At 36.9% G+C, this 144,179-nt stretch overlaps 1 long non-coding RNA gene and 1 pseudogene across 2 annotated transcripts; one reads left to right on the forward strand and one right to left on the reverse strand.

The window, feature by feature from the left end:
- The first annotated feature begins 55,109 nt into the window (after positions 1-55,109).
- Positions 55,110-65,890, forward strand: LOC101397206 (elongation factor 2 pseudogene; annotated as a pseudogene).
- Positions 65,891-78,368: 12,478 nt separating this feature from the next.
- On the reverse strand, positions 78,369-107,963 carry LOC147912931 (uncharacterized). 2 transcript variants are annotated; one of them, XR_015549535.1, is made up of 4 exons: positions 107,820-107,963; positions 107,192-107,276; positions 80,021-80,104; positions 78,369-78,446 (listed from the first exon to the last, which is right to left on the reverse strand). It is a non-coding gene; the product is annotated as an uncharacterized LOC147912931 (long non-coding RNA). The 2 variants fall into 2 exon arrangements; XR_015549534.1 differs by lacking the exons at positions 78,369-78,446; positions 80,021-80,104 and adding an exon at positions 101,763-101,989.
- Between the last annotated feature and the right edge of the window lie 36,216 nt (positions 107,964-144,179).

The following is a 144,179-nucleotide window of genomic DNA, read 5'->3' on the forward strand; positions in this document are numbered from 1 at the left end:
TGAATAGATAATATAAGAAGACAGATGGAAAGTCTAAGAAAGAATCAAAAGGAAATGCTATTAATTGTAACAGAAATGAAGAATGCCCTTGATAGAAGCATCAGTATTCTGGACATAAAAAAAGAAAAATTAGTGAGCTTGAAGATATGTTCAGAGAATCTTCCTAACTGATTTAGCTGCAGGAGTGTGTGTGTAGGCAGGGAAACCATCCTCATGAAGTTCATATAGCAAACCATCTACTCAGAAAAACTTTTGAACTCTGATTTTGTGAGTATTGGGGACTGCATTTAAGTATGTTCTATAAGAGTATTGGACACACAGTTCAGATTCTCTTGATAGCCTCCTTCTTTCTCTCTCTTTCTTGGGGCATCATATGCATTGAGTCCCCTAGCTATTTCTAGTCCTGAGTGAAATGTCAAACCATAAAATGTGGCATCTGGTTTCTCTGAGGGTCCAGGAACAGTACTTAGCAACAAAGAAGTTCACCTTATAGGGTGAAACTTGATGAATAAGAAATAGGAGATACAACTGTGCCAGTCAGCTAAATGCCCCTTCATTTCTCACTTCTGTGGATGACTCTCAGTCGCCAAGAAAATCTGTCTCCCAAGTGGCATGCTATGCCTTTCTGTGTTTCATTTTGAAGCCATGATGAACACAGCAACACGTCACTCCATGTGCTTCAGGCTTCATATCTTTTCTTGCTTCACATCTTTCATTTTCTTTATCCTTATCACTGCAGACTTGCATCTCTCAAATTACGTGTCAGTACTTGCCTTAGATGACCCAGACTAAGACAATTATTTAGGGTGTTTGGAGGCCAAAAATAGGAACTAATTTAGGATAATTTTTTAAAAATAAGGTAATGAATGGAAAATACATAAGGTGCCTTACAAAATCACAGCAAAGACTAAAGGACCAGACCTTTGGAAAGATGGAAGCCAATAAAGAGCCACGACTGTTACTGTATTCTCTTAGAATTCCCATTTTGTGGGAGAGAACTATCGGCCTGGTTTAAGTCATGTGCTCCTCCTCAGCTGGGGGGAGTGACTCTGTGATTGGCAGTTACAGTAAGGGCACATACCATAGGTTACACACAATAAAATGCAGGTGCTAGAATAGCAAAACAAAAAACAAAACAAAGCAGAATCAGACAACAACAACAAAAACAGCATGTCCAATGCACGAGCTGAATTACTGAACGAAGGTTTCCCATATCCGCAGAGGATTGCATCTAATGATTTCTCAAGTCTTCCCAACATCAGAATTATAGTGTACTATAAACATCAAATTATGAACTGCCCACAATTTAAATTTTCTCTTTTTCCTGTTGAATTTGCATGTTAGCTTAACTTGGAAAGTTAATCTAAGTCTGAGCCTTTCCTAACCACACAAAGCTAGAATCCATTTAGAGGACAATTTCCATGTGACATAGCGTAGAAACCCCTGGTAATCTCTGAGGTACAGCAAAATAAATCCTTTCTAGTTTTCTTCTCTATCTCTATCTGCTGGCCAAAACTTTTACTAGCAAGTATTAAATTCAGAATGTGGTGGTTAATTCTGATAGTTTTTTCCAACTTGTGTGTTATAGTGGATTCTGCCAGACTAGATGGACAAAAGTATAGCCGTCAGCCCATCTTTAGTGCCAGCCAACCCAGCTTGCTCGGCCCAAGGGAATGCATGACCTTGGGAAATCTCAAAGAAGACGTTATGCCTTTATTTGACATTTATCTGAAAATACCACTAATATTACCTCTTGCAACCCTATTAGCTCCAGAACCATAAGTATGGGAGGAGATGTACTGGGACAATTTCCAATGGAGGAATTCCGCCTTTTGCCTACGCTTCAGTAGGTAATATTTGTGAAGCCATTTTTCCAACATATTTCTTTCTTCTAAGAAATGCCATGGGTTAATTGGAACTCTCATTAGTCCTCTCCACAAGCCTGTACAGAAAGATCAGCAGAATACATCTGTTCCAGTTTTCCAGATGGGAGACTCTGAGACTGGAGAGATTAAGTCTTCTGTTCAAGGTCGTATAGTGAGTCAATGGCAAAGCTGAGAACAACACTTAGGACCCCAGTGACCTGTACATCACACACCATTGCTAACAAATACTTACAGATGGGGAAAAGAAACACAATTGGTGGCACTCAGTAGTTCCACCAGCCAATGTAGGAAAATATTCTTCTGATGTATTGTGTACCAAGCTGCCAGGTCTAATCTCACCTTGAGAATTCACTGTGTCCTTTGAGGGGAAAGTTTGGAGGGAGAAGCCCAAACTTATTTTCAAAGGAATAGGAGGACCACTTACTAAAGAAGAGAAGTCCTGTTCCCAGTGAGAGCTCACGGAATGGCCAGTGCTCTCCTTGGCTGATAAATTCCCTAGGCCATAGTCTTCAGTTCCCTGGACTCAGGACCACTCAGACTGCTATAGCTTAAGAAAGGACTGAATAGCTCAGGGACCCAGATACATCCCATAGACTGACCACAATCAAATACTTACAGTTACCTGTTCTTCCAGGTTTGTGACAACCTCTGAACAGATCAGGCTCTAAGAAGCTCAGTATCTCATCCCAAAGGCTATATCTCAACCCTCTTTGTTTTCTATCAATTTTTTCTCTAAGTTTGAATTAGATATTATTTTAAAATTGGAAATTTTCACATAAAAATCCAAACATCTTTAAATACCTAAAGGTCTGACAATATAGGGTTTATATTTTCCCTAGCAATACTGATCTGGGACCAACAGAATACTGCTCTCTCTAGGTGAGCCATGTGCTCTCCAGTTCCCCCAGAGAACCCATCACTCCTTTTCTCACTGATACTTGAGTCTGAGTGTCAATTGCCATTTATCACTATTCTTGCACCACTTTTTTCCCCTTACATCTGGTTTACAATACCTGCCAGGTCCCTATAGGCATTTGAGGTTGTGATCCGTGGTATATCAGGAGAAACGGATAATCAGTTAGTGTCAAGTCAGTGTCACTGTTGAAACACTGCAGAGGGCTAAGAAAGCTCAATGGAGAAGGCAGAAAATTTAGGTTGCTTGTGGCAGAAAGGGCCACTAGGGAAGACTTTACTGACTTACAGAGACAGGATTCCAAACTGGACCTTGGAGGATGACCAGATGCTCTTCAGGTATAGATGAGGGGGGAGAACTTTTGGAGCAGAAAGACAGGGGTAACCAAAGCCTTGGACACATGGCATGTCAGTGAAGTTTAAGTTGTTCTATATGTCAAGGACATAAAAAGTATAACAGTGAATGGTGGGAAACAGACCTGGAGAGGCTAACTTCACGGTTTTCAGGTATTCCAAAGCTTCCTGCTTACCAAGATACTGCTGATAAGGAATTATGAAAGAATGGATGCTTCACCCAAGATCCTCGCAAGCCATTTGCATTCCAGTGTTGTGTCTGAAGTCAGACATTAAAACCATTTTTGTTTTCAGGGTGGTTTGAGCAAGAAGATGGATCTCATTCATTTCATCTAGTTGAAAATGTCTGTAATCCTTGGTGTTCGTGATAGTATACCCTGAATTTCTGAAAATTTTATTGTGATTTGCATGTTTTATACATTGAGTCCTATTTTCAAATGAACCTGAGATGAAATATTTCAATGAGATCTGTTGAAAATCTTTCAGTAAAGAAAATAAACTATTGTTAAGGTGAAAAAACATCCTCAACATATTGGGTTTATTAATTTCAATAATTATTCTATACATTGTCCTTAAGTGTAGTACTCTTGTACTTTAGCTCACTTTGAGTCTTCCAATAACCAGTCTCCACCTTAAGTTCCAAATTTATGTGAGTACTTTGCTTGTAGGACAACTCTACCTGGATATCCTTTATACACCTTGAAGTTGCCTTGCAAAACTGTTATCTTCCTATATTCTCTAGTTCTATTACTGGCACCAGTATCCACCCAGTCACCCAAAATACAAATTTGAAAAGTATCCTGGGATCCTCACTCTTCTTACAAACCAGTCACCAAGTCCTACCCAGTCTACCTACTGAGGTTATACCATGAGACCGGAGCAGAATACTTTTTCTGAGGTTTTTTTTTTTAGTTAAAAAGAAATATTTATTCAAATGTCTCAAATAAATTTAAACAAAATGTATATAAAGTAAAATGTAAAACTTCCTTTATCACAATCAACCACCATTCCCACCCCCTTAAGTGAATATTGTTGACTTTTCACAGTTTGGTGTGGAACCTTGTGGATTTTTATAATGCACATAGATAATATTAAATATTTTATGTTGCAAATTATTTTTTTCACCTAATGATATATTATAGGCTTCTTCTCAATCCAATACATACATATCTTCTTTATTTAAATAGTTGTATTGTATTCCATGGTATGGATAAGCCATAGTTTATTTAATCCAATGTTATAATGAATGTTTAGATTGTTTTAAGGTGATACTTTCTGGAAGATACAGGAATATCTGAATCCTTTTCCAAACCGATCACCCCTCTCCAAAAGTGATTTGAAGGACCTGTAGGTTCAAAAGAGCGAAGGAAAGCAAAGTCACTCTATTATTACCCGATGTTTTGACCCAAGTATGAAAGGCACTGTAGAGACCTGGTTTGGGTCCTGGGTATCTCCTTTTTCCTATAAAAGATAAGAACTATTTATAGGTAGATCTAAGGAGGTAGATCAACTAAGTAGACCAAAGGGGTCATGAGTCAAAACCCCTTTCCTATCTGCTCTTACTCCTTCCCTCCAAGCCTGAGTCTTTTTTCAGTTGAAATATATCTAACATAGAACATTGCGTAAATTTAAAGTGTACAACATGTTGATTTGATACCTTTATATATTGTAATTATATTGCCATTGTAGGAATAGTTAGCACCTCTATCACTTCACATAATTATCATTTCTTTTTTGTAGTTAGAATAATTAAGATCTAGTTTCTTAGCAAGTTTGGTGATTATCATACAACATTGTTGTCTATATTCACTATACTGTGCATTAGATCTCTAGGACTTATTCACTACTCATTGCACTTTTGTGCCCTTAAACAACAGATCTCCTATTCCCCCACCCCTCAGCACCTGGTAACTACCATTTTACTCTCTGATTTTATGAGTTTTTAGATTTTTTTAGATTCCAAATATAAGTAATATTATACAGTATCTGTTGTCCTCTTTCTGACTTATCTCACTGAGCATAATATCTTCAGGGACTATCCATATTGTCACAAATGGCAGGGTTTCTTTATTCCTCATGGCTGAATAATATTCCATTGTGTGGATAATATTTCTTTATCCATTCATCCACTGATGGACACTTAGGCTGTTTCCATATCTTGGCTATTGTGAATAATTCTGCAGTAAAAATGGAAGTGCATCCGTCTGTTCGATATCTTGTTTTTATTTCCTTTGGGTATATGCCCAGAAGTGGAACCACTGGATTTTGTGGTAAATCTATTCTTAATTTTTTGAGAAATCTCCATATTGTTTTCCATAGTGGCTGAATCAGTTTGCATTCCCACTAGCGGTGTACAAGTGTTTCCTTTTCTCTACATGCTTACCAATACTTATCACTTGTATTCTTGATGATAGCCATTTTTTTTTATTGAGGTAAAATTGGTATATAACATTATATAAGTTTCAAGTGTCCAACATTGTAATACGATATTTGTTTACACAACAAAGTGATCGCTATCATAAGTCTAGTTACCATCCATCATCATACAATTGAGCCCCTTCACCCAATTCACCCACCCCCCAACTTCCCCTCTGATAAACACCACTCTGTTCTCTGTATCTATGAGTTTGTTTTTGTTTTATTTTTTTGTTCATTGATTGTGTTTTCTAGATTCCACATATAAATGAAATTATATAGTATTTATCTTTCTCTGTTTGACATTTTGTTTAGCATAATAGCCCCAATGTCCATCCATGTTGTCACAAATGGCAAGATTTCCTTCTTTTTTATGGCTAAAGTAATATTCCATTGTGTATGTGTTCCACATCTTCTTTATCCATTCATCCATTGATGGCCAATTAGGTTTTCTTCCATATCTTGTCTGTTGTAAATAATGCTGCAATGAACATAGGGATGCATATATCTTTTTGAATTAGTGTTTTCATATTCTTCAGATAGATACCCAGAAGTGGAAATGCTGGATCATATGTTAATCCTATTTTTAATTTTTTGAGGAATCTCCATACTATTTTCCACAGTGGCTGCACAGTTTATATTCCCACCAACAAGGCACAAGGGGTCACTTTTCTTCACATTCTCTCCAACACTTGTTATTTTTTGTCTTTTTGATAATAGCCATTCTAACAGGTAAGGTGATATCTCATTACGGTTTTGAGTTTCATTTCCCTGACGATTAGTGATATTGAGTATTTTTTCACAAACTTGTAAGCTCTTTAAGAGTCTTCTTGCAAAAATTTCTATTTAGATTTTCTGCCCATTTTTTAATTGATTTGTTAATTGTTATTGAGTTATATGAGTTCTTTATATATTTTAGATTTTAATACATTATCTAATATAATATAATGTTTGCAAATATTTTCTCCCATTTTGTAGTTACCTTTTCATTTTGCTGACAGTTTCTTTTGTTGTACAGAATTTTTTTGTTTTTTTTTGAGGAAGATTTGCCCTGGGATAACATCTGCTGCCAATCTTCCTCTTTTTCTTTTTTTTTCCCCAAAGCCCCAGTACATAGCTGTGTATCATAATTGTAGAGTTGTAGCTCTTCTATGTGGGGTTCTGCCTCAGCATGGCTTGATAAGTGGTGAGTAGGTCTGCACCCAGGATCTGAACTGGTGAACCTGGGCAGCCAAAGCAGAATGCACTTACTTAATTGCTATGCCACTGGGCCAGCACCTCTACAGAAATTTTCAGTTTGATGTAGTCCCAGTTGTTAATTTTTACTTTGTTATTTGTGTTTTGGTGTCATATCAAAGAAATCATTGCCAAGACCAAAGTTGAGGAGCTTCCTCCCTATGTTTTCTTCTAGGAGTTTTGTGGTATCAGGTCTTAAGTCTTTGATCCATTTCAAGTTAATTTTTGTGGGTAGTCTAAGATAGGGGTCCAATTTCATTGTTCTGTATATGATAGTTCAGTTTTCCCAACACCATTTATTGAAGAGACTATCCTTTCCCCATTGGTTGGTCTTGGCTCCCTTGCTGCATGTTAGTGGGCTGTATATGCAGGGGTTTAATTCTGGGCTCTGTACTCTGGTCTATGTGTCTATGTGTCTATTTATATGCCAGTACCATACTGTTTTAGTTATCGTAGCTTTGTAGTATAGTTAGAAATCACAGATCTCCAGCTTTGTTCATCTTTCTCAGGATTGCTTTGACTATTTGGGATATTTTGTGCGCCCATAAAAATTTTGGTATTTTTTTCTATTTCTGTGAAGAATGCCATTGGGACTTTGATAGGGATTGTATTGAATCTACAGATGGCTTTGTGTCGTATGGACATTTTAACAATATTAATACCTGCAGTCCATGAGAAAGGGATGTCTTTCCAGTTGTTTGTGTATTTTTTACTTTTTTGCACCAATGTCTTGTAGTTTTCATTGTACAGATCTTTCACTTCCTTGATTAAATTTAGTCATAGGTATTTTGTTTTTGATGCTATTGTGAATGAGACAGTTTCTTTTTTTTCACTTTACATATTTATTGAGGTAACATTGTTTTAAAACATCATAGAAATTTCAGGTATAAATCATTATATTTTGATTTCTGTGTAGACTACTTCATGTTCACCGCCCAAAGACTAATTACCATCCATCACCACACACATGTGCCCTGTTGCTCCTTTCACCCTCCCCCTTCCCACTTTCCCTCTGCTAACCACCAAACTAATCTCTATACCTATGTGTTTCTTTGTTGTTGTTGTTTTTACCTTGCACTTATGAATGAAAACATATAGTATTTGACTTTTTCTGTCTGACTTATTTGGCTTGGCATGATATCCTCAAGGTCCATCCATATCATAAGAAATGGCAAGATTCCATCTTTTTATGGCTGAGTAGTATTCCATTGTGTATACATACTACATCTTCTTTATCCAGTCATCCGTTGATGGGCACTTAGGTTGTTTCCAACCTAAGTTGGAATATTGTGAATAATGATGCAGTGAACATAGGGCTACAAATATCTTTTTGCTTTTGTGTTTTTTGGAACCATATCCAGAAGTGAAATAGCTGGATCACATGGTAGTTCTATTCTTACCTTTTTTTTCTTTTTGATGAGGAAGATTAGCCCTAAGCTAATATTTGTTGCCACTTTTCCTCTTTTTGCTGAGGAATATTGGCCCTGAGCTAACATCTGTGCTCATCTTCCTTTTTTTTTTATATGGGACACTGCCACAGCATGGCTTAGTGAGCGATGCGTAGGTCTGTGCCCAGGATCCAAACCTGTGAACCCCGGGCCACTGAAGCAGAGCAGGTGAACCTAACCACTACGCCACTGGACCAGCCCCTCTATTCTTAACTTTTTGAGGAATCTCCAAGTTATTTTCCATAAAGCCTGTACCGGTTTACATTCCCACCAGCAGTGTAAGAACACCCTTTCCTCCACATTCTCTCCAAAACTTGTTATTTCTTGTGTTGTTAATTATGTCCATTTTGACAGACATGAAGCGGCATGTCATTGTAGTTTTGATTTGCATTTCCCTAACAATTAGTGATGTTGAACATCTTTTATGGTGCCTGTTGGTCACCTATGTATCTTCTTTGAAAAATATGTGTTTAGATCCTTTGCCCATTTTTTTTTTTTTTTTTTAAAGATTTTATTTATTCATTTTTTTCCCCCCAAAGCCCCAGTAGATAGTTGTATGCCATAGGTTCACATCCTTCTAGTTGCTGTACGTGGGACTCGGCCTCACGTTGGACGGAGAAGTGGTGCCTCGGGGCGCGCCCGGGATCCGAACCCGTGCCGCCAGCATCAGAGCGCGCGCACTTAACCGCTAAGCCACAGAGCCGGCCCTGCCCATTTTTTTAAATGGATTCTTTTTCAGTTGTATGAGTTCTTTACATATTTTTGACATTAAACTCTTATCATATATATGATTTACAAATATCTTCTCCCAACACAAATAGGCTGTATTTTCATTTTGTTGATGGTCACCATTGCTGTGCAGAAGCTTTTTATTTTCATGTAGTCCCATTTGTTTATTTTTCTTTTGATTCCCTTGTCTAGTAAGATATAGTACTTTAAAAAAAAGGTTGCTAAGACCAATGTTGAAGAGTGTATTGCCTATGTTTTCTTCTGGGAGTTTTATGGTTTCAGGTCTTACATTCAAGTTTTTAATCCACTTTGAGTTAATTTTAGTGTATGGTGTAAGATAATGGTCTACTTATTCTTTTTCATGTGGTTTCCAGTTTTCCCAACACCATTTATAGAAGAGCCTTTCCTTTCTCCATTGTATGTTCTTGGCTCTCTTGTCAAAAATTAGCTATTCACTGAGCTAGCGTTGATGGCTTAGTAGTTAAAGTTTGGTTTTCTCACTTCCTGGATTGGGTTCCCAGTAGCAGAACCACACCACTCCTCTGTCAGTAGCCATGCTGTGATGGTGGCACACATAGAAGAACTAAAAGGAATTACAACTGAAATTAGAGCTATGCACTGGGGCTCTGGGGAGGGGAAAAAAAGAGGAATATTGGTAACAGATGTTAGCTGAGGATGAATCTTCACCAGCAAAAAAAAAAAAAAAGAAATTGGCTATTCACAAATATGTGGAGACTAAGCATTATGCTACTAAACAACAATTGGATCAATGAAAAAACATTAAGTAGAAATTAAAAAATACCTGGAGACAAATGAAAATGAAAATACAACATATCAACTCATATGGGATGCAGCAAAAGAGATTATAAAAGGGAAATTCATAGCAATAAGCCTCAACAAACAAGAAAAATCTCAAATAAGGATTCTTAAACTATACCTAACAGAACTAGAAAAAGAAGAAAAAACAAAGCCCAAAGTCAGCAGAAGGAGGGAAATAAAAATTAGAGTGGAAATAAATGAAAAGGAGACTAAAAATACAGTAGAAAGGATCAATGAACTACGAGCTTGTTCTTTGAGATGATAAACAAAATTGACAAACTTTTGGCCAGACTCACTAAGAAAAAAAAGAGCGAATGCTCAAATAAATAAAATTAGAAATGAAAGAGGAGAAATTAGAATGGACACTACAGAAATACAAAGGATTATAAGAGAATACTCTGAAAAACTATATGCTAACAAATTGGACAACCTAGAAGAAATGGATAAATTCTTAGACTCATACAACCTCCCAAAATTGAATCAATAAGAAATAGAGAATCTGAATAGGCCAATCACAAGTAAAGAGATTGAAACAGTAATCAAAAACCTCCCCAAAAATAAAAGTCCGGGATCAGATGGCTTCTCTGGAGAATTTTACCAAACATTCAAAGAAGATTTAGTATCTATCCTTATCAAACTATTCCAAAAAATAGAGGGAGACAGAACACTTCCTAACGAATTCTATGAGACCAACATCACCCTGATACCAAAGCCAGACATGGACAATACAAAGAAGGAAAATTGCAGGCCAATATTTCTGATGAACATAGATGCAAAAATCCTCAACAAAATATTGGCAAACCTAATACAGCAATACATTAAAAAGATCATACACCATGATCAAGTGGGATTTATACCAGGGACACAGAGATGGTTCAACATCCACAAATCAAACAATGTGATACACTACATTAACAAAATGAAGAATAAAAACCACATGATCATCTCAATAGATGCAGAGAAGGCATTTGGCAAGATACAATATCCATTTTGATAAAAACTCTCAAGAAAATGGGTTTAGGAAGAAAATACCTCAACATAATAAAGGCTATATATGACAAACCCACAGCCAACATCATACTCAACAGGGAAAAACTGAAAGCCATCCCTCTGAGAACAGGAACAAGACAAGGGTGCCCACTGTTGCCACTCTCATTCAACATACTGGAGGTTTTGGCCAGAGCAATTAGGCAAGAAAAAGGAATAAAAGGAATCCAAATAGGCAACAAAGAAGTGAAACTCTCAATGTTTGCAGATGACATAATTTTATATGTAGAAAACCCTAAAGAATCCATTGGAAAACTATTAGAAATAATCAACAACTACAGCAAAGTTGCATGGTACAGAATCAACTTAGAAAAATCGGTTGCATTTCTATACTCTAATAACAAACTAACAGAAAGAGAACTCAAGAAGAGAATCCCATTTACAAGTGCAACAAAAGAATAAAATATCTAGGAATATATATAACCAAGGAAGTGAAAGAACTATGCAATCAAAACTATAAGACATTATTGAAAGAAATTGATGATGTCATAAAGAAATGGAAAGACATCCCATGCACATGGATTGAAAGAATAAACATAGTTAAAATGTCCATACTACCCAAAGCAATCTACAAATTCAATGCAATCCCAATCAGAATCCCAATGACATTCTTCACATAAATAGAACAAAGAATAATAAAATTCATATGGGCCAAAAAAAAGACCCCAAATAGCCCAAAAGCAATCTTGAGAAAAAAGAACAAAGCTAGAGGCATCACAATCCCTGACTTCAAAATATAATACAAAGCTATAATAATTAAAACAGCATAGTACTGGTACAAAAACAGACACACAGATCAATGGAACAGAATTGAAAGCTGAGAAATAAAACCACAGATCTACAGACAGCTAATCTTTGACAAAGGAGCTAAGAACATAGAATGGAGAAAGGAAAGCCTATTCAATAAACGGTGCTGGGAAAACTGGACAGCCACACGCAAAATGATGAAAGTAGACCATCTTCTTTCCCCACACACAAAAAATAACTCAAAATGGATCAAAGACTTTAAGGTAAGACCTGAAACTATAAAACTCCTGGAAGAAAATATAGGCAGTGCACTCTTTGACATTGGTCATAGAGGAATCTTTTCGAATTCCATGTCTACACGGGCAAGGGAAACAAAAGAAAAATTAAACAAATGGGACTTCATCAGACTAAAGAGATTCTGCAAGACAAATGAAACCAGAATCAAAATGAAAAGACAACCCACCAGCTGGGAGAAAGTATTCGCAAAACATATATCTGACAAGGGGTTATTCCCCATAATATATAAAGAAGTCACACAACTGAACAACAAAAAGCAAACAACCCAATCAAAAAATGGGCAGAGGATATGAACAGACATTTTTCCAAGGAAGGTACACAGATGGTCAATAGGTACATGAAAAGATGTTCAACATCGCTAATCCTCAGGGAAATGCAAATCAAAACAACACTAAGGTATCATATTACACCCGTTAGAATGGCTATAATTTACAAGACAAAACATAATGAATGTAGGAGAGGTTGTGGAGAAAAGAGAACCCTTATTCACTGCTGGTAGGAATGCAGACTCGTGCAGGCCCTATGGAAAACAGTATGGAGATTCCTCAAAAAATTAGAAATAGAAGAACCATATGATCTAGCTATTTCTACTGGGTATCTATCCAAAGAGCCTGAAATCAACAATCCAAAAAGGCTTATGCACCCCTATATTCATTGCAGCATTATTCACTATAGCCAAGATGTGGAAGCAACCTAAGTTTGTCCCTCGATTGATGATTGGATAAAGAAAATGTGGTATATATATATATACAATGGAACACTACTTAATCATAAAAAAGACAAAATTGTCATATTTGCAAGAACATGGATGGACCTGGAGGGTATTATGTTAAGCGAAATTAGTCTTTTGGATTTTCTATATACAAAATCATATCATCCTCATATAATGACAATTTCACTTCTTTCTTTCCAGTTTGGATGCCTTTGATTTCTTTGTCTTGTCAAATTGCTCTAGGTAGGACATCAGTACTATTTTAAATAGGAGTGGAGAGAATGGGCATCTATGTCTTTTTCCTGATCTGAAAGGAAAATTTTCAGTTAAATATAACGTTAGCTGTGGGATTGTCATATATGGTCTTTATTATGTTTAGGTATGTTTTTTCTATACCAAATATGTCAATGGTTTTTATCATGAAAGGATGTAGTATTCTGTCAAATGATGTTTCTTTGTGATGATCATATAATTTTTATCTTTCATTCTATAAATGTGATGTATTACATTTATTGATTTGTATATATTGAACCATCCTTGCACCCCAGGGATAAATCTCACTTGGCCATGATGTATAATTCTTTTAATGTGTTCTTGAATTTGGTTTGCTAATATTTTGTTGAGAAATTTTGCATATATATTTATTAGGAATGTTGTCTATCATTTTCTTTTATTTTGTAGTGTCCTTATCTGGCTTTGGTATCAGGATAATGCTGATCTCAGGGAATGAATTTTGAAGTGTTCCCTATTATCTAAATATTTGGAAGAATTTGAGAAGAACTGGCAATAATTCTTCTTTAAATGTTTGGTAGAATTTACCATTGAAGCCGTCTGGTCCTAGGGTTTTCTGTGTTGAGAGGTTTTTGATTATTGATTCAATCTCTTTACTCATTGTTGATCTGCTAATATTTTCTATTTCTTCCTTATTCAGTCTTGGTAGGTTGTGTGTTTCTAGATATTTATTTATTTATTCTAGGTTACATAATTTGTTGGCATATAATTGTTCATAATAGTCTCTTATGATTCTATATATTTCTGCAGTATCAGTTATAATGTCTCTTTCACTTCTAATTTTATTTATTTGAGTCTTCTTTCTTTTTTTTCTTAGTCTAGCTTAGGGTTTATCAAATTTGTTTATCTTTTGAAACACCAGCTCTTAGTTTCGTTGATCCTTTCTATTGTATTTCTGGTCTCTTCTTCACTTATTTTCACTCTGATCTTTCCTATTTCCTTCCTTTTGCTAACTTTGGGCTTAATTTGTTCTTTTTTTTTCTAGTTCCTTGAAGTGTAAAGTTACATTATTTGAGATCTTTCTAATTTCTTAATATATGCATTTATTGCTACAAACTTTCTTCTCAAAAATGCTTTGCTGCATCCTACAATATTTGATATGTTGTATTTTCATTTTAATTTGTTTTGGGATAACGTTTATGTCCCTTTTGATTTTTTCTTTGACCCGTTGGTTGTTTAGAAGTGTATGGTTTAGTTTCCACGTATTTGTAGATCTTTTCACTTTCCTCTTGTTGATTTCTAATTTCATATCATTATGGTCAGAAAAGATAACTGGTAAGATTTCGATTCTTCTTAAATTTGCTAAGATTTTTTTTTGTGGCTTATCATATGATCTACCCTGGAGAATGTTCCATGTGCACTTGAGAAGAATGTGTATTTTGTTGCTGTTAGACAGAATGTTCTCTGTATGTCTGCTAAGTCCATTTGTTCTACTGTGTGGTTTAATTCCAAAGTTTCCTTGTTGATTTTCTGTTTGATGATTTATGAATTGCTGATAGTGGGGTATTGAAATCCCCTAGTATTATTTTATTGTTGTCTATATCTCACTTAAGATCTCTTAGTATTTGCTTAACATATGTTGGTGCTCAGGTGTTGGCAGTGTATATATTTATAATTGCTATACCTTTTTGATGCATTGACTCTTTATCATTATAAGATGACCTTCTTTGTCTTTTGTTATACTTTTTGGCTTACAGTCTATTTTGTTGGTTATAATTATGGCTGCACCCACCTTCTTTTGGTTTCCTTTTTGCTTGGAATATCATATTCTAGTCTTTCATTTTGAGCACATGTATGTCTTTAGAGCTGAAATAAGTGTCCCGTGGGGAGCACATAGTTTGCTCTTTTTTTTAATCCATGCAGCCACTCTGTGCCTTTTGATAGTGGAGTTTTACATTTAGGGACATTATTGATATGCAAAGATTTACTACTGCCATTTTATTTTTTGTCTTCTGGTTATTTCAGCTCTTTTTTGGAAGAAGTTGATTTTAACCCTCATGGAGGACTTTGAGGGATTTAGGACTTGAGTGGAGGAAGTAAATGCAGATGTGGTAGAAATAGCAAGAGAACTAGAATTATAGATGGAGACTAGAATTAGAAGTAGATCCTGAAGATCTGACTGAATTGCTGCAATCTCATGATAAAACTTTAATGGATGAGGAGCTGCTTCTTGTGGATAAGGAAAGAAAGTGGTTTCTTACAATGGAAACTACTCTGATGAAAATGCCATGAAAATTGTTGAAATGACAGGAAAGGATTTAGAATATTACACAAACTTAGTTTATAAAGCAGTGGCAGGGTTTGAGAAGATTGACTCCAAATTTGATAGATGTTCTATTGTGGGTGCTCTCAAATATCATTGCATGCTACAGAGGAATAGTCCATGAAACGGAGAGATGATCAAGTGGCAAACTTTATGACTGTCTTATTTTAAGAAATTGCCACAGCCACCCCAGCCTTCAGCAGCCACCACCCTGATCAGTCAGCAACCATCAACATCAAGGCAAGACTCTCCACCAGCAAAACGATTATGACTTGCTGAAGGCTCAGATGATGGCTAACATTTTTTAGCAATAAAGTTTTTTTAATGTTTTTAAATTCTTTTATTGAGGTCATAATGGTTTATAGCATTGTGTAATTTCAGGTGTACGTTATTACTTATCAGTTTCTGTATAGACTACATCGTGGTCACCACCAATAGTACAGTTTTTATCCGTTACCACACATATGTGCCACTTTACCCCTTTCGCCCACCCCTCACTCCTTTCCCCTCTAGTAATCACTAATCTGTTCTGCTTATCCCTGTGTTTGTTTATCTTCCACATACGAGTGAAATCATACAGTATTTGTCTTTCTCTGTGTGGATTATTTTGCTTAAAATAATATCATCAAGGTCCATCCATGTTGTTGCAAATGGGACCATTTTGTCTTCTTTATGGCTGAGTATTATTCCATTGTATATACATACAACATCTTTATCCACTCATCAGTTGATGGGCACTTGGGTTGCTTCTACATCTTGGCTATTGTGAATAATGCTAAAATGAACATAGGAGTGCATAAATCTCTTTTTATTGCTGATTTCGTGTTCTTTGGTTAAAGACCCAGTAGTGGAATTGGGAATTGCTGGATCATATGGTATTTCTATTTTAATTTCTTGAGAAATCCCCATACTCTTTCCATAGTGGTTGCACAAGTTGGCATTTCCACCAGCAGTATATGAGGGTTCGCTTTCTCCACATCCCCTCAACATTTGTTATTTTTTTCTTGTTAATTATAGCCATTCTGACAGGTGTAAGGTGATATCTCATTGTGGTTTTGATTTGCATTTCCCTAATTATTAGCAATATTGAACATCTTTTCATGTGCCTGTGGCCATCTGTATATCTTCTTTGGAGAAATGTCTGTTCATATCCTCTGCCCATTTTTGGATTGGTTTGTTTGGGTTTTTTTTTGTTGAGTTATATGTGTTCTTTATATATTTTGGAAATTGACCCCTTGTCAGACATAATTTCCAAATATTTTCTCCCATTTGGTGGGTTGTGTTTTCATTTTGTTCATGGTTTCCTTTGCCTTTTTAGTCTGATGTAGTCTCATCAGTTTATTTTTTCTTTTGTTTCCCTTGTCTGAGTAGACACGGTATTCAAAAAGATACTTCTAAGACTGACATCAAAGTGTGTACTGCCTTTTTTTTCTTATAGAAGTTTTATTGTTTTATTTCAGGTCTTTCCTCCAAGTCTTTAATCTATTTTGAGTTAATTTTTGTGTATGGTGTAAGATAATGGCCTACTTTCATTGTTTTGCATGTGGCTGTCCAGTTTTCCCAACACCCCATTTATTGAAGAGACTTTCCTTTCTCCATTGTATGCTCTTGACTGCTTTGTCAAAGATTAGCTGTCCATAGATGTGCGTTTCTATCTCTGGGCTTTCAGTTCTGCTCCATTGATCTGTGTATCTGTTTTTCTGCCAGTACCATGCTGATTTGACTATAGCTTTGTAATATGTATTGAAGTCAGGGATTATGGTGTCTCCAGCTTTGTTCTTTGTTCTCAGGATTGTTTTGGCTATTCAAGGTCTTTTCGTGTTCCATATAAATTTTAGGATTCTTTGTTCTATTTCCACGAAGAATGTCATTGGGATTCTGATTGGTATTGCCTTGAATCTATGGATTGCTTTAGATAATATGGACATTTTAACTATGTTTATTTTTCCAATCCATGAGCATGGAATATATTTCCACTTCTTTATATCTTCTTAAATTTCTTTCAATAATGTCTTATTGTTTTCAGTGTATAGGTCTTTTACCTCTTTGGTTAAATTTATTCCTAGATATTTTATTCTTTTTGTTGTGATTGTAAATGGGATTGTATTCTTGACTTCTCCTTCTGCTGGTTTGTTATTAGGGTACAGAAATGCTACTGATTTTCGCAAGTTGATTTTGTACCCTGCCACTTTGTTATAGTTGTTGATTAGTTCTAAGAGTTTTCTGGTGGATTCTTTAAGGTTTTCTATATCTGTAAACAGCAAGAATTTCCCTTTTTCCTTTCCAATTTCTTTTTCTTGCCTAATGGCTCTGGCCAACAATTCCAGTACTTTGTTGAATAGGAGTGGCAAGAGATTGCACCCTTGTCTTGTCTCTGTTCTCAGAGGGGTGGCTTTTAGTTTTTCACCATTAAGTATGATGTTGGCTGTAGGTTTGTCATATATGGCCTTTATTAGATTCAGGTACTTTCCTTCTATGTGCAATTTTATTACAGTTTTTATCATAAATGGATGTTGGGTCTTGTCAAATTCTTTCTCTGCATCTATTGACATGACCATGTGATTTTTATTCGTCATTTTATTAATGTGATATATCACACTGATTCATTTGTGGATGTTGAAACATCCCTGTATTCCTGGTATAAATATCGCTTGATCATTATGTATGATCCTTTCAGTATATTGCTGTGTTCCACTTGCCAATATTTTGTTGAGGGTTTTTGCATCTATGTTTATCAGCGATATTGGCCTAATTTTCCTTCTTGTGTTATCTCTGTCTTGGCCTCATAGAATGATTAGGAAGCACTCCATCTTCCTCAATTTTTCAAAACAGTTTGAGAAGGTTAGGTATTAACTCTTCTTTGAATGTTTGGTAGAATTCTCCAGAGAAGCCATCTGATCAAGGACTTTTGTTTTTTGGGAGGTTTTTGATTACTGTTTTGATATCTTTACTTGTGATTAGTCTATTCAGACTCTTTATTTCTTCTTGACTCAGTTTTGGGAAGTTTGTATGAGTCTCAGAATTTGTCCATTTCTTCTAGGTTATCCAGTTTGTTGGCATATAATTTTTTATAGTATTCTCTTATAATCCTTCATATTTTTGTGATATCCATTTTAATTTCTCCTTTTTCATTTCTAACTTTATTTATTTACCCTTTCTCTCTTCTTCACTTAGTGAGTCTGGGTAGCAGTTTTCAATTTTCTTTATTTTCTCAAAGAATCAGCTCTTAGTTTCATTGATACTTTCTATTATTTTTTTAGTCAGGATTTCATTTATTTCTTCTCTATTTTTTTTTATTTCTCTCCTTTTGCTGACTTTGGGCTTTATTTGTTCTTTTTGTTCTAGTTCTGTTAGGTGTAGTTTAAGATTGCTTCTTTGAGAATTTTCTTATTTGTTGGAGTAGGCCTGTATTGCTATAAATTTCCCTCCTGGCCTGCTTTTTCTGCATTCCATAAAAGATGATATTTTTTTTTTCATTTTCATTTGTCTCCAGGCAGTTTTTTATTTCTCCTTTGATTTCTTGATTGATCCAATGGTTGTTCAGTAGCATGTTGATTAATATTCACACATTTGTGCCTTTCTCAGCTTTTTTTCTTGTTGATTTCTGGTTTCATAGTATTGTGGTCAGAAAGGATGCTTGATATGATTTCAATCTTCTTAAATTTATTCAGACTTGTCTTTTTTCCCAACGTATGGTCTATCTTTGAGAATATTCCATATGTGCTTGAGAAGAATGTGTATTTTGCTATTTTTGGATAGAGTGTTCTATACATATCTATTAACTCAATGTGATCTAGTGTTTCATTTAACACCACTGTTTCCTTGTTGACATTCTGTCTGGATGACCTATCCACTGATGTAAGCGGGGTGCTGAGGTCCCCTACTATTATTGTGTTGCTGTCAATTTCTTCCTTTAGGTCTGTTAGTAGTTACTTTAGATACTTTGGTGCTCTTGTGTTAGGTGGCTATATTCATATATGTTACTTCTTCTTGGTGGAACGTCCCTTTAATCATTATAAACTGCCCCTCTTTGGCTCTCATTATTCTTTTTATCTTAAAGTCTGCTTCGTCTGATATAAGTATGGCAACATCTGCTTTGTTTTGGTTGCCATTTGCTTGGAGTATAGTCTTCCATCCATTCACTCTGAGCCTATGTTTGTCTTCAGAGATGAGATGTGTTTCCTGGAGGCAGCATATTGTTGGGTCTTGTTTTTTAATCGATCCAGACACTCTGTCTTTTGATTGGAGAATTAAATCCATTTACATTTAGAGTGATTATTGATATATGAGGTCTTAATACTACCATTTTATCTCTTGTCCTCTGGGTGTTCTATATTCCCATTGTTTTTTTTCCCCTTGTATTTATGAATGCCATTTCAGTTTGGTGGTTTTCTGTGATGGTTTTCTCAGTTTACTCTTTATTTATGAATTGTGGTTCTGCTCTGATTTTTTGTTTAGTGGTTACCATGAGGTTTGTATAAAGTATCTCATAGATGATATGGTCCATTTTCTGATAGCCTCTTATCTCCATTAGCCTAAGCAGGTTCCATCCCTTCTTCCCCTTCTGAGTTATTGTTGCCACAAATTCATTTTTTGTGTTGTAAGTCTGTGACTAAATTGAAGTGTTTATATTTAATTTTTATGCTTTCCTTCACTTTATCTTTTATGTTATAATTAAGTGTTTGCTAATTAATTGTTTTCTGGTAGAGAGCTGAAATTTTCTGATTTTGTCTGTCTATGTATCTCCTTACTCAAATCTTTGTAAACTTTTGCCTTTTTGTTTCAGGTAGGAGGGCTTCCTTCATCATTTCTTGTAAGGGATGTGTAGTGGTGATGAACTCCTCAGCTTTTGTTTATCTGGGAAAGCTTTTATTTCTCCATCATATCTGAAGGATATTTTCACTAGATAGAGTATTCTTCACTGAAAGATTTTGTCTTTCAGTGTTTTGAATATATAATATCATTCTCTCCTAGCCTGTAAAGTTTCAGCTCAGAAATCCTCTGAAAGACTGATAGGAATTCCTTTGTAGGTTATTTTCTTCTCTCTTGTTGCCCTTGATATTTTTGCTTTGTCATTGACTTTTTCCAGTTTTAAAATTGGTGAGGGTCTTTTTGCATTAATATAATTAGGAGTTCTATTGGCTTTGTATACTTGTAAGTCCAGTTCCTTTCCCAGGTTTGAGAAGTTCTCAGCTATTATTTCTTTAAACAAGCTCTCTGCAACTTTCTCACTGTCTTCTCTCTCTGGAATACCTATAATACTTATATTGCTTTTCCTAACTCAGTTGGATATTTCTCAAAGGATTTCTTCATTTTTAAAAAAAATCTTAGTTCTCTCCCTTCTTCTATCTACAGTATTTCTATATTTCTGTCCTCTAATTCACTAATTCTGTCCTCCCTAACATCAGCTCTATTCTTTACGTTTCCTAGATTATTTTTATCTCATTAATTGTGTTCTTCATATCCAAAATTTCTGTTTATTTATTTATTCATTTTTTAGAGTTGCAATCTCTTTGGTGAAGTATTCCTTCTGCTCATTAATTTTATTCCTGAGTTCATTGAACTGTCTTTCTGAGTTTCATGTAACTCATTGAGTTTCTTTATGACAACTATTTTGAGTTCTCTGTCATTTAGATTGTAAATTTCTGTGACTCCAGGATTGCTTTCTGGAGACTTGTCATTTTCCTTCTGCTCTGAAGTGTTACTGTAGTTCTTCATGGTGTTTGATGAATTGATACTTTGCTGGTGCATCTATGGTAGTATCAGGTCACAGATTCCAGCTGCCACTGCTGGGGGAGAGCAGGAGCTGTGTTTTCTGATCCTTCCGCATCTGCTGGAGGTTGTGTCACTGATGCTGCTGTGAATTTGCATAGGCTGGCTGCAGCCACTCTGCAGATTGTGTTCATGTGGGCAGAGCCTCTGCACTGGGCAGATTGGTCACGCACTGTAGGTGGGGACTCTGTGCTTGGCAGACAGGTCACTCTTGCACAGGTTTGGTCACTACACTTGGCAGTGGACCAGCTGAGCTTTTGCACTAGGGGGCATGGATGCCTACGTGGGGGCTGAGCCACCACTTGGTGGGTCTCATGGGCTGCTGTGCTCGAGAAGCAGGGTGCCTTCTGAGCAGCAGGGTGCCTTCTTGCCTGTGCTGTGCTTGGCAGGTGGGTGCCTTCACAGGGGCTGTGCTGCCACCACTCAGTGTAGAGTGTTCCCACTGGTGAGATTGCCATGGCACATTGGGTGTTCCACGAGCTGTGCTACAACTCCAAAAGCATTTGTGTGGGCTGGGTTGCCCCTGTCTCCTCTTACAGTTGTGCCAGCTGCTATGTGAGGACATGTGAACTAGATCACTGCTGCTGGGGAGGCATTCATCTATTTCCACCACCTCCCAGGGATCCAGTTCTACCCTCTTTCAGATGCATGGCTGTGTGGATCTCTCAGACATCCTGTTGTGCTGTGCAGGGAATCCTCTGCTGGTTAATAAATGTCCATTTAGTTGTAACTTGGAGAGGAGAGACAGAGGGAACAACTCACTCTGCCATGATGCTGATATCACCCCTAAAATTTAACATTTTAAAAGAAGAAAATAAAAAAACAGAATTCTACCAAAAAACACCACTGCATTTAAAATTCTATATTTTAAATCCTCTCGCATGCAGCTAAGAGTCCTTACATTCAAGATCCAGCCTGAGTTGGCACTGCTCTGTGGTTGAGTGTTTGGGCCCTGTCATCACACTGTCTCAGTTCCCATCCTGTCTTCCTCGTTTACAACTACATGGTCTTCAATGACTTACTTTACCTCCTGCAGGCCATCAGCCTTGCCAGAGAGGGGGCTCTTTTGTGGAATTTCTTCTGCTGAGAAGCATGGACACAGACTCACAATCTTCAGTATGCTTTGAGAGTTAAATAAGATACTCAACCCTAACAGCAAAAAGGACCATCTAATGTGGAGGAGTGATGAAGATCAACACCCCTTCCTTAGCTCTGGAAGTATTTTTTAATTAAAGTATGTACATTGTTTTTTTAGTCATAATGCTATTGCACACTTAATAGACTACAGTGTAGTGTAAATATAATTTTTATATGCACTGGAAAACCAAAACATTTGTATGACTCACTTTATTGCAGTGGTCTGGAACTGAAACCACAATATCTGTGTGGGATGCCTGTATTAATCACCTTAATTAGAGTTTTGTGCACTTTCTCCTTTTTGTTTCTTAGTGGTGAACTCCCTCAGGTTTGTTTGTCTGAGAAAGCCTTTATTTATCTTCATTTCTGAAGGTTAATTTTGATAAATAGAGTATTCTTGGCTGACGATTTTATCTTTCAATACTTTGAATATGTCATTCCACTTTTTCCTGACCTGTAGTGTATCTGCTGAGAAATTTGCTGATAGCCTAACGAGAGTTCCTTTGTAGGTTACCGTCATTTTTTTGCCTAGCTGCATTTAAAATTATTTGTTTATCATTGACTTTTGACAGTTTTAATATGTCTTGGAGAAGGTCTTTTTGCTTTGAGATAATAAGGTGTTCCATTAGCTTTATGGTCTTATATATCCAGGTCCTTCCTCAGGTTTAGGAAGTTCTTAGCTATTATATCTTTAAATATTCTCTCTGTTTCCTTCTCCCTCTCTTCTCCTTATGGTATACCCATTAATCTTATGTTGGCTCTTCTAATAAAGTCTGATAGTTCTTGTAGGATTTATTCACTTTCTAAATCTTAGTTCTCTCTCCTCTTCCGCCTGAAACACTTCTATATTCCTATCCTCGAGTTCACTTATTCTCTCTTCTATCTGATTTGCTCTATTTCTAACACTTTCTAGTACATTCTTTATGTCATTTGTTGTGTTCTTCAGCTCCAGAATTTCAGTTTGGTTCTTTTTTAGAATTTCAATCTCTTTGGTAAAGTACTCTCCCTCTGTTCATTAATTTTATTCCTGTGATTGTTGCATTGCCTTTCTGAGTTTGTAGCTTGTTGAATTTCTCCACAACAGCTATTTTGAATTTTTTATCTGTTAGATTGAAATATTGTGTGTCTTTGGGTTCAGTTGCTAGAAAATTGTCATTTCCTTTTGTGATACTGTATTGCCATGATTTTTCATAACGTTTGATAAAAACTGTCTCTGCCACCACATTTGAGGCAGAAAACACCTTTCTTATTTAGGTAAGGCTTTGTTTATTTTGACTCTAAAGGTTCAATGGATTGCCTGGAAGATGGCAGCATGGGAGGACTCTGAACTCCCTTCCTCCCATGGACACAACAAATCTACAACTACCTGTGGAACAATTACCTCTGAGCGAGAACTGGAAACTGGATAAAAAGAACCCCCACCACAAGGGACAGCACTGACTGATGTGGAAGATGCAGAAATATCTTTCTAGAGAAGAAAAGGCCACATTCTCACTGTGGCACTTCACCGTCAGGAGCAGTCTTAATGTGAAGTTTTTCCTGGAGGAGTGGGGGATTTGAGTGGGAGAGCTTTGCCACAATAAGCAGCTTTTGAACTTAGCACAACTGAGATGAGTGTCATAATATCCGGCTTTGCTGGCTATTAAAACCAACAGTGAATACCCCCAGAAAAGCTATCGAACTTCAGAGAAAGAAAAGCCTGCTCTTAAAGGCCCATGCACAAATTCCTCTGTTCCAGAAACCAACACAAAATCACCAGAAAGAAAGGTGCACAGTCCTATGGTAAGATACTTGCTTGATAAGCTCTGAGTGCATCTCAGAGAGGCAAGAGGCAGCTGGGACCACCTTCCCAGGGACTGAGACACTGGCGGCAGCCATTACTGTGACCTACTACAGGTGTGCTGGCACAGATACTGGCAGATGCCATTGGAGTTCTTCCCTGGCCTGTTAGTGCAGGGGTTTGTCCCACCCACTACAGCATCAATTTAATCCAGCTCAGCCAGGGCCAGCAGAGGATCTGAACAGACATTTTTCCAAAGAAGATATACAAATGGTCAGTAGGCACATGAAAAGATGGTCAACATCACTAATTATTGGGAAACACAAATCAAAACCACAATGAGATATCACCTCACACCCGTCAGAATGGCTATAATTAACAAGACAAGAAATAACAAGTATTGGAGAGGATGTGGAGAAAAGGAAACTCTCATATCCTGCTGGTAGAAATGTAAACTAGTGCAGCCACTATGGAAAAAGTATGAAGAGTCCTCAAAAAATTAAGAATAGAACTACCATATGATCCAGCTATTCCATTGCTGAGTATTTATCCAAAGAACACAAAAACATGAACACATAAAGATATGAGCACCCCTATGTTCATTGCAGCATTATTTACAATAGCCAAGACTTGGCAACAACCTAAGTGCCAGTTAATGGATGAATGGATAAGGAAGGTGTGGTATATATACACAATGGAATACTACTCAGCTATAAAAAAGATGAAATGTTGCCATTTGTGACAACATGGATGGACCTTGATGGTATTATGCTAAGTGAAATGTCAGATGGAGAAAGTCAAATACCGTATGATCTCACTCGTAAGTACAAGATAAAAACAACAACAACCACCACTAACTAACACATAGATACAGAAATTAGATCAGTGGTTAACAGAAGAGAAGGGGGAGGGAGGAGGGCAAAAGGGGTGACAGGACACATGTGTAAGGTGATGGTTGGTAATTAGTCTTCAGGTGGTGAACGTGACATAGTCTACACAGAAATCAAAATATAATTATGTACACCTGTACACCTGAAATTTATATAACGTTATAAACCAATGTTACCTCAATTAAAAAAAAAAGAAAGAAATAAAGGTTCAACCACTTGGTAATTAGGAGGCTTCCTTTGGTTTTCCAGAAGGTGGCACTGTAGCACAAGTTTTTGGTTTCTCTTACTAGAGTTTACTTGCTGCTAAGTTTGAGATTGAGTGCATAAAAACAACTGGTGGAAAGAAATATGAAAAAAGAGTGGCAGCAGTGGGAAGAGGTGTGTGCTGAGCACTTGGGGCTTTGGGTGCGCCCACAGCCTGGTAGGGGATCCTCAAGTCGGGGAGATCCCAGAGTCTGTGGGTGGTCCTCTTGCCAGAATCTTGGGGCAGACAGCTGGAAACATGTTCTTTTAGTTCTGTCTGCTTTCATTTTCTTTTCCTCCCCGCTGTCACTGTGATGTCTCCTCAGAGAGAGCAACAGGCCCCTCCAGCTGAAGGACATGCAGCCCAGATAGACCCCCACCTACCACCTTCACTCTGCATCTCCTTTGCCAGCGACGTTGTGCTGGCCCGCTATGCCCTGGCTGCCACTGCCTCTGCCACCACTGCCTCCGCCATCTCTCCCTGGCTCCACAGTGTTCTTTGAAGTCCAATCCACCCACTTTTGGGGGCACAGATGGATGAATCCCTCACGTGTCTTGCTATGCTGTACAGAGGTGCTTTTTATTTGGTTATGGATGTCCAATTAGTTGTAAATCAAAGGGGAGAGAAAAAAGGAATGACTTTGACTTCTTCTGCCATGATGCTGACGTCACTACTCAGGTTATAGCTTTAATGTTATATTTACTAGTTACAAGATATTACAAAGATGAGCAAAATGGCTATTGGAACAGAACTTTGGTGAAAATAATTTTCTGATATATAGTGAAGTGGAGCTGCCTGCCTTTGAAGACCATGGTCATGTTTGGGTTAAGGGAGACGTTCTGGAACAGAAAGGGATGTGGGAGTCGAGGGCTTCGCAAAGCAGGATGTCTAAGACCAATTTTGTGCTGTCCAATTTTGCTGAGAACTGGCAGGCAGTATTCAGTTCCTGAAATCTCTCCCCTGGTCAGGAAGATGTCATTTTGTGCTTCCGCATAATTGTCAGAGCTGGATGTCTTATCTCTCTTGATAGCTGTTCCTTCAGCTGCGCATAGAGACAAAGCCTGGGTAGCTGCTGTGGCAAATTGAAGAGTGGGTTCAGGACCCCATCTCAGACAGCAAACATCTAATTAACCATCACACGTCTAACAGATGGAGAGAAAAGTGAAGTGAGTCTGGGAAGTCTACTCTGTGATGAAGTAGGCGTGTGTCAAGAAGTGTGCTGGGCCCTAATCTGTTAATCTCTCTGTGCCTGGCACTGTGTTATCCACTGGGCTGAGTAATTTAATTTCCAAAATGTCCGTGATGCAGGTGTAATTTTGTGATGCACAGTAAGTACACTATTAACTAGTAGTCTCAATTAAGTGGGTGCTTCCTCTTATGCACACCACACACACACACACACACACACACAGAGACACACACTGCAGAAAGATGCAAATATTAAAATAAATTTTCAGCTAGAAATTTATTTCTTAAACTATATTTAGAAAACTCCCCAAACTTCTGGTATCTGAGTCTATGCAGCCCATTTTCCTGTATCTTTTTCATGTTTCAACTTAAATCTTTCTCATTGACTGGCTATGTGAGAACCCCAGGGCCTTCCGCATCCAACAACTTTCCATTAGACCTCCATAAGTGAGGTAACTAAAGTAAAAAGTGATCGTGAATAATTTTCAACAATGACTGGAAAAAGTGGCTTTTTCTGGAGGACCTTCAAACAAAACAAAGTTTTATCCAGTTCTATCTTTATCGGTTGGGATATCCAGTCCTCTCTCAGGGACAATGAGGCCAATCATGTCACAGTAGCCAGGTAATTCTCTGAAAAAACCCTGACACCTTTCAGCCCCCAGCTGGTTGTTCCTGGGGCTGAAGGTTAATTCAATGATGTACTCAGGCTCCATTCTGCCTTGCTCATGGGAGTAAATTCCTGACACCCTCTCCCTTTTACTCTTCAGATCCCCGCTCACTCCTGAACAGTTGGAATAAATAATTCTGAAAGGACTTCTGGCACTTCATTAACCACAGAATCACTGGAAGGTCAGGAGAGAGAAGCCCTTGGCTTCCCCCTACCTACCCTCCTTCCAAGCTTCTTTGGACAAAGGCAGGGAGGAATAATGCAACAGAAACATTTTTTGGTTCTCTCTCCTGCAGTGGTCAGATGATTTTGGCCACAGCTGGCTGGACATGAGTAGACCCTATAGATGGGGCTTCTATTTCTCTCCTCTCTCTGGAAGCCTGGCCTGTTGGCAGCAGCCCATCCTGGCTCTGCTCTGAAAGATGTGGCTGATCCTGCAGGGAACAGATGAAAATAGCAATTGAGCCCACTCTCTCTACTGAAGAGCAGGGACTCCTAGAGACCTGGGTTAGTCCAGAGACCCCATCGACACCTTTCTAACTGTACTCACAGCAATAACCAAAAATAATACAGCATATGACAACAGTTAAGAGGATGGGTTGTGGAGTCAAACAGACTCAGGTTCAAAATCTGATTGTGCTTCTTGCCAGTATGAGACCTTGAATGAGCTACTTTTTTTCTTCACCTCTAAGATGGGAATGTGTGATCTGGAGATAAATGCCTACCTTGAAATGATTAGAGAGCATAGACTTTATAACCATACAAATTAGATTCTCCTTACAGATCTGCCACTTACTGGCTGTTTGGCCTGGGATAGTTACTCTGAAACTTGTGGACTTGTGTGTAAAGTAAGGATAATAATTGCACTGTTTGACAGGACTGTTGTGAGAAATAAACGCGTATTAAGCCCTTAGTGTTGTGCATGAAATAGTTAACTGATTAAATACCTAATTTTGGATACTACAGTCCATATTTTATTAATATTATAATTAATAAAATAATAATATATTTGTAATCATCACTGATCTTGACTCTGAATCAAATGCTCCCTTTTCAATGAAGCTTTACATGTTCTCAAAAATGGAGCCACTTCTTTCTCTTTAACCTCCCCAAACCCTCCATCTCTATCCATTTAGGAGTGGAAGACTTTTTTTCTTACATATGAATTAAATTTGTATCTGATTTTTCTCTAGTCTATAAGCCTCAGATAGCTGGAGTGCATTCACCTCTGGATTGACTCTTGGCCAGGGCCCACTAGTTGCTTAGAAAGCCCTGGTGGACAAAGGAATACCTCATATCTTACATTTTATGGCTCTTTGCAGTTTACATGTGCTCAGATGTGGACCCATTTATGACACCTGGACAAAGCTGATGGGATTATTTTTCAAAGCAAGTCAGTTACCAGTTGTCACTTTGCTTGAGAGAGAAGGCTGACAGAGAGCACAGTGGAGGTTAACACAAAAAGGCACAGAGGTACGTGTTGTCATATTACGGCCTCAAGAGGAATTGTCCTGCCGGCTGTTCTGACTCAAGGTGTCTGGCCCACGACTTGCCGAAGTGCTGATTCCTCTGAAGCTTTCTCCCTTCTGTAGTTGGTGCTAATGCTGCTAAGATAATTATTGACTAAGAAACAATTTATGGGACATGAAAGCTTTTAATCTCAGATTTTAATTAAAGTTTAAAAAATTTAAATGCTCTTCAAACTTACAATTTAATGGAAACAGGAAGGTTTATTTTTCTTGATTTTTGATAAACCATGTTAAATAATGAGAAGAGAGGTGTCATCTTCCATAATACTTCCATAATACAATCTCTTGGATCTATCAGTGTGGAAGCAGCCAGCCACTGTTCCTCCTGGCCATGTCTCGTATTGCCCACCGTAGGAAAAGACGGTCTTTGAACCACTATAATAATCACCTGTGACAACAGAAGTATTTAGGTCAATAGTTTAAGTTTCTGGTTTTACCCAAGTGTTGAGGACTGGTTAGGCAAGGGAAAGTTGTGAAGAAAAATAGTGGAAGAGAGAAAGATAGAATGAAGAAGTGCAAGAAGTAAGGAAAAACTGAGAGAAAGATATAGGAATGAATAGGTGGAAAGGAGTTATAGTTGCATGTCTCTTAATTTTAACTCCATTCAAGAGTTGACCCTTCACTCCATGAAAACTCTGCATTACTCAATTTCCACTCAATGGCACATTCTGTGCCATTTGAATTACATTCCTTGACACTCACTCTTTAACATGTCAATCTCTAATGCTTGGATATCCTTTAAATGCCATTCATATTCTGTGATTGAATGCCCACACATTTTGCATTCACTTTGTACTGTTAAACTTCCACTCCATGCACACCCACACCATGACATTCACCTGTCACTCCTTGCACAATCATCTGGCCTGTGCTATTCAACTCCAACCTATTACATGCCCACTCAATGTGATTAAAATTCTCTTCTTTGCACACCCAACTTGTGAGATTCAACTTCTTTACCTTGTTCCACCAAAGTACACCATTGAACATACCCTTCTTGTGCACTCACTCTGTAACATTCAGTTATCACTCCTGCACAACCATTGTGTACAATTCAACTTCAAATCCCTGTTCACCCGTTCTGCAGTATTCAACATACCCTCCTTGCATACCCACCTGTCTTTCAATTATTACTCTTTCTACTCTAATATGTACAATCAACCACTCATTCATGCCCATTTTTCACCACTGAAATTCCGCAAACCACTTATATGATTCAACCAGCAGTCCTGGCACGTGCATTATGCATCATTCAAATTCTATCCCTTGAAAATCCGGCTGTGCCATTCACCTACAAATTCTTGCTTACCAACTTCTGTGAATCTGATTTCCGGTTACTACATCAACACTGCATAATTCATATCAAATTCTTTGTATACTCATTCTCTGTGCCCATTTTGTGTTCCACTCAATTCCCAGTCTTTTAGCACCTACTACTTGTCATTCTATTTTCATTCATTGCAAAATAGCTCTGTGCAATCCAACTTCCACATACTCCTACCCTCTCTGTGTGATTATAATTCCACTCTTTGTTCATCCACCTTGTGAAATTCAACCTCACCTGTTGTATAACCTGCCAGTAACATATAATTTGCCTCCTTGATCAACCACTCTGCAATCACCTACTTGCACACCCATCTTTATGATATTCAACAACTATGCCTTGCACATTTTTTCAACATCATCTAAATTCCACTCCTCCTACATCTGGCTGTGCTATTCAACTTTTGATCCTTTCTTGTTCACTGTATGTGATACATTAACCACTCCTATAACACCCACTTTGCATCAATTTTCACTCTATTGCATCCATTCCATGGCTTTCGTTTCCACTTATTGACCACATACTTTCATTCAACTGTCACTCATTGTTCAACCACTGTGTACGATTGAATTTCAGCTCCTTGCTCAATCACTCTACATTATACAATATCCTCTCTTGTTCACATGATCTGTGCCATTCAAGTATCTCTCATTGCCCATCTGTATTGTGTGATTCAATTACATTCTCACGTGGCTCCATCCTGAATCAATCTATGCACTCCTACTCTGTGCTATTTAAATTTTACTCCATGCACACATTTTTTTCTTGTTTCATTCACCTCCCCTCTTAGAAACATGCTTGATGACATTCATTTATGCTTCCCAGCACAAAAATCTGTTTAATTAAATTCTCCTCCTACAACTGCAACTCTCTGACATTCAAATTCAATTCTTTGCACATGCACTCTCAGTTATTAAAATACTAAGATTTCTTTCTCTTTTACTATGCGTGATTTAATAGCCACTTATTGCACATTCATTCTGCACCATCAAACTTCCAATCACTGCACACTCTGTGTCATTTAGCAGTTACTTAGTGCACACCCACTGTGTGCAATTAAACTTATTTTCTTTGTTCACTGATTCTGCACCAAACATCTTTCACTTTCTGCAAAAACCTCTTTGTGCTATTCGACTATGACTCCTTGAACATACACAGTATATTATTCATCTACAAATCCTTATTCACGCATTTTGCATCACTCACCGTACACTTCTTACACACCCACATTGGGCCATTATACTATAAGTCTTTACACACTAACTGTGTGCAATTCAACTTCAACTATATGCTTAATCATTCTACTTGATTCCACACAAACTCCTTTCAAAGCCACTCATGCCATTCCAGTATCACACCTTGCACAGTCATTGGTTGTGATTCAACAAGTATTTAAACACCGAGTCTGCAACCTCTTATTCTCACTTTTCATGTCCATGTTTTGCCATTTAACTATCAATCCCTTCAACTCATAGTGATATGTTCAAATCATACTCTGCACACACTCAGCCACCTCTGAATTCATCCTTGCACACTTACTCTGTACCATTGTACTGTCACTATTGGTACAGTTACTGTGTGAGATTAGACACTTTTGCATACCTTTTTCACTGTCCAATGGTTCATTCTTTGAACACCTTCTCTATGCCATTCTGCAATTACTCAGTGTACACCAGTCAACTATCACCTCTTAGACACTCACCGTATGTGAGCATATTCAAATCATTGTTCACCCATTCTGCACCATTCCACATACACTTTTTGAACATTAGTTATGTGTCATACAACTATTGCTCTGCACACCCACTATGAAAAAGTTAAACTTCTTATTCAATCATTCTGCATTATCCAATTGCCATGCATTTTGCACATGCTCTGTGTCATTTAAATATCCCTCATTGCCTACCCAGAGTGTGTGATGCAAACTCCATACTTTGCACTCTCATTTGGTTCCATCCTAATTCATTTCACATCCAATCTGGTATTCAAATTCAACTCTTTGCACATATTTCTGTGCTTTCCATACCCTCTTGCATATCTACCCTTACTTTTCAACTATCACTCCTAGTACACTAATCTGTGTGATTCAGATTCACACAGATTTGAATCTCCAATCTCCAAGTTGAATCTCCCTCCTACAACTCCCATTTTATACCATTCAAATTCCATTCTTGCACACTCACTCTGTCCTATTCAAATATAATTCCTCCTTTACTTGATGAGTGTGATTCAATGGCTTCTCTTTGTGAATGCATTCTGGCCATCCAACTTTCACTCATCACACACTGTTGTCTCTTACAGCAATCACTCAGTGAAGAACCAATGAGTGCCATTTAACTTCATCTACTTATTCACCTATTGTGTTCCAAACATCTTCCACTTCCTGCAAAACCACTGTGTGCTATTCAGCTGTCACTTCTTGGACACCCACTGTATTTGATTCAACATCAACACCTTGTTTGTTTATTCTGCACTATGCAACATACACTCATTGCACACCAACACTAGACCTTTAAGTTTTCAGTCCTTGCACACCCACTGTGTACTAATCAACTTCAAATTCAGGATTAACCATTCTGCTCAATTCCTCCTACATTCCCTACAAACCCACTTTATGCTACTCAATTATCACACTTTGAAAAGACATTGAAATTCAACACCCACTCCATGTGAACCTATTTTTCAACATCCATTTGCCACTAATTTTACACACAATCTGTGCTATTAAGCTACCACTTCTTGCACTCCCAAAGTGTGAGATTCAAATGAAACTCTTTACAAACATTTGTCTCCATTCAATATTAACCCTTCTGCAACAAATGTGTGCCGTTGAACAAACACTCCATGAATACCCCTTCTGTGCAATTCACATTTTCTTCTTTGCACAAATTGATGACATTATCCAGTCATTACTCATGGACTAACTGTATAAGCAAATTCCAAGCATTTGCACGCTCATTATGCACCATCCAAATCCCATTCCTTTCACACTACTGTATGTCGTTCAAATAGGACTCATTGAGCAGCCATGTGTGTGATCTACCAAACAGTATTTGCATACCTACTTTGCACCATCCAACTTTCACTCATTGTACACTTGCTGTATGCCATTCATTGATCACTCAGTGTACACACTCTCTGTACAACTGACTTCAACTTCTTGCTTAGCTATTCTTCACTATCCATTTTTCATTCACTATACACATGGTCTGTTCCATTAAATTATTCTTCATTGCACACCAAAAGTGTGGCATTCAAATCCCACTTCCTACACACACAGCGCTTTTTAAATCCTAAATCATTCCTGGCACAGCCACTCTCTTATATTCAGATTTCACCTTTTCCAAACCTTTCCTGTGCAGTTTGCCCACCACTTACAAACCCTTTCTGTGTCATTGAAGTATCACTCCCTCAACACCAATTGATGCAATTCAACTTCCCTTCCTACACCTATATTATGCCAGTCAAATTTCATTTGTTACACACACTCACTTTATGTAACTCAAATACAACCTCCTAGTCACTCAACTTGTGCACTCAACAACCCATCCTCATACACCCATTCAGCACCATCCATCTTTTAATCATTACTCACTTGCTCTATATTATTCTTAAATCATTCAGTATACACCCACTGTGTGTAAGTCAACCACAGACCTTGGTGCACCCATTCTGCACAGTTCAACACACACTTGCACATCCACTTTGTGTCATTCAACTAACACTCATTGCATAGTCATTATGTATTATGCAGTGACTACTCCTTGCACATCTCTTCTTCACCATATAAATTCATCCCTTATACATCTGATTGTGTGATTCTCTTAACAATCTTTGTCTTTTCATGTATGAATTTCAATTTCAACCCATGCACTCTCATTCTGCACTAACTTTCACTCCTTGAACACCCATTCTATGCCAACCGCTCCTTGAACATCCACTGTGTGGTCCCCTAATTATACTCCCTGTATATTTAATGTGCTCTGTTCAACTTTGATACATTTTGTCATCTCTATTTTATTCAACAGAAGCCCATTGAAAAACCACACTAAGCCATCAAATTCTACCTCTTGCACACCTACTTTGCATAATTGAACTTCAACTGTTGCTTGACGATTCTGCACTATCCAATTACCATGCCTTTTACCCGTACTCTGTACCATTTATATATGCCTCATAGCCCACCCATAATGTGTGATAAAACTGCACTTCTTGCACTCTCACTTGGTTTTATCCTAACTCATTCCTCACATACTCAATCTGTAATATTCAAACTCAACTCCTTGCACACATTCCCTGTACTATTTACTAGTCTTTACACTCGCCCTTGCCATTCTACTGTAATTCTTAGCACATGAATTTGTGTGATTCCAATCCCTGTTCCACAACTCTAACTTCGTCATTCAAATTTCTTTTTTTACACAAAACTCTTTCCTATTCAAATATCACTCCTTTTTCATGCACTGTGTGTTATTCAACCACCACTTCTTGCACATGCATTTTGCATCACCCAGCTACCACGACTTGCACATGCACCCTGTGAACGTGCACCTTGAACTCACTATGTGCAGTTCAACTTATTCTCTTTGTTCACCCATTCTGCAGTAAACATCCTCTACTTCCTGCAAAACTACTTTTTGTCATCTAAATATCACTCTTTGAACAAATACTTCATGTGATTAAACTGCAACGCCTTGCTCACCCAATTTGTACCATTCAACATACAGCTTTCGGCATGTCCACTTTAGGCCATGAACCTGTCAGTTTGTGTTCACCCACTTGTGCATTTTAAGTTGAACTTCATGCAAAACCATTTTCTTTTATTCCTCATACACTTTTTTACAGCTACTCTGTGCCATTCATCTATCACACTTTGTGTGAACCCTGGCTGCAATTCAACAACCACTTTTTGCTCAACTAGTTAGCAACAACTGCCACTCATTGCATACATGCTCTGTGTCATTTATCTACCACTCCTTGCACATCTTCAATGTGAGATTTAAATCCCAGTCTTTGCACATTCTCATTGCATCCAAATTAAGTCCTCGCACATCCTCTTTGTGCCATTCAACTATCACTTCTTGCAAAACAACTATGTGATATCTAACAAATACACATTGCAAATTCCTCTTGCACCATTCACTTTCTCTTGCAAGAGCCTGTGCCATCCTCGTCAATCCTTCTATGTTCAATTTATGATCCAATTTCAAAAACTTAACTCATTCTAAATTATCTAAAATTTACTCATTGTACAACCACTCTATGCCATTTAAATATGACTCCTTACACAGGCACTGTGTGTGATTCAACAAATACTGTGCATTATTATTTTGCACCATCCAACCTCTACTCTTTACACACCCACTGTATGCCAATCAACAGTCAGTGCACATTGACTGTGCAATTGAACTTCAACTCCTTGCTCAAGCATGCTGTGCTCAGTCTTTAGTTTACTGTCTTCCACTCCCTGTATACACATTATGTTCATTTAAATATACCCTAATGCATACCAGAAATGTTCTATTTAAACTCCATTTCTAACACACACAGTTGTTTCCATCCTAATTTTCTCCTTCATGGAAACTCTTTTCTATTCATATTATATCTTTTTGCACAACTTTCTTACACCATTTGTCCCACCATATGCACATTTACCATGTGCCATTGATCTATCATTTCTACAATTGCATTTACCTTCATACAACACTAACTCAACATCATTCAAATTTTATTCCTTACACACTCAGTTATTCACATCTTCATACCCATTCCTAACTCACTCAATGTGTGCACACTGAAACCTCTCCTTGAATGCTGCATTTAGTGATGAATGTGTGAGACATTAGGTTTAGTGGAAGGAAAGTGTATGTGAGAAACACTGTGTTGGATGACATGTGACTCTCATTAAGGTGTGTGATATGTGTTTATTGATGGGTACTGCACTGGGTTTAGTGCTGTGCATGTGTGTCTGAGATACTGTGTTTAGTGATGAGCGTGTACCATTGTATTTAGTGATGTGTGAGTCATGTTGTTTAGTGGTGTGAGTGTATCAGACATTGTGTTTAGTGATATGTGTAACATTGTCTTTAGTGATGATTTTGTGATACTATCTTTAATGATATATCTGTGAGACACTGTTTGTGCTGGTGTTAAGGTTTGTGTGTATGTCACTAGGTTTAGTTATATGAGTGACCCTCTATTTACTTGTGTGAGTTTGTCTTTGTGTGTGTCACAATGGATTTGGTGATGTTTGTGTGTAAGTCATTGTGTTTACTCTTGTGTAAATAACACTGTGTTTATTGATGTGTCTGTGAGACATTATGACTAATGGTATAAGTGTGTGAGGCACTGTATTTTTTGGTGTGTGTTTTAAGATGCAAGTTAGGTGCTGAGAGTGTCTGTCAGTGGACACTCATAAACTCTTAAACATTGTGTTTAGTGTTTTATGTGTTTATGTGTTAATGATTTGTGAGACACTATTTTTACTGATGTGTGCATCACTGTTTAGTGATGTGAGTGTTTGTGAGATATTACATTTAGAGATGTGCATGTATGTGACAGGGTTTATTGATGTGTGTGTAAGATATTGTGTTTAGTTGTATATATATTTAATAATGTGTTATTTATGTGTGTGAGAGACACTGGGTTTGTGCACATGTGATGTGCACATGACACTGTGTTTATTGATGTGTTTGTGACACTTTGTTTAGTGTTGTGTGTGAGACAAATTTAGAAGTATGAACGTGTTAGTGTAAGGTACTGTTTAGTGATGTATGATAGACTAATTTTGTGATAAGTTTGTGAAAAGTGGTTATAAGTTGTGTGAATTTTTGGGTAGACATTGCATATAGTGATGTGTTTGATATTGTCCACAGTGTTGTGTACGTGACACGTTGTGTTTAAAGGTGTAAACATGTGTATGAGAAACTGAATTTTGTGTGTTTACTGTGTTGCGACGCATGTGAGCCTGAATTTAGTGATGTGTGAAACACTGTTGAGTGATGTTTTTTTATTAATGTGACACTATTTTTGTTTATGTGTGTGTAAAACACAGTTTATTGGTGTGATGATGTGATTAGTAATTTTTTATGGGGTGTGTGTGCAAAACTGTGTTTAGTGATATGGCTGCAAACTTATGTTTAGTGATGTGTGTGCATCACTATTGTTAGTGATTTGTGTCTGGGACATTTTCTATAGACATGTGCTTGTGAAACAATGTGTTTAGTGGTGCAAGTATGTGTGTGTGTGATGTTGTCTTATGTTTAGTAACATCCGTATGGAGTTCTCTTTAATGTTGTGTTTTTGACATTGTCTTTATAGATATGTGTGGGAACCACAGTGTTTAGTAGTGCTAACGTTCTGTGTATGTAACTGGTTCAGGAATGTGTATGGGTCACTCTGCTTTCTGGCATGTGTGTCAGTGTGTTAAGATATGTTTATGTGTCAAATGTATTCACTCATGTGTGATGGACACTGTTTACTGATGTATGTGAGACAGTGTGTTTAGTGATGCATGTGTGACAAACTATATTTAATGGTGTGTATGTGTCAGGTACATTGTGTTTAGTGATGTGTGTGAGACTGACTATATCGAGGGTGATTTTGTATGAGATACTGTTTACTTATTTGTGTAACACTGTTTTTAGTGATGTAGTGAAATTGACTTTAGCAATATGTATGTCAATGATTTTGGTGACTTGCGTGACACTGTCTTCAGTGTGTGTATGAGGCACTGTATTTAGTGGCATGTGTGACCACACTTATCACGACATATTTTTGAGACATTGTATTTACTCATATGTAAATGACCCTGTGTTTACTGATACACATGGGATAGTGCACTTAGTGATGTGTTTGTGATACACTTTAGTTAAATGTGTGTGACATACAGTTTAGTGATATGTTTGAGTCATCATGTTTAGTAGTATGAGAGTGTGTGTGACAACAATGTGATTAGTGATGGGTGTGTGAGACACTGTGTTTAGTGCTGTGTGTGAGACAGTAGGCTAGTGATATATGTGCCACACTGTGTTAAAGGTGTGTGTGTGCGTGACATTGTGTTTAGTAATGTGTGTGTAAGACTCTCTTTTTGGCTGTGGGTATGTTTAGTGCCTTGTAAGTGTGTGTATTAGTAATGTGTGTACGACTCTGTAGTGATATGTGTTACCCCTGTTTGATGATGTGTATGAGGCACTGTGGTTAGTTATGGGAATGTTTTTCTGAGATCTTCTCTTTAGTGATGTGCATATGACACTGATTTGAATGTTGTGTCTGTGGCACATTTAGTAACATGTGAAAGGTATGGTGGATTGTAGACTGAGTGTGTTACATGACTGTGTTAATGATGTATGGGTGTAACTGTGGTTAATGATGTGTGTGAGGCACACTAGTGATGGGGGTATGAGACACTGATGCTGTGGATGAGTGTGTGCAGCAATTGTTTGACCCTGTGTGATATGTGATGCCCTCTCTTTGACGATCGGTACAATATAATGTGTTTAGTGGTGGAGACACACAAGACAGTATCTCATGACGAGCATCTCACACTGTGTTAGTGATGTTCACACAACACAGAATTTAGCGATATGTGTAAGACGTCTGGTTAGTGGAGCGAGTGTGTTTATGCACGGTAGTTATTGGTGTGTGTGTGTGTCACACTTGATAAGTGAAATGTATATGAGACACTGTGCTTACTCCTGTGTTTGTGGCAGAGTGGTGTGAGTCACACTGTTTAGTGCTGTGTGCAAGATACAGCTTATTTAGTGTTGTGAATATGTGTTTAAGACATTGTGTTCCATTACGTTCATGTGACACTTTGTAGTGATACGTGTGTGAGGCTGTGTGTAGCACATGAGTGTGTGTGTGGCTCAGTGGTTAGTGATTTGTGGATGTGTATGCTGCAGTTACTGATGTGGTGGAGACAGTGTGCTTAGTGGTGTGTGATCATGTGTCACAGCACTGTGTTTATTGATCGGTACGTAACATGGTGTTTGGGTGTGTGTGCCTAAGACACTGGGTTAGTGGTTTGTGTATAAGACACCGGGTTTAATGGTGTGATGCTGTGTGTAGGACGTCATGCTTCGTGATATATGTTACACTGTGTTTACGTTTGTGAGAGATACAGTTTTTAGTGGCATTTATTTGATTGTGAGGCAAATTAAGTTTTGTGTTCTAACATTACATTAGGCCTATCCTGAAGAAAATTCATGTGAACTGGAGAAAAATGTGTATTGTGTTGTTGTCAGGTGCATTGTCCTCTGTGCGTCTGTGAGGTCCAAGTGGTCTACAGTGTTATTAAAGTTTTCTTTCCCTATTTATCATCTGACTTGTTTTTCTATCCATTATGGAAAGAGGGGTGTTGAAGTCATCTAGTGTTACTGTAGATCTGTTGTCAGTATTCTAGTTTTTGGCAATAGTAATAGGTGTGTAGATATGAGCCTATGTGTCTATATGTGTCTTCATAATCATTTATTTTTCATTTTTAAGCTGTGTGATGTGATGTCTTAATATATGTATACATTGTAAAATGATTATCACAATAAATTTAGTTACCACAATCATTACCTCACTTAGGTACTATTTTTGTGTGTGTGTGGTTAGAACACTTAAGATCTACTCTCTTAGCAAATTTCAAGTATACAATACAGTATTATTAACTATGGGTACATTAGATCCCCAAAACTTTCCATCTTATGATTAAAATTTTGCACCTATTGCCTAATAATATCTCCCTATTTTTCCCACCCAATAGTCCCTGGAAACCACTGTTCTACTCTCTGATTCCATTGAATCTAAGAGTTCAACTATGTTAGATTCCACGTGTGTGATAATACCGTATTTGTTTTTTTATGTTAGGCTTTTTTCACGAAGCATAATGTCTCCAGGTTTATCCATATTGTTGCTAATCACAGAATTTACTTTTTTATGACTAGATAATGTCCCATTTTATTTATATATTTTTAAATATATACAAAACATTTTCTTTTTTTTTTTTAAAGACTGAAGAAAGTTGGCTACATCTTTGTTCCAGTATTTTTTTTTTTTTGGTGAGGAAGATCAGCCCTGAGCTGACATCTATTGCCAATCCTCCTCTTTTTGCTGAGGAAGACTAGCCCTGAGCTAACATCTATTGCCGATCCTCCTCCTTTTTTTCCCTTTTTTCTCCCTAAAGCCCCAGTAGATAGTTGTATGTCATATTTGCACATCCAGCTAGTGGCTATATGTGGGATGCCACCTCAGCATGGCCGGACAAGTGGTGCACGGTGCGTGCCTGACATCTGACCCCGGGCCGCCAGTAGCGGAGCACGCTCACTTAACTGCTAAGCCACGGGGCCGGCCCCCAAAACATTTTCTTTATCCATTCAGTCAATGACAGACACTTAGATTGTTTGTATATCTCAGCTATTGTGAATAATGCTGCAATAAACATGGAGATGAAGATATCACTTTGAGATACTGATTTCATTTCCTTTGGATATGTACCAAGAAGTGGGATTGCTGAATCATATGGTAGTTCTATTTTTAATTTTTTGAGGAAACTCCATACTGTTTATCATAGCGGCTCTGCCAATTTACATTCCCGTCAATAGTGTACAAGCGTTCCATTTTCTCCGTTCCTTTGCCAACACTTGTTATATCTTGTCTTTTTGATAATAACCATCCTATCAGATATAAAGTGATAATATTTTTTATATTAATATGTTTTGATTCCTTTTTCTTTATATTTTGTGTATCTACCATAATTTTTTTGTGGTTACTATGAAATTTACATAAGGCTTCTTATTGTAATAACAGTTTATTTAGCTGACAACAACTTAACTTCAATTACATACAAAAACTTTGTGCTTTTACTTCTCCCTACTTACATTTTATACTATTGATGCAATACTTTATACATTTTTATATTGTGTATGATTATAACTATACTTATTTTAATACTTTTATATTTTAATTTTTATTCTTTGTCAGCAGGATTGTGGAAAAGGTGGATCCCTGCTCATATCCCCTCACAGCAACAATAATTTGGCAGCCATCCACAAATAAAAGTGCCTTTGTGGGAGATTTTGGATTCAGGTAGGAGGTTGTGAAACCCAAGTGGAGCAAGATGGGTTCCATTTTGAGAAGGCAAGCCTGCAACCAGGTGGCAGGCTCACTAAATGTGATCCCAGCTATGGACTTGGAAACAGCCCCAACCCTCTGTGGACTATGCTACAGCTATTTTTCACCTTGGTCCTGCCACTAGCTCCATCTACCAAGGGACCCAGGAGGACTTATGCATGCCATGCTTAAGATAACAGGCTTGCTGACTTCTGTGGACCTTGAATGGATACCGTGTTCTACATGTAAGACACTGTCTCAAAACGCCTGGGTAAAAGATGTTTCTCAGAGTGCTACTTTCACAAGATGCTGGAGACACTGCCATTCCAATGAATGTCCACCATACTGTTCTCTAGGTAAAACAGTTTAAAGACACATGTCAAAAGATGTTTTTAAGAGTGCTTCTTGCATGAAAAGTTGAAAACAGCATTAAATCAGTAAATGAATGTGTTCACTACATGTTCTAAATGTAATTTACTAATTACAGTCACTGCATAATAGACAATTTTAATAATACTACCTGCACATCAATCACAGAACACTGTGCTTCAGTGAATGAATATATTCAATAGACTGTTCTCTGTGTATAACACCGTTTAAATATACATTTAAAAGATATTTCTAAGAAGGTAACTTGCACACAAACACTGTCTTTTTTGTGAATAAATGTGTCCACCACAGAGTACTACATGCAAAATAATGTTTAAACACACTTGCATAAAAGATGTTTCATAGAGAACCACTTAGCATGCTAAATTGAAACCAGTGTCATTTCAAGATATGATTATAATCTTCACAATTTGGCATGTAGGACAGTTTTAAAGGACGTATTTATAACTAAGGTTTCTAAGTGTACTTCATGGACAAAATATTGAGAACAGTGTTATGTAAAACAATGTTGAAACACACATATATACATGATGATTTTAAGAGTGCAAAGTTGAAAACATTGCTATTTCAGTGAATGAATCTGCACTACACACTATTTTGCATGTGAGAAATTGTTAAAGAAACAAGTATAAAACATGTTTCTTAGAGTGTCATTTCAGTGAACAATGTATCCACCACAGTTTTCTGCATGAAAAACGAAGAAATTGAGACACTTGTATGCAAAATGTCTCTGAGTGCTTCTTGCATGGGAAATTGAGAACAGCGTCATTTCAGTGAATGTTCATATTCACAACACAGTTTTGTATGTAGGACAGTATTTAATGACAGATGCATAGTAGATGGTTCTTAGAGTGCTACTTGCATATGAAGTTGAGCACAGTGTCCCTTCAGTGAACAGATGTGTTCACCACGCTGTTCTCTACACGTTATACTGTAAAGACTCAAGCAATAGGAGTTCTATTGGTGCAATAGTGTTGAGAGTTTAGCTAAACTAATCCATATTGCTGCCTTGGCATCCATTTTGTGTGGCCAAGCAGCCTGCTGGTGTCTTGAACTGACACTAGCTTCTCCCGTGAGCATGAGCCTGAGATAACAGTCCACAGAGTCACAAGCAAATGTAAGTTTCTTATATGACTCCCTCAACCGCCTTTGTGATAATCACTCTCCCTCGCCTCCCAGGGACCTCTCCTTGTGTGCCCTTAGATAAGACTTCTGCAAAGCTTATGAAAACCCCACTTATTGGGGCTGGAATTGACCAATCCAACTTTCACCCAGGAACTCCAAAGCACTCCACCCTTGGACCCTAATAAAGGCATGGGCCTCAGACCCTGCTGTGCTCTCTCTGCCTGCACCATGCCTTGACCTCACCATGTGGCCCCTCGAGGCTGTCTGTGTATCTCCCCCAAGACCTGTGAGTAATAAACTTTTATATTTCAGTTCCCTTGTTTTCTTTTGTTGAACCATAGCTCACCCTAGGGCATTACCTAGCAAATGTTTTTTTTGTTTTGTTTTGTTTTGGCTGGAAATGTATTTTTTTGAATCTTTATTTTATTTAATTTTATTGTTTTTATTGCAGTAACATTGGTTTATAAGATTATATAAATTTCAGGTGTACATCATTATATTTCAATTTCTGTGTAGATTACATGATGTTCACCTCTACTTACAATCTATACAATCTGTTCACTAATTGTAATCTATCGCCACACACACGTGCCTAATCATTCCTCTTGCTCTCCTCCCTCCCCGCTTCCCCTCTGGTAAACACCAATCCAATCTCAGTCTCTATGTGATTGTTTGTTGTTGTTTTTATCTTCTACTTATGAGTGAGATCATGTGGTATTTGACATTATCCATCTGACATTTCACTTAGCATAATATCCTCAAGGTCCATCCATGTTGTCACAAATGGATAGATTTCATCGTTTTTGTATGGCTGAGTAGTATTCTATTGTGTATATACCATGCCTTCTTTACCCATTTGTCCCTTGATAGGCAACTAGGTTGCTTCCAAGTCTTAGCTATTGTGAATAAGGCTGCAATGAACATAGGGGTGCACGTATCTTACTCATTCATGTTTTCATGTTCTTTGGGTAAATACCCAGAAGTGGAATGGGTAGATTGTATGGTCGTTCTATTCTTAATTTTTTGATGAATCTCCATACCGTTTTCCATAGTGGCTCCACTAGTTTGCACTCCCACCAGCAGTGTATGAGAGTTCCCTTCTCTTCACAGCCTCTCCAACACTTGTTGTTTCCTCTCTTGTTAATTATAGCCATCCTGACAGGAGTGAGGTGATATCTCACTGTAGTTCTGATTTGCATTTGCCTGAGAATTAATGATGCTGAATATCTTTTCATGTGCCTGTTGGCCATCTGTATATCTTCTTTGGAGAAATGTCTGTTCAGATCTTTCGCCCATTTTTTTAATTGGATGGTTGGTGTTTTTTGTTGTTGAGATGTATGAGTTCTTTATATATTTTGGATATTAAACCCTTATGACATATATGGTTTGCAAATATCTTCTCCCTATTGTTAGGTTGTCTTTTGGTTTTGTTGATGGTTTCCTTTCCTGTGCAGAAGTTTTTAGTTTGATGTAGACCTATTTGTTTATTTTTTCTATTGTTTCTCTTGCCCGGTCAGACATGGTACTTGAAAATATGCTGCTAAGACTGATGTCAAAGAGCGTACTGCTTATATTTTCTTAAGAAATTTCAAGGTTTCAGGTCTTACATTCAAGTCTTTAATCCATTTGGAGTTAATATTTGTTTATGGTGTAAGATAATGTTCTACGTTCATTCTTTTGCATGTGGCTGTCCAGTTTTCCCAAAACCATTTATTGGTGAGACTCTCTTAGCTCCATTGTATGCTCGTGGCTCCCTTGTCACAAATTAGCTGTCCATAGATGTGTGGGTTTATTTCTGAGCTCTCATTTCTGCTCCATTGATCTGTGTGTCTGTTTTTGTGCCAGTACCATGCTGTTTTGGTTACTATAGCTTTGTAGTATATGTTGAAATCAGGGAGTGTGAGATCTCCAGCTTTGTTCATTTTTCTCAGGATTCCTTTGGCTATTCAGGGTCTTTTGCTGTTCCATATAAATTTTAGGATTCTTTGTTTTATTTCTGTGAAAAATATTGTTGGAAATTTGATATGGATTGCATTGAATCTGTACATTACTTTAGGAAGTATGGACATTTTAACTATGATAATTCTTCCAATCCAAGAGCATAGAGTATCTTTCCATTTCTTTGTGTCTTCTTCAATTTCTTTCAATAATGTTTTATAGTTTTCAGTGTACAGGTCTTTCACTTCTTTGGTTAAGTTTATTTCTAGGTATTTTACTCTTTTTGTTGCAATTGTAAATGGGATGGTATTCTTAATTTCTCTTTCTTCTACTTCGTTGTTAGTGTATAGAAATGCAACTGATTTTTGTATGTTGATTTTGAATGCTGCAACTTTACCATATTCATTTATTATTTCTAAAAGTTTTTTGGTGATTCTTTAGGGTTTTCTATATATAAAATCATGTCATCCCCAAAAAAGTGATAGTTTCACTTCTTCCTTTCCAATTTGGATCATTTTTATTTCTTTTTCTTGCCTGCTTGCTCTGGCTAAGACTACCAATAAATAAGAGTGACAAAAGTGGGCATCCTTGTCTGGCTCCTGTTCTTAAAGGGATAGCATTCAGTTTTTCTCCATTGAGTATGATATTAGCTGTGGGTTTATCACACATTGCCTTTATTAGGTTGAGGTACTTTCCTTCTACCCATTTTATTCAGTTTTTATCATAAATGGATGCTGTATCTTGTCAAATGGTTTCTCTGCATCAAGATATCATGTAGTTTTTATCCTTCATTTTGTTAATGTGGTGTGTCACATTGATTGATATGCAGATGTTGAAGCATCCCTGCATCCCTGGGATAAATCCCACTTAATCATATTGTATGATCTTTTTAACGTATTGTTGTATTCAATTTGCTAGTATTTGTTGAGGATTTTTGCATTGGTGTTCATCTGTGATAGTGGCCTGTAATTTTCTTTTTGTGTGTTGTCCTTGTCCTGTTTTGGTATCAGGGTAATATTGGCCACGTAGAATGAGTTAGGAAGCTTCCCCTCCTCTTCAATTTTTTTGAAAGTTTTTGAGAAGGATAGGTATTAAGTCTTCTTTGAAAGTTTGGTAGATTTCACCAGGGAATCTGTCTGGTCCTGGACTGTTATTTTTCGGGAGATTTTTGATTACTGTTTCAATTTCCAAACTGATGATTGGTCTATTCAAATTCTCTATTTATTCTCGATTCAGTTTTAGAACATTGTATGAGTCTAAGAATTTATCCATTACTTCTAGATTATCCACTTTGTTGGCGTATAGCTTTTCATAGTATTCTCTTATAATCTTTTGTATTTATGAGTTGTCCATTGTAATTTCTCCTCTTTCATTTCTGACTTTATTTATTTGAGCCTTCTCTCTTTTTTTCTTGGTGAGTGTAGCTAAAAAAATTGTCAGTTTTTTTTTTAATTTTCAAAGAGTCAGCTCTTAGTTTCATTGATATTTTCTATTGTTGTTTTAGTCTCTATTTCATTTATTTTTGCTCTGATTTTTGTTATGTCCTTCCTTCTACTAATTTTGGGCTTTATTTTTTCTTTTTCCAATTCCTTTAGGTGCACTGTTATATTGTTTATTTGAGATTTTTCTTGTTTGTTGAGCTAGGCCTATATTGCTAGAAACTTCTCTCTTAGAACTACTTTTGCTGTACCCCATAAATTTTGGCATGTTTTATTTTCATTTTCAGTTGTCACCAGGTATTTTTTTATTCCTCCTTTGATTTCTTGATTGACCTAATGGTTTTTCAATAGCATTTTGTTTAATCTCTATATATTTGTGCTTTTCCAATTTTCTTCCCATAGGTGGTTTCTAGTTTCGTACCATTGAGGTCAGAAAAGGTTCTTGGTATTATTTCGATCATCTTAAATTTATTGAGACTTGTTTTGTGGCCTTCTATCTGATCTATCTGGGAGACTGTTCCATTTGCATTAGAAAAGAATGTGTATTCTGTGGTTCATGGATGGAACGTTTTGTATACATATACTAAATCCATCTGGTCTAATGTGTCATTTAAGGCCAATGTTTCCATACTGATCTTCTGTTTGGATGATTGGTGTAAGTGGAGTGTTAAAGTCCCCTACTATTATTGTGTCCCTGTCTATTTCTTCTTTTTGTCTGTTAATAATTGCTCTATATATTTAGGTCTTCCTATGTTGGGTGCATAGATATTTATAAGTATTATATCCTCTTGTTGGATTGTTCCCTTTCATTATATAGTGCCCTTCTCTGTCTCCTGTTACAGTTTTTGTTTTAAAGTCTATTTGCTCTGATATAAGTATTGCTACCACAGCTTACTTTTCATCATCATTTGCATGGAGTATATTTTCGCATCCCTTCACTTTCAGTTTGTGAGTGCTTTAGGTCTGAAGTGTGTCTCTTGTATGCAGCATATATATCAGTCTTGTTTTTGTATCCACTCAGCCACCATATGCCTTTTGATTGGAGAGTTTAGTCCATTAGCATTTAAATTAGCTATGGATAAAAATGTATTTATAGTCATTGTATTACTTTCTTTCTGTGTGTTTTAGTAGTTCTTCTCTGTTCCTTTCTCCTTCTCTTGCTCTCTTCCCTTGTGGTTTTATGGCTTTCTTTAGTATTATGTTTGGGTTCCTTCCTCATAATTTTTTCTGTATTTATGATAGGTTTCTGGTTTGTGATTACCATGAGGTTCGTATATAATAACATTCTTAAATAACAATCTATATTAAGTTGCAGGCCTCTTAAGTTTGACCTCTTGCTGAAAGCTTTACTCTTTTACTCCCATCCTCCCACACTTTATGCTTTTGATATCACATTTAACCTCTTTTTTGTGCATGGGTATCCATTACCCTCTTATCATGGAAATAGGTAATTTTAGTACTTTTGTCTTTTGACTTTCATGTTAGCTTCATAGGTGGTTAAACTGGTACCTTTACTATATTTGCCTTTACCAGTGTTTTTATTTTTATTTTTATTTTTTTTGGATAATTTTCTTATTCCTATTTGTGGTCCTTTCTTTCCGCCTTAAATAAGTCCCTATAGCATTTCTTGTAAGGTTAGTTTCTTGGTGATAAAATCCTTTCATTTTTGCTTGTCTGGAAAACTCTTTATTTCTCCTTCCATTCTGAATGATAACCTTGCTCGGTAGAATGATCTTGGCTGTAGGTTTTTCCCTTTTAGCACTTTAAATATATCATTCCACTCCCTTCTAGCCTGTAAAGTTTCTGCTGAGAAGTCAGCTGATAGCCTTATGGCTATCAGCCTTATGGGGTTTCCTTTGTATGTAACTTGTTGCCTTTCTCTTGCAGCTTTTAGGATTCTCTCTTTATCCTTATTTCCTGACATTTTAATTATAATGTCTCTTGCTGAGTGCCTCTTTGGGTTTATCTTGTTTAGTGCTCTCTGTGCTTCCTGTACCTGGATGTCTGTTTCCTTCCTTAGATTAGGAAAGTTTTCAGCTATTATTTCTTCAAATAGATTCTTTGCCTCTTTATTTCTCTCTTCTCCTTCTGGGACACCAATAACGTGGATGTTAGTGCACTTGATGTTGTCCCAGAGGTCCTTTAGATTCTGGGACATTCTTTCTTTCTAATTCTTCTTTCTTTTATCTGTTCAGCTTGGGTGATTTCCTCTAGTGTTTCATCCAGCTCGCTGATCTGTTCTTCTGTATCATCTACTCTGCTATTGAGTACCTCTAGTGAATTCTTCATTTCTATTTTTAATTTTTCAGTTCTTTATTTTATTTTTCAATTCTTTGTTGAAGTTCTCACTGAATTCATCCATTCTTTTCCCCAGATCAGTGAGCATCCTTATGACTATTAGTTTGTACTCTTTGTCAGATAGATTGTTAATCTCTGTTTCATTTAGTTCTTTTTCTGTTTTTTTTTGTCCTGCTCCTTTACTTGGAACATATTCCTTTGCCTCTTCATTTTGCCTCTCTCTCTGTGCATTTATCTATGTATTAGGTAGGTCAGCTACGTCTCCTGGTCTTGGAAAGATCTTCTACATAAGAGATGCCTTATGAGCCCCGCAGTGTGCTTCCCTCTTCTCACCAATTCCAAATGTTCCAGGAGTGTCCCCTGTGTGGGCTATGTGTGTCCTTCTGTTGTGGCAGGGTTACTATTGTTGCACATGCTCCGGGATGCTGAGCTGTCACCCTGGCCAGCTGGTTGTAATGCTCAGCTGCATGTGGTTGTTATGGACCCTTCAGTCACCTTATAGGGTGTAGGGTGCCCCAGCACAGTTGGCTTCAAGGTCTAATAGCACACTCCTGTTGCAGTTTTTCTGTTAAGTAAGTAGGCCCCCAGCATGGCTGGTTGCTAGAATCAGCAGCTTAAAATTGCTGTTGGTCTCTGACCTGCAAGTCTCTTGTCAGATTTCAATCGTTCAGCTGGATTAGGCTGAGCCCAGGCATGGGAGTACCCAATTGTTTCAGACTTTGGAAGGTGGGGCTGATCTCTTATGAGTCTGTTTGAGAAGCACCAGTCTTCTGCAGTTAATGAACTCCACTGCCTGCATGACCACAGCCACTGTCCACATATTCCTGTGCCATGCACATGCCCTGACCCACTGAAGAAGACCCAGTCCCCCACTACAGAGGCCCCACACACTCTACCAATACAAGCCCACCCCTCATGCACCCCCTGGCCACAGAGGTGGACTCACTCGCTCCTCTGCATAGGTTCCAGGCACCCTGCCTATGTGGGCCCACAATTTGCCTGAGGGATTGTTGTTAAGTGGAGCCAATCCCTAGAGCAGGCTGCCTGACCTGGCTGAGCTGGATTAAATTGGTACTCTAGTGGGTGGGGCAGACCCTGCACTAACAGACCAAGGAAGAACTCCAATGGTGCCTGCCAGCATCTGTGTCAGCACACCTGTATTAGGTCAGAATAGTGCCTGATGCTAATGTCTTACTCCCTGGGGAGGTCTCACCTCTCACTGAGATGTGCCCAGAGCCTATCAAGTGAGTCTTTTTTCAGCAAAGTTCTGTCACCTTTCTTTCTGATGATTTTAGGTTGCTTTCCAAAACAGGTGAATCGTGGGCTCTTTAGGAGCAGGCTTTTTTTCCCCTTAAGTATGATAGCTTTTCTGGGGGTATTCCCTGTCGTGGTTAATAGCCAGCAAAGCCAGATATTATGACACTTCTCTGGGTTGTGCTGAGTCTAAAAGCTACTTATTGTGGTAAATCTCTCCCACACAGATCCCCCACTCCTCCAGGAAAGGCTTCGTAGCTTAATATTGTCCCAGCCAGCCATAAAGCACCATGGCTAGAAGGTGCCTTTTTCCTCTCCAGGAATGAATTTCTGCCTCTTCCACCTCAGTCAGCACTGTCCCTTATTGCAGGGGTTCTCTTTATCCAGTTTTCAGTTCTCTCTCAGGGGTAACTGTCCCAAGAGTAGTTGTAAATTTGTTGTGTCTGTGGGAATAGGTGAGTGAGTTCAGAGTCCACCTATGCCACCATCTTGACACCAGATCAATTTGCACATATTTTCTCCTATTTGGTGGGTTGTTGTTTCATTTTGTGGATGGTTTCCTTTGCCTTGCAGAAGCTTTTTAGTCTGATATATTCCTATTTGTTTATTTTTTTCTTTTGTTTCCTTTGCCTGAGTAAACCTGTATTTGAAAAGATACTGCTGAAATCAATGTCAAAGAGTGAACTGTCAATATTTTCTTCCAAGAGCTTTATGGTTTCAGGATTACATTCAAGTATTTAATCCATGTAGCTATAATTAATAAGACAAGAAATAAAAAATGTTGGAGAGGAAGTGCAAAAAAGGGAACCATCATACACTACTGATGGGAATGCAAACTGGTGCAGCCACTGTGGAAAACAGTATGGAGACTTCTCAAAAAATTAAAAATAGAAATGCCATATGATCCAGCTATCCCACTACTGGGTACTTATCTAAAGAACATGAAATCAACAATTCCAAAAGATATATGCACCCTTATGTTCACTGCAGCATTATTCACAATAGCCAAGATTTGGAAGCAACCAAGGGCCTATTAATGGATGAAATGATAAATAAGATGTGGCATATATACACCATGGGATATTACTCATCCATAAAAAACACAAAATTGTGCCACAACATGGATGGACCTTGTGGGTATTATGCTGAGCAAAATAAGTCAGACAAAGACAAATATCATGTTATATTTCAATCCTATATGGAAGATAAACAAAGAAGCACATAGATAAGGAGAATTTATTAGTGGTTACCAGAGGAGAAAGTGATGAGGAGAAGGCAAAAGGGGTAACAGGGCACATATGTATGATTGATGGATAAAAACTGGACTGTTAGTGGTGAGCATGATGCAGTCTGTAAAGAAACTGAAATATAGTGATGTACACCTGAAATTTACACAATGTTGTAAAGCAATATGGCACCAATAAAATAATAAAAAAGTTATATCAGTGAATGAACTGATGCTCATTTTATGAAATATGTAGTGAATTGTTAAGGACACATGTGCTAAAGATGTTCCTAAGAATGTTATTTGCAAGCTGCATTGTGGAGAGGTTCATGTAAGTGAATGGACATAATATCCATTCTGTAATGCATATAGTGAAGTGTTTAAAAACACTAGTAAAAAGATGTTTCTAAGAGACTACTTGCAAGCTGCTTTCTGAGAATTGCTATATAAATGAAGAGATATTATGCACATTCTGAAATGCCTTTGGTGAAATGGTTAAGAAAACTTTGAAAAAGGTATTTGTAAAAACTACTTACAAGGTACATGAAGAAGTAGTTGATAAAATTTGTAACTGAGAAGATGCTAACAACGCTACTTGCAAACTTTTTTGGTAATAGTGTTACATAAGGGAATGGATGTGATATTCTTTCTGTAATGCATGTAGTGAAGAGCTTAAGAACATGTGGTAATGATGCTTTTAAGAACATTACTAGAAAGCTGAGTTGAGACCAAATTTGTTCAAATAATGGAATTAATATTTATTTTGCAATGTATGTAGTAAAATGTTTAAAATACTTGAATAATGATGTTCTAAGTCCACTCCTTGCAATCTGCAATGAAAAGTCTGTTATCTCAGTAAATGAATGTTATACCCATTCTCTAATGCTTGTAGAGAATACTTAAGAACACTTTAATTAAACGGTTTTTGAGAAATCTATTTGGAAGCTGCACTGAAAACAGTGTTATGTAAGTGCAGGGAAGTTATAGACCTACTGTAATGTATGTAGTGGTGTTTACAAGTGTAACAATGGTGTACTAGGATTGTTTTGTCAATCTGTAATGAGAAGAGTGTTTTATCAGTTAATGGAAGTAATGCACATTCTGTAATGCACGTGGTGAATTGTCTAAGAAAATTGTAATAAAGATGTTTCTAAGAATATTATTTTCAAACTGGATTGAGAACGGTTTTATATCACTGTGTGAAAGTTAATCTCATTCTGTAATGCATGTAGTGAAGTGTACAAGAATGCTCGTAATAAAGGCATTTCCAAGTTGCTACTTGAAAGCTGCCTGTAGAACAGGGTTATATCAGTGAATGGGTATGATACTCATTCTCTAAAGGATGTTTTGATGTGATTACAAACACTTGTAATTAATATATTTCTAAGAGGTCTACTTTGAAGCTGCATTGAGAACAGTTTTATATCAATGAATGAAAGCTAGACCCATTCTGTAATTTATGCTCTGAAGTGTTTAAGAAGAGTTGTATAAAGATGTTTTAAAGATCTCTATTTACAGAATATTTGAAGACATTGTTATACCAAGGAATGGTAGTTATATCCATTCAGTAACACATGAAATGAAGTTTCAAGTAAACTTGTAATAACTATGTTTCTAGGAAAGCTACTTACATGCTGTGTTGAGAAAAATCTTATAAAAGTGAATGGAGGTCATACTAAATTGGTAATTCATGCAATCAAATGTTTAAGAACACCTGTAATACAAAAGTTCTAAGAATGCTATTTGGAAGCTGGTTCAAGGACAGTGTTATATTAGTGAATGAAAATAATAAATCTGTAATGCATATTGTGAAGTGTTTATATACACTTACAGTAAAGATATTTCTAAGAATGATATTTTTATGCTGCATTTAGTACAGTGTTACAATAGTAAATAAAAGTTCTACCTGTTCTGTAATGTATATCATGAAGTATTTTAAAATGCTTGTAGTAAAGTGCTTTCTAAGAACATTACTTTCAAGCAGCATTGAGAATAAGGTTATCTACGTAAATTGAAGTGATGCCCAATCTGGAATGCATGTAAAGTGATTAAGGGAACTTATGATAATGATGTTTCTAATAACACTAATCTCAAGCTGCAATGAGAATATTGTCATAAAAATAAATAGAAATTACACTCATTCTGTAATGCGTGTAGTAAAATATATACATCACTTGTATAGAGATGTTTTTAAGAATGCTACCTAGAGCTTCATTGGTAACAGGTTTATATAAGTAAATGGAAGTGATCTTCATCCTGTAATGCATATAGTAAATTGTTTGAGGATATTTGTAATAAAGAGATTTCTAAGAACACTACTTGCAGGGGCTGGCCTGGTGGCACAGTGGTTAAGTTCACATGCTCCACTTTGGCGGCCCAGGGTTCACGGGTTTGGATCCTGGGTGTAGACCTACACATCGCTTATCAAGTGATGCTGGGGCAGGTGTCCCACAAATAAAATAGAGGAAAATGGGCACGGATGTTAGCCCAGGGCCAATCTTCCTCAGCAAAAAGAGGAGGATTGGCGACAGATGTTAGCTCAGGGCCAATCTTCCTCACCAACAACAACAAAAAAGAACACTACTTGAAATAAGAGTTCAGTACAAAATGAGTGTTATATCAATGAGTCAAAGTAATCATTCTATAAACATATAGTAAAGTGTTTAAGAATTTTTGTAATTAAGATGTTTCTAAGAAACACAGCTATTTTCACCTGTGCTGAAAACAGTTATATCATTAAGTGTAAGTTATACTGAATATGAAATGCATTTTAGTGAAGCATACAAAAACTTGTAATAAATATGACTCTAAGAACACTACTTTTAAGCTACATTGAAAACAGTAATATATCAGTGATTGGAAGTAATACCCATTTTATATTGAAATGTTTAAGAAAACTTGTAATAAAGATGTTTCTTAGAATGCCACTTATAAGTTGCATTCAAAACTGCTATATTGGTAACTGAAAGTTCTACCCCAAAATCTAGAGCTTAGACATAAAATATAAAAAAGGGGAGATAAAGCAAATAACCAGGGAAAACCACCGGTTTACAAAGGTAGACATAACAAAATGAAAAAGAATCAATGAAGATACAAAATAGCCAGAAAGCAAAAGATAAAATGACACTATCAAGTCCTTACATATAAATAATCAACCTAAATGTAAATGGATTGAATTCACCAATCAAAAGACACAGAATGACTGGATGGATTAAAAAACAAGATTCAACTACATGCTGCCTACAGAAGACTCAATCAGTGCTAAAGGTACACACAAGCTCAAGATGAAGAAATGAAAGACAAAAGTCCAAGCAAATGGAAACCAAGAGAAGGCAGGCATAGTCATACTTATATCAGACAAAATAGAATTCAATCCAAAAATGGTAACAAGAGAAAAAGAAAGTCATTATATAATTATCAAAGGGTCTATGCATCAAGAATATATAGTAATCATAAATATATACACTGCTAACACCCAATAATTGAAATATATTAAGCAATAACTAACAGAACCTACAGAAAATATAAACAACAATAAAATAATAGTAGAGGACTTCAATATCCCACTATCAGCAATGGATATGTCATTCAGGCAGAAAATCAACAAAGAAATGTTTAAATTGAATTGAACAATCCTTTAGAACAAGTTGACTTAACAGAAATATATAGAATATTCCATCCAACAGCTGCAGAATACACATTCTTCTGAAGTGCACACAGAACATACTCCAGGATAAATTATATGCTAGGACACAAAACAAATCTTAGCAAATTTAAGAAGATTGAAATCATACCATCTATCTTTTCTGACCACAGTGGTATGAAACTAGAAATCAATAATGAGAAGAAAGTGAGATCTACATATATGTGGAAACCAAAAAGCACACCTCTAAACACAAAATGGCTCAAAGAAGAAATCAAAAGAGAAATAAAAAAATCTCAAAATAAATGAAAATGAAAGTACATTTCAAATCTTATGGGAAACAGCAAAAGAAGTTCTGAGAAGAAAGTTTATAGCAATAAACACACATGAAGAAATTAGAGAGTGACGCCAGCATCATGGTGGAGGGAGTTGTTCCTTTGTCTCTCCCCTCTAAGTTACAATCATCTGGACATCCATTGGCCAACAGACGATTCCCCACACAGCACAACAGGATGCCTAAGAGATACATGATCTATACATCTGATGGCGGGTGGACTGGACCCACAGGAGGCAGTGGAACTGGGGGAACAGTCCCCTCCACCCTGCCCTGGCAGCAGCGATCTGGGGCACAGAGCCACACACTGGCCCACATGCCCACGAGTGGTCACAGAAGGGGCAGAAAAGATGGGCCCAGCTTGGTCCCTGCCTGCCTGCGAGTGGACCCAGCCTGCAAGTCACAGGAGGGGCAAAAAAGGCAGGTGCAGCTTGCTTTCTGCCCATCTCCCAGCAGATCCAGTGTGAGCACCCACTCTATATCCCCCGGCAGTGACCAAGTCTTTCCAACAGTGAGGACAGTATACAAAACTTGGATTTTCCTGGTTGGGGCAAAGTGCCCTGATCTGAGTTCTCAAAACACACCAGCCAGCACCAGAGACCAGAGGTACCCCTGGTGCTGGCGCTCCTAACACCAGCTCCACCAGCAGCAGGGGCTGGACACAGGTCCCCAGGTCCTGATGCCCCCAGCAGTGACAGTGACACCCATGAACCCAGCAGCAGCACAACCAGCACCCCAGACATCCCAGGGCAGCAGTGCAGGTGGTGTACAGGACAGGAGCATCCAAGCCTGTGGAGAGCCCATAGACAGCCAGTGGGAGAATATGAGACCCAGGAAACCCTGTAAGCAGCAGAAGTGCTTGAGTCTGGTAACACTTGTTGTGAGACCTGAGCCTTCAGGGATGTTGTAAGAAGCAAGGCACCAGCAACCTCAGAGGCACAAGGAGGGCACTGACCACACCTCTGGCAGAGGCAGTGGAGGGTGGAAAGTGCAGGCTCTCAAATAGAACCAGAAGCAGCTCAGAACAAATGTAACCAAAGCCATACCCAAATAAGAAAGGTGGTTACTACCATAAGTGCACCAGCATAGGATCAATTCATCAAACACCGTGAAGCACTGCAGTAACACAGAAGAATGGAAGCAGAAGGACAGCCCTCTAGAAACCAAACTTGAAATCCAAAAGATTACAATCTAGCTGACAGAGAATTCACAATAGCTGTCATAAAGAAACTCGATGAGTTACAAGAAAACTCAGAAGACAGTTCAATAAGCTTAGGAATAAAATTAATGAACAGGAATGCTTCACCAAATGTATTGAAACTCTAAAAGAAAAAAAAACAAACAGAAATTCTGGAGATGAAGAACACCACTAATGAGATGAAAAAGAATTCAGAAAGCATTGAAAATAGAGCAGGCCTTATGGAGGAGAGAGTTAGTGAGCTCAAAGATAGAAATCTAGAAATGATTCAGGTGGAGGCGGAGAGAGAACTAAGATTCTTAAAAAGTGAAGAAATTCTTTCAGAAATATTCAACTCAATTAGGAATAGTAATGTAAGGATTATAAGTGTCCCAGAAGGAGAAGAGAGGGAGAAGGGAGCAGAGAACTTTTTCAAAGAAATAATAGCTGAGAAATTGCCAAACCTGGTGAAAGAACTGGACTTACAAGTACATGAAGCTAATAGATCTAATTACCTCAATTTAAAAAGACCTTCTCCAAGGCATATAATATTAAAACTATCAAAAGTCAATGACAAAGAAAAAACATTAAGGAGAGCAGATAAGAGAAAAGAACCTACAAAGAAACCCCCATCAGGCTTACAGTGGATTTCTCAAAGAAACCCTGTAGGCTAGAAGAGAGTGGAATGATATACTCAAAATACTGAAAGACAAAAACTATCAGCTAAGAATACTCTATCCAGCAAATTCTCCTTCAGATCTGATGGAGAAATAAAAGTTTTCCCAGACAAATAAAAGCTGAGAGAGTTCATCACCACTAGACCTACTTTACAAGAAATGTTGAAACATATTAAATATTGTTGAAAGAAATTGAAGAAGACACAAAGAAATGGAAAGATAGTCTGTGCTCATGGATTGGAAAAGTTAACATAGTTAAAATGTCCATGCTTTCTAAATCAATCTACAGATTTAATGCAATCCCTATCAAAGCCCCAAAGACATTTTTCGTAAAAATAGAACAAAGAACTCTAAAATTTGTATGGAACAACAAAAGATCCCAAAGCTATTCCAGAGGAAATAAACAAACCTGGAGATATCACACACTCCCTGATTTCAAAATATAATACAAAGCCATAGTAATGAAAATGGCATGGTACTGGCACACAGATCAATGGATCATAAATGAGAGCCAAGAAATAAACCCACACATCTATGGACAGTAAATCTTTGACAAAGGAGCCAAGAACATACAATAGAGAAAGGAAATTCTCCTCAATAAATGGTGCTGGGAAAACAGGACAGCCACATGTAAAAGAATGAAAGTAGACCATTATCTTACACCATGCACAAAAATTAATTTAAAATGGATTAAAGATGAGGCTGACCCAGTGGCGTAGTGGTTAAGATCGTGCATTCTGCTTCAGTGGCCCAGGGTTTGCCGGTTCGGATCCTGGGTGTGGACTTACTCACTGCTCATCAAGCCATGCTGAGATGGCGTCCCATATAGAAGAGCTACAACTCTACAACTATGATACACAACTATGTATTGGGGCTTTGGGGAGAAAAAAGAAAAAAGAGTAAGATTGGCAACAGATGTTAGCACAGGGCCAATCTTCCTCAAAAAAAAAAAAAGTGCAAACCTTTAACATTGATTAAAGACTTGAATGTAAGACCTGAAACCATAAAACTTTTAGAAGATAATATAAGCAGCACGCTAAGTACTAGCAGTATTTTTTGAATACCATGTCCACTCAGGTAAGGGAAAAAAAAGAAATAATAAATGGGACTACATCAGACTAAAAACTTCTGCAAGGTAAAGGAAACCATGAACAAAATGAAAAGACAGCCCATCAAATGGTAGAAAATATTTGCAAATCATATATACAACAAGGGATTAATTTCCAAAATATATAAAGAACTCATAGAACTCAAGAACAACAACAAAATGAACAACTTGATCAAAAAATGGGCAGAGGATACAAATAAACATTTTTCAAAAGAAAATATACAGATGGCCAACAGACATATGAAAAGATGTTCAACATCACTAATTATTAGGGAGATGCAAATCAAAACTGCAACGAGATATCACCTCACACCTGTCAGAATGGCTATAACTAACAAGACAAGAAACAATAAGTGTTGCAGAGGATGTGGAGAGAAGGAAACTCTCATATACTGCCAGTGGGTGTGCAAAGTGGTGCAGCCACTATGGAAAACAGTATGGAGATTTCTCAAAAAATTAAGAATAAATTTCAGGTGTACATCATTATATATCAGTTTCTGTGTAGGCTGCATTGTGTTCACCACCAGTAATCTAGATCTATCCGTCGCTCTACATATGTGCCCCTTAACCACTTTTGCCCTCCCCCACCCCCTTCTCCTCTGGAAACCACTAATCTGTTCTCTTTATCCATGTGTTTGTTTATCTTCCACATATGAGTGAAATCATATGGTGTTTGTCTTTCTCAGTCGGGCTTATCTCACTTAACATAATACCCTCAAGGTCCATCCATGTTGTTGCAAATGGGATGATTTTGCCTTTTTTATGGCTGAGTAGTATTTCATTGTACATGTATACCATGTCTTCTTTATCTGTTCATCAATAGGTGAGCACTTGGGTTGCTTCCATATCTTGGCTATTGTGAATACTCCTGTAATGAATATAGGGGGGCATAAATGTCTTTGTATTGTTGATTTTATGTTCTTTGTATAAATAACCAGTAGTGGGGTAGCTGGAGCATATGGTAGTTCTATTTTTAGTTTTTTGAGAAATCACCATACTGTTTTTCATAGTGGCTGCACCAGTTGCATTCCCACCAGCAGTGTATAAGAGTTTCCTTCTCTCCACATCCTCTCCAACACTTGTTATTCTTGTCTTATTTATTATGGCCATTCTGACAGGTGTGAGGTGATATCTCATTGCAGTTTTGATTTCCATGTCTCTAATAATTAGTGATGTTGAACATCTTTTCATGTGCCTATTGGTCATCCATATATATTCTTCAGAAAAATGTTTATTTGTATCCTCTGCCCATTTTTTGATCAAGTTGTTCATTTCTTGTTGTTGAGTTGTATGAGTTCTTTATTTATTTTGGAAATTAATCCCTTGTTGTATATATGATTTGCAAATATTTTCTCCCATTTTGTTCATAGTTTCCTTTGCCTTTCAGAAGATTTTTAGTCTGATGTAGTCCCATGTGTTAATTTTTCTTTTGTTTCCCATGCCTTAGTAGACATGGTAGTCAAAAAAATATTAAGACCAATGTTAAAGAGTGTACTGCCTATATTTTCTTCTAGGATTTTTATGGTTTCAGGTCTTACTTTCAAGTCTTTAATCCATTTTGAGTTAATTTTTGTGTATGGTGTAAGATAGTGGTCTACTTTCATTCTTTTGCATGTGGCTGTCTCGTTTTCCCAACACCATTTATTGAAGAGAATTTCCTTTCTCCACTGTATGTTCTTTTGGCAGATTTCTCAGCAGAAACCTTACAGGCTAGGAGAGAATGGAATGAAATATTCAAAATACTGAAAGACAAAAACTATTAGCCAAGAATACTCTATCCAGCAAAATTATCCTTCAGATATGACAGAGAAGTAAAAGCTTTCCCAGACAAACAAAAGCTGAGGGAGTTCATCACCACTAGACCTGCCTTAAAGAAATGATGAAGGGAGCCCTCAAGCAAGGGGATAAATAGACAGACAGAATCAGAAAATTGCAGCTTTCTATCAGAATAGGCTAGCTAACAATTATAACATAAAAGATAAAGGGAAAGAAAGCATAAAAAATAACTATAAACACTTCAATTTAGTCACAAACTCACAACATACAAAAGAATAATCTTTGACAACAAAAACATAGAAGGGGATGAAGAAAGGGATGGAACCTACTTAGGCTAATGAGGATAAGAGGCTATCAAAAAGATTTTTGTCTAAAATAAAAAACAACAGAAAGGTGTCCACTCTTGTCACTTTTATTCAGTTTATTGATGGAATTCCTATCCAGAGTAATTTAGCGAGGAAAAGATATCAATGGCATTCCAACCTAAAAAGAAAAAGTAAAACTATCTCTGTTTGTTGATAAAATGGTATTATACACTGAAAACTCTAAAGGTTCTACCAAAACACTTTTGTAACTATAAACAAATTCAGTAAATTTGCATTATAAAAAAATATAGTTGCATTTCTGTACACTAAGAATGCATATCCTAAAAGATAATAAAGAAAATGATCCCATTTAGAATAGTTTTTAAAACAGTAAAATATTTAGGAATAAATTTAACCAAGGAGCTATAAAATATCTACACTGGAAACTACAAGACAGTGATGAACAATATTGAAGAAATTACAAATAAATGAAAAGGTTTTCATGTTCCTGGATTTGGAAAAATTAACATGGTTAAAATATCCATAATACCTAGAGCTGTCTATAAATTCAGTGTAAATTCAACATAATAGATTCAATATAATGATTCCAACGGTATTTTGTTAGAGACCTAGAAAAAAAAAACCCTAAAATTCTATGGAACCACAAAAGACCCTGAATAGCAAAAACAATCTTGAGAAAGAAGAACAAAGCAGGAGGCATAGCACTTTCTAATTTCAAGCTCTATTATAAAGCTATATTAATCAATACAGTAGGGTAGTGGCATAAAAACATACCTGTAGACCAATGGAACAGAATCAAGAGCCCAGAAATAAACCCATAGATATACAGTCAACTAATATTTGACAAGGGAACCAAGAATACTCGTTGGAGAAAAGACAGTCTCTTCAAGAAACAGTGCTGGAAAATTTGAATATTCACGGGTAAAAAATAAGAAACTAGATCTCTATCTTACACCGCTTACAAACATTAACCCAAAATGGATTAAAGACTTAAATGTAAGACTGGAAATCATAAAACTCTTAGAAGAAAACGTAGGAAAAAAGCTCCTTGATAAGGGTTTTGGCGATGACTTTATGGCGATGACACCTAAAGCACAAGCAAAAAAATCAAAAATAAAAAAGTGGGACTACAGAAAACTAGACAGCATATGCACAACAAAGGAAATCATTAACAAAATGAAAAAACCTACGGAATGGGAAAAAATATTTTCAAACCATATATCTGGTAAGGCATTAATCTCCAAAATATATAAAGAATTCATACATCTCAATAGTAAAAAATTAAATAATCCAATGGAAAAATGGGCAGAGGGCCTGAACAGACATTTTTCCCAAGAAAATATATAATTGGCCACTAGGCACACGAAAAGGTGCTCAACTTCACTAACCATTAGGGAAATGCAAACTAAAACCTCAATGAGATACCACATCATGTCTGTTAGAAAGGCTATCATCAAAAAGACTAGAGATAACAAATACTGGTGAAGATATGGAGATAAGAGAACCCTTATGCACTGTTAAATTGGTACAGCCACTTTGGAAAACAGTATGGAATTACCTCAAAAAGTTAAAAATAATACTACCATATGATCTCACAATTCCACTTCTGGGAATATATTTGAAGGAAACAAAAACACTATGTTGAAAAAATATTTGTACCCCTATATTCATAGCAGCATTATCTACAATAGTCAAGATGTGGAAGCAATCTAAGTGTCCATTGACAGATGAATAGATAAAGAATTGTGGTATATGGTATATATACCACATATATATATATATATATGAAATGAAATATTATTCTTCCATAAAAGAAGGAAATTCTGCCATTTGTGACAACATTGAGGTCATTACGCTAAGTGAAATAAGGCAGACAGAGAAAGACAAATACTGTATGATTTCACGTACATGTGGAATCTTAAAAAAAGCAATCTCATAGAAAAAGAGTGGTTAACAGGGGTGGAAGGTGGGCAATGGAGGGATTGGATGAAGGTAGTCAAAAGGTACAAACTCCCAGTTATAAGATAAATGAGTATTAGGGATGCAATACACAATATGATGATTATAGTTAACAGTGCTTATGGTATATTTGAAACTTGATGAAAGAGTAAATCCAGCTGACTTTACCACAAGAAAAAAACGTTTTTCTCACACACTCACACACACATATATATATATACACACACACATATATCATATATATGATGATGGATGCTAACCAAACTTATTGTGGTAATCATTTCACAATGTATGTAAGTCAAGTCATTATGCTGTACGTCTTTAACTTATACTGTGCTCTATGTCAATTATATCTCAATAAAACTGGAAAAAATAAAAATGTGCATTTCCTACTTTTATCCTTAGAAGAATTTAGATATAATGATCAATACAATAGCAATAGGCACCCTTATTCCTCCCAGTGTCTGCAAGTGGCATTTACAACCATAGGAAACTATGGTATATAGGAGAAATTGCTGATTCTAGGTCTGGGGCAATAAATGTACAAGATTTTTTCTTTCAGAAAATCAAAGAAATTATCAAAGTCTGCTGGGGTTGTATCAAAAGAACTGAAAAGCCACTTGAAGGGACTCTCAACTAATTAAAGATAGAATAATTTGAGCATCAAATTCAACTAATATTTTCATAATATCTAAAGCCATCATATACATTTTTAAATGTTTCTAAAAATAAAAAATATTAAAAACCAGCTTATTGGTCACCATTAGGGGATGCCGAAGAACCAACACATAATGCTAAAAATTATTAACTAAATGCAAAGAACCAATCATCTGTCCTGCTTCCTATGTGAAATATACCTCAGGATAACCAAATAGCTGATGATGGAAAGTTACTACTTTTAAAATATTACAGCTAATTAATAAAGAATAACATCACTTTGCAATCTCTAATGAAACAAAAGTAAATGTTTGAGAACAAATGTAATATAGATGTTTCTATCAACACTACTTGCTTGCTACATTGAGAAAAGTGTTATGTGAGTGAATGGATGTGAGGGACATTCTGTAATGCAAGTATAGCAGTGTTTAAGCACAATTGTAATATAGATGTTTCTATAAAAGCTATTTGCTTGCTACTTTGAGAACAGCACTGTATCAGTGAATGTTTTGAAGGACATTCTGTAATGCATCTTGTTTAAGAGCACTTGTAAAAAAGATGTTTGTAAGAATGCCACTTGCTTGTGATGTTGAAAACTGTTATATCAGTAGATTGAGGTAAGGCACGTTCTGTAATGTATGTAGAAATGTGACTAAGAACATTTGTGACAAAGATGTTTTTAAGAATGCTACTTGCACTCCTCTGGCTTCATTGCTGCCAGGGGGAATCCACTTCTATCTCTCACCATAAAGAACTTCAAAGTCAACCATATCGAGGCCATTATATACAAGAAGGCCAGCATCTGAAACACGTCTGTCATTGTGTTGATGAGCCTGTGGCTGGTGTGTTAAAGTAAACATATGCAGGTTATAAACTGCTGAATGAGGGGGCACATGCCATCAACACGGGGTTGGCAGGTAGTTTCCTCAGCATCCAAGCTCCACTTTGGGGAAATGAAAATCCCACGGCTGTTTTGATTGAAGGTGCAGTTTCAATACACTCACACTAAGAAAGTAAAGTCACAAGATTTATTACTTACATACCTCAGAAACAGAGCACAAGAGTCGGGGGAAGGGTAGTCTCCTGTCCCAGGTCATGAGCAAGCAAGAGATAGACAACGGGGTAGCAAGCACCTATTACTTATAAGGTGATTGGGGTGGTGGTAACTAACTTTTTGCAGACTCACCTCTATGTGTTTATTTTAAAAGATGCCCTGGAAAAAGCAGAGCAAGAACTTGGGCAGGAATCCTAAGTTTGAATTCTTATCTAAATGTCCAGACTCTGGGTGTGAGCAAGGTTATCATACTGTAAAACATATAGGCAGCAACTCAAAATAGCTGTTTTCTCATCACAGTCATTACACACATGGACCATGGCAAGTCCATGCAGATGAGCTCCCCAGTGTAGAAAGGCCCATATTACTGCCTCTTTCCTGGGAGTGGAGACATGATTTACTGATACTTGGAAGGGTGAGCAGGAGCACTGGACCACCATCAAGTCAATGGCTATCTACCTCTTCTGTGAGCTCTCAGAAAATAACTTGAACTTTATCAAGCAAAGTAAGGATGGCTCTGGCTTTCTCATCAACCTTATTGACTACCCTGGGTGCATGAACTTCTCAGTTGTAACAACCACCCTCCACGTTACCTACAGTGTGTTGGTGGTGGTGGACTGTGTGTCAGATGTGTGCGTGCAGAAGGAGATGGTGCTGTGGCAGGCCCTTGCTTAGCAGATCAAGCCTGTGCTGATGATGAACAGATGAATTGGACCCTGCTCAAGGGAGCCTGAGGAGCTCTACTAGACCTTCAGTGCATCCTGGAGAATTTCAACATCACCATACCCACCTACAAGGAGTGCAAGAGTGGCCCCATTGGCAACATCATAATTAACCCTGTTCTCAGTACTGTCGGCTTTGGGTCTGGCCTCCACAGTTGCTCCTTCATCCTGAAGCAATTTGCTGATACGTACATGGCCAAGTTTACCACCAAGGGCAAGGGCCAGCTGGGCCTGCTGAGCAGGCCAAGAAAGTTGAGGGCATGATAAAGAAGCTGTGGTGGTCTGGCACTTTGATCCAGCCAATGACAAATTAAGGAAGCCCACCACCAGCACTGAGGGGAAGAAGCTGCCCCAGATGTTCTACTAGTTCATCTTGGACCCTATCTTCAAGGCTTTTGATACTATCTGAATTTCAGAAAAGAGGAGATGGCAAAACTGATTGAAAAACTGGACATCGATTTGACAGTGAAGATAAGGATAAAGAAGGCAAACTTTTCCAAAGTCTGTGGTGTGCTGCTGGCTGTCACCTGGGATGCCCTGCTGCATGTGATCACCATCCATCTGCCCTCTCTTGCGATGGCCCAGAAGTACCACTTTGAGCTCCTGTATGAAGGGTACCTGGATTATAAGGCTGCCATGGACATTAAAAGCTGTGACTCCAAAGGCCCCCTTACAATGTACATTTTCAAAACAGGGCTGACCTCTAACAAGAGTCAGTTCTATGCCTTCAACTGGGTCTTTTCAGGGATGGGCCTACTGGTTTGAAGGTCAGGATTATGGGGCCTAAATACACAACCAGGAAGAAGTAGGACCCGTACCTGAAACCAATGCAAAGAACAACCTTGATTATAGGCTGTTACATGGAGCCCATAGAGGACATGCCTTGTGGGTACACCATAGGCCTAGTTGGTGTCAACCAGTTCCTAGTGAAGACAGGCACCATTGCCACCCATAACATGCTTGGTAGTGATGTTCAGCGTGAACTCTGTCATTAGGGTTGCCATGAAGGCCAAGAACCTGGCCAGCCTGCCCAAGTAGGTGTAGGGGCTAAAACAACTGTCCAAGTCAGACCCCATGGTGCAGTACGTCATCAAGGAGTCAGAGGAGCATGTCATCATGGGGGCTGGCAAGCTGCACCTGGAGACCTGCCTGAAGGACCCGGAGGAGAACCACACCTGCATTCCCATCAAGAAATCTGACCTGATTATCTCATACTGTGAGACCATCAGCAAAGAGTCAAACATGCTCTGCCTGTCAGAGTCCCCCAAAAAGAACAAACATCTTCTTCTATGAAGATGATTGAACAACAAAATCTTGATCATACATGAAGGCACAAACTTTCCCCAATGGCATGGCCAAGAACATAGACAAGGGCAAGGTGTTTGCCTGCTAGGAGCTCAGTAGAGAGCTTGCTACTTGGCTGAGAAGTATGAATGGGATGTGGCAGAGACCCACAAGATCTGGTGCTTTGGGCCCTGTATCTTCATAAACATCACCTTAATGAGATCAAGTATGGCGTGGTGGCTGGCTTCCAGTGGCTACCAAAGAGGGGGCACTGTGTGAGGAGAACATGCGGAATGTGTGCTTCAATGTCTATGATGTGACACTGCACATGGACATTATCCACTCTGGGGACAACCAGATCATCCTCATGGCCTAACACTGCCTCTACACCAGTGTGCTGATTGCCCAGCCTTGGCTCATGGAACCCATCTGCTTTATGAAGATCCAGTGTCCCGAACAAGTCATTGGTGGCATCTATGGTGTCCTGAACAGGAAGTGGGGCTAGTAGTCCCAGGTGGCCGGCTCTCCTAGGTTTGTCATGAAGGCCAATCTGCCAGTCAATGAGTTTTTGGTTTAACTGCAAATCTGAGGTCCATCGTGGGTGACTAGGCCTTCCTCCACTGTGTATTTGACCACAGGCAGATCGTGCCTTGACTACCCTTCAAAAGTACCAGCCACCCCAGCCAGTTCAAGGAAGAGACCCACAGTGTAAAGAACTGAAGGATGGCAACCTAGCCCTGGACAAATTGTAGGCACCCTCCACCCTGGGCATGACTCAGCTCACCACTCACAGCTGGTAGATGTTTGACAATAGTAACATATCCTCATATTCTCATCACAGACCATGACAGTGTCCACACACAGTGAGCTCTTCTTGACAGGTTTTTGGGGCCCACACCATGCCAGCACTCAACATTAACAATTGATGGCACTTTTTAAAAAATATTTATTTCAATATTTCAGATGCAGAAGAAAGCCCTCTTGGCAGGGATTTATTTGGCCAGTGGGAGTGAGGGAGTGGAGATGGGACACCTAATACTTTTATTTTTTATTTTCAGAAAGACTCATATGTTCAGAGTTTTTGAAAATACACACAATAAGAGATATAAAAATTGAGAAAAGTGTTTTATCAGTGAGTGAATGTAAGGGACGTGATGCAATGCAAGTAGGGAAGTGTATAGAACAATTATAATAAAGATGTCTGTAAAATGATACTTGCTTACTACTTTGACAACAGTGATCTATCGGTGAATGGATGTAATGGTTATTCTGTAAAACATATAGAGAAATTTAATTAGAATTTTAATATAGATGTTTCTATAAATGCTACTGCCTTGCTACTCTGAGAACAGCATTATTTCAAAGAGTGGTTGTGACGGTTATTCTGTAATGAATGTAGAAAAGTGTTTAAGAACACTTGTAAATAATGTTTGTAGGAATACTAGTTGCTTGCAATGTGAAAAAACAGTGTTATATCAGTGAAGGGATGTGTGGGACATCGGTAATGCTTGTAGAGAACTGTTTAATAAAATTTATAAAAAAGATATTTGTAAGAATGCTGCTTGCTTGCTAAGCTGAAAACAGTGTTATACCAGTGAATGTATGGGACAGATTCTGCAAAGCATGTAGAAAATTATTTAAGAACACTTGTAAAAAAGACGTTTGTAAGAATGCTTATTGTTAGCTAGTTGAGAAGAGCGCTATATCAGTGATGAATGTGGTGGACTTTCTGTAACGCAGGTAGAGAAGTATTTAAAAACAATTGTAGGAGAGGATAGTGACATAGGAGGACTCTGAACTCAACTCGTCCCATGGACACAACAAGTCTACAACTACGGGTGGAACAATTTCCCTGGAGAGAGATCTGGAAACTGGATTTAACAAAACCACAACAACGGACAACACTGACAGGGGTGGAGGAGGCAGAAATACATGCACCTTTGCTGAGGAAAAAAACACATCTTAGCCTCAGAGCTTCATGTCTCAAAGCTATAGAGATTTTTCTGGAGGAGCAGGGGATCTATGCCACACTAGGTATCCCAGCTCTTAGATTCAGCACACCTGAGACAAGATCCCATAATAGCTGGCTTTACTGGCTTTGAAAACCAACAGGGAATCCACACAGAAAAACTACTGAATTTCAGAAAGGAAAGGAAAGAAAGGAAAACCTGCTCTTACAGGGCCCACACACAGATTCATCCTGCAAAAACCAACATAAAAACACCAGAAAGAAAAATGCATATTCCTTCGGTAAAAGAGACTTTCTTACTAAGCTTGGAGTGCATCTGGAGAAGCAGGAGGTGGCTGGGCACCCCCACCCCATGGACTGAGACACTGGCAGCAGCCATTATTGTGACCAAGTTCAGTCGTGCTGACACAGACACTGGCAACTGCTATTGGATTTTTTCCTCTAGCCTATTAGTGCAGGAGTCTGCCTTGCCCACTAGAGCACTCAAGGCAATCAAGCACAGCCAGGGCAAGCAGCCCACCTCTGGACTGGCCCTGCCCACCAATGAGCCCACAGTGAACTTGTGGGCCCATGTAGCCAGGGTTTGTGGGACCTCTGAAGCAGGGCGAGTGGATCGACAACAATGGGGCCTGAAATGCAGGCCTGCACTGGCAAAGCACGTGAGACCATGAGGAGTGGGGTGTGTTGGCACAGCAGACTTGTAGTGCTGGCCATCTCAAAGAATCACACAGAGGATCTGTTCCCCCTTGCAGTGCCTGAAACAATTGTGCACTGCTCTGCCTAGGGCTGGCCCCACACATCTGTGCTCCTGAGAGAGCCAACATAAGCCCCACACTGCAGGGAGCTGCACCAAAGGCCTGCAGCAACTGTGAGCCCAGCAACCAGCACACTGGGGCCTGACTTGCTTAGCAGCAAAAAACCAATAGCTGTGTGCCATTAGACCCCTCCGCCAGTTGTGCTGGGGCTTGCCTCCCCCAAAAAAATGACCGTAACAGGTACGCATGGCTGAATCTTATAACCAACTGGTCTGGGGGCCAGCATCGCCTGGCCAGCATTGCCTGCAGCAAAGGCAACCCCACCACAACAGAAGGGCACACATAGCCCACACACGGGACACTCCTAGATCATTGGCACAGGTGACAAGAGGGGAGCACATTGCTGGGCCCCATAAGGCATCTCTGATATAACGTCACATTTCCAAGATTGATAGATATAGCTGATCTACCTAATACATAGATATAAGCACAGACAAATAGGCAAAATGAAGAAACAAACGAATATGTTCCAAATAAGGGAACAGAGCAAATCCTCAGAAAAAGAACTAAACGAAACAGAGATAAACAATCTACCCAATAAAGAGTACAAACTAATAGTCATAAGGATGCTCTCTGATCTTGGGAGAAGAATAGATGAACACAGTGAGAACTTCAACAAAGAATTTGAAAATATAAAAAAAGAACCAGTCAGAACTGAAGAATACAATATGAAATGAAAAATTCACTAGGGAGAATCAGTAGCAGAGTAGATGATGGCAATCTAGATGAGAGTAGAGGAAATCACTCAAACTGAACAGAAAAAGAATTTAAAAGAATGAGGACAGTCTAAGGGACCTCTGGGACAACATCAAGCATACTAACATCCATATTATAGGTGTCCCAGAATGAGAAGACAGACTAAAGGGCAGAGAACATATTCTAAGAAACAACAGCTGAAAACTTACTGAACCTGAGGATGGAAACAGATATACAGACACAAAAACAAGGAAGCACCAAACAAGATGAACCCCAACAGGCCCACACCAAGGCACCTCATAATTAAAATGTCAAGAATTAAAGATAAAGAGAGAATCCTAAAAGCTGCAAGAGAGAAGTAGCGTTACATACAAAGGAATCCCCATAAGGCTATCAGCTAAATTCTCAGCTAGCTAGAAGCTTACAGGCTAGAAGAGAGTGGAATGATATATTGAAAGGGCTGAAAGGAAAAAATTTACAGTCAAGAATTGTCTACCCATCAAGGTTACAATTCAGAATGGAAGGAAAGATAAAGAGTTTTCCAGAAAAGCAAACACTACAGGAGCTTATCACCAATAAACTGGCCTTAAAAGAAATGTTAAAGGATTTATTTAAATGGAAAAGAAAAGACCACAAATAGGAAAAAGAAAAATATCAAAGACAAAATGTCACTGGTAAAGGCAAATATGCAGTAAAGGTAGTGGATCAACCACTCCTAAAGCTAGTTTGAAGGTCAAAAGATTAAAGTATTAAAAATGTCCATTTCATGATAAGAGGTTAAAAACACACAAAAAAGAGGTAAAATATGATATCAAAAACATAAAATGTGGGGGAGTATAAAAGCGTAGGGCTTTTAGTAAGAGGTCAAACTTAAGAGACCATTAACTTAATATACATTGCTATTTACATAGCTTATTATATATGAACCTCATGGTAATCACAAACCAAAAATCTACAATAAATACACAAAATATGAAGAGAAAGGAACCCAAACATAATACAAAATAAATCCATCAAATCACAAGTGATGAGAACAACAGAAGAAGAAAGGGACAGAGAACAACTACCAGAAAAATAGTAAAAAAATATCCAGAAAAATAGTAAAAAAATGACAACAAGTACACACTTATTAATAGCTACTTTAAATGTCAATAGACTAAACGTTCCAATTAAAAGACATAAGATGGTTGAATGGTTAAAAAAACAAGACATATACATATGTTTCATACAAGAGACACACTTCATACCTAAAGACACTCACAAGCTCCAAGTAAAGAGATGGAAAGGAATACTCCATGCCAAGGGAAATGAAAAGAAAGCTGGGATGGTAATACTTAACATTGGACAAAATAGACTTTAAAACAAAAACTGTAACAAGAGACAAAGAAGGCACTACATAAGGATCAAGGGAACAATCCAACAAGAAGATATTACACTTGTAAATATCTATGCACCCAATACAGGAGCACCTATACACATAAAGTAATAATTAACAGACATAAAGGGAGAAGTGGACAGTAACAAAATAATAGTAGAGGACTTTAACTCTCCACTTAGATTTATGGATAGATCATCCAAATAGAAGATCAATAAGTAAACATTGGCCTTAAGTTACACATTAGATCAAAAGGACTTGGAAGATATATACAGAACATTCCAGACAAAAACTTCATAATACACACTCTTTTCAAATGCACACAAACATTCTCCAGGATAGATCACATATCACGCCAGAAAACAAGTCTCAATACATTTAAGAAGATTGAAATAGTATCGACCATCTTTTCTGACCACGACGGTCTAAGACTAGAAATCAATGACAAAAAGAAACCTGGAAAAGCCACAAATATGTGGAGATTAAACAAAATGCTACTGAAAAACTATTGAGTCAATGAAGAAATCAAAAGAGAAATCAAAAAATACCTGGAGACAAATGAAAATGAAAATATGACATACCAAAATTTATGTGATACAGCAAAACTGGTACTAAGTGCAAGTTTATAGCAATACAGTCCTATCTCAATGAACAAGAAACATCTCAAACAATCTAACAAAACATCTAACAGAACTAGAAAAAGAGGAATAAGAAAAGCCGAAAATTAGTAGAAGGAAAGGAATAATTAAAATCAGAGATGAAATAGATACTAAAAATCAATAGAAAAAAATCAAGGGAACTAAAAGCTGATTCTTTGAAAAAAATAAACCATATCAACAAACCTTTAGGTATACTCACCAAGAAAAAAGAGAGAAGCCTCAAATAAGTAAAATCAGAAATGAAAGAGGAGAAATTGCAATGGACATCACAGAAATACTAAGGATTAAAAGAGAATACTATGAAAAGCTATATGCCAACAAATTGGATAATCTAGAAGAAATGGAAAAATTCTTAAAATCATACAACGTTACAAAATTGAATCAAGAAGAAATAGAAAATCTGAATAGGCTGATGTCTAGTAAGGAGATCAAAACACTAATTAAAAACGTCCAAAAAGTAAAAGTCCGGGACCAGTGGGCTTCCTTGGTGAATTCTACCAAATGTTCAAAGAAGATTTAATACTTATGCTTCTCAAACTCTTCCAAAGAATAGAAGAGAAGGAGATGCTTCCTAACTCATTCTCCAAGGCCAACATTACCCTGATACCAAAACTGTAGAAAGACAACACACAAAAAGAAAATTATAGGCCAATATCATGATGAGCATAGATGTAAAAATCCTCAACAAAATACTAGCAAATCAAATACATCAACACATTATAAAGATCATACACCATGATCAAGTGGGATTTATTCCAGGGATGTAAGGATGGTTCAACATCTGCAAATCAATCAACATGATACACTTCAACAACAAAATGAAGAATAAAGTCACATGATCATCTCAATAGATGAAGTGAAAGAATTCAACAATATACAGCATGCATTTATGCTAAAAACTCTGAATAAAATGGGTATAAAAGAAAGTACCTCAACATAATAAAGGACATACATGACAAACCCACAGCTAATATCATACTCAATGGTGAAAGACTGAAAACTATCCCTTTAAGAACAGGAACAAGACAAGGATGCCCACTTTTGCCAATCTCATTTCACATAGTATTGGAAGTCCTAGCCAGAGCAATCAGGCAAGAAAAAAATAAAAGGTATCCAAATTGGAAAGGAAGAAGTAAAACTGCCATTCATAGTAGATGACATGATTTTATATATGCAAAACTATAAGGAATCCACCAAAAATCTACTAGAAATAGTAAACACAGTAAAGTTGTGGGGTACAAAATCAGCAAACAAAAATCAGTTGCGTTTCTATACACTAACAATGAAATAACAGAAAGAGAAATTAAGAATACAATTCCATTTTCAATCACAACAGAAAGAAAATACCTAGCATTAAATTTAACCAAACAGGTGAAAGACCTGTACACTGAAAACTATAAGATATTGCTGAGAGAAGTCACAGACGACATAAAGAAATGGAAAGATATTCCATGCTCATAGACTGGAAGAATTAACATAGTTAAAGTGTCTATACTTCGTAAAGCAATCTACAGATTCCGTGCAATCTCTATTCAAAGTCCCAAAGACATTTTTCACAGAAATAGGAGAAGAATCCTAAAATATATATAGAACAAAAAAAAGATCCTGAGTAACAAAGCAACATTGAGAAAAAGGAACAAAGCTGGAGGGATCACTCTCCCTGATTTCAAAATACACCACAAGCCTATAGTAATCAAAACAGCATGGTAGTGGCAGCAAGACAGACACGCAGATCAATGGAACAGAATTGAGAGCACAGAAATAAACCCACACATTGAAGTACAGCTGATTTTTGACAAGGGAAATAACATGCAATGGAGAAAATATCTTCAATAAATGATGTTGGGAAAAGTGGATAGTTATTTGCAAAAGAATGAAAGTAGACCATTATCTTACATCATACACAAACATTAACTCAAAATGGATTAAAGACTTGAATGTAAGACCTGAAACCATAAAGCTCCCAGAAGAAAACCCAGGCAGTGCACTCTTCAACATTAGTCTTAGCAGTATCTTTTTGAATACAATGGCTCATCAGGCAAGGGAAAAAAAAGAAAAAATAACCAAATGGGACAATGTCGAACTAAAAACCTTTTTCACAGCAAAGGAAACCATCAACAAAACAAAAAGGCAACCTAAAAATTGGGAGAAGACATTTGCAAACCATATATCTGATAAGGGGTTAATATCCAAAATATATAAAGAATTCCTACAACTCAACAAAAAAACACAAAGAACCCAATTAAAAAATGGGCAAAGGATCTGAACAGATAGTTTTTCAGAGAATATATACAGATGGCCATCAGGCACATGAAAAGATGTTCAACATCACTAATTATTAGGGAAATGCAAATCAAAACTATTGTAAGATATCACTCATGCCCATCAGAATGACTATAATTAACAAGAAAGTAATAGCAAGTGTTGGAGAGGATGTGGAGAAAAGAAAACCCTCCTATACTGCTGGTGAGAGTGTATATTAGTGCAGCCATTATGGAAAACAGTAAGGAGATTTCTCAAAAATTAAGAATAGAACTACCATATGATCCAACTATTCTACTTCTGAGTATTTATAGAAAGAATATGAAGACACCAATTCAAAAAGATATTTGCACCTCTACGTTCATTGCAGCATTATTCACAACAGCCAAGACTTGTAAACAACCTAAATGCTCATCAATGGATGAATTAATAAAGAAAATGTGGTATATATGCACAATGGAATACTACTCAAGCCATACAAATGATGAAATCTTGCCATTTCCAACAACACGGATAGACCTTGAGGTTATTAAGCTAAGTGTAATAAGTCAGATGGAGAAAGTCAAATACTGCATGATTTCACTCATATATGGAAGATGACAACACACAAAAACATAGATACAGAGATTAGATTAGTGGTTACCAGATGGGAAGGCAGGAGGAGGAAAGAGGAAAGGAGTAAAAAGACACATGTGTACGGTGATAGATCATAATTAGTCTTTGGGTGGTGAACATGATGTAGTGTACACAGAAATTGAAATATTATGATGTACATCTGGAATTTATATAATGTTATAAGCCAATGTTACCTCAATAAAAATAAATTAAAAATATAATATAGAAGTAACTATAAACACAACTTGCTTGCTTGGTTGAAAACTGTGTTGTATCAGTGAAAGGATGTGAGATTCATTGTTACGCATGTAGAGAAGTGTTTAAGAACACTTATAATAAAGATGTTTCTACAAATGCTACTGAGAAAGTTTTTGAGATTGAGCAAGTTTTATATCAGAGAATGTACGTGAGATTTAGTCTGTAATGTACATAGGGAAATGATTATAAACACTAGTAAAAACGATGCTTGTGTTGGGGCTGGTCCTGTGGCACAGCAATTAAGTGCACGCACTCTCCTTTGGCGGCCCGGGGTTCACATGTTCGGATCCCGGGGGCACACCAATGCACCGCTTGCCAAGCCATGCTGTGGCGGCATCCCATATAAAGTAGAGGAAGATGGGCACGGATGTTAGCCCAGGGCCAAACTTCCTCAGGAAAAAAAAAAAAGAGGAGGATTGGCATCGGATGTTAGCTCAGGGCTGATCTTCCTCACACACACACACACACACACAAAGATGTTTGTAGGCATTCCACTTGATTACTACATTGAGAACAGTGCTGTGTCAGTAAATGAAAGTAAAGGACATTCTGTGATGTATGTACAGAAGTGTTTAAAAACACGTGTAAAATGATGTTTGTAAAAATGTTACTTGCTTCCTATGTGAGAACAATGTTATAACAGTGAATGGATGTGAGCTATATTCTGTAATGCATGTAGACATATGTATAAGAACACTTTTAAAAAGATGTTTGTAAGTGAATGGAGGCAACAATTATTCTATAATGTATGTAGAGAAATGCCCAAGAAAAATTATAATGAAAATGTTTTTAGAAATGCTATTGGCTTGCTACATCAGGAACAATGTTATATAAAAGAACGAATGTAAGGGATATTCTGTAATGCATATAGAGAAACAGTTAAGAACACTATTAAAAAACATGGTTTTTACATAAAAACTATGTAAGAAGACTGCTTGCTTTGTTGAGTACAGTGTTACATCAGTGAGTGAAAGGGAGGGACATTCTGTAATGTTTGTAGAAAATTGCTTAAGATATTTATATGAATGCTACTTGTTTACCACGTTGAGAACAACATTTATATCAGAGAGTAGAAGTGACTACTCTTCTGCAGTGCATGTACAGACATGTTTAGGAACACTTGTAATAGAAATGTTTCTGAGATGTTAATTGCATTGTATGTTGAGAACAGTGTTGTACCAGAACAGGAGTGTTACACACTTTTTAATGCATGTAGGAAAGTATTTAACAATGCCTGTGAGAAAGAAGTGTAGGTAGAGGTGTGCTTAAATATACATGTAGTGAAGATATTTCTAAGAGTGTTATTTGCTTATCATGTTGAGAATAGTATTATTTCAGTGAATAGATGTATTGACCAGACTATATTGCATGTAGAGAATTAACAAAATCTTCATACATGTATGAAGATATTCTAAGAGGGCTATTGTTTGCCACACTGAAATATGAGTTATATTGCTTAATGGATGTGTTGAGTACATTGTAATGCATGGAGAGAAGTTTTAAAGAGACATACATAAAAGAGCTTTCCAATGGTGTTACTTGCACCCAATGTTGAGAACAGTGTTATTTTAGTAAATCAATGCATTACTCATTCAGTAATAATCTAGAAATGTGTTAAAAACACATGTATAAAAGATGTTTTAAGAGAGCCATTTGCTCACCACATTGAGAACAGTGTTATATCTGCAAATGGATGTGATAACAACACTGTAATGAATATAAAGATATGTTTAAACAAACAACTATAAAAGATATTTATAAGAGTGCTATGTGAATGCCAAGTTGAAAGAGCTGTCTTTCCCTGAGTGGATATGTTTACTGTACTTTAGTTCATCTAGGAAATTTTTAAAGATACATGTATAAAAGATATCTGTAAAAGTGCTGCTTGCTACTGTGAAAACTATAAAACATGGTTGAAAGAAATTGAAGAAGACACAAAGAAATGGAAAGATATTCCATGCTCTTGGATTGGAAGAATTAACATAGTTAAAATGTTCATACTTCTTAAAGCAATCTACAGATTCAGTGCAATCCTTATCAAAGTTCCAACAACATTTTTCACAGAAATAGAACAAAATACCCTAAAATTTATGTGGAACAACAAAAAACCCCAAATAGCCACAGGAATCCTGAGAAAAAAGAGCAAAGCTGGAGGCATCACACTCTCTGATTTCAAAATATACTACAAAGCTATAGTAACCAAAACAGCATGGTACTGGCACAAAAACAGACACACAGATCAATGGAGCAGAATCAAGATCCCAGAGATAAACCCATACAGCTATCTATGGACAGCTAATTTTCAACGGAGCCAAGAACATACCATGGAGAAAAGAAAGTCTCTTCAACACATGATGTTGGGAAAACGGGACAGCCACATGTGAAAAAATGAAAATTGACCATTATCTTACACTATACACAAAAATTCACTCAAAATCAACTGTAAAACTGGAAACCATAAAAATTCTATAAGAAAACCTAGGCAGTATGCTCTTTGGCATTGGTCTTAGCAGCATATTTTCAAGTACAATGTCTGATCGAGCAAGGGAAACAATAGAAAAAGTAAACAAAGGGGACTACATCAAACTAAAAACTTCTGCACAGCAAAGGAAACCATCAACAAAACAAAAAGGCAGCCTAACAATTGGGAGAAGATATAAACAACAACAAACAAATACATAGAGATTGATACTGGATTAGTGGTTACCAGAGGGGAAGGGGGGAGGAAGAAGGGTGAAAAGGGTGATTAGGCACATGTGTGTGGTGATGGATGGTAATTAGTCTTTGGGTGGTTAACATGATGTAATCTACACAGAAATCAAAGTATAATGATGTACACCTGAAATTTATATCATGTTATAAACCAATGTTACCACAATAAAATATTAATAAATAAAATTTATAGAGGTATAAAAATACTTAAAATAAAGATAATAATCTTAAAATAGTAAAAAAATATAAAAAATAAAAAAAAACCACCAAGTGGTAATTCTGGAGCTGGAGAATACATTGAATAAAATGAAAAATGCAATAGAGAGAACCAATATCAGACTTGAATAAGCATAAGAATCTGTGAACTCAAAGAGTAGTCACTTGTAATTGTGCAGTCAGAGGAGAGAATAATAATCATGAAAAAGACTGAAGAAATGTATGTCAGTTAAAGCCCACTATCAAGCAAGATAATATTTGTGTTATGGAAATCCCAGGAGAAGAGAGAGAAAGGAATAGAAAGTATACTTAAAGGAACAATGATGAAAACATTGGAAAGCTGGGAAGAGGTGTGGGCATCTAGGTACATAAAGCTCATAGCTGCCCCGTACAGGTTCAGCCTGAAGTGAACCTTACTAAGAACATTATGAAACTCTCAAAAATCAAAGACAAAAAGAGAATTGTGAAAGCTTTAAGAGAAAAGAAACTTTTTTCATATAAATGACTGCCCATAAGTCTATCACAGATTTCTTGGCAGAAATCTTGCTGAGCAGGAGAGAGTGGGATGATATATTCAAAGTGCTTAAAGAAAAATAGAGCCAATCAAGAATACTGTACTCAGCGAAGCAAGCCTTCAAAAACAAAAGAATTTAAAGACTTTCCCATATACACAAAAGCTGTGGAAGTTCATCACTGCTAGACCTGCATTTAAAGGAATGCTGAGGGAGTTTATCAAGCTGAAATAAAAGGGTACTAATTGGCAATATGAAAATAAATGAAAGTATAAAACATACTGGCAAAAGTTAGTATATAGTCAAATTCAGGATGCTCTAACACTATAATCATGGTGTGTAAATCACTGAAAGCTAGTATAAAATTTCAAAAATAAAGGTATAAAAATAACTATAGCTGCAATAATTTTAATGGATACAATACATAAAGATGTATATTGTGACATCAAAATAAAATATGTGTGGAGAAAGTAAAAAGGTAGTGCTTTTTATGAAATCAAATTGAAGATGTTAATAGCTTAAAATGGCAGTTATAACTAAGATATTTTATGTAAAACTCATAGTAATCACAAATCAAAAAGCTATAGTAAATACACAAGAGATAAATAGAGAGCAATCAAAAACATACCACTGCAGAAACATCAAATCACAAAGGAAGATGGAAAGATAGAAAGACAGGAACAAAGAAACTACAAAACAGCAAGAAAATAACAAAATGGCAATAAAATTTGGTTTCCATTTCCATGCAAAAGAGAGCAACCTATTTCCCAGGTTGAGAATACTGTGATTTCAGTGAATGGATTTGATTAACACACTACAATGACTATAAAAAACCTGAATAAAGAGACACACATGTAAAAGACGTTTCTTAGAGAGCTACTCCTTGCAAATGTGAAAACCCTGTTATTTCAGTGAGTGGATAGAGATCACTACACTGTAATACACGTAAAGAATGGTTAAACACAAATCTGCAAAAGGTGATTCTAAGCGCCACTTGCTTTCAAATTGGATAACAGTCTTATTTTAGTGAATGTATGTAATCATCATAGTGCAAAACATGTAAAAGAATGTTTAAACACAAATGTATACAAAGATGATTGAAAGTGAGCTACTTACATGCAAAGTGAAGAACTATGTTATTTCAGTAAATGGACGTGATCACCATGCTGTAATGCCTGTAAAACAGTCTTTAAAAACACATGAATAAAAGACGCTTCTAAGAGAATCACTTGCATCTCAAGTTGCAAACAGTCTTATTTCAGTGAATAGATGTGATCAGCACAATGAAAAAATGTAAAACCGCATTTAATAACAAATGTATAAAGATATTTCTAAAATTTATAAATAAATTATTTTTTAAATGGGTGTGATTAATACCCATTAATGCATGCAAACACTTTTAGAGACACATGGTTATAAGAGAGCTGCTTACTTCTCAAGTTCAGAGCAGTGTTATTTCAGCGCGTGGTTGTGATTACTGCACTCTAGCACATGCAGAAAGTGTTACTCATGAATAAGCATGTTCTAAGCAGCCACTTCCTTCTGAACTTGAACAGTGTTATTTTAGTGAACGGATGTAATCAAAACACTGTAATGTATGTAAAACAGTATTTAAAGACAAATGTGTAAAAATATTTCTGTGAGAGCTACTTGCTTCAAAGCATAAACAATGTTATGTCAGTGAATGGATGTGATCACCAAACTACAGTGCATGTAAAATGTTTCTAAACACAGACATATAAAACATTTAAAACACAGATTCTAAGAATGCTACTTGCAGAGTTAAAAACAACGTTATTTCAGTGAGTAGATGATATCTCAGCATAGTAATGCATGTAAAATGGGGTGTAAACACACACGGATAAAAGACGTTTCTAAGAGAGCTTCTTTAATGAATGTAAGAACAGAGTTATTTCAGTTTATGGATGTGATCAGCATACTGCAATGTATGTAAAACTCTGTAAATGCACATGTTAAAAAGCGTTGCTAAGAGAGTTATTGCTTCCCATGTTGACCACAGTGTATTTCAGGGAATGGATATGATTACCACACTATAATGAATGTGAAACAGTTTATGAACATACATATATTAAAGACATTGCTCTGAGAGCTATCAGCTTTTCAAGTGGAGTACAGTGTTATATCAGTGAATGGAAGTGATCACCACGCAGTAATCTATGCAAAACAGCATTAAAGACATTTGTAAAAAAGTTGATTCTATGAGTGATAATTGCAGGCAGAGTTTATTTCAGTAATGGATGGAATCGTCATAGGGTGAAACTGTTTAAACACGTACATATAATAGCTGTGTCTAAGAGTGCTGCTTGTGTGGGATGGTGAGAACAGAGTTATGTCACTTAAAGGATGTGATCACCAGACTGTAAGTCTTGTAAAACAGTGGTTAAAGGCAAATATATAAAGGATGTTTCTAAGAGAGCTACTAACTTCCCAAGTTGGAAAGAGTACTATTTCAGTGAATGGATATAATAAACACAGTTTAATGCATGTAAAACAGTATTTAAACAGAAATGTTAAAAAGATGTTTCTAAAAGTTCTTAAACACAGAGGTAAGAGCAGTGTTATTTCAATGAATGGATGTTATTACCAGGCCCTAATGGATGTAAAAAAAAGTGTTTAAAAACACATGTAATAGAAAATGTTTCTAAGAGAGTTAGTTGTGACTCAAGTTGAAAACAATGTTACTTCAATGAATAATGTAATCCCTACAGTGAAATTCAGGTGAAACAAAGCTTAAACCTACATGCATTAAAGGTGATTGTAGGTGATTTGCCTGCACACTGGACTCAGAACAGCAGCATTTCAGAGGATGGATGTGATCGCCATGCTGTAATAAATGGAAAACTATTTAAAGACACATATATATACACATAAATGTTTTTTAGAGTTACATTCTTCCCAAATTGAATCTAGTGTTATTTCAGGTAATAGATATAATGACCAAAATGTAATGCACATAAACAGTGTTTACACACACAGGTACAAAAGATTATTCTAAGTGAGATATTTGCATGTAGAGTTAATTACTGTTACTTCTGTGAATGGAAGTTACATTGCAATGTAATGCATGTAAAACTGTGTTTATAGACAATACAAAGTAATTTTCTAAAAGATATAGTTGTTTCTCAAGTTGAGAAAAGTTTTATTTCAGCTAATAATTGTGATGGCCAAATTCTAATGTATGTGTACAGTGTACGGTATACACATGCATAAAAAAGTGTTTCTGAGACTTACCCATTCCCAAAGCTGAGCACAGTATTATTCCAGTGAATGTATGTTATCACCACAGTGTTTCACAGGGAAAACAGTGTTTAAAGACACATGTGTACAAGATGTTACTAAGAGAGCTATGCACTTACAATGTTGAAAAGAGTGTTATTTCAGTGAATGTATGTGTTTATCATCCTATAATGCACATGAAACAGCATTTGAGGAACATGTATTAAAAATATTTCTTACAGAGCCACTTGCTTCCCAAGTTTACTAGAGTATTATTTCAAATAGATGTGATCTCCACACATTAATGCATGCAAAATAGTATTTAAAGACAAATAGAACAGACATAAATCAGAGAATTGTTTGCTTGTGAGAGAGCAGTGTTATTTCAGTGAATGGATATGATCACCACACTATATGCATATCAACCATGATTAAGGACATGTGTATAAAGATGATTCTAAGATTGCTACCTGTTTGCAAGATAGTTTTCAGCCAAGTGGTCATACTCCATATTGTGGAGCTCATCATATGGCACTTCCCAAACAGAGAAGCAAGTCAGCAGCCTCACCCAACTGCTAAGTATTAGCCACTAGTTCTGTCTGGCCAGAGACACTCAGTAACCATGTAATACATCTTATGGCCCACCCAGGCAGAGAAGCAAGTTAGCAAGCCCCACCAAAATGCTGAGCATAGACTTCAGCCCCATCCAACCAGGAAGCCTCGTCTGAGACCTCAGGTGCACTGTCCTACCCAGACAGGGAAGAAACTCAGCAGTCCCACTCAACTGCTGAGAATAACCTCCAGACCTGCACAGTCAGGAAGCCTGACCTGAGACAGCAGAAAGCAGCAGAGTAAATTCTATGGCCCAATGAGACAGGGAGGCAAGTCAGCAGCCCACTCAATTTCTCACCATAGCTTCCAGTCCACCTGGCCAGGAAGCCTGGTCAGAGATAGAAGGAAGGCAAAGAGCACACCCTATGACCTGCCAGGATAGAGAGGCAAGTTATCATCCCACTCAACTGCTGAGCATGGCCTCCAGCCCTGCCCAACCATGAAGCCTGGTCAGACACTATGGCTAGTCATGAAGCATAGCCTATGGCCTGCCTGGGGAGGAAAGCAAGTCAGCAGCCCTGCCTGAAGGCTGCTGGACATAGCTTTCGGTCCCATCTGTCAAGGAAACCTAGCCGAGACACCTGGGCAGGCACAGAGGCCTCCTACAGCCCCATTCATGCAGAGAGCCAAGCCAGAGCCCTGCCCAACTGTGGGGCATAACCTCCAGCTATGCCAGACCAGCAAGCCTGAGTTGAGATTCTGGGCAGCCTCAGAGGCCAGTCTATGGCCCTGCCTAGCAGTGAAACCCACTCTATGGCCCCTCACAATTGCATAGTCAGTGGCATCACTCTGGTAGGAAACCCAGCTAGTCAACCCCTAATCATGAAATATAGCCTGTGCCCTACCCAGCCAGGGGGCCTGGAAAGTAACCCCACCCATCAGTGGAACACAGCCTTGATCCCCTCAACTGAAGGTACTAGTGGATCTTCCTTAGAAGGACTCCAGATAGGGAACTCACCAGACTGCGGAGTACAGTCTCCAGCCCCACCTAAATACATGGTAAAATTGTAGGCCCCACTCAACCTGGGAACCTGGCCTGTGAACTCACCCAAAAACAGAGAACTGCCAGCCACCTTCCTGATTATGGAGACCAGACTGCAGCCCTGCCTAACTCTGGACGCAGCCTACAGCCCCACCTGATGGTGGAGCATAGCTTGAGGCCCCATCCAATCACAAAGCCCTTCCTGCAACCTTGCCAAAGCATAGAGACAAGCCAGTGGCACCATCGGGTCAGGGAGAACAGATTGAGACCCCGCCTAACCAGGCACAATTTCAGATGCCAGCCTGTAGACCTGCCCAATCACAGGGTTCAACAAGAGGCACTGCCCTGCCCTGAAACACAGCCTATGACTCTACCCAATAAGAGCCCAGCCAGGGTCCCACCTGATCACAGAGCGCAGTTGACAGCCCCACTCACCCAAGGAACCCAGCCAGTGGCAAAACCCAACCTCAGAAAATGGGTAGTAGCCTCACCCAACTAGAAACTCAGACAGTAAGCCTTACCTGCACATGGGCAATACCAGCTGATCCATCCAACACCCCAAACTGAGCTGACTGGTGAAAGCCTTTTCCTGCCTAAGTGAACCTATAAAATATGGAAGAGGAGACTGCTTCCTCAAATGTGCAGATGCCAATGCGAGGATAAAGGAGTCATGAAGAATTGGGTAAATGATACCAACAAAGGAAACTAATAAAGGTGCAATAACTGAGCCTAAAGAAATGGAGATCTATGAATTGCCTGACAAAGAATTCAGAATAATCCTCCTAAGAACTTCAGTAAACTACAAGGACACACAAATGGACACCTAAAATAATTTAGGAGAGCAGTGAATGAATAAAATGAGAAAATCAACAAATAAATAGAAACCATCAAGAAACTGACAGAATTCATAGAGTTGAATAATACAATGATTGAAAAATTTAATACAAAGCTTCATCAACAGACTCAATCAAGCAGAAAAAAATAAATGAACTTGAAGACAAGATAGTCAAAATTATCCAAAGAAGCAAAAATTAAAATTAATGAGAAAGAGTGAAGAAATACTATGGTACTTACAGGAAACCATCAAGTGAAATAATTATGGACTACCATAAGGAGAAGAGAGAAGAAAGGGCCAGAAACTATTTGAAGAAATAATGGCTGAAAATTACCCAAACTTGGGGAAAGAAATCAACATCAAAATATATGAGGCCAAAATGTCCCCAAATAGTTGATCGTGAAAAGGGGTACAACAAACACATTATAATTAAATTGTCAAAGTCAAAGGCAAACAGAGAATTTTTACAACAGCAAGAGAAAAGTAACTCATTACATACAAGGGAGGCCCCATAAAAATGTTTATGGATTTTTCATAAACTCTGAAGGCCAGGAGAGAGTGAGAGGATATATTCACTGCACTGAAAGAAAGAAACTGTCAACCAAGAGTACTATATGTGGCAAAGTTGTCCTTCTGAAATGGAGATATAAAGATTTTCCAAAACAAACAAGAAAAAGCTGAGGGAGTTCATCACAACCAGACCTGCTTTACAAGAAAAGCTGAAAAGAATCCTTCAAGCCAAGGTGAAAAAAGAATTGACAACATAAAAACAAATAAGAATGTGTAAAACTCATATGTGTGTGATATATATATATACACACACATATAGTCAAAATATAGTCATATATAGTGAAAGTCAGTTTCTTTAATATTCTCTAATATTGTAATAGTGGCGCATAAATAACCTTCAACTTTGGTTTAAAAGTTAAAAAACAAATGAATTAAAAATAATTATAACATTATAATAATGTTATTTTATACACAATGTAAAAAAGAAGTAAATTTTAACATCAATAACCTAAAATGTGAGAGGGGAAAAATGAAGCATAGTTTCTGAATTCTATCAAATTAAGTCATTATCAGCTTAAAATGGAATGTTATAAGACATTCTGTGTAAGTGCTACGATAAACACAAAGAAAAAGTCTGTAGTAGATACACAAAACATTAAATAAAGGAATCAAAGCACCACACTGCAATACATTATCAAATCTCAAAAGAAGACAGCAAGAGAAGACAGGAACAAAGCAATTACAAAACAATCAGAAAAAATTTAACAAATTGCAACAGTGAGTACTTACCTATCAGTAATTAGTCCAAACATAAATCGATTAAATTCTCCAATCAAAATACATAGAATATTTGAAGATAAAAAAACAAAAACAAAACAAGATCCATTGATATGCTGACTACAAGAGACTCACTTAAAGACACACATAGGCTCAAAGTGGAGGAATGGAAAAAAGATATTCCAAACGGATGGTAACCAGAAGAGGGGAGGGGTAGCTATACTTAAATCAGAAAAAAGTAGACATTAAGTTAAAAATGGTCACAAGAGATAAAGAAGGCCATTATATAATGATAAAAGGATTACATCTTCAAAGAGATATAGCAATTGCAAATATTTATGCACTCAATGTCAGAGCACATAAACACATAAAGTAAATACTAACAGAACTAAAAAGAAAAATAAAGAGCAATACAATAATAGTAGGGGACTTTAATACCCTACTCTCTATAATGAACAGATCATCCATACAGAAAATTAGTACGGAAACAGCAGATTTGAACAACACTATAGACCAAATAGACCTAAAGATGTATACAGATAAGTAAGTACGAGGAATGTAATGTACAACATGACGACTATAGCTAACACTACTCTACATTATATAGGAAAGTCATTAAGAGAGTAAAACCTAAGAGTTCCCACCACAAGAAAAAAAAATTATTTCTTTATTCTTTCTTTTCTTTTTATTGTATCTATATGAGAAGATAAATGTTAGCTAAATGTATTGTGGTAAACATTTTAAAATATATGTAAATCAAACCATCATGCTGTATGCCTTAAGTGTATACAGTGGTATATGTCAATTATTTCTCAATAAAACTTGGAAAAAAACACTGAATCAAGTTTCTTTATCTACAAAAAAGACATATACATAACACTCAATCCAACAGCAGCACAATATACGTTCTTACGTAGCACAAGTAGAATATTCTCCTGGCTATAGTATGTGTTAGGTCACAAAACAAGTCTCAACAAATTCAAGAGGATAGAAATTAAAGAATCTTTTATGACCACAATGATATGAAACTAGAAATCAATAACGGGATAAAAATTAGAAAATTCATAAATATGTGGAAATAGGAATGTTTATAGCTATAATCACGTATGTTAAGACAAAAGAAAGATATCAAATTTAAAAACTTTACTCCTAAAGGAACTAGAAAAAAAGAAATGAACTAAATCCAAAGATAGCAAAGAAAGGAAGTAATGTCGATTACAACAGAAATAAATGAAATAGAAAACAGGAAAACAATTGAAAAGTTTTATGAAATGATGAGTTGTCTTTTTTCAAAGATAAAACTGACAAAGCCTTAGCTAGCATAACCAAGAAAAAAAGAGACAGGACACAAATAAAATTATAAATGAAAGAGATCACATTACAACTGATACCATAGAAATACAAAGGATCATAAGAGATTACTATAAAAAATTATATACCAGCAAATTGGACAACCTAGAAAAAAATGGATAAATCCCTGAAAACATACAAACTATCAAGACTAACTCATGAAGAATAGAAAATCAGAAAAGATCAATAACAAGTGGGGAGATAGAATCAGAAATCAAAAACCTCCCCAAAAGCCAAGGACCAGACGGTTTCAAAGGTAAATTCTACCAAACATTAAAAAATAAAACTTGATGTCAATCATTCTCAAATTCTTCCAGAAAATCAAAGAGGAAGGAGCACTCCCTAAATCATCTTATAAGCCAGCATTACCCTGATACCAAGTCATGTAAGAACACACACACACAAAAAGAAAACCACAAGCCAATATCACTGAAGAATACAGATACAAATTTTTTCAAAAAATATTTTCAAATCCAATTCAACATCATATTAAAAAGATCATGCACCATAATCACGTGGGATTTTTCCCAGGGATGCAAGGATGGTTTAACATACAAAAATCAATAAAGGTGATATACCACATTAATAGAATGAAGAATAAAAGTCATGTAATCCTCCCAATGGATGCTGAAAAAGGATTTGAAACAATTCAACAACTTTTCTTGGAAAAAGCTCTCAACTAATTAGTTATAGAAGGAGCACATATCAACATAATAAAAGGTGTATGTAAAACTCGCAGGTAACATCATACTGATTGATGAAAAGACAGATTGAAAGATTTACATTTTTTTTAAATTTCAACTTTAAGTATAATTGACATATAAAATTAAAAAATATTTAAAACATACATTTAGATTTGCATAGATATATAGGGTGAAAGGATTCCACCATCTAGTTAATTAACGCGTCCATCACTATACATATTTATGTTTTTTTTCTTTTTGATGAGAACTTTTAAGTTCTACTCTCCCAGTAAATTTCATTTATGAAATACTGTTATTAACTATAGTCACCATGTTTTACACTAGATCATCAGAGCTTATTTATCTTATAGCAAAGTTTGTAACATTTTACCATCCTCTTTCTATTTCTGGGAACACTCAGTAACTGTCAACCACATTTCTACTCTATTTCTACGAGTTAGGCTGCTTTTTTTTTTTAGATTCAACATATAAGTGATGTCATGAAGTATATGTCTTTCTCTTTCTGGCTTATATTACTTACCATGATATCTTAAAGTCTACCCATTTTGTTGTAAATGGCAGGACTTCTTTGTTATGGCTGAATAATATTCCATTGAAAATATACCACCTTTTCTTTATCCATTCATTTATTGATGGATGCGTCCATTGACGGCTATTGTGAATAATGCTGCAATAAACATAGAGGTGCAGATCTTTTTGATATACTGTTCTTATTGCCTCTGGATATATACTCAAAAGTGGTATTGCTGGATCATATGGTTGTTCTATTTTTATTTTCTTAAGAGCTTTCATGTTGTTTTCCATAGTGCTCACGCTAATTTACATTCTCACCAACAGTTAATAGAATTCCCTTTTCTCCACATCCTCAGCAGCGTTTCTTACCTCTTGTCTTTTTGATAGCCATTCTAACAGATGTGAGGTGATATCTCACTGTGGTTTTGATTTGCATTTTCCTACTGATTAATAATGTTGTACATCTTCCCATACACTTGTTGGCTATTTGAATGTCTGCTTTGGAAAAATTTCTATTCAGGTCTTTTGCCCATTTTTAATTGGATTATCTATTTTTTTGCTATTGATTTATATGAGCTTATATATTTTGAATATTAGCCCATTGTCAGATGTGTGCTTTACAAATTTGTTCTCCCATTCTGTAGATTTCCTTTTCGTTTTGTTAATGGTTTCTTTTGCTGCACAGAAACTGTTTAGTTTGATGTAGTCCCTTTTGTTTAGTTTTGCTTTTGCTACCTTTGTTTTGGGGATCAAATCCAAAAAATTTTTGCTAAGATCAGTACATGTCAAAGAGATTAGCCTATATATTTTGTTGTAAGAGTTTTATAATTTCAGGTTTTAAAAATTAATCTCTTAATCCACTTTGAGTTTATTTTTGTGTAATGTGTAAGATAGAAGTCCAGTTTTATTCTTTGCACGTGGCTGTCCAGTTTGAAGCACCATTCAGTGAAGAGGCTATCCTGTCCCATCGTATATTCTTGGATCCTTTGTTGTAAATTAATTGATTGTATGCGTGGGTTTATTTCTAGGATCTCTATTCTTTTCCTTTGGTCTATGTGTCTGTTTTTATGCCAATTCCACAGTATTTTGATTATGGAATGTATATTATATTATATTATATAAACTATATATATTATAGTTTAAAATAAGGAAGTGTAATGCCTCCAGCTTTGTTCTTTTTTGTTCTTTTTTCTTAAGATTTCCTTGGCTATTGGAGATTTATTGCAGTTCCATACAAATTTTAGGATTTTTTTTTCTACTTTTCAGAAAAGTACCGTAGGGATTTTGATAGAGATTGCATTAAATTTGTAGATTTCTTTGCGTAGTATGGATATTTTAACAATATTAATCCTTCCATTCCGTGGGCATGGACTATCTTTCTATTCATTTATTGTTCTTCAATTTCTTTTATCAATGTCTTCTACATTTTAGGATTGAGATCGTTCACCTCCTTGGTCAAATTTATTCCTAGGTGTTTCACTCTTTTTGATAAAATTGTAAGTGGAATTGTTTTCTCAATTTCTCTTTGTAATAGTTTTTTATTAGTGTATAGGAACACAATTCATTTTTGTATGTTAATTTTGTATTCTGCATCTTTACCGAATTTATTACTTCTAACAGTTTTTCTAAGGAGTCTTTGGAGTTTTCTATATACATATACAGTTTTACTTCTTCCTTACTGGTGTAGGCTTTTTATTTCTTTTTCTTGCTAATTATTGGGGATAGGACTTCCGGTACTTGTTATATAACAGTGATGAGAAGGGATATTCTTGTATTATTCCTGATCTTAGAGGAAAATATTTCATCTCTTTCATCTTTTCACTGTTAATTATGATAAGTGGGCTTCTGTTATATGGTCTTTATTATGTTGAAGTACGTGTTCTCAACACCCAGTTTGTTGAGGGTTATTATCATGAACGAATATTAAATTTTGTCAAATGCTTTTTCTGCATCTATTTAGATCCATATAATTTTTCCTTCATTTTGTTAATGTGGTGTAACACATTGATTGATTTGTGAATGTTGAACCATCTATGCATCCCTGGAGTAAATCCTACTTGATTATGTTGTATGATCTTTTAATGTATTGTTGAATTTTGTTTGTTAATATTTAGTTGAGGATTTTTGCATCTATGTTCATGAAGTATGTTGGCTTGTAATTTTCTTTTCTTATGGTATCTACGCCTGGTTTTGGTATTAAGGTAATGTTGACTTTGTCAGGTGAGTTTGTACATGTTCCCTCCGCTTCTCTTTTTGGAAGAGTTTAAGAAGGATTAGTATTAATTCTTCTTTAAATGTTTGTTTTAATTCATCAGTGAAGCAATTTGATCCTGACTTTTCTTTGTTGGGTGGATTTGATTACTGATTCAATCTCCTTACTAGCAATTGATCGGTTCAGATTTACTATCTCTTCATGATTTAGTCTTCGTAGGTTGTATTTTTCCAGGAATGTATCCATTTCTTCTAGATTACCTAATTTCTTGGCATATAATTGTTCATAGTAGTCTCTTATGATCCTTTGTATTTGTGTGATTATCAGTTGTAATGCCTCTTCTTTCCTTACTAATTTTATTTATTTGAGTCCTCTCACTTTTTTTGTCTTGGGAAGTCTAGGTAAATGTTTGGCTATTTTGTGTATCTATTGAAAAAACAGGTTTTAGATTTATTGATAGTTTCTATTCTCTTTTTGGTGTCTATTCCATTTAATTCTTCTCTGATATTTTTTATTTCTTTTGTTCTAATAACTTTGGGTTTAGTTCATTCTTCTGTTTCTAGTTCCTTGAGGTGTAAAGTTAGGCTGTTTATTTGATTTTTTTCATATTTTCTTGTTTTTTTTTTAGGTAGGTGTTTAGTGCTATGAACTTCCCTCTTAGAAATGCTTTTGCTGCATCCCATAAATATTGGTATGGTGCATTTTCATTTGTATCCAATTATTTTTTTTAAATCCCTTTGATTTCTTCCTTGACCCATTGGCTGTTTAGTAGCATATTGTTTAATCTCCACATATTTGTGAATTTTCCCGTTTTGTTTTTGTAACTGATTTCTAGTTTACTATTTTAGTAAGAAAAAAATGGTTTATAATGATACAAATCTTCTAACAATTATTAAGACTTGTTTTCTGGCCTAATGTATAATCTATTCTTGAGAATGTTTAGGCGTCTAGAGCAGAATGTGTATTTTGCTGCTGTTCAACGCAATGTCTCTTAAATCTATCTAATCTAATACATCACTTAAATCCAATGTTTTGATATTGATTTTTCCCTGGATGATTTGTCCGTTGATGAAAGTGGGGTGCTGAAGTTCTCTACTGTTGTCACATAGTTGTCTAGTTCTTCTTTTAGTTCTGTTAATTTTCTATGCATATTTAGGTGCTCCTATGTTGGGTGTAGAAATATTTACAAATGTCATATCCTGTTGTTGGATTGACCACATTATCATTGTAGAATAACCTTCTTTATCTCTTATTATAGTCTTATCTTAAAGTCTAATTGGTCTGATACAGGTATAGCTTCCACAGCTTTCTTTTGATTTCCACATACATGGAACATCATTTTCCATCCCTTCACTTTCAGTCTGAGTGTTTCTACAGCTGAAGTGAATCTCCTGTGTAGAGTATATAGTAGGGTCTTTTTTTTTTTAAATCCATTCATCCACTCTATGTCTCTTTTGACTGGAAGATTTAGTCTATTTTCATTTAAATTAATTATTGATAGGTATAGACTTACAATTGCCATATTGTTAATCACTTTCTGGCTCTTTTGTAGTTCCTTTGTTGCTTTCTTCTTCTCTTGCTCTCTTACTTTGTGAATTGATGATTTTTTGTAGTGGTATGTTTGCATTCCTTTCTCTTTATATGTGTATACTATTGGTTTTTGCTTTGAGGTTACCATAAGACTTACACAAAACATCTTATATTTATAAAAATTTATTTTATGCCAATGACAACTTAACTCTGAATTCATATTAAAACTATACATTTTCATTCTCCCCCCAACATTTTATAATTTTGATGTCATAATTTTCATCTTTTTACCTTGTGTATCCATTAAGAAATTATTGTAGTTGTTATCGTTAATACTTTTGTCTTTTAACCTTCATCTAGATTTACAAGTGATTTACCCACTAACATTATAATATTCTGAATTTAACTATATATTTACCTTTACCAGTGAGATTTATACTTTCATGTGTTTTCCTATTAACATTTAGTCTATCTCTCCTCTCCTATGTCACCACCACAGCACGTCTCATGAGTGGTGTAGGTCTGCGCCTGGGATCAAAACCCATGAACTGGGGCTGCCAAAGCAGAGCACACTGAACTTAACCACTATGCCATGGAGAAGACCCCATTGGAGAAGGTCTTTTTGCATTGAGATAACAGGGTGTTCTACTAGCTTCCTGGACTTGAATGTTCAAGTATCTTCTAAGTTTGGGGAGGTTCTTGGCTATTATTTCTTTAAGTAAGCTCTGCCTCCTTCCTTCTGGTACTCTGTTTTTATACTTGTCTTTCTGATTGACTTTGGTAGCTCTCATAGGTTTTCTTCACCTTTTTTAAATCTTAGTTCCCTCTCCTCTTCTAACTTTCTTGATTCTATATTCTTACCCTCCACGTTGTTTGTTCTTTCTTCCCTCTGAGCTGCCCTCCTACAGATGCTCTCTAAAGTATTCTTTATCTCATTCCTTGAATTCTTCTGCTCCAAAATGCTGTTTGATTCTTTTTTATAATTTCAATCTCTTTGGTAAAGAAATTCTTCTGTTCATTAGATTTATTCCTCACTTCATTGAGTTGTCTTTCAGAGTTTTCTTGTAGCTATTTGAATATCTTCAGAACAGCTATTTTGAATTCTTTATCAGTTAGGATGCAATATTCCATATCTTTTTGTTTAGTTGCAGGAGAATTATCAACTTATTTTTGTGATACCATATTTCCTAGATTTTTCCTGTTGTTTGTGGCTGTGCACTTCTGCTTTTGCACTTGACGTATTAGACATGTCCTTAAGCTTTTATGTCTTCTCTAGTTCTTACAATTCACCTGTCTGGCTATTAGAAATCTTTCTTTTATAGTCCAGAAAGTGGCGCTATAGCTCATGTTTGTGGTTTCTTCCTTGCCAACTGAGCTTGTTCTCTTTTATGAGCACGCTCCCTCTCTACTGGAGTTTGCTTTCATGGTTGCACTAGGGAGCACCCACAAGGAGCTGGCTGCAGAGAGGGGAAAGGTGTGGGTCTATCACTTGCGGGTTTGAAAGGTTCTCATGGGCCCAGTGGTGAGATCCTCAAGTGGAGTTCTTCTGGAGGCTTATGGGCCAACTTTCTGCTGAAGTACTGAAGCAGACAGAGGAAATGTTTCTTTGATGACCTTTGATATTCTTATCTAACTGCTTTCTTCCCTTTTTCCTCTCTACCCTCATTTATGGAGGTCCTCCTCAGAAATCTGGGGGCTGCTGGAGAGAAACAGGTCTCTCCAGCTGCATCCCACACAAGTGGAATAGCTGTGCTGTCACTCACCACTTTTGCTTTTCACCTCCTTTGCTGGAGAGGTTATCCCACTTCCAACTTCTCTGTGGGAGAGGTTGCTGCTGCTGCTGCTGCCAAACAGCTTAGCCCCTGGGGAGTGGGGAGCTCTGGTGAGCTCCTCTCCCTTCTCTGAATCCAAACTGTTCTCTGTTCTGCTCCAATGTCACGCTGAAATCTCCTTTCAGCATGCCAGACTCAAATTCTCCCTCACTTGTGGGGACCTGCCCAGATTTGCACTCTCCAGGGTTTTTGCCCCCACTGCAACAAGTGGAGATGGGGCAGGCTCACCAACTGTCTTAGATCTGCAGCCTTAGTGAGGTCTTGTTTGTTTGTTTTTGCATGCACAGGTGGCAAGAATACTTCCAGGTTTCTTGGTGTAAGGTGCTGAGACACTTTTGTTAGGTTACGGCTGTCTAATTAACTATCAAATAAGGGGGGGCAGGAATGTGAAGGACCATGATGCTGACGTCACTTGAGTGCTACATTTTTGTGAAGGTGAGAAGAGTCTTAATTTGTAAAGTGATGAGATCACCACACTGTAATGCTTGTACAAAGTGTTTAAATACACATGCATTGAAGATGTTTCAAAGAGAGATATTTGCTTCTCAGGTTGAATCTATGTAATTTCAGTGAATCAATTTGATAAATACACTCCAGTAACTGTAAAAAGTTATTTAAGGTCACAAATATAAAATAAGTTTCTAATTGTGCTGCATTCTTCCTACTTTGAGAAAAGTATCACATCAGTGAATGGTTGTGATAACACACTATAATGCATGTAAAACTGTGTTTAAAGATACACATATAAAAACTATTTCTAAGAGAACTACCTGCTTCTGAAGGTGACACAGTGTTATCCTTGTCAATAGATGTGATCACCACACTTTAATGCAAGTGCAACAGGGTTTAAATTGACATGTATTAAATATACTTCAAAGAGCGTTACTTGCATAAAATTGAGCACAGTATTATTTCAGTGAATAAATTTAATCACTGCATTATAATACATAAAAACCAGAGTTATTTCTGTGAATGGATTTAATCACCACACTTACATACACATAAAATTATGCTTAAAAACACATGCATAAAAATGATTCTAGGGGAGCTACTCACATAACAAGTTGAGCACTGTGTTATTTAAGTGAGTGAATTTGGTAACAATGCTTTAATTCATGAAAAACAGTGCTATTTCAGTGAATGAGTGTGATCACCACTCTGTAATGTATATTAAACAGTGCTTAATGACACATTTATAAAGATATTTCTACCAGACACAATTGTTTGTAAAGTTAAGGACAGTGTTACTTTAGTGAAGGAATGTTACCATCAGAGCATAATAAATGTAAAACAGGGTTCAAATACACATGTACAAAGCTGTTTATAAGGGAGTTACTTGCTTCAAAATTCAAAAAAGTGTTTTTTCAGTGAATAAATTTGATCACCACATTTTCATATGTGTAAAACAGTGCATAAAGTCACATTTATAAAAGATGTTTTTAAGAGGGATACATGTTTCCCAGGTTGAGTACACTGTTCCTTTTTGAAAGATATAATTACCACACTACAGTGCATAAGAAACAATGTTAAAAAACACATTTATTAGGGTGATTCTAAAACAGCAAATGGTTTACCAAGTTTAACAATCTCTACTCAGAGAATGGATCGATCATCACATTTTAATGCATCTAAAAGTGTATTTAAACACATATGTGTAAAAGTTGATTGTATGTTAGCTACAGGAAAGAACAATATTTTTAATATTTTGAGAAATCTCCATACTGTTTTCCATAGTGGCTGCACCAGTTTGCATTCCCACCAGCAGAGTATGAGGGTTCCCTTTTCTCCACGTCCTCTCCAACACTTGTTATTTCTTGTCTTTTTTAATAACAGCCATTTCGATGGGTGTGAGGTGATATGTCATTGTAGTTTTGATTTGCATTTCCCTAGTAATCAGTGATGTTGAACATCTTTTCATGTGCCTGTTGGCCATCTGTATATCTTCTTTGGAAAAATGTCTGTTCATACCCTCTGCCCATTTTTTGATTGGGTTGTTCATTTTTTTGTTGTTGAGTTGTATGAGTTCTTTATATATTTTGGAAATTAACCTCTTTTCAGATAAATGATTTGCAAATATTTTCTCCCAGTTGGTGGGTTGTCTTTTTGTTTTGTTGATGGTTTCCTTTTCTCAAAAAACTAAAAATAGAAATACCATATGATCCAGCTATTCCACTACTGAGCATTTATTCAAAGAATATTAAATCAACAATTCAAAAAGATTTATGTACCCTAATATTCATCACAGCATTATTCACAATAGCCAGGATGTGGAAGCAACTCAAGTGACCAACAATGGATGAGTGAATAAAGAAGACATGGTATATATATATATATATACATAATGGCGTACTACTCAGCCATAAAGAAGACAAAATTGTGCCATTTGTGACAACACGGATGGACCTTGAGGGTATTATGCTAAGTGAAATAAGCCAGGCAGAGAAAGACAAATACTGTATGATTTCACTGACATGTGGAAGATAAACAAGCAAACATATAGATAAGGAGAAGAGATTAATAGTTACCAGAGGAAAAGTGTTGGGAGGAGGGCAAACTAGGCAAAGGGGTACATATGTAAGGTGATGGATAAAAACCAGACTATTGGTGGTGAACACAATGCAATCTATATAGAATCTGAAATATAATCATGTACACCTGAAATTTACACCATGTTAAAAGTCAATATGACTTCAATAAAATTAAAAAAGAACAATATCATATTAGTGGTTAGATGTGATCAGCACACTGTACTGTATATAAAACCATATTTAAAGACACATATAAAAATTGTTGTAAGAGAGCTACCTGCTTACTTAGGGGGAAAAACTTCTGTTTGTGATTTATTTTGTTCACCACATGGTAACACATGCAAAATAGTGTTTAAAGACAAATGTATAAAGATGTTTCTAAGATAGCTACTTACTTTTCCAGTAAGAACAGTGTTATTACAGTGAACGGATGGGACATCACTTGTTAATGCGTATAAAACAGTGTTTAAACATGCATGTATAGGGCGGGCCCCGTGGCTTAGCGGTTGAGTGCGCGCACTCTGCTGCTGGCGGGCCGGGTTCGGATCCTGGGCGCGCACTGACACACCACTTCTCCGGCCATGCTGAGGCCGCGTCCCACATACAGCAACTAGAAGGATGTGCAACTATGACACACAACTATCTACTGGGGCTTTGGGGGAAAAAATAAATAAATAAAAAACTTAAAAAAAAAATGCATGTATAAAATGTGATTCTAGGATGCCACTTGTCACAGGGTCATGAACAGTGTTGTTTCACTGCTGTTAACACCACTATGTAATGTGTGTAAAACAGTGTTTCCACACATTTATAAAAGATGTTTCTAGAGACTTTTTTACATCCCTAGTTGAAGACAGCATTATTTGAGTGAATGAATTTCATCAACACACTGTAGTACATGAAAGACAATGTTATTGCAATAAATGGATATCATTAACACAGTGTTAACACGTGTAAAAACATGTAAAAAAGACGTTAGCCATTCCTCTGTTGAAGGACACTTAAACATCATCGAAATAACAGCGTTCTCAAATTGGGAACTGATAGTTTCCCTAGAAACATATTTTATACATGTAGTTTTAAACACTCTTTTGTGTGTGTGTGTGAGGAAAATCAGCCCTGAGCTAACATCTGATGCCAATCCTCCTCTTTTTGCTGAGGAAGATTGGCCCTGGGCTAACGTCTGTGCCCATCTTCCTCTGCTTTATATGGGATGCCCCCACAGCATGGCTTGACAAGCAGTGCATTGGTGCGTACTGGAATCCGAACATGTGAACCCCAGGCCGCCGAAGCAGAGTGCGTGCACTTAACTGCTGCACCACCAGACAGGCCCAAAAACACTCCTTTACATGTACTATAGTGTGTTTATCACACAGATTCACTGATATATTTTTCTCAACCGGGAAGAATGTAACACTATTAGAAACATCTTTTACTTTTTTTTTTTTTTGAGGAAGATTGGCCCTGGGCTAACATCTGTGTCCATCTTCCTCTACTTTATATGGGACACCACTACAACATGGCTTTGATAAGCAGTGTGTAGGTCTGTGCCCAGGATCTGAACCCGCAAACCCGGGCCACCGACGTGGAGTATGTGAACTAACTGCTCTACCACCAGGCTGGCCCTATAAATTTTTTATTTGTTAATGTATTAAACTGTGGTGATCACATCCATTCACTGAAGTAACACTATTTTCAAGTTGGGAACAAGGGCTCTCTTAGAAACATCTTCTATAAATTTGTCTTTAAACACTCTTAGGGGTCCGGCCAGGTGGCGTAGTGGTTAAGTGCACATGCTCTGACACACCGCTTGTCAAGCCATGCTGTGGCGGCATCCCGTATAAAGTACAGGGATATGAGCATAGATGTTAGCTCAGGGCCAATCTTCCTCAGCAAAAAGAGGAGGATTGGCATGGATGTTAGCTCAGGGCTGATCTTCCTCACACACACAAAAAAATAAACATGGGAGTGCAGATATCTCTTTGAGATACTGATTTAATTTCCTTTGGAGATATACCCAGAAGTAGGATTCCTGGATCATATGGTAGGTCTAGTTTTAATTTTTTGAGAGACTTCCATATTGTTTTCCATAATGGTTGTACCAATTTACATTCTCACCAACAGTGTACGAGAGTTAACTTTTATCCACATCCTTACCAACACTTGTTATCTTGTGTGTTTTGGGTAGTAACCATCCTAACAAGTGTGAGTTGGTATTTAATTGTTGCTTTGATTTGCGCTTCCCTGATAATTATTGATGCTGAGCACTTTTTTATATACCGACTGCCCGCTTGTATCTCTTCTTTGGAAAAATGTTTATTCATGCCTCTAGCCCATTTCTTAACAGGTTATTGGCTTTTACTTTGCTATTGAATTGTATGAATTCCTTACATATTTTGGACATTAACCACTTATCAGATATATGATGCATAAATATTTTCTCTTATTCCATAGTTTGCTTTTAATTTGGTTGATTGTTTTCTTTGCTGTGCAAAAACTTTCTTTGATGTAGCCCCACTTGTTTATTTTTGCCTTTGTTGCCTGTGCTTTTGATGTCAAATCCAAAAAGAAAATTTACCAAGCCTGTGGCAAGGAGCTTTGCATTTATGTTTTCTTCTAGGGGTTTTGCAGTTTCAGGTCTTACATTTAAATCTTTAATCCATTTTTAGTTGGTCTTTGTGTACAGTGTAATACAAGGATCCAATGTCATTCTTTTAAATGTAGATATCCAATTTTCTCAATATCACTTATTGAAAAGACTATTCTTTCCCCATTGTGTATTCTTGATGCCTTGTCAAAGATCAGGTGACCATATATGCATGGGTTTATTTCTGGGCTCTCTAGTCTGTTCCATTGATCTATGTGTTTATTTTTATGCCAGAACCATGCTGTTTTGATTACTACAGGTTTGTAATAAAATTTGAAATCAGGAAATGTGATACCTCCATCTTTGTTCTTCTTGCTCAAGATTGCTTTATCTATTCAGGGACTTTTTTAGTTCTAGGTGAACTCTCATTTGTGATAACATGAATTAACCTGGAGGACACTATGCTAAGTGAAATAAGACAGACACAAGAAGAAAAATACTGCATAATCTCACTTATATTTGGAATCTAAAATACTGTAACTCATAGTTACAGAGAGTAGAATGGTAGTTACCAGGGGCTGGGGGTTAGGAGAAATGGGAGGAGATGCTGGTCAAAGGGTACAAACTCAGTTTTGAGAAGAATAAGTTCTGGACACTTAACATAAAGCATGGTGACTATAGTTAATAATAAAATATTGTAGGGCCGACCCCTACAATATTTTGTCTTAGCGGTTAAGTGCGCGTGCTCCGCTGCTGGCGGCCCGGGTTCGGATCCCGGGTGCGCACCGATGCACCACTTCTCCGGCCATGCTGAGGCCGCGTCCCACATACAGCAACTAGAAGGATGTGCAGCTATGACGTACAACTATCTACTGGGGCTTTGGGGGGTAAAAATAAATAAATAAAATCTTAAAAAAAAATAAATAAAATATTGTATGCTTGGACTTTGCTAAGTGAATAAATCTTCAGCATTCTCACCATAAAAAGGTGACTATGGGGGCCAGCCTTGTGGCACAGTGGTTGGGTGTGCACGCTCCTCTGTGGTGGCCCAGGGTTCGCAGGTTCAGATGCCAGGTGCACAGCGACCCACTGCTTGTCAAGCTATGCTGTGGCCGCGACCCATATAAAGTAGAGGAAGATGGGCACGGGTGTTAGATCGGGGCTAATCTTCCTCAGCAAAAAAGAAGAAGACTGGCATTGGATGTTAGCTCAGGGCTGATCTTCCTCACACACACACAAAAAAAGTAACTATGCGAGGTAATGGATGTGATAACTAGCTTGATTGTGTAATCATGGCAGAGATAGCTGATGAATGGGTACAGATATCTGGGTTTGTTGTCAGAGGGTTGGATAAATACTTTACACTGGGAACTTCTGCCTTTGAATTTTATTGTGGGCCTATATTGCAAAGCTCTCACCTAGCATATTATTTTCTCTCTCAGCCTTCTGATTGGCTTCTCCTGGCCCACATATTACCATATACCATTTTCTTCCTTGGCCTGCCTCTGGATGTTATCCTGTAGGCTACAAACTCTTTAAGTTTGCTACTCTGCTGGCTACCTTCAACCCAAATTAGCCATTTTCATCCCCTTAGCCCTAGGCATTTCAGTTCTCTTAGGACTGACTGGACTGGGCACTGGGGCAATGGCTCTAGCCACCCAAAATTAGGTCATTGAGGCCAACCAACAACTATTGGCCACCTTAACCCTATGTGTACAACTCCATAAAACTCTATGTCTGTGCAACAGTTCCATGAGTCTCTTGCTCAAATGGTTTTAGAAAACTGCCTGGCCCGGATTATCTACTGGCCAAGGAAGGAGGGGTTTGTGTCTCCCCTGGGGCCACTTGATGCATGTACATCTACAACTGAGGACAAGTTCAAACCTACCCTAGAAGTTAAAATACTTCAAAATATTATCCAAGTTTTTGCACAGGTCCCAGGGCCCCCAAGAACGCCCACCTATTTTCATGACTGGACCCTTCAAGTTCAGGACAATGGCTATGAGCTGGGTTTCAGACAATTGCTTGTATAATTAGTATAGGATTTGTTCCTGTAACCCTAATAAATGTGTATTCTCTTAATTAAAATGTGCCTTACCCCTGACTTTTAACATATATGCTCCCCAGAGTGTTGACATCCTCACCATTAACTCTGGTGCCTGAGCAGCACAGAGTGGACTGCAGTGTAAGAGCCTGACAACTACCTTTTCTGACTATAATGTAAGTGCCTGACCTTAAGCTTTTTATTGCTGAGGAATTTATTTCAAATACATAAATCTCAAATAAACATATTGTCAGCTACACAGCTAGATCAGGAACCAGGCCACCCCAACCATGAAGTTCTTCTGTTAGAAAGTCCTGGGTGATCTAGATAACTGACCATTTAAGTGAATTTGCTTTTTCTTTCCCTGCTTTAATTCAGTTTCGTATGTTTTAAATTCACCAACAAAGAGTAAACCTGCAAAACCCTAGGCACCCCACACTTGACCCCAATAAAGGCAGAATCCCAAGTCCACACTCTCTTTCACTCTTTACCCACAACAGACATGCTCTATACCCTTCAGTATCCATAAGTAATAAACCTTGTTTTTTCAAAGTTCCCTGATGGTTGTTGCTGAGGTATCTTATAATGATAATAAAGAACCACAAGGGCTGGTCCAGTCATAACATTGCCTACAATTGAGAAATATCAGTGGGGGCTGCCAGAAGTAGTGCAGGCCCAGGTGAGTGCTCCCAGATATTTCTAGCTAATAGCATCACTATCAATAGGCTGAGACTGACCCAAAACAACTCCATACAATCACACGTATAAAAGATGTTTCTCAGTTTTTACCACTCTCTGTTGCATGTTATATAATCTAATTAACATATATGTGTACAAGATGTTATTATTGTACTATTGAACAGTATTTCAGTGAAACACTGTTTTTACCAGTCTTAACCAAAAATTGAGTACTGTGCTGATATACACGTATATAATATTTTTGTAAGTGTGATATTGGTATGTATTAATCAATACATTAATATTTCAGCGAAATACAGTGTTAACCACTTTCTGTTACATGTTATACACTCTGTAATGGTATAAGTATAGTAGATGGTTCAAAAGTGCTAGTTGCATGTATGAATCAAGACAGCTATTTCAGTGACAAAACAATTTGTGCTGCATGTTGTATAATCTGTAAAACTGCAGGTATAATGGATATTTCTGAGTGCTACTTTCACATATGAATCAGATGAATATTATTTTAGTGACATACTGCTCACTATACTGTGCTACATGTTATACATTCTGTAAAAACGTGATAAAAGATGTTTCCAAGAATGCTAGTTATTCATATAAATTAAGACAATGTTATATGAGTAAAATACTGTGTTTAACACTCTGTGCTGCATTTATATAGTCTGTAAACACATCTGTATAAAAGATGTTTTGAAGAGATATTGATGCATGTGTTCACGTGGACGGTGGTATTTTAGTGAAATATTTACTTTAGCCTGCAAATTACACAGCATTTGAAGACATAAGTATAAAAAAAGTTTCAAAGAGTGATAGTTGCTTGTATGAATCAAGACAATGTTATTTTACTAACGCACTGTTCACCATCCTGTTGCATATTATATACTCTTCAAAAATAATATATAAAATATTTTATGAAAGAATGCTAGTTGGGAGTATGAATCAGGACAGTGTTATTTTATTATGTACTGTGTTCACTACCCTGTGCTGCATGTTATACAATTTGAAAACATATGTATGAAGGATGTTTCTAAGAATTCTAGCAGCATATATTAATCAGGACAGCATTATTTAGGTGAAATTTTGTTTTCACCAATTTCCCCTACATGTTACATTGTCCACAACCCACATGTGGAACAGATGTTGCCAATAGTGCTAATTGTGTGTATGAATTAGCTCTGTCCTATTTCAGTAAATCACTATGTTGACCAGTCTGTGCTGTGTGCTTCCATTCTCTACATATATATTGATAATGGATGACCTTTGAGTGCCAATTGCAAATTTGAATCAAGATAGTATTAATTCAGTAAAAAAAATTGATCATCAAACAGTTCTGCATGTTATACACTATTTAAGGATATAAGATTTAAAAGTATTTTGAAGAAGAATGTCAGCAAGATGGTAGATTAAGAGGGTCCAGTCACCATTCTTCCCACAGAAACATTGATTTTAGCAAGAACCCATGGGCAAGAATATCTGTATGAAAGTATGAGTACAGCTCAGAGATTCCAGAACCCAGGTACAGCAAAAACTCAAAAAATAGATACATTGAGGTGAGTAAGAAGAACAATTGCATTTACTCTTATCACCCATCTTTGAGGCAGCAGAGGTCAGGGCCAAGAGAGATCCCAGGGGCCCATAATTTCTCCCATGAAGAAAATGAGAGAAAAGTGAGTACTTGGCTTCATCGGCCTTGCAGGATGCCATCCAAGAGGCCCACATCTGTCTCACTCCATCCAGAACGCTGAGAGGACTGACACAGCTGAATATTCTGGGGACAGCTAGGAGAAAAGAGGCATGTGATCACAACAACCAGCACACACATCTCCACAACTGACCTCAGATTCTCCTAAGAAGCTTGTAGACTCCACCAAGGGCACTTATGATGAACTCCATAGGACTCCTCACCTGTGGAAGACCCCAGCTAGCTGAAGCATGCCCCTAGCACTTCTCACACCCCCCTCTATGGCTAGCACCCCATACTAAATTGCAGACTGTACACCCATGGGCATTCACAGATGGAGAATGAAAACCTCCCAGACAACAGAGACAAGCCTCTGCAGATGGTGCACTTGAGCTCCTGCAGATAACACACAGATATCAGAAACCAGCTCAAATCTGCTGGATTGGAAGAAAGAGCAAAACTTTGAACATTTTATAGCATTACCTTAGGAAAAACAAAAACAGGAATCTCATTACTTGGCTTAGCTTTGCAAGATCAAGAGAAAGCACACAATTCTAAGACTCTTTCCCCAAGTGTGAAGAAGAGGAATGGAGTGGGCCTATCCATGGAAAAGGTCTCAGAACCACAAAATTTCTAGCTGGTCTGACTGTGACAGGCCTTTCTCCCTTGAATCCAGTCAGTATAAATTGGAGGAGTTAACTGCTTTTTCAAATGTGAACACATTGAACACAGGTTTCAAGGAACATGAAGAGTCAAGGATATATGAAACCATGAAAGGAATAAATTACAGTTACAGTAGCTGACACCAATGAAACAGATATTTACAAATTTCCTGACAAAGAATTTAAAATAACAATCTTAAAGAAGCTCAATAAACTACACAGACAACTAAACAAATAAAACAACAGATAAAATTAAAACACAGACAACTAAACAAAATCCGGAAAAAGGTACATGAACAAAAAGAAGTTCTACAAAGTGAAAGAAACAATAAAAAAGAACCAAACTGAAGTCTGGAGTTGAAAAATATAATGACTAAAGTGAAAAATTCAATAGAGAGCTTAAAGAGTGGATTTGATCAAATGGAAGAAATCATCAGTGAACTCAAAGACAAGTCACTTGAAATTATCATAAGAGGACAATAAATAAAGATTGAAAAAAGCCTACAAGACTTATGGGACATAATCAAGTGAAACAATATACACCTTCTGGGAGTCCTTAGGGAGAAAAGAAAGAGAAAGTAGCAGAAAACTTATTTAAAAAATTAATGACTGGGGGCCCGCCTGGTGGCATAGTGGTTAAGTTCATGCACTCTGCTTCAGCGGCCCAGGGTTTGCAGGTTTGGATCTCATGCATGGACCTACACACTGCTCATCAAGCCATGCTCTGGCGGCATCCCATATACAAAATAGAGGAGGATGGGCACAGATATTAGCTCAGGGCCAATCTTCCTCACCATAAAAAGAAATAAAAAAAAAAAATTAATGACTAAAAATTACCCAAATCTAGGGAGGAAAATGGAGACCCAGATTCATGAAGCCCAAAGGATCCCAAAGTGTTTGAACCCAAAGTTTCTACACCAAGAGACATTATAATCAAATTGTCAAAAAGTCAAAGACAAAAAGAGAATTTTTTTTAAGTAAGAGGAAAGCAGCTCATCACATGAAAGAGAATCACCATAACAGTATAAGTGAATGTCTCAGCAGAAACCACTGCTGAGTGGTAAGCCACCAGAGTGGAATGATATAGTCAAAGTGATAAAAGAAAGAGCTTCCAACCAAGAATACCATATCCAGCAAATATATTTTTTAAAAGCCAAGGAGAGATAAAGACTTTCCCAGGCATACAAAAACAGGGAGTGCATCACCACTAGGCCCGCCTTACAAGAAGTTCTAAAGGGAATTCTTGAAGTTAAAATGAAAGGACACTAAAGAGCAACAAGAAAGCATGTAAAAGTATAAATCTCATTGGTAAAATTAAAGACATAGACAAATATAGAATAACATAATACTGCAATTGTAATGCATAAATCACTTGTAACTCCAATACAAAAATTAAAAAAAAAATTATTAAGAATAACTATAACCACAAAAATTGGGATATGGATACACAATATAAAAAGAAGTTAATTTTGACAACATAACATTAAGTGTGTGTGTGTGTAAGAAGTAAAAATATAGTTTTGGTATAAAATTGGAGTTAAAGTTCTTATAAGCTTCTTTAGCATTCTTACTATATACACACAAACACACAAAGACTTAACTAAATGAGGTGATGATTTGTAAATTATCCTGATATTGGTAATCATTCCACAACATATGTTATATCAAATAATCACGTTGTTCACTAAACATATACAAGTGTATTTGTCAATTATTCCTCAAAAGTTAAGAAAAAATAGACTGTTATAACTATTACAAGTTTTATGCAATCCACAAAGAAAAAATCTATGGTAGATACAAAAAACTGATGAAGAGAAAAGAATCAAAGTATATCATTACAAAAAAAATCATTAAATCACAAAGGAAGACAAGAAAAGAGGAAGAAAGGAACAAAGGAACCACAAAATAGTCAGGAGATAATGACCAAAGTGAGAATAGTTAAGTCTTTACCTACCAATAATTAGTTTAAAAGTGAATGAATTAAATCATTCAATCAAAGATAGAGAGTAGCTGAATGGATTTTTAAAAAACAAAATCCAACTATTTGCTGCCTACAAGAGAGTCACTTCAACTTTAAACACACATTGTCTGAAAGTGAAAGAATAGAAAAAAATATTCTGTACAAATCATAAAAAGAGACCAGGAGTGGCTACAATTACATCAGACAACAAAGACTTTCAGACAAAATTTGTCAAAAGAAACAAAGAAGGTCATTATATAATGATAAAGAGGACGATTCACCAAGAGGATATAAAAATATTAAGTATATATGAACCCAATATCAGAGCATCTAAATATATGAAGCAAATAGCAGAACTGAAGGGAAAAATGAACAGCAATACAACAATAGAAGTAGATTTCTACTTTCATCATTTGATAGATCTATCTTTCAGGCACAAAATCAATAATGAAACAGTGTACATGAACAATACTATAGACATAATGGATCTAACAGACATATACAGAACATTGAATTGATTGCAGCATAGTGCATACACATTCTTCTCAGGCACATATGGAACATGCTCCAGAATAGATAATATGTTAGACTGCAAAACAAGTCTTAACAAATTTATAAAAACTGAAATTATATCAAGTGTCTTTTCTGACCACAATGATATAAAACTAGAAATCAATAATGGAAGAATGTGTCAAACCATTTCATTCTCAGTGCAGGTGGCCCCTCCTCCCCAGGAAAACATATTGGGGATGAAGAGGGTTTTATTTACAGACAGAGTTTTTAAATCTTTTAAGCAGTGTAACATCATTAGTTTGTGTTTTAAAAATCACCATTGTGGGGCTCGGCCTGGTTGCATAGTGGTTAAGTCCGCACACTCTGCTTCAGTAGCCCAGGGTTCACAGGTTGAAATCCTGGGCACGGACCGACACACTGCTCATCAAGCCATGCGTGGTGGCGTCCCATATACAAAATGGAGGAAGATGGGGGCAGATGTTAGCTCAGAGCAAATCTTCCTCAGCAAAAAGAGGAGGATTGGCAACAGATGTTAGATCAGAGCTAATCTTCCTCACAAAAAAAAAAATCATCGTAGTGTTTCCACCTTCTAAAACTGGTTCATGGATTTTGCTTATGAAATGATATCCAAATTTGGCAGTGCCCTCGATATATATTTCTATAAACAATATCAGTCACAGTGGGAACCTGGGAGAGATATTTCAAGTGGTTTTTGAAAATGGGCCATAACAATTCAATAAGTAAAAAAAAGTCTTATCCACAAATTGCACTAAAATAACTATATATCCATATGAAAAAAATAACCCCATGATTCCTGCCTCACATCATAAAAATATGAATTTGGAATGAATCATAGACTTTAATGAAAGAGTTAATTTATAAAATTTCTGGAAAGAAATATTAGAGACTGTTTTTTGTTCTTGTGATAGGCAAAGCTTTCTCTGGTTAGAGAAAGACCTAATCATGCAAGTCAAAATAATAAATCAGAAAATACCAATTAAAAACAAAACAAAAACCATTAATCTATTGACATGGTAGCCACAGACTGGGAGATAATATTAACATATCAAACTGACAAAGAACTTGTATCTGGAAGATTAAGTCTCCTACCACTCAGCAATAAAAAGAAACATCTCAAGGCCCTGAATAGCCAAAGCAATCTTGAGAAAGAAGAGCAACAAAGCTGGAGACTTCACACTCTCTGATTTCAAACAATATTGCAAAGCTGGAGTAATGAAAACAGTATAGCATTAGCACAAAAACACACAAAGATCAATGAAACAGAATATTTCCACACATTTTTCAGAAATAATTCCACATATATGATCTTAATTTATGATAAAGGACCAAAGAATATATGATAGGGAAAAGACGGTCTCTTCAATAAATGGTGTTGAAAACCTGGGCAGTCCCTTGCAAAAAAATGAAACTGGACCACTATCTTACACCACACACAAAAATTAACTCAAAATGGAATAAAGACTTGAATGCAAGACTTGAAACCATAAAATTCCTTGAAGAAAACATAAGCAGTAAGCTCCTTGACATCACTCATGGCAATAATTTTTAAAATCTGACTCCAAAAGCAAAGGCAACAAACCAAAAATAAACAAGTAGTACTACATTAAACTAAAAAGTTCCTCATAGCAAAGGAAATCATCAAAGTGAAAAGGCAACCTACTGAATGGAAGAAATTGTTTGCAAATCATATATCTGATAAGGACTTAATATCCAAAATATGTAAAGAACATGTACAACTCAATAGCAAAAAAACAAACAATCCAATTAAAAATGACCGGAGAATCTGAATAGACATTTTTCCAAAGAAGACATACCGATGGCCAACAGGCACATGAAAAGACACTTAACATCAAGAATGATCAGGGAAATGAAAATCAAAACCACAATGAGATATCACCTCACATCTGTTAGAATGCCTATTAACTAGAAGACAAGAAATAAAAACATCCTTGCCCCTTAAGTGATGGCGAGGATGTGGAGAAAAGGGAACAATATAATATACATATACATCAACAAATTTGATAACCTAGAAGAAATGGATAAATTCCTAGAAACATACCAAGACTGAATCATGAAGACATAAAAAATCTGAACACAAATATAATGAGTAAAGATATTGAATTAGTAATTAAAAATCTCTCACCAAAGGAGAATCCAGGACCAGGCGGCTTCACTGGTAAATTGGACTGAGCACTTTCAAGAATAACTAATGTCATCATTCTGAAACTCTAAAAACAATTGGAAAAGAGAGATCACTTCCAAGCTCATTTTATGTGACCAGCATTACCTTGATACTAAAGCCTGAAAAGGACACACCAAGAAAAGAAAATTACAGGTGAATATCCCTGATGAACATTGGTACTAAAATCCTAAATAAAATTCTAGTAATCTGAATGCAGTAGCATATTAAAAGGATCATACACCATGACCAAGTTGAATTTGTCCTTGGGATGCAAGGATCACTCAACATGTGCAAATCAATGTTAAACACAGCACATTCACAGACTGAAAGATAAAAACCACATTATCATCTCAATAGATACATAACAAGAATTGAACAAAATTCAACATTTTTCATGATTAAAATACATAAAAAAGGAACATACCTGTACACAATAAAGTGTTACATGAAAAGCCCATAAATAACGACAATCAATAGGAAAAACTAAAAGCTTTTTCTCTTAGATCTGAAACAAGATAAAAATGCACACTCTGACCATAGCTATTCAACCTAGTGGAATTCCTAGTGATACCAAACCTCTTAAACTCACGTTTGTGTGCTCGATGCCCAGCAAACCAAACACTGAGACATTGGTGTTCCGAGAGGGGGAAAAATTTGTTCCAACTGGCCAAAATGAGTAGGTGGGAGCCTGGATTTGCTCAAATCTGCCTCCCCAAGAACAGAAAGCAGGGTTGTTTACAGAGCTAAGAAGCTTGACAGAAGGAGCTTCAGAGAAACAAAGGGGTCAGTATGCATAAGCCCCCGGGTAATCAGACTTCTGGGCTTCAAGGGCTGTTGAGGGCCAGCCATCTGGTGATTGAAACCTCCCTGAAGACCTTCTCTTTCTTCTGCAAAACAAGCTCACAAATCCTCTAGAAAACAAGCTCACAAATCCTCAAGACCCCTGAGTCACCCCTCAAGTTAAACAGGAAAAACAGCAAATTGGTTTAATATCTACAGTACCCCTCAGTTACCCAGATTCACTAGCCAGAGCAATTAGGGGAAAAATTGAAATGAAAGGCATCCAAATCAGAAGAGATTAAGTAAAATTATCTCTGTTTACAGATGGCATTATATATATATATCCATATGTCCATAAGAATATATATACATGTCCACCAGAACTGTTAAAACTAATAAACAAATTCAGTAAAGTTGCAGTATACAAAATCAACACACAAAAATCAGTGATGGTACTATACACAAATAGCAAAATATCCAAAAATTAAATTAAGAAAACAATCCCATTCACATTAGCAATGAAATGAATGAAGTAGTTAGGGATTAACTTAACCAAAGAGGTTAAAGACTTGTACATTGAAAATTATAAAACATTGTGGAAGAAACCTAGAAAGGACACAAATAAACGGAAAGACATCCCATGTTCAAGGATCAGATAATTAGTATTATTTAAAAGTACATATTAGCCCAAGCAATCTACAAAGTCAATGCAATTCCTATCAAAATCGCAATGATATTTTTACATAAATAGGAAAACAATTCTAACATTTATTTGGAAAAACAAAACACCTTGAATAGACAAAGCAATCTTGAGAGAGAAGAACAAAGCTGGAGGCATCACACTTCCTTACTTCAAACTGCATTATAAAGCTAAAGTAATCAAAACAGCATAGTGCTGGAATAAAAACAGATATATATATGTATATATACACCAATGGAACAGAATAGACAAGCAGAAATAAATCCACACATGAAAGGTTAAATGATCTTTGACAAGGATGGTAAAGATACATAGTGGGGAATGTACAGTCTTTTCAACAAATGATATTGACGAAACTGGATATCTACAAAAAAAAGAATGAAATTGGATCCACGTCTCACTCCATACACAAAAATAAATTCCAAATGGATTAAACGCTTAAATGTAAGAACTGATAGTGTAAAACTCTTAGAAGAAAATATTCAAAAAAAACTTCTTGATATTGGTCTTGGCAATAATTTTTTGGATATGACATGCCAAAAATGCAGGAAACAAAAACAACATAAACAAGTGGAATTATGTCAAACTAAAAAGCTTATGTGTGGTAAACAAATAAAAAAATGAAAAGGCAACTATGGAAGGGAAAAATATTTTCAAACTATATATCTGATAAGGGGTTAATATCCAAAATATATGAGGAATTCATACAACTCAATTCCAAAAATACAAATAACCAGATTATAAAACGAGCAAAGGACCTAAATAGCCATTTCTCAAAAGAAGAAATTACAAATAAATAAATAAATAAATTCTAATAGCTGACAGGTATATGAAAATGTGCTCCATATCTGTTATCACCAGGGACAGGCAAATTAAAACGATAATGAGATATCACCTTGCAACAGTTAGGATGGCCCTTATCAAAACAAACACACAGGGGGCCCGCCGGTGGCTTAGCAGTTAAGTGCACACGCTTCACTACTGGCAGCCTGGGTTCAGATCCCAGGCGGGCAGAGAAACATGGCTTGTCCATCCATGCTGAGGCCACGTCCCACATACAGCAACTAGAAGAGTGTGCAACTACGACATACAACTATCTACTGGGGCTTTGGGGAGTAAAAGGGGGGAAAAAAAAGGAGGAGGATTGACAATAGTTGATAGTTCAGGGTCGGTCTTCCTCAGCAAAAAGAGGAGGATTGGCATGGATGTTAGCTCAGGGCTGATCTTCCTCACAAAAAAAACAAAAAAACCAACCAACCAACCAACCAACCAACCAACCAACCAACCAACAATAATAAATGTTGCTGAGGATGTGGAGAAAAGGAAACCTTTGTACACTGTTGATTAGAATGTAAATTGGTGGAGCCATTGTGGAAAACAATATGGAGATTCCTCAAAAAACTGAATATACAACAACCATAGGATCCACCAATCCCTCTTCTGGGTATTTATCCAAAAGAAATACAATCAGTATCACTAAGAGATATCTACAACCCGTTGTTCATTGAAACATTATTTATAATAGCCAGCATATGGAAACAACAGATAAATGGATAAATAAAATATTATATATGTTATATATATATAAAACAATATTTTATATAAAAAATATATATGAAGGCATATCACTCAGCCTTAAAAAAGAAAGAATTCCTGCCGTTTACAGCAATATGGACAGACTTTAATGATATTATGGTAAGTAAAATACGTCAGACACAGAAGGACAATACTGTATGTTCTCAGTTATGTTGGAATGTAAAATAGTCAAATTCATAGAGTTAGAGAGTTGAATGGTGTTTCCTTGGGGCTGGGGGCAGGGGGATAATGGGCAGGGTACAAAATTTCAGTCATGCAAGATAAATAAGTTCTGGTGATCCACTGTGCAACATAGTGCCTATAGCCAATGATAGTGTATTGTTTACTTGAAGTTAGCTAAGAATGTTTACCTTACGTCAAGTATTCTTAAACCCCAAAATAATATTTAAAATAATAATAATAAAAAGGGTGGGAGAAAACTTTGGGAGGTCATGAAAATGTTATGCTCTTGATCATGGTGATAGTTTCCAGGGTGCATACTTATCTCCAAACTCATCAAGTAATATACATTAAATACATGTACAGCTTTCACATGTCAATCACACCTCAATAAAGTGGTGTAAAAAAGGTTTCAAAGAGTACTAGCTGTGTATATGAATTAAGACGGTATAGTTTCAGTAATACACTTAGGTCACTACTCTTTGCTGCATGTTATACATACAGTCTGTAAAGGTGTGTGAATAACAGATGTTGAAGGGTCCTTGCTGCACATGTGATTCAGAAATGTGTTATTGAGTGAAACACAGTGTTTACCATTCTGGATTGCAAGGTAAGTGCTCTCTACCGACACACGTTTAAGAGATGTTTCTCATAGGGTAGGTTGCATGTATGAATCAGGACAATTTTATTTCATTGAAATAGTGTGTTCACTAATATTTGCTTCATATTGTACACTCTTTAAAGACACATTCATAACAGATTATTGTAGTATTTGTTATGCATATAAATCAGTACAGTGTTACTTCAGTGAAAATCCATGTTTCCCACTCTATTATGCATGTTATACACTCTGTAAATGCGCATATATAAAAAAGGTTTCAAAGAGTCCTAGTTGTGAGTAGGATTCAGGACTGTTATTTCATTTAATGAATGTGTTCCTCACTCTATTATGCATGTCATACACTCTCTAATGGTGTATAAAAGATATTTCAAGGCTGCTAGTTTTGTGTGTGAAGCAGTACGGTGTTATTTCAGTGAAACCCTGTGTTTGTCACTCTGTGCCACATACCACAATCTTTGCAAAGTCACATGTATAACAGATTTTTCTGAGCGCTAGTTGTGTGTATGAATCAGGACAGGTTTATTTCAGTGTAAAACTGTGTTCACCATTCTGTGCTGCTAGTTATACACTCTTCAAAGATACATATGTAAGAGTTTTTCTAGGAATTCTATGTGAGAATATGAATCAAGACTGTGTTATTTTAGTGAAAAACTGTTATTTCAGAATAGTTAACCTTTCTGTGCTGCGTGTTAGAAACTCTGTAATGACACATTTATAAAGATGTTTCTAAGAGTGCTCATAGCAAGTATGAATCAGGACTGTGTTACTTTTGTGTAAAAATGTGTTCAGCACTCTGTGCTCATGTTCTGCACTGAGAAAAGAACAGGTATCAAAGACGTTTCTACAATATTCGTTTTGCATTTAAATCGCGATGCTACTCCACGTAAGTTTGAGAACAGTGTTATTTCAGTGAAGTGCTGTGTTCTCTAATCTGTGCTGTGAGTTACAGACTCTATAAAGCCATATGTGTAATAGCACTTCTAAGAGTTCTACTTGCAAGTGTGGATCACAACATTTTTGTCTCAGTAAAACATGCTGCTCGCCACTCTGTCCTGCAAGTTATACACTCTGAAAAGACGCCTATAAATGGGGTTCTGGGACTTCTACTTGTACATGCGAATCAAGACAGTGCTATTTCAGTGAAAGAACATGTTTACCACTCTGTGATCCGTGTTATACCCTGTATAAATATACATGTATAAAAGGTGTTTCCAAACTGCTACTTTAGCATATGAATTATAACAGTGTTATTTCATGAACAACCGTGTTTAGTGCACTATACTAAATGATATACACTCTGTAAAGCATATTCATGAAAGACGTTTCTAAGAGTGCTTCTTGTCTATATGAATCTGGACAAGGTTGTTACAGTAAAACACTGTTTGCCACCCTGTGCTTCATTCATACACCTGTGGGAAAACCCGCATAAAGGAGTTCCTAAGGGCAGAGTTATATATGTGAGTCAGGGCATGCTATGTCAGTGAGACACTCGGTCCCACTCTGTGCTTCATGCTACAACTTTGTAAAGATACGTGTATAAAGAGTGTTTTGAAAAATTTCACTTTCGCTTGTAACTCAAGACGGTGTTATGTCAGTGAATGAATGTATTCACCACGCTGTGTTGAATGTAGAACCCTCTGTAAAGACAGCTGTGTAAGGAATTTTTCTAAGAGTGCCCCTTGTGCTTATGGATCAGGACAGTGATTTCAATGAAACACTTTGATCACCACTCTGTGCTTCATATTGTACACTCTATTGTCACATGTGTAAAACACGTTTCTGGGCGTTCTCATTGCATGTGTGAATCAATAGTGTTATTTCAGTGGAAAACTGTGTTCACCAATCTGTGCTGCAAGTTACACGCTTTTAAAGAAATGTGTATAAAAGTAGTTTTCAGTAATTCCAGTTACACTTATAAATTAGGACTGTGTTATCTCAGTGAATCTCGGTTTTCACTAGTCTGTGATGCATTTTTATGCTCTATAACGACATACACAAAAGAACATTAAAACATAGGAGTTTAGAATATAAACTAAGACTGTTATTTCGTTTAAAGACTGTACTCATAATTCAGTGCTGAATGTTATACATCTATACATTTATATTTAAAAGATGTTTCTAGAAATGCTAACTGTGCATTTATATCTGGAAAGTGTTATTTTTAATGAAATATGTATTCACTACTTGGTGCTGCATGTTATAAATTCAGTAAAGACAATTGTACAGAAGATGTTTCTTAGAGTGGTGGTTGCGTTGTTATTTGACACATCCTGTTTCCCGCTCTGTGCTACTTATTATCAAGTCTCTAAGACACATGGATAAAGGAGGTGGGTAAGAGCACAAGTTGGACAAATGAATCAGGAGAGCATTGTTTCAGTGAGTCACTGTGTTCCCCATCTGTGTTTCAGGTTACACATGTTGTAAAGAAAAAGGTACTAAAGATGTTTGAACAATCCCAGCCATGTATATGAATCAAGGCCATTATTTCAGTGAATTTTCCTATCACCAGTTTGTGCTGCACGTTATACGCTCTGTAAAGACACGTTTTTAAAAGATCTTTCAAAGACTGAGCATTGCAAATGTGAAACAGGACAGCGTTATTTCAGTGAAACCCTGTTTTATCACTGTGTGCTGCACGTTATATGCTCTGGCAAGACACGTGCATAGAAGGTTTTTGTAAGTGTGTTAGCTGTGTGTGCAGAGAAGGCCAGTGTTCCTCAGGTTGACACTGTGTCCACCACTCTGGGCTGGCTGCACAGTATGTACTCTATACAGGCACATATTTACAAGATAATTCCAAGGATGCTAATTGAGTGTATGAACATGGAGATGATTTTTTAAAACACTATATTTAGCACCTGTGTTGCATAGACTACACTCTGCAAAGATCCACATATAAAAGCTGTTTCACTAGTTGTATGTGTGAATCAGAACAGTGTTATTTCTGTGGCACACTTTATTAACCCCCTGTGCTGTGTGATATGCACTCTGTAAAGACACGTGGATGAAAGAAGTTCCTAAGAAGCATGTGTAAATCAGCATAGTGTTATTTCAGAAAAACCTCTGTTCTTTACCTCGCACTGCATACAATACACAGTGTGAGGATTCAGGTATGAAGGGTATTTTAACGATTGTTAGTTTTGTGTGTGTGAATGAGTAAACTGTTATTTTAGTGAAAAACTTTGTTTACCACTGTTGTATTTTCACGCTTCATAAAGAAAATTGTGTAGATGATGATTCTAAGAGTAATAATTGCACTTGTGGATCAAGACTATTATTTTAGTGAAACGCTGAGTTCACTACTCTGTGCTGTTTGTTATATGCTCCGTGTAGTCACTGGTATGAGATGCTTCTAAGAGGGCTAGCTATGTGTGCAAATGACACTGTTATCTCAGCGAAACACTGTGCTCACCAATCTGGGATGTATGTTAAAAACTCTGTAAAGAAAGGGCAAAAGGGGTAAAATAGCATGTAAGTGTGGTGACAGACGGAAACTAGACTTTTAGGGGCGAGCACGATGCAGTCTATACAGAAGCCGAGACATAATGACATACACCTGTATTTTACAGTTATAAACCAAAGTGACCTCAATAAAATAAAAACAAAACATATAGGAAAGATGTTTCTGAGAGAGCTAGTTGCCCACATGAATCAGCACAGTGTTATGTCAGTAAACACTTGACCCACCACACAGTATTGTGCGTTACACAGTCGATAAAGGCTAGTTACATGTGTGAATCTGGGCAGTGTTATTTCAGTGAAAGAGTGTGTTCACCACAGTTCTCTGAAAAGTATACGTGCTGTAGTAACACACGTAAGAGAGGTGTACACTGACAAGAGTGCTAACAGCGTAGTCGCTCATGTATCAGGACTGTGTCATTTCACTTGTGCAGTGCATTCAAGGCCCTGTGTTACGTGTTATACACTCTAGAAAAACACACTCGAAAGATGTTTATATGAAAGAAGTGTCTCAGAGTGCTAATGGCGGGTGTGAACCAGGACCGTGTCATTCAATCGTAGCCCTTTGTTGCCCGTTGTCTGCTGCTTGTTACGCGGTTGGTAAGAACACATGTAAAAGAGGTTATGTGATAGCTGTGTGTGAACGAGGGCAGGGTTATTTCAGTATAACACTGCCACCATTTCAGGCTCCGCGTTACACCTGTGTAGCCACGTTATGGACAATGTTTCTAAGAGTACTAGTTGCTTGTGCTAATCAGAATAGTGTTATTTCAGTGAAACACTATGTTCACTATCCTGTTTGGCATGTTATGCACTCTGTAAAAGCATACACATAAAATGTTCCTAAGAGTGTTAGTTGCACGTGTGTGTGAATCAGGACATTTTTATTTCAGTTAAACAAACACTTAATTCACCACCTTGTGCTGCATATAATATATGTAAAGATTGATCTATAAAAAGGTGGTTCAAGGACAGCTTCTTGCATATGTGAATTAGAAGATATTTATTTCAGTGAAACACTATGCTCACAACACTGTACTTCATGCTGTACAGCTATAAAGAAATATGTAGAAATAATAGACTGCATATCATAAACTTTGAAAAGAAACATGTATAAAAATTTTCTTAGAGTGTTAGTTGCCCATAAATCAGTACAGTGTTTTTTCACTTAAACACTGTGTTCACCAGTCTGTACTGCATACTATACACCTTTTAAAAAACAAGCATAAATGATTATTCTAAGCGTGCTACTTGCATGTGTAAATCAGGCCAGTGTTATCGTAGTGAAGCACTTTGTTTGCCACTGTGTGCTTCATGTTACGCACTTCGAATAGACACATGTGTAACAGATGTTCTATTAGTGACATTTGCCTGACAAAGTTATGACAGTGAATTTTTTTTAGTACTGAATATTTCTTTCTTTTTTTTGAAATTTTTTAAAATTATTTTTATTGAGGTAACATTGGTTTATAACATTATAAAAATTTCAGGTGTACATAATTATATTTCGATTTCTGTATAGATTACATGATGTTCACTACTCAAAGACTAACTATCATCAATCACCACACACACATGCCCAGTCACCCCTTTCGCCCTCCTCCCTCCCCCTTTCCCCTCTGGTAACCACCAATCTAATGTCTGTATCTATGAGTTTGTTTGCTGTTGTTGTTTTTATCCTCTATTTATGAGTGAGATCACAAGGTATTTGACTTTATCCATCTGACTTGTTTCACTTAGCGTAATATCCTCAAGGTCCATCCATGTTGTCACAAATGGCGAGATTTCAACATTTTTATAGCCGAATAGTATTCCATTGTGTATATATACCACATCTTCTTTATCCATTCATCCCTTGATGGGAACCTAGGTTGCTTCCAAGTCTTGGCTATTGTGAATAATGCTGCAATGAACACAGGCATGCATATATCTTTACATATTTGAGTTTTCCTGTTCTTTGGATAAATGCCCAGCAGTGGAATAGCTGGATGATCTAGTAGTTCTATTTTTAATTTTTTGAGGACTCTCCATACTGTTTTCCATAGTGGCTGCACCAGATTGCATTCCCACCAACAGTATATGAGAGTTCCCTTTTCTCCACATCCTCTCCAACTTGTCTGGTTAATTATAGCCATTCTGAGAGGCAGGTGATATCTCACTGTAGTTTTGACTTGAATTTCCCTAATAATTAGTGATATTGAACATCTTTTCATGTGCCTGTTGGTCATCTGTACATCTTCTTTGGAAAAATGTCTGTTCAGATCTTTGGACCATTTTTTAATTGGGTTGCCTGTTTTTTTTGTTGTTGAGATGTATAAGTTCTTTATATATTTTAGATATTAACCCCTCATCTGATATATGGTTTGCAAACATCTTCTCCCAATTGTTATGTTGTCTTTTAATTTGGTTGATGGTTTCTTTAGCTGTACAGAAGCTTTTCAGTTTTCTGTAGTCCCATTTGTCTATTTTTTCTTTTGTTGCTCTTTCCTGACATAGTATTTGCAAAAATGCTGCTAAGACTGATGTCGAAGAGCATACTTATGTTTTCTTCTGGAAGTTTTATCATTTCAGGTCTTACATTCAAGAGTAAATTTTGAGTTAAATTTGAGTTAATTTTTGTGTCTAGTGTAAGCTAACAGTCTGCTTTCATTCTTTTCCACGTGGCTGTGCAGTTCTCCTGCCCGGCTGCACGCCCCCAGGTGTGCAGTGCAGGATAGGTTGCAGAGAGACGAAGGAAAGACCCGGAGACGGCGAATGAGACATATAGGTTTACTGAGAGTTACTTACAGGGAGGTCCAGTGGCAGCCGGCTGGACAGCAATGTGCACCCGCAACTGCAGGCAGGGAGGGGGTTGCTTATATATGCAGGGGACACAAAGGTTATACTCTTGCCAAGGGGCTGTCCCGGGTATGATCAGTGTTCCAGGAACTGTAGGTCACGTGGAGGGGCTCTGTGTCCCTTTAAGACATGATGTTCTTTAAGTGAGATAAGGTAACATCCAGGCTGGCCAGGCCCTGGGTTGTTGCAAATCCCAGCAGCTGGGTGTCCTGCCCAGAAGGGAGCCAGAAGAACACATGGTTGCAACAGGCTTGTGGGTTCTTGCTCAGCAAGCAAGGTCCAGGCTCTACATTTCCCAACAACATTTATAAAGAGACTTTCCTTTCTCCACTGTATGTTCTTGGCTCCCTTGTTGAAAATTAGCTGTCCATAGATGTGTGGGTTTATTTCTGGGGTCTCAATTCTGTTCCATTGATTTGCTGTGTCTGTTTTTGTGCCAGTGTCATGCTGTTTTGGTTACTGTAGCTTTGTAGTATATTTTGAAATCAGAGAGTGTGATACCTCCAGCTTTGTTCTTTTTTCTCAGGATTCCATTGGCTATTTGGGGTCTTTTGTTGTCATATAAATTTTAGGATTCTTTGTTCTATTTCTGTAAAAAATGACACTGCAACTGTGAAAGGGATCACAATGAGTTTGTAGATTGCTTTAGGAAGTATGGACATCTTAACTATTTAATTTTTCCAATCCAAGAACATGGACTATCTTTCCATTTCTTTGTGTCTTCTTCAATTTCTTTCAGCAATGTTTTATAGTTTTCAGTGTACAGGTCGTTCAGTTCTTAAATGTTAATTTAATCCTGGGAACTTTATTCATTTTGTTGCAATTATAAATGGGATTGTATTCTTGCTTTCTTTTTATGTGACTTTATCATTAATGTATAGCAACAGAACTGATTTTTGTATGTTGATTTTGTATCCTGCAAATTTACCGTATTCATTTATTAATTCTAAAACTTTTTTGGTGGATTCTTAACGGTTTTCTATATATAAAATCATGTCATCTGCACATAGTGACAGTTTCACCTCTTGCTTTCCAGTTTGGATCCCTTTTATTTCTTTTTCTTGCCTAATTCCTCTGGCTAGGACTTTCAATAAATAAGAGTGACAAAAGTGGGCATCCATGTCTGGCTTCTGTTCTTAAAGGGATAGCATTCAGTTTTTCTCCATTGAGGATGACATTAGTTGTGGGTTTATCGTACATTGCCTTTATTATGTTGAGGTACTTTCCTTCTACCCATTTTATTCAGAGTTGTTATCACAAAAGGATGCTGTATCTTGTCGAATGCTTTCTCTACATCTATTGAGATGATCATGTGATTTTTATTCTCATTTTGTTAATGTAGCATATGACATTGAGTCATTTGCAGATGTTGAACCATCCCTGCATCCCTGCAATAAGTCCCACTTAATCATAGTGTATGATCTTTTAAATATATTATTGCATTCAATTCGCTAGTATTTTGTTGAGGATTTTTGCATCGATGTTCATCAGTGATATTGGCCTGTAATTTTCTTTTTTTGTGTTTTCCTTGTCTGGTTTTGGTGTCAGGCAAAGGTCGCTTTTGTGGAATGAGTTAGGGAGCTTCCCCTCCTCTTTGATATTTTGGAAGAGTCTGAGAAGGATGAGTATTAAGTCTTCTTTGAATGTTTGGTAGAATTCACCAGGGAAGCCATCTGGTCCTGGACTTTTATTTTTGGGGAGGAACCCCATGGTAATCACAAACCAGAAGCCTATAATAAATACACAAAAAACTAAGAGAAAGGAACTCAAACATAATACTAAGGAAAGCCATGAAACTGCAAGGGAAGAGAGCAAGAGAAGAAGGAAATGAGAAGGACTACTAAAACACTGAGAAAAAGAAGTTAAAAAATGGCAGTAAGTACATACTTATCAATAGCTACTTTTTAAACATCAATGGACTAAATGCTCCAGTTAAAAGGCATAGAGTGGTTGAATGGATAGAAAAACAAGACCCATATATATGCTGCATACAAGAGACACACTTCAGAACTAAGGACACGCACACTCTGAAAATGAAGGGATAGAAAAAGATACTCTACACAAATGACAATGAAATGAAAGGTGGGGGTAGCAATACTTATATAAGACAAAATAGACTTTAAAACAAAAACTGTAACGAGAGACAAAGAAGGGCACTGCATAATGATCAAGGGAACAATCCAACAGGATGACATAATACTTGTAAATATCTATGCACCCAATGTAGGAGCTCCTAAATTTACAAAGCAGTTATTAACGACAGAAAAGGAGAAATAGGCAGTAATACAATAAGAGTAGGGGACTTTAACACTCCACTTACACCAATGGATAGATCACTCAAACAGAAGATCAGCAAGGAAACATTGGCCTTAATGACACACTAGAACAGATGGACCTAGTAGATATATACAGAACATTCCATCCAAAAATCAAAAAATACACATTCTTCTCAAATGCACATGGAATGTTCTCCAGGATTGATGACAAATTAGGCCACAAAGCAAGTTTTCAGAAATTTAAGAAGATTGAAATAATACCAAGCATCTTTTCTGACCATAATGGTATGAAACTAGAAATCAACTACAGGAAGAAACCTAGAAAAGCCACAAATATATGGAGATTAAGCAAAATGCTACTGAACAACTATTGGGTCAATGAAGACATCAAAGGAGACATCAAAAAATACATGGAGACAAATGAAAATAAAAATATGACATTCCAAAACTTATGGAAAACAGCAAAAATGGTACTAAGAGGGAAGTTTACAGCAACGCACGCCTATAACAAACAAGAAAAATCTCAAATAAATAATCTAACAATGCACCTAACGGAACTGGAAAAAGAAGAACAAACAAAACTCAATATCAGTAGAAGGAAGGAAATAATAAAAATCAGAGCAGAAATATATGAAATAAAGACTAAAAACCAACAGAATAAATTAATAAAACTAAGAGCTGGTTCTTTGAAAAGATAAACAAAATTGACAAACCTTTAGCTAGACTCACCAAGAAAAAAAGAGAGAAGGTTCAAATAAGTAAAATCAGAAATCAAAAAGAAGAAATTACAATGAACAGCTCAGAAATACAAAAGATTATAAGAGAATACTATGAAAAGCTATATGCCAACAAGCTGGATAACCTAGAAGAAATGGATAAATTCTTAGAATCATACTACCTTCCAAAACTGAATCAAGAAGAAATAGAGGATTTGAATAGACCAATCACCAGTAAGGAGATTGAAACAGTAATCAAAAACCTCCCCAAAAATAAAAGTCCAGGACCAGATGGCTTCCCTGGTGAATTCTACCAAACATTCAAAGAAGACTTAATACTCATCCTTCTCAGACTCTTCCAAAATATCAAAGAGGAGGGGAAGCTCCCTAACTCATTCCACAAAAGCGACATTTGCCTGACACCAAAACCAGACAAGGAAAACACAAAAAAAGAAAATTACAGGCCAATATCACTGATGAACATCGATGCAAAAATCCTCAATAAAATACTAGCGAATTGAATGCAATAATATATTTAAAAGATCATACACTATGATTAAGTGGGACTTATTGCAGGGATGCAGGGATGGTTCAACATCTGCAAATGACTCAATGTCATATGCTACATTAACAAAATGAAGAATAAAAATCACATGATCATCTCAATAGATGTAGAGAAAGCATTCGACAAGATACAGCATCCTTTTATGATAACAACTCTGAATAAAATGGGTAGAAGGAAAGTACCTCAGCATAATAAAGGCAATGTACGATAAACCCACAACTAATATCATCCTCAATGGAGAAAAACTGAATGCTATCCCTTTAAGAACGGAAGCCAGACATGGATGCCCACTTTTGTCACTCTTATTTATTGAAAGTCCTAGCCAGAGGAATTAGGCAAGAAAAAGAAATAAAAGGGATCCAAACTGGAAAGCAAGAGGTGAAACTGTCACTATGTGCAGATGACATGATTTTATATATAGAAAACCGTTAAGAATCCACCAAAAAAGCTTTAGAAGTAATAAACGAATACGGTAAATTTGCAGGATACAAAATCAACATACAAAAATCAGTTGCGTTTCTACACGTTAACGATAAAGCAACAGAAAGACAAATTAAGAATACAATCCCATTTACAATTGCAACAAAAAGAATAAAATACCTAGGAATAATCTTTACCAAAGAGGTGAAAGACCTGTACACTGAAAACTATAAAACATTTCTGAAGGAAATTGAAGAAGACACAAAGAAATGGAAAGATGTTCCGTGCTCTTGGATTGGAAGAATTAACATACTTAAGAAGTCCATACTTCCTAAAGCAATCTATAGATTCAGTGCAATCCCTATCAAAGTTCCAACAACATTTTTCATAGAAATAGTGCAAAGAATCCTAAAATTTATATGGAAAAACAAAAGACCTGGAATTGCTAAAGGAATCTTGAGTAAAAAGAACAAAGCTGGAGGTATCACACCTCCTTATTGCAAAATATACTACAAATCTATAGTAACCAAAACAGCATGTTACTCTCACAAAAACAGACACACAGATGAACGGAACAGTACTGAGAGCCCAGAGAAAAACCCACACATCTATGGACAGCTAATTTTCAACACAGGAGCCAAGAACATACAACGGAGAAAGGAAAGTCTCTTCAACAAATGGTGCTGGGAAAACTGGACAGCCACATGCAAAATAATCAAAGTAGACCATTATGTTACACCATACACAAATATTAACTCAAAACGGATTAAAGACTTGAATGTAAGACCTGAAATCATGAAACTTATAGAAGAAAACATAGGAAGTATACTCTTCGACATCAGTCTTAGCAACATATTTTCAAGCACCATGTCTGACTGGGCAAGGGAAACAATAGAAAAAAATAAACAAATGGGACTACATCAAACTAAAAAGCCTCTACACAGCAAAGGAAACCATCAACAAAACAAACAGACAACCTAGCAATTGAGAGAAGATATTTGCAAACCACATATCTGATAAGGGGTTAATATCCAAAATATATAAAGAACTCATATAGCTCTACAACAAAAAACTAACAACCCAATTAAAAAATGGGCAAGAGACCTGAACAGACATTTCTCCAAAGAAGACGTACAAATGACCAACAGGCACATGAAAAGATGTTCAGCATCATTAACTATCAGGGAAATGCAAATCAAAACTATGATGAGATATCACCCCAAGTCCGTCAGAATGGCTATAATTAACAAGACAGGAAACAACATGTGTTGGAGAGGATGTGGAGAGAAGGGACACTCATACACTGCTGGTGGGAGTGCGAACTGGTGCAGTCACTATGGAAAACAGTATGGAGATTCCTCAAAATATTAAGGATAGAACTACCATACTATCATACCATAGGGCCAGCTATTCCACTGCTGGGTATTTATCCAAAGAATATGAAAACACCCATGTGTAAAGATACATGCACCCCTGTGTTCATTGCAGCATTATTCACAATAGCCAAGAGCTGGAAGTAACCTAAGTGCCCATCAAGGGATGAATGGATGAAGAAGCTGTGGTATATATACACAATGGGATACTACTCAGCCATAAGAAACAATGAAATCCAGCCATTTGTGACAACATGGCTGAACATTGAGGGTATTATGCTAAGTGAGATAAGTCAGAGGGAGAAAGTCAAACACCACATTATCTCACTTATAAGTAGAAGATAAAAAACAACAACAAACAAACACCTAGAGACAGAGATTGGATTTGTGGTTACCAGAGGGGAAGGGGGGAGGGAGGGGTGCGAAAGGGATGATTAGGCACGTGTGTGTGGTGGTGGATTGTAATTAGTATTTGAGTGGTGAACATGATGTAATCTATGCAGACATAGAAGTATAATGATGTACACCTGAAATTTATACAATGATATAAACCAATGTTAACATAATAATAATAATAAAAAAAGAATCTCTGCCCTTTTGTCTCTTCTCCTTCTGGGGCACCTATAATCTGGATGTTAGTACACTTGATTTTGTCCCTTAAATGGTCCTCATTCTTTCTAATTCTCTTTTCTTTTATCTTTTCAGCTTGGGTGATTTCCTCTAGTTTTTGTCCAGCTTGCTGCTCTGTTCTTCTGTATAATCTACTCTGCTATTGATTCCCTCTAGTGACTTTTTCATTTCCATTATTGTATTCTTCAGTTCTCATTGGTCTTTTTTATATTTTCCAATACTTTGTTGAAGTTCTCACTGTGCTCATCAATTTTTCTCCCAAGATCAGTGAGCATCCTGATGACTATTAGTTAGTACTCATTATCAGTTAGATTGTTTATCTCTGTTTTGTTTCTTTCTTTTTCTGAGTATTTGTCCTGTTTTCTTATTTGGAACATAATCCTTTGTCTCTTCATTTTGCTTATTTCCCTGTGATTATAGCTATGTATCATGTAGATAGGCTATGTCTCCCAATTTTGGAGAAGTGGCCTTAAGTAAAAAAATGCCTTACGAGGCTCAGCAATGTGCTTCCCTCTCATCACTAGCTCCAAATATTCCAGGAGTGTCTTCTGTGTGGGCTACATGTGTCCTTCTATTTTGGCAGGGTTTCTCTTGCAGCAGGTGCCTGGGGAGGCTAGGCTGTCCCCCTTGCTGGCTGGTTGTAAGGCTCATCTGCATGTGGTGGCTATGGTCTCTTCAGCCACTTTATCGAGTGGGGGGTGCCCCAGCACAGTTGTTGCAAGGTCTAACAGCACAATCTTGTTGCAGTTTTGCTGTTACGTGAGTAGATCCCCAGCATGGCTGGTTGCTAGGCTCAGGGACTCACAGGTGCTGTAGGCTTCTGACATACAATGCTGTTGTCAGCTCTCTCAGTAGTGCAGCTGGGTGGGGCAGGCCCCAGCCATGGCAACGTTCAATTGTTTTTGATTTTGGAAGTTGGGAAAGATTCCCTATGTGGCTGTTTGAGAAGCACAAGTCTTCTGCAGCTGACAAGCCCCACCACCTGAGGCCCACACACTCCATCAACACATTCCTGCCCCATGTGCATGCCATGTTCACTGACGTGAACCCACCTTCCCTGCCACAGAGGCCCACATACACTGCCAATGCAGGCCTGCCCCTCATTCTCACCTTTCCCTACAGAGATGGACCTATTCACCCCACTGCAGAGGTCCCACACACCCCACCTATGTGGGTCCACAAGTTTCCCAAGGGCTTGCTGCTGGGTGGGGCCAGTCCCTAGGGCAGGCTGCCTGCCCTGGCTAAGCTGGATTAAATAGGTGCTCTAGTGGGCAGGGCAAACCCCTGTACTAACAGGCCAGGGGAAGAGCTCCAATGGTATCTGCCACCATCTGTGTCAGCATGCCTGCACTAGGTCACGGTAATGGCTACTGCCAATATTTCAGCCCCTGAGGAGGTGACCCTAGCTGCCTCCTGCCTCCTTGAGATGCATCCAGAGACCACCAAGTGAGTATCTTTCACCAAAGGACTGTGCACCTTTCTTTCTGGTGATTTTGTGTTGCTCTCCTGAATTAGTGAATTTGTGGATGGACCCTTTAAGATCAGGCTTTTCTTTTTATTATGTTCAACAGCTTTTCTGGGGGTATTCCCTATTGTTTTTAATAGCCAGCAAAGCCAGATATTTTGACACTCTTCTCAGTTGTGTTGAGTTCAAAACTGCTTATTGTGGCAAAGCTCTCCTGCTTAGATTCCCTGCTCCTCCAGGAAAAGTTTCATTCTCTAAGATTGCTCTCAGCTGTGATGTGCTGCAGCTAGAATGCAGCTTGTTCCTCTCCAGAAATATGTTTCTGCCTCTTCCTTCTCAGCACTGCCTCTTGTTGTGGGGGTTCTTTTTATACAGTTACTGGTTCTCTCTCAGGGGTAATTGTTCCAAGGGTAGTTGTAAATTTATGTCCATGGGAGGAGGTGAGTTCAGAGTCCTCCTACTCTGCTATCTTATCAGCAATCACTCTGATAGTGAATTTTTATTGAAAAACTGTGATAACACTTAGTACCGCAAGAATACACTCTGTAAAAGTGCAAGTATAAGAGAGATAACTAGGAGCACTAGTTATACACATGAGTCAGGTCAGTGTTATTTCACTCTGTGCTGCATATTTTTTAATTGATGTCATAAGAGTTTATAACATTGTGGAATTTTAGTTATACATTATTGTCAGTCACCATATAAGTGTGTCCCTTCACCCCTTGTGACCATCCGCCAACTCCCTTGCTCCTGGTAACCACCAAATGTCCTCTCTGTCCTTGTGTTAGTTTATCTTCTACATATGAGTGAAATAATATGGTGTTTCTCTTTCTATGTCTGGAATATTTCGCCTAACATAATACACTCCAGGTCCATCTATGTTGTTGCAAATGAGACAAATTTGTCTTTTTTTTATGGCTGAGTAGTATTCCATTGTGTATATATACCACATTTTCTTTATCCAATCATCAGTTGATTGAGACTTGGGTTGCTTCCACTTCTTGGCTACAGTGAATAATGCTGCAGTGAACATAGGGGTGCATAAGCATCTTTCAATTGTTGATTTCAAGTTCTTTGGATAAATACCCAGAAGTGGGATAGCTGGATCATAGGGTACTTCCATTTTTAATTTTTTGAGAAATCTCCATACTGTTTTCCATAGAGGCTGCATTAGTTTGCAATCCTACCAGCAGTGAATGAGGGTTCCGTTTTACCCACAATCTCTCCAACATCTGTTATTTTTTGTCTTGATGATTATAGCCATTCCAACAGGTGTAAAGTGATATCTTAGGGTAGTTTTGATTTGCATTTCCCTGATGATTAGTGATGTTGAACATTTTTTCATGTGCCATTTCATTGGTCATCTGTATATCTTCCTGGAAAAATGACTTCATATCTTTGGCCCATTTTTTGATTGGGTTGTTTGTTTTTTTGTTGTTCAGTTGTGTGAGTTCTTTATATATTCTGGACATTAACCCCTTGTTGGATATATGATTTGCAAATATTTTCTCCCATTTGGTGGTTGTCTTTTCATTTTGATCCTGGTTTCCTTTGCCTTGAAGAAGCTCTTATTCTGATGAAGACCCACTTGTTTATTTTTTCTTTAGTTTCCCTAATCTGAGTAGATATGGAATTCAAAAATATCCCTCTAAGACTGATGACAAAGAGTGTACTATATTTTCTTCTAGGATTTTTACACTTTCATGTTGTACCTTCAAGTCTTTGATCCATTTTCAGTTAATTTTTTGTGTATGATGAAATATAATGGTCCACATTCATTCTTTTGTATGTGACTGTCCAGTTTGCCCAGCACCATTTATTGAAGAGACTTTCCTTTCTCCATTCTGTGTTCTTAGCTCCTTCGTAGAAGATTAGCTGTCCGTAGATGTGTGGCTTTATTTCTGAGCTTTCAATTCTGTTCCATTGATCTGTGTTTCTGTTTTTGTACCAGTACCACGATGTTTTGATTATTATAGCTTTGTAGTATATTTTGAAATCAGGGATTGTGATGCCTCTAACTTTCTTCTTTTTCCTCAGGATTGCTTCAGGGTCTTTTGTTGCCCCATATAAATTTTAGGATTCTTTATTCTATTTCCATGAAGAATGTCATTGAGATTCTGATTGGGATTGCATTGACTCTGTAGATTGCTTTAGGTAGTAGGAACATTTTAACTATGCTTATTCTTCCAATCCATGTGCATGGGATATCTTTCCATTTCTTTATGTCGTCATTGATTTCTTTCAATAATGTCTTATAGTTTTCATTGTATAGGTCTTTCACCTCTTTGGTTACATTTATTGCTAAATATTTTATTCTTTCTGTTGCACTTGTAAATGGGATTGTGTTCTTGAATTCTCTTTCTGTTAGTTCATTATTAGAGTATAGAAATACAACTGATTTTTGTGAGTTGATATTGTATCCTGCAACTTTGCTGTAGTTATTGATTTCTAGCAGTTTTCTGATGGATTCTTTAGGGTCTTCTATATATAAAATCATGTCATCTGCAAACAGCAAGAGTTTCAGTTCTTCATCACCTATTTGGATTCTTTCTATTTCTTTTTCTTGCCTAATCGCTCTGCCCAAAACCTCCAATACTATGTTGAATAAGAGTGGTGAGAGTGTGCACTCTTGTCTTGTTCTTCCTGTTCTCAGAAGTATGGCTTTCAGTTTTTCCTGTTTAGTATGATGTTGGCTTTGGGTTTGTCATATATGGCCTTTATTATGTTTAGGTACTTTCCTTCTATACCCATTTTATTGAGAGTTTTTATCATAAATTGATGTTGGATCTCATCAAATGCTTTCTCTGCATCGTTGAGCTGATCATGTGTTTTTGATTCATCATTTCGTAAATTGTGGTGTATCATGTTGACTGATTTGTGGATGATGAACCATCCCTGTGTCCCTGGTATAAATCCCTCTTGATCATGGTATATGATCCTTTTACTGTATTGCTGTATTAGGTTTGCCAATATTTTGTTGAGGATATTTGCATCTTTGTTCTTTAGCAATATTGGCCTGTAATTTTCCTTCCTTGTATTGTCTTTCTCTGGCTTTAGTTTCAGGGTGATTTTGGCCTCATATAATGTGTTAGGAAGTGTTCTATCCTCCTCTGCTTTTTGTAATAGTTTGAGAAGCATAGGTATAAAATCTTCCTTTAATGTTTGGTAAAATTCTCCAGAGAAGCCATTTGGCCCTGGACTTTTATTTTTTGATTATTGTTTCAATCTCTTTACTTGTGATTTGTCTATGCATGTTCTCCATATCTTCTTGATTCAGTTTTTGAGGTTGTATAAGTCTGAGAATTTATCCATTTCTTCTACATTGTCAAATTTGTTGGCATATAGTTTTTCATAGTATTCTCTCATAATCCTTTGTATTTCTGTGATATCCATTTGAATGTCTCCTCTTTCATTTCTAATTTTATTTATTTGAGACTTCTCTCTTTTTTTCTTAGTAAGTATGGCTAAGAGTGTCAATTTTGTTTATCTTCTCAAAGAACCAGCTCTTTGATTCACTGATTCTTTCTGCTGTTTTTTTGTTTGTTTGTTTCAATTTCATTCATTTAGGACTAAATTTTTATTATTTTCCTCCTTGTGCTGACTTTGGGCTTTGTTTCTTCTTCTTTTTCAAATTCTTCTGGGTTTAGTTTGAGATTGCTTATTTGAGATTTTTATTGTTTGTTAAGGTGGGCCTGTATGGCTATGACTTTCCCTCTCAGGACTGCTTTTGCTGTATCCCATATGAGTTGGTATGGTGTATTTTCATTTTCATTTGTCTCCAGATATTTTTTGATTTCTCCTTTAATTTCTTAAATGATCAATTTGTTGTTCAGTAGCATGTTGATTAGTCCCAACATCTTTGTCCTTTTCCCAGTTTTTTCTTATAGTTGATTTCTAGTTGCATAGCATTATTGTCAAAAAAGATACTTATTATGATTTCACTCTTAAATTTATAGAGGCTTGCCTTGTTTGCCAGCATATGTTCTATCCTTTAGAATGTTCTGTCTGCACTTGAGAAGAATGTGTATTCTGCTGTGTTTGGATGGAGTGTTCTCTAAATATCTATATAATCCATCTGCTCCAGTTTGTTGTTTAAGTCCACTATTTCCTTATTGACTTTTTGTCTGGATGATCTATCCATTGATGTATTGGGGTGTTAAGATCTCCTACTATTATTGTGTTGTTGTTAATATCTCCTTTTAGGTTTGTTAATAGTTGCTTTACGTACTTTGGTGCTCTTGTGTTGGGTGCATATATATTTATAAGTGATATGTCTTCTGTGGAATGTCCCTTTAATCATTATATATTCCCCCTCTTTGTCTCTCATTACCTGTTTTATCTTGAAGTCTACTTTATCTGATGTAAGTATCACAACACCTGCTTTCTTTTGTTTGCCATTAGCTTGGAGTACCATCTTCCATCCCTTCACTCTGGGCCCGTGTTTTTCTTTAGAGCTGAGATATGTTTCCTGGAGGCAGTATATTGTTGTGTCCTGTTTTTTAATCCATGCCACCATTCTGTGTCTTTTGATTGGAGAATTCAATCCATTTACATTTAGAGTGATTATTGATATATGAGGGCTTAGTGCTGTTAATTTTTTCTAATTTTATAGTTCTTTTGCATTTCCTTTGTTTCTTGTTCCATGTGTTTCAGACTATCAATTCAGTTTGGTAGTTCTCTATGATGGTTTTCTTAGTTTTATCTTTATTTATCATATGTGTCTCTGTTCTGATTATTTGTTTAGTGTTTACTATGAAGTTTGTATAAAAACAATCTCTTAGATGAGATAGCCCACTTTCTGATAGCCCATTATTCCTTAGACTAAGTCAATTCCATGCCTTTACTATTCCCCTTCTAAATTATTATTGTCACAACTTATTCCATCTTGTGTTGTGAGTTTGTGGTTGAAATGACAAGATTATATTTATTTTTGTGTTTTCCTTCCTTTTATCTTTGATGTTATAATTAAGTGTTTACTAACCTGCTATGATAGATAGCTGCAATTTGTCTGATTTTTTTCTACCTATTTTACTCCTTGTTCAATGCTTTGTATCCCCTTTCTCTTTTATTTTTTTCTTCAGGTATGAGGGCTTTCTTGAGAATTTCTTTTAGTGGGGTTCTTGTGGCAATGAACTCCTTTAGCTTTTGTTTATCTGGGAAAGTTTGTATTTCTCCAACATACCTGAAGGGTATTTTCACTGGATTGAGTATGCTTGGCTGAAACTTTTTGTCTTTTGGACTTTTAAATATACCTTTCCACTGCTTCCTAGCCTGTTAGGTCTCTGCTGATAAACCTGCTGAGAGCCTGAAAAGAGTTCCTTTGTATGTTATTTTATTCTGTCTTGTTGCCCTTAGTATTTTTTCTTTGTTATTGACTTCTGCTAGCTTTACCACTATGTGTCTTAGAGAGGGTCTTTTTATGTTGATATAGTTAGGAGATCTATTGGCTTCATTCATTTGTATTTCCAGCTCCCTCCTCAGGTTTGGGAAGTTCTCAGCTATTATTTTTTGAATGAACTCTCTCCTCCTTTTCACCTCTCTTCTCCCTCTTAAATATCTATAATCCTTATGGTGCATTTCACAACTGAGTCATTATTTCTTGGAGAATTTCTTCATTTCTTTTTAGTCTTAGTACTCTCTCCTCCTTCATTGGGAACATTCTCCATTCCTATCTTCTAAATTGCTAATTGTATCCTCCATATTTTCATCTTTGTTATTTAAAGACTACATTTTTTTTTATCTCCTCCATTGTGTTTTTCATGTCCAACATTTCTGATTGGTCTTTCTTTATAGTTTCAAGCTCTTTTGTGAAGAAATTCCTGATTTCATTGAACTGTCTATCTGTATTTTCTTGTAACTCATTGAGCTTTTATGATAGCTTTTTTGAATTCTCTGTCATTTAGATTTTAAATTTCTGTGCCTTCAGAATTGACTTCTGGATCCTTGTCATTTTCCTTCTGGTCTGGAGATTTAATTTATTTTTTCATACGGTTTGATGGCATGCATTTGTGTCTCTGCTCAGTGATAGGATCTGGTAACATCTTCCACCTGTCGCCCCTGGGTGGGTGTCAAGAGCTGTGTATTCTGAGCCCACTGCAGACCCTAGCTTCTAGCTGCTGCTTTCTAAGGAATACATGGGTGCTCTGGCTGACCAGCTGAGCCAGAGAACCAAGCAGGGGGAGGGTTGCTTTCTTTTGCCTGCCCAATCCTTAGAGCTTCTCACTCTTCCCTCACTATCTGCTCTCCTGGGGTGTTAGCTTGATGAAGATAACCCAATAAGAGTTCAGTCACCTCTGTGCAGGGGTTTTCCATGGACTGTGAAGGAACTTGGACAGTGACAGTTTTCCTGCAAAGGGCTGCCCCTCCCTCCTCTCTTCTGAGAGCTGCACAGTCCCAGGGTCACTGCCATTTGGTGAGGGAAAGGAGCTCTCCTTACCCCCTTCCACTTCCTCTGGGGTGTCCAGCACCTCCACCTTCAGTCAAATGACTGCATGGGTCTCTCAGATGTCTTTTGTGTTGTGTGAGTGCCCTCTGTTGGTATATGAATGTCCTTTCTGTTGTATCTTGGTGGGGAAAGTCTAAGGGGAGAGCTCACTCTGCCATGATGCTGATGTCACTCCTTCCTCAACTTTTGTTTATCTGGGAAAGCTTTTATTTATCCATCATAGCTGAAGGACAGTTCCACTGGATAGAGTATTCTTGGATGAAAGATTTTGTCTTTCAGTATTTTGAATACATCATAACATTGTTTCCTAGCTTGTGAGGTTTCTGCCAAGAAATCCATTGAAAGCCTGATAGGGGTTACTTTGTAGGTTATTTTCTTCTCTCTTGCTGCCCTTAATATATTTTCTTTGTCATTTACTTTTGCCAGTTTTACTATTATATGCCTTGGAGAAGGTCTTTTTGCATTGATGTAATTAAGAGTTCTATTGGCTTCATGTGTTTATAAGTCTGATTACTTCCCCAGGTTTGGGAAGTTCTCAGTTATTATTTCTTTGAACAAGCTCTCTGTTCCTTTCTCCCTCTCCTCTCCCCCTGGAATACCTATAATCATTATGTTGATTTTCCTAATTGATTCAGATATTTCACAAAGAATTCTTTTATTTTTTTCAAATCGTAGTTCTCCCTCCTTTTCCACCTGAAGCATTTCATATTTCTATCCTCTAAATCACTAATTCTTTCCTCCATGTCAACTCTATTTTTTAAAGCTTCTAGATTATTTTTTATCTCAGTAGTTGTGTTTTTCATATCCAGAATTTCTGCTTGGTTTCTTTATAATTTATAAATTTATATATTTATAATTTATAAGTTTTCTGCCCCTTTCTTTCTCTCTTCTTCTTTTGGGTCCCCTATATGTAAATGTTGGTCTGCTTGATGGGATCCCATAAGTCCCTTAAGCTATCTTCATTCTTTTTCATTATTTTTTTCCTTTTGTTTCTCTGACTTATGAGTTTCATTGCCCTGTCTTTGGATTCACAGATCTTTTCTTCCACTTCACCTAGTCTGCTGTTGAACCCCTCTATTTTATTTTTCAGTTCATTTATTGTATTCTTCAGTTCTGTGATTTCTATTTGATACTTTCTTATACTTTCTATCTCTTTATTAAAATTCTTACTTGTCCATATATTCTTCTCCTAAGCTTAGTGAGCATCTTTATGACTATTATTTTGAACTCTCTATCAGGTAAATCACTTATCTTTGTTTCATTAAGGTCTCTTTCTGAGGTTTTATCTTGTTCTTTCATTTGGAACATATTTCTTTTTTTCTTTTTCCTTGACTCTGTCTTGGTTTCTATGCATTATATAAAACAGCCACTTCTTCCACCCTGGAAGGAGTGGCTTCATGTAGGGCATGAGCCTTATTGTTCAACCTTGCCCTAGCTCTTGGTTATGTCTCTAACATTTGTGATGGTCCAACCAGCTGACTTTATTCTTAGTGGCTCCCAGTAGTTGAGGATATGCTAAAATCTGTTAATGACCCAAAGAGGGGCATCTCAGTCAGCACCTGGATTCAGACTGATTGGGAACCAGACCACAAGGCAGCAGCTTTTAAATCATGTAAATATATCTTTTTCAAGAGAAGACTGGGAGATGGGAATCTGTCTGCTCCCTCCGCACTGAGCCTGTTGTGATAACCAGTTAAGAACTTTTCCATTATTTGCCACCATCGTGTTGAAGCCATGAACAAATGACCCACTGTCCACCAGAATCAGGCTATCAAGGGATGTGTCCTCTGGGCAGCAGCCAGAAAAGCTGGGACACCAGTAATGTACACAAATCTTTTTCTTATTGACACTGAAGACCTGGGGCAGGTCAGAGGGAGAGTGCAAAAATGACACCAACTGGCTTTCTTGGTCTCTGGAGAGGGTTATAGTTTGTCCCTAGATGTGTGTTTAATTAGAAGCCTGCACCTCAGGCCATAGTTATGATGGTAAGCTAATAGAACTTTGTTTCACAGAAAGACTGGAGATGTGTTTTAGTTTGCACTCTCTGTGCTGTGCCCTGGTGTGGGTAGACAGTTAAGAACAGTTTCTCCAATTGTTACAATCTAATGAGACCATCAAAGGTATGGCCTGCTGGCCACCAGAGGCTGGTGATCCCGTGGTGTCCCCTGAGCAGCACAAACTCCCCCAGGAGATACTGGCAACCCAGAACAAGGCAGAGGGGGAATGCAAAGATAGTGCCTGTCTTCCAAAGTATCTGGATAGGATTAGAGTTGGCCCTAGATGTGTGTTTAATTAGATGCCAGCTCTTTAGGCTGCAGATAAAAGACAAGTTACTAGGCCTCTTTCATGGAAAGACTGGGCATTTTAGTCTGTTCTCACTCTGTCGTGCCCTGGGTTGTAAGATTCTTCCTTCATCTATTACAGTCCCACATGATCTGGGAGTACAAGCCCTGCTGACCACTGTATTGAGAAAATCAAAAGGAATCCCTTGGGCAACAGTTGTAAAAATTGGGGCCTGAGACAAGTACATAAGCTCCTCTCCTGGAGATGTCAGCAACTTGGATCAAGGCAGAGGGAGAGCACAAAGATGATACCTACTGGCCTCTAGCACCTGATAGGCCCCTTGATGTGTGCCACACCAGAAGCCTATCCCTCAGGCTGAAGCTCCAAGACAAGAAAATAGGCCTTCTTCACAGAAAAACTGGGAGTGTATTTCAGTCTACTGTCTCTGTGCTGTGCCCTGAGGGGTGGTAACCAGCCAAGAACTGTCTCTCCATTTGTTACAGTCCCATGGGACCTGTAAATGCATGCCTCACTGGCCACTAGAACCAAGTGATCAAGGGGCATCCCCTGGACAGCAGCCATAAAAACTGGAGCACCAAACACAAAAACGCAGATGCCAAATGTGGGCACAAGCTCCTTTCTGGGAGATATGGGCAATCTAGGGCTCAGCGGATGGAAAGTGCAAAGATAAGGTGCACCATCCAAGGTCTCTGGAAAGGATTACAATATGCCCTTAGATGTGTGTTTAATTAGAAGCCTGCCCCTCGAGCCACAGAAATGAAGGTAAGCTAATAGGCCTGTTTCACAGGAACACCGGGTGCCTCAGTCTGTTGCCTCTATGCTGTGCCTTGGGGGCAGTAGCCAATTAAGAACACTTTCTCCATTTGTTACAGTCCTGTGGGACCTGCAATTGTAACCCCTGCTAGCCACCAGAACCAGGTGATCAATATGTGTCCTCTGGCAGCAGCTGCAAAAATCAGGGCACCAGAAGAGGGTATAAACTCCTTTCTGAAAGATACCGAGCTGAAGCAAGTCAGAGGAAGAATGCAAAGATGGCACCTGTTGGTCTCCATCCTTGTAGTGTTGAAAAACTATCTACTGAAAAGTAGGTCCCTACTTGTATGTTAAATTAGATGCCTGCCTTTTGTGCTGAAGCTTTAAGATAAGCAAATAAACCTCTTTCACAGAAAGACTAGGCACTTTTCTGTTAGCTGCCTTTGGGCTGGGACGTGGAGTGGATGAGTCCACATAATCCCTTTAAAAATGGTTTCTTAGTTCACTAAAGTCTGGTAGGTCTTGTGGATTCATTCTTGTTGGCTTTCAAAGCTAGATGTTTTAGGGGTTCATCTCTTCAGTGCAGGTCTTAAAAGTGGGGGTCCCAGATTTGATGTTCAAACCCCCTGCTCCTCAGGGAGAAGCTCAAGGTTGTGAGTTCCCTCCTGATTACGGGTCACCACCTTGGGGTGGGTTTATGGCACGATTGTGTCTCAGCCTTTCCTACCCTTTTGACATGGGTTTTTTTCTTATTTGCCCAATGTGTAGGAGTTGCACAACTAGTTTTTGGTTTTCTTTTAAAGAAAATTGTTCCATATATAGCTAGAGATTCAGTGTGTCTGTGGGAGGAGGTGAGTTCAGGATCCTCTTACATTGCCAACTTCTCCTCATCTGTAAAATGACAATATAGAGACTGCCTCACAGGGCTATTGTAAGCATTGAATGAAGCATCATGGATGAAACCATCAAGCACATGATACTGCTCAATCAGTGTTGGTCCCCTTTTTACAGACTTATTTTTGAAATTTCTGTCATACTTTTCCAGTTTCCTAATAAAAACAACCATTTGGACTTGCATTGTTATATTCTGAAAAAGACAGTTATTTTTAAACCCAAGACAAAAGGAAGTGCAGTGATGATAAATGGGTTAATTGAATGGTCAAGAATCTGAGTATTAGGGATGTGTGTGGCACTTTCCTAGAGTTTTCCGGGTCAAGCGTAGAAAAGAAGACATGGCCGTTGCTTTCAGAGGGCCTAATTTTATCTCTTGGGAGAGGCCAGTCATAAGGGAAAAAAACTCAGAAGTGTTAAAGCTTTCAGTTAAAAAAGGACAATTGGTGCTAATTGTGGGCAAGTAACAGATTATACAGTGGGGGTTATATGAGAGAGTGAGAACAATGTGAAACAGGATTTAGCACTGGGGAAGGTAATGTGAAGATAGGGTAAGATGAAAGTAGAGCTTAAGCTGGTAATTGTGTGAAGAACTGATGCCTGAATTAAGAGTGATGGTTATGCAAATATGGTGATATAAAATTTGGTTTGTAGTATCAAAGGGTTTGATTCTTCCTCTCTTCTGTGCTCATCAGATTTTTTCTGTTATGTACCAAGGCCTCCTTGCTGTGTAGACAAAAATTACACACTGAGGACTGAGAGAGGCTACAAAACCCACCGGTATATGCAAAAAGAAAAGAGATCATATATATATACAATAGAGCAAGATTTTCTTTCTCAGAATCCAGGTAGGATATCTGTGGGTGAGGAAGAGATAGAAAAATAAAAGTTCTATGAAGAAGAGAGTGAGAGAAAAGAAAAATCAAGAGCCTCTATTTGAACAGGTAACATCTGCCTCTTGACCAGTCCATGCTTTGAAATCAGATCAATTGTTCTGTTTATTACCATCTGATGAGCAACAACAGTTGGCATGTCATACATCAACTACCCAACCTGAGAGGTGCTCATCTGTTCCAGACAACTCTTATGCAGCTCATAGCATGAATGCCTGGCAATAGTTCAGTACACTTTAATCCCCCTAGGATGGTTGGATGGGCACCTGTATTCCTAGAGGAGACATGATGGCCAGAATAGAGCACACTCTTGAATGAAACAGAAATCTAGCTTTATACAATGGCCCTTGTCTCCAGAGAGTGACCTGAATCAGAGCAGTGTGATGAAACTCCCTCCTTCAGTTTGAGGGAAATGGATGGAAAGTGTACAGTACCTGCTCAAGCCCCATAGTCAGAAATCATTCTACCTGAGCCATCACAGAATGCAAGCTGCCAAGTAGAAAAACCAGAAATGGTGTCATAGCTCCTAGTGCCCTGGTCATGGTGGGATGTAAGCATCACGCCAGTTGCCACCACACCATCCCACTCTGATCACTCAGTTGGGACTGACACTAAGCGAGCACTTGAAGTAGGATGTGGCTATAACTATGGACTCAGTAACAATGCTACAGAATTGTATTTCTTAGGCAGCATTTCTAATGCTCTATACATCGTCAGCCTTGACTGTATAAAGGGCTCAGAATTGGCCCTCAGGAAGTAGCCAACATCTCAATCAGATTGATCACTTTCTAAAAGTCAAGGTCTATTTTTTTGAGAATTTATTTCCATTTCATGAATTATTACTAAAACTGTGTCTCCATATTATCAGTAGACTAATAGACCACAAAATGACAAATTTCGCTTTTCTAAGTACATATGAAAAACCTAATTGGCAAGTTTGTCAAAGCTTTCAAAAGTCAGAGTTGGTAAGAAAATAATAATATAAGGGGAAATGTTTATACTCAGGCCTTTTAGGCAAACAGCAAATTAGAGGAAAACAGATCATCTGAACAACACAACCCAGTAATGCAATGGACATATTCATATAAGAGTCCCTGAAAACTAGATGGACAATTACAAATGGGACTATCAATAATTAAAAACAGAATAATGAATATTTATGTAAGCCTGAAAAATCATCTTCATACGTACTAAAATAAAAATGTGTTTCCAAGGATAAAAAGCATACAGGTGTAAAATATGCAAAGCACTGAAGAGGAGCCATATGCTTGATTAAAAACCCAAGTGAAAGGCAATATTTTACTCAGTTTACACTATTTCACTATAATCTCATGCATTCTTCCTCATAACAGTCAATCTCAGAACTTGTACATTTTGATTGTTCAAGTGCTTGCCAAATAAAAAGACATTTATTGTCTGTGATAATGCAGCCAGGATGCAGACACTCAGCTAAGACAGTAGATTTCTAGTGACAAGCCAAAACCAGCTTCATACCAAGCCACAGGTGCTGCAAATTGCCAGATTGGGTACCATGAGCTTCTGTGTGCCTAAGCACAAAAGAAGAAAGACAACACTAAACCAGGTTCTGAGGCTTGAGCAGAGTGGAGAGCAAGGGGACAATGGAAACTTTAAAATACCATATATCTTCTGCAACTTTATGGTGGTACAGCTAGAAATATAGAATTCACTAGAAACTTAAGAACTGTAAGATTAACTTGCAAATCCATCATAAGAATGTCTGTAATTCCTGTTATATTAAATTTTCAAATTAATTAAACATTCCTTCAGTGTGGCTGTTCTGAGATGCTGATGAGGTAGGTAACTGACAGTTCCAACACTTGGTGTTTGTGTAGTGGTGGCAGGGATGGGGGAATGCTTAGATTAAAAATCCTGCCCATGTCTTCATAACACCTAGCAAGCAACAATGAAATCAACTTGTCCTCACTCACAGCAACATTAGGACCTTTTTGAATAAATATTGGAGATGAAGTACTAAAACATTTCACAATTCTTATCAAACCCGTAAAATGACAAATCAATAGTCACCCTATGCCACACAGTAAAACTGCTGAAGATGACATTATTTTCTGCAACTGTGTTTTATTTTAAAGGGACATGTGGACTTTTGAATTTACCCCTCAGGTTAACATTGCAACCATTCCTGCTAAAAACCTGGGAAAGAATTTATCTCCAACTAAAATGTGTTTTGATTTTATTGACCCACCATCTGCTGTAGGGCAAGGAAGACTGATAATCTTTAGTGAGAAGTGGCTGGTTACGTGGCGGAATAGGGAGCATAAAATCACAGTTGAGTCACTAACAAAGTCCAGTGTTTGTACTCACAAAGAGGCCTAGCAGACCCAGGTTCAAGTCCAGAGATTCCTCTGCAGACCTTGTCAAAATATTTCATTTTATTTTTAATAATAAAATCTTTGGAAGACAGACCTTTGGGTGGATTTTGTTTTCTCCTTTTTATATGTCTGCATTTTCCAATTTTCCACAGTAAGCATGTATTTAATTAGGAAATAAACATTGATTAAGTTTGTATATAACATAAATTGCCATACTAAAAAAATGCAAAAATTTGACCAAAATGAAATAATCTTATGCCTCCTCCACCCCCTTAACCAAGGATGCCTTTTTTTAAATTTACTTTCTATTGTTTACTGAAATATAATGGGCATATAACATTGTGTAAGTTTAAGGTGTTCAAGGTGTTGATTTGATACATTTGTATATTGCAATATGATTACCACTGTAGCATTGGTTAATACCTCTGTCACATCACATAATTATCATTACTTTTTGTGTTGGGAACAATTAAGATCTAGTTGCTTAGCAACATTGAAGTTTATAATACGATATTGTAGACAATAATCATTATACTGTTCATTAGCTCTCCAAGACTTAATTCTATTGACTAGTTCCAAGTTTTTACCCTTAAACAACATATTCCCAATTACTCCACCATCCAGCCTCTGGTAAGCACCATTCTACTCTCTGTTTTTATGAGTCTGGTTTTGTTAAATTGCACATATAAGTGATAGCATATAATCTTTGTCCTTTTTGTCTGATTTATTTCACTTAGCATAATACCCTCAAGGTCCATCCATGTTGTCACAAATGGCAGGATTTCCTTCTTTTTCATGAATGTATAATATTTCAATGCATATAGTATATGTATATATATTATATATAGATAATATATATATACTACAACTTCTTTGTCCATTCATCCATTGACAGTTGCTGAGGTTGTTTCCATATCTTGGCTATCGTGAATAATGTGACAATAAACACAGGAGTGCAGATAACTCTTCAAATTCCTGTTTTCTTTTCCTTTCATATATACCCGAAAGTGGAATTGCCAGATCATATAGTAGTTCTATCAATCATTTTTTGAGGACACTCCATACTGTTTTTCATAGTGGCTGAACCAACTTACATTCCCATAAGGAGTGTGCAAGTGTTTTCTTATCTCTACATCCTTGCCAAACTTGTTATCTATTATATTCTTGATGGCTATTCTAAGAGGTATAAGATGATATCTCATTGTGATTTTGATTTTCATTTTCCTAGTGATAGTAATGAGCATTTTTTAATGTAATCATTGGCCATTTGGATGTCTTCTTCGGAAAAAATATCTGTTTAGTTTCCCTGCCAATATTTTTTATCAGAGTGTTTTGTTTTTTTTTGTTATTGAGTTGTATGAATATTTTTATAAACTTTTGATATTCTCTCTTATTTGATATGTAGTTTACTAATATTTTCTCCCATTCTATAAGTTGCCTTTTCCTTTTTTATTGTTTCTTTTGCTGTGCAGAAGCATTTTAGTTTGATGTAGTCCCACTTGTTTATATTTGCTTCTGTTGCTTGTTCTTTGAGTGTCATATTCAAAAAGTTATTGCCCAGTCTAGTGTCAGAGAGTTTCTTCCCTATATTTCCTTCTGGGAGTTTTATGGTATCAAGTCTTATGTTTAAGTCTTTGACCACTTTTGTAAGTGGTGTAAAACCAGGATCTAATTTCATTCTTTTGTATGTGGTTATCCAGTTTTCCCAACACCATTTATTGAAGGCACTATCCTTTCCCCATCAAGTGTTACTGGCTTTCTTGTCAAATATTAGTTGACTCTGGATGCAGAGGTTTATTTCTGGGCTCTCTATTCTGTTCCGTTGGTCTATATGTCTATTTTTATGCCAGTAACATACAGTTTTAATTACTAGAGCTTTGTAGTATGGTTTGAAATCAAGAAGTATGATGCCTCCAGTTTTGTTCTTTTTTCTCATGATTACTTAGGCTATTTGGGGTCTTTTGATGTTCCATACAAATGTTAGGATTGTTTTTTCTATATCTGTGAAAAATGCCATTGGGATTTTGATAGAGATTGCATTGAGTCTATAAATGGTTTTAAGAAGTATGGACAATTTAACAATATTAATTCTTCTGATCCATGAATGCAAGATATCATTCCATTTGTTTGTGTCTTCTTCAGTTTCTTTCATCAAGGTCTTGTAGTTTTCATTGTACAGATCTTTCACTTCCTTGGTTAAATTTATTTCTAAATATTTTACTGGTTTTGATGCTATTTTGAATGGGATAGTTTTCTTCATTTCTTTTTCAGATGTTTCATTCTTAATGTATAGGAACACAACTGATTTCTGTAGATTGATTTGATATCCTGAAACTTTGCTCAATTCATTGATTAGTTCCAACAGTTTTTTGATTGAGTCTTTAGGATTTTCTATATACAAGATCATATCATCTGCAAATAACAGTTTTACTTCTTCCTTTCTGATTTGGATGGCTTTTATTTTTTTGTCTTGCCTAATTCTCTAGCTAGAACTTCCAGTACCATGTTGAATAAGAGTGGTGAGAGTGGGCACCCTTGTCTTTTGCCTGATTATAGAGGAAATGCTTTCAATTATTCATCATTGCAAATGATGTCAACTGTGGGTTTGCATAATTAGACTTGATTATGTTGATGTATGTTTTCTCTGTAGCAAATTTGTTCAGGGTTTTAATTATAAACAGATGTTGTATTTGTCAAATGCTTTTTCTGAATCTATTGAGATAATCATATGATTTTTATCTTTCATTCTCTTAATATGGAGTATTACGTTTATTGAGTTGTGTACGTTGAACCACCCTTGCATTCTCCAGGGATTAATCCCACTTGGTTGTGATGTATAATCCTTTTAATGTGTTCTTGAATTCAGTTTGCTAATATTTTCTTGAGAATTTTTCATCTACATTCATTAGGGATATTGATCTATTGTTTTGTTTCTTGTAATATCCTTATTTGGCTTTGGTATCAGGGTAATATTGGTCCTGAAAAATGAGTTGGGATGTGTTCTGTCCTCTTCAACTTTTTGGGAGAGTTTGAGAAGGATTGACATTAATTCTTCTTTAAATATTTAGCAGAATTTGTCAGTGAAAACACCTGGTCCTGGGCTTTTCTGTGTTTGGAGGTTTTTGATTATTGATTCAACCTACTAACTTGTTATTGATCTATTAGGATTTTCTATTTCTTCCTGATTCAGACTTGGTAGGTAACACGTTTTTAGGAATTTATCCATTTATTCTAGGTTATCCAACTTGTTGACATAATTGTTTACAGTAGTCTCTTCAGATCTTATGTATTTCTGTAGTATCAGTTTTAATGTCTCCTCGTTCATTTCTGGCTTTATTTGAGTCTTCTTTCCTTTTTTAGTCTTATTCAAGGCCTGTTGATTTTGTTTATCTTTTCAAAAAATTGGCTCTTAGTGTCTTTTATTTTTTCTATTGTTCCTATGGTCTCTATTTCATTTATTTCCACTTTTATAGTTGTTATTTCCTTTCTTCTGGTAACTTTGGACTTTGTTGTTCTTCTAGATTTTGGAGGTGTAAAGTTAGGTTGTTTAATATCTTTCTATTTTCTTAATATATGCATTTATCATTGTAAACTTTTTCAGAACTGTTTTTATAGCTTGTTATAGGTTTGAGTGTGTTGTGTTTCCTTTTTTATTTGTTTTGTTATTTTTTTATTTTGCTTTTGATTTTATCTTTGACCTCTAGTTTGTTCAGTAGAGTGTTATTTAATTCCCATGTATTTGTATATTTTCCTGCTTTCCTCTTCTTGTGGATTTCTAGTTTCTTACCATCGTGGTCTGAAAAGATTCTTGGTATGACTTCAGTCTTCTTAAATAAACTAAGACTTGTTTTGTGTCCTATCGTATGGTTTATCCTTGAGACTGTTTTGTGTGCACTTGAGAAGAGTGTGCATTCTGCTTCTGTTGTATGAAATATTTTATAAATTCCTGTTAAGTCCATTTGGTCTAGTGTATGGTTCAAGTCTGTTGTTTTCTTGTGAATTTTCCATCTGAATGATCTCTCTATCGCTGAAATGTGGTATGAAAGTCCCCTACTAATTATTGCATTGTTCTGTTTCTCCCTTCAAATCTCTTAGTATTTGCTTGCTATATTTAGGTGCTCCAATGTTGGATGTGTATATATGTATGATTGTTGTATCTTCTTTTTTTATAAGTTTCAGGTATACAGCTTTATAATTTAACATCCATGTACACTATAAAGTCATCACCACCACAAATCTAGTTACCATCCATCACCATATAGTTGACCTCCTTTACCCATTTCACCCACTCTCAAATCCCTTCCCCTCTTGTAACCACTAATCTGTTCTCTGTATCTATGAGTATGTTTCGTTTTATTTTTTTTGTTCACTTGTTTTTTGGTTTTATTTTTTAGATTCTACATGCGAATGAAATCATATAGTATTTGTCTTTCTCCATCTGACTTATTTTACTTAGCATAATACCCTCGGGATCCATCCATGTTGCTGCAAATGGCAAGATTTTATTCTTTTTTATGGCTGAGTAATATTTCACTCTCTCCATATAGCACATCTTTTTTATCAATTCATCCATCAATGGACATTTAGGTTGTTTCCATATCTTGTCTATCATAAATAATGCTGCAAAAAACATAGGGGTGCATGTATCTTTTCAAATTAGTGTTTTGGTATTCTTCAGATAAATACACAGAAGTGGAATAGCTGGGTCATATGGTAGTTCTATTCATAATTTTTTGAGGAATCTCCATACTGTTTTCCATAGTGGTTGCACCAATTTACAGTTTCACCAACAATGAGGGTACCTTTTTTCTATATCCTCTCCAACACTTTTTATGTCTTGTCTTTTTGTTAATAGATATTCTAACAAGTATGAGGTGATATCTCATTGTGGCTTTGATTTGCATTTTCCTAATAATTCATGATGTTGAACATCTTTTCATGTGCCTGTTGGCCATCTGTATATCTTCTTTGGAAAAATGTCTATTTATATCCTCTGCCCAGTTTTTAATTGGGTTGTTTCTTTTTGTTGTTGAGATGAATGAGTTCTTTATACATTTTGTTTATTAATTTCTTATCAATTATATGGTTTGCAAATATCTTCTCCCGTTAAGTAGGTTGTCTTTTCACTTTGATAATGATTTTCTTTGCTGTGCAGAAGCTTTTTACTTTGATGTGGTTCTATTTGTTTATTTTTGCTTTTTCTTCTCTTGCTTTTGGAGCCAGATCCACAAAGACATCACTAAGACCAATGTCAAGGATGTTACTACCTATATTTTCTTCTAGGAATTTTATGGTTTCAGGTCTCACTTTCAAGTCTCTAGTCCATCTTGATTTATTTTTTGTGTATGGTGTACTATAGTGGTCTGGTTTTATACTTTTGCATGTGGCTATCTAGTTTTTCTAACACCTATTATTGAAGAGGCTGTCCTTTCTCCATCATATGTTCTTGACTCCTTTGTCATAGATTAATTATCCATATATGTGTGTGTTTGTTATAGTTTCTTGATGAATTGACCCTTTAATATTATAATGACCTGCATTGTCTCTTGTTACTATTTTTGGCTTAAAGCCTATTTTGTCTAATATAGGTATAACTCTCCCTGCTTTCTTTTGGTTTCCACTTGCATGGCATATATTTTTCCATCTCTTCCCTTTGAGCCTATGTGTGTCTTTAAAGATGAAGTGAGTCTCTGTTAGACAGCAAGTAGTTGGG

This window comes from Ceratotherium simum, chromosome 33 (genome assembly GCF_057802395.1).
Source record: "Ceratotherium simum simum isolate JZ-2026a chromosome 33, ASM5780239v1, whole genome shotgun sequence".
In the NCBI taxonomy this organism is placed as follows: domain Eukaryota; kingdom Metazoa; phylum Chordata; class Mammalia; order Perissodactyla; family Rhinocerotidae; genus Ceratotherium; species Ceratotherium simum.